The 144,179-nt window shown below is 50.1% G+C and overlaps 1 protein-coding gene, 1 long non-coding RNA gene and 1 pseudogene across 3 annotated transcripts; 2 read left to right on the top strand and 1 right to left on the bottom strand.

The window, feature by feature from the left end:
* Window positions 1–11,216, bottom strand: part of LOC140722436 (uncharacterized) — a 15,311-nt pseudogene extending 4,095 nt beyond the window's left edge.
* A 12,555-nt stretch (window positions 11,217–23,771) lies between these two features.
* Window positions 23,772–70,074, top strand: LOC140722435 (NACHT, LRR and PYD domains-containing protein 3-like). Of its 2 annotated transcripts, none has more exons than XM_073037177.1 (10): window positions 23,772–23,892; window positions 40,941–41,028; window positions 42,627–42,793; window positions 45,496–45,667; window positions 45,766–45,831; window positions 49,192–50,941; window positions 64,207–64,293; window positions 68,933–69,103; window positions 69,257–69,424; window positions 69,589–70,074. In XM_073037177.1, exons 2-10 carry the CDS (start codon window positions 41,019–41,021, stop codon window positions 69,743–69,745), a joined length of 2,748 nt encoding a protein of 915 aa, XP_072893278.1. In that variant the 5' UTR covers window positions 23,772–23,892; window positions 40,941–41,018; the 3' UTR covers window positions 69,746–70,074. The 2 variants fall into 2 exon arrangements, with proteins under 2 accessions (XP_072893278.1, XP_072893279.1); XM_073037178.1 differs by lacking the exon at window positions 23,772–23,892 and adding an exon at window positions 35,763–35,855.
* Window positions 70,075–70,134: 60 nt separating this feature from the next.
* On the top strand, window positions 70,135–72,911 carry LOC140722451 (uncharacterized). Its single transcript, XR_012097624.1, has 2 exons — window positions 70,135–70,670; window positions 72,198–72,911. It is a non-coding gene; the product is annotated as an uncharacterized lncRNA (long non-coding RNA).
* Window positions 72,912–144,179: the final 71,268 nt, after the last annotated feature.

Below are 144,179 nucleotides of genomic sequence, written 5' to 3'. Positions count from 1 at the left end.
TGAAGCACAAAATGAATGGAGTTGCATAACAGGGATAGGCAGGCAGTTTCTTATGGAGCATAAGAAATGCAAGAGAACACATAAGAAGTAAATCAGGATGTCTAAAAGAGGATGTCTAAAATGTGTGGGAGTCCCACACATTGATTGGGACTTCCATACTGTTAAAGGTCTAGATGGGTTAGAGTTTGAGAAATGTGTTCAGCAAAGTTTTCTAAAACAATATATAGATATACCAACTAGGGAGGATGTAATATTAGATCTCCTATTAGGAAGTGAGTTAGGGCAGGTGACGGAAGTGTGTGTAGGGGTACACTTTGTTTCCATTGTTCATAACGTCATTAGTTTCAACTTGATCATGGATAAAGATAGATCTGGTCCTCGGGATGAAGTTATAAACTGGAAAAAGAGCCAAATTTGAAGAAATGAGAAAGGATGTAAAACGCGTAGATTGGAACAAGTTATTCTCTGGCACGGATGTGATTGGTAATTGGGAGGCCTTCAAAGGAGAAATTTTGAGAGTGCAGATTTTTTTTTTTGTTCCTGTTAGGGTTAAAGGCATAACGAACAACTATAAGGAACCTTGGTTCTCGAGGGATATTGGAACTCTGATAAAGGAGAAGAGATATATGTATAACATTTACATGCAACAGGGAGGAAATAAGATGCTTGAGGAGTATAAAAAGAGTAAGAAAATACTTAAGAAAGAAATCAGGAGGGTTAAAAGAAGACATGAGGTTGCTTTGGCAGTCAGGGTGAAGAATAATCCTAAGAGCTTCTACAGGTATGTTAAGAACAAAGGGATAATAAGGGATAAAATTGGTCTCCTGAAGATCAGAGTCGTCGGCTATGTATGGAACCAAAAGAAATGGGAGAGATATTAAATGGGTTTTTTTTTTTTGCATCTGTATTTATTAAGGAAACTTGAATGGAGTCTATGGAAACAAGGCAAACAAGTCGGGAGGTCATGGAACATACAGATTGAAGAGGAGGAGGTGCTTGCTTTCTTGAGGTAAATCAGAGTAGATAAATCCCCTGGACCTGACAGGGTATTCACTCGGACTTTGAAGGAGACTGGTGTTGAATTTGTAGGGGCCCTGGCAGAAATATTTATAATGTCGATATCCACGGGTCAGGTGCCGGAGGTGCTCTGGTAGTTCCATTGTTTAAAAGTGGGTCAAAAATTAAGCCGGGAAATTATAGGCCGGTAAGTTTGACATCAGTAGTAGGTACATTATTGGAAGGAGTACTAAGAGATAGGGTCTACAAGTATTTGGATAGACAGGGACTTATTAGGAAAAGTCAGCATGGATTTGTGCATGATAGGTCATGTTTAACCAATCTATTAGCGTTTTCTGAGGGAGTTACCAGGAAAGTGGATGAAGGGAAGGCAGTGGATGTTGTATACATGGACTTCAGTAAGTCTTTTGACAAGGTCCCACATGGGAGGTTAGTTAGGAAGATTCATTTGCTAGGTATACATGGAGAGATAGTATATCGGATTAGACATTGGCTCAATGGAAGAAGCCAGAGAGTGGTAGTGGAGGATTGATACGCTGAATGGAGGCCTGTGACTAGTGGTGTGCCACAGGGATCAGTGCTGGGTCCATTGTTCTTTTCCATCCATATCAATGATCTGGATGATAATGTGGCAAATTGGATCAACAAATATGCTGATGATACAAAGATTGGAGGTGTAGTTGACAGTGAGGAAGGATTTCAAAGATTGCAGACGGTTGCAGGAATGGGCTGCAAAAATGGCAGATGCAGTTTAATGCGGACAAGTGTGAGGTATTGCACTTCGGAAGGTCAAACCAAGGTAGAACATACAAGGTAAATGATAGGACACTGAGGAGTGCAGTAGAACAGAGGGATCTGGAAGTATAGATTCATAATTCCCTAAAAGTTGCGTCACAAGTAGATAGGGTTGTAAAGAGAGCTTCTGGTACATTGGCCTTTATGAATCAAAGTATTGAGTATAAGAGTTGGAATGTAATGGTGAGGTTGTATACGACATTGGAGAGACCGAATTTGGAGTATTGTGTGCAGGTTTGGTCACCTAATTACAGGAAGGATATTGATAAGGTTGGAAGAGTGCAGAGAACTTTTAGATGGATGTTGCCGGGACTTGAGAAACTGAGTTACAGAGAAAGGTTGAATAGGTTAGGACTTTATTCCCTGGAGCGTAGGAGAATGAGGGGTGATTTGATAGAGTAGTATAAAATTATGGTGGGTATAGATAGAGTGAATGCAAGCAGGCTTTTCACACTGAGGCTAGGGGTGAAAAAAACAGAGAATTTTAAAGGGAACATGGCGGGGGGGGGGGGTGGGGTGCTTCTTCACACAGAGACTGCTGGGAGTGTGGAATGAGCTGCCAGATGAAGTGGTGAATGCAGGTTCACTTTTAACATTTAAGAAAAACTTGGGACAGGTATATGGATGAGAGGGTTATGGAGGGATAAGGTCCAGTTGCAGGTCAGTGGGACTAGGCAGAAAAATGATTTGGCACAGCCAAGAAAGGCCAAAAGGCCTGTTTCTGTGTTATAGTGTTCTTTGGGTCTACGGACCTAGCCATCCAGCAGTATCTTAAAAAGACCCTATCGTTTCCACCTCCATCAGCGCCATCGACAGTCCATTCCACGCACACCATTTTCGTAAAAAAAAAACTACCCCGACATCTCCTCTGTACCCACTTACAAGCTCCTTAAAACTATGCCCTCTCGTGCTAGCCATTTCAGCCCTGCGAAAAAGCCTCTAACTATCCACACGATCAATGCCTCTCATTATTTTATATCCCTCTATCAGGTCACCTCTCCTCCTTGGTCGCTCCAAGGAGAAAAGGCGGAGTTCACTCAACCTATTCTCATAAGGCCTGCTCTCCAATCCAGGCAACATCCTTGTAAATCTCCTCTGCACCATTTCTATGGTTTCCACATCCTTCTTGTAGTGAGGCGACCAGAATTAAAAACAGTACTCCAAGTGGGGTCTGACCAGGGTCCTACATAGCTGCAACATTACCTCTCGGCTCTTAAACTGAATCCCATGACTGAGGAAAGCTAATGCGTTGTATGTCTTCTTAACTACAGAGTCAACCTGCGTAACTGCTCTGAGTGCCTTATGGACTCGAACCCCAGGATCCTGCTGATCCTCATATAAAGAAGACCATTAATGAGGATCTGAAACCCAGAAATATCCCAGTTACAAACGGCACTTGGCATTTCAGTACTGTTGATGTATGTACAGTATGGGATGAGGTGGAGAGCGCGGGGTGTGACGAGAGGGAAGGAGAGAGAGAGAGGGAGGGAGGAAGGGAGAGGGGAACAGGGGTGTGTTGAGAGAGAGTGAGAGAGAGCGAAGAGGGGGAACGCTTAGGACGAGCGGTGCATTTAGAGGGTGAGATAGAGGAGAAGACCGTGTGGGATACGGATGCCAACAGGGAGATTGCTTGGGAGAGCGAGGGGGAGAGGGTAGGACATTGGGAAAGAGATAGCGAGGGAGAGGGTTAAAAATGGAGGAGGTTACAGACAGGCAGAGGTGAGTGAGTGAGAAAGACGAGTCTGAGTGAGGTGAGAGGGTGCATGAGAGAGGAGGAGATGGAGAGGGGAAGACAGAGGGTGACTGAGATTGGGAGTGGGATGACAAGTGATGGGGTAGAGACAGGGAATGTGGGATAGGAGAGAGAATGGAAGAGTAAGAGAAACAGATGGACAGAGGGGAGAGAGTGTGAGAGAAATTAAAACAGGCATGAGAGAGTGAAGAGATGAAGAGAGACGAGAGAGGAGTACGATTTGTTAAAAGAGGAGTAGAGACAGTGGTGGGAGTAGAAAGCGAGGAAAGGGTGATAGAGAGTGGGAGACTGGTCGAATAGGGGTGTAACAGAGGGGTAGAGAAGGGGGAGAGGGAGAACGGCGATGAGGAACCAAGGATGATTGAGAGGGGCGATGATGAGGGAGAGGCGAGACGGTGAGGGCGAGAGGGAGAAAGAAGTAAGCACTGGGGTAGAGGGCTGGATGATGAAGAGGGACTGGGAGGAGGGAGTGGTGAGGGAGAGGCGGTAAGTAGCCAGGGGTGAGAGAGAAAGGCGAGGAGATAGTGTGTCTGATTAGAATTGTTAGACTAAATATTTATTCAGTCCGCAGTTGCTGGGTCGTTAATCACATATGTTCACCAGTCACCGAACAAGTCCACCATGCGATTACGTTTCCAAGCCGGGAGTTTTACCGCGTACGGTTCCGGTCTCCATTTCCGACAGCGGGGAGTTTGACCGGGTACGGATCAGGTCTCCATTTCGGACAGCGGGGAGTTTGACCGCGTACGGTTCCGGTCTTCATTTCGAACAGCGGGGAGTTTGACCACGTACGGTTCAGGTCTCCATTTCCGACAGCGGGGAGTTTGACCACGTCGTGTTCGGGTCTCCACTTCGGACAGCGGGGAGTTCGACCATGTACGGTTCCGGTCCCCATTTCGGACACGGGGAGTTTGACCGCATAAGGAGACCTACTGCAATTCGCAGGACGATGTCAACCGCAGCTAATGCCGGGGTGTTTCCTGTTCAGATGACGTGAGGAAGGTGTTGATCTCAGGTTTGTGTAAATCCAGGGCTGGTTGCAGTGGGAAAGGGCCGGGCCCGAGCCGGACAGCTGGAGGCTCCGGGCTCTCCAGTCTTGCATACCTGATTTTAGTTTTGCACTGAGTCGAGATTGCGGGATCAGTTTGCTCTGATTCCCCAAGCTGGGAGGGTGGACGTGGGTGAAGGGGTCCTGTCTATGTGTCGGTGTGGGGTGAATGGTCAGAAGGGTGTGGGGCCACTGGCGGGACGGAGGGTGGTTTGGGTACTGTGGGTGATCGGAAGTAACATGACATGGGTGGGTGGGAAAGGGGTAAATTACGTTGTCAACGAGGGTGGATCTGGTCCAATGAATCAGTCAGCTCAGCTCGCGTGTCCTTTCAGGAGGCCACAATTCTCTCTTCATTTTAATTACTGACTAATCTTCCTGATAACATTGAGTTTGTTACAGAGCCCCAGGGTCTGCAAACAGATGATTGGTAGGAAGCAGAGGGTGAGAGGCTGTTTCATGAACTCGAGTCCCGAACTTAGTGACGTTCCCTGGGGTTACGCCCGTTGCTACTTGTCATCTAGGTCAATAATTTAATTGAGAAAGTATAGGGTATGGGTAGAGAGTTTGCAGCAAGTTCAAACAATTACTCTTTTTAAAAGACAGTCAGTATAAACACTCTCCTCTCTTTCCCTCTCCCCACTCAGAACTGACCAAAAGTTACTTCAGGAGATGCAAGATCTAGAACTGAGTAAACACTGTGAGTGAGAGGGACTGGTTTTAAACGGCTGTGCTGCTCGAAGCATATTACCAGACCTGAAGTGATTGGAACTGGGTCTGACAGAGGCATATCTGTTACTTCTGGGCACATTCAGTCTCACTCCAACTATTTCCTACCTTCCTTTGTACAGGTATGTAATGTCTAAAGGACCAGTGTTTGAGTAAATGAGACTCACCAAACTTTGTCCTAACTAAATCCTGGCATCTCCGAGTCAGATGGGTCCTCTCCAGTTCATTCTCACAATCCCCGGGCTGGTACACTTGTTGCTGTTCCCTCGTCTTCAGCTGTGGTTTGCTTCCAGTTGGGTTTTTCTTCCAATAAATCTCTCACCGCAGGTCTAACTTTAACATGAAAGATAATGAAGTACATTATCAATAAAAAGGAGTACCAAACTTTTCTACTAAATGTTACTAAAAACAAAACTGACTGATATTTAAACTTTGAAGGCAGATGTAATGATCTCAGTGGACAACTTTTTATTGACCCTCACACATCACAGAACGATATGGGATAAGAAGGAGCCATCATACAGTCCTGGTAAGACAGAAGTCACAGGAACAGAATTAGGTGATTCGATCCATCTGGTCTGCCCCACCACTCAAACATGTCTGAGATTGATTCCAACACCATATTCCTGCCTTCCTCCTGCAACCCTGAAGTGACTTAGCAGTCATGAATATGTAATCTATGTCATAAATACACTCAATGGCACCATCAACCTACCTCTGCGGCAACAGATTCTACAGATCAGACAGCTTTTGGCCATTTTTGTTCTCATCTCAATTTTAAACGGAAGCATTTTTATTCTGAGATTGTGCTGTAAGATTACAGACACTCCGTCTGATGGAACCATCCTCTCCATGACCACTGGATCCAGGCTTTTCAGCATCCGGTAGGTTTCCTTAACCACACTCCACCCCCCCCCCCCCCCACCACCCCCATCGACCCTCTGAACTCCATTAAGCACAGGTCCAGAACCATCAAATGCTCCTCATACATAAAGCCAATTATTCCTGTGATTATTCTTGTAAACCTTCTTAGCAATAACTGCACTGAACACATTTCCTGGAATAACAGACAAATTGGTAGCAGGATAATTTTCAGGGAAAAGTTGTGCTTTCTTTAATGTTCTACTATCACAGATGAGTCATTTCCATTCCCAGGTTAAAACAGGTGCATTTCAGGAAATATAAACCAGTCCAGGGTGAATGTAATAAAAAGAAACTGGAATTACCAGAAACTCTAAGCAGGTAAGGAACACCTGGGGGGAGAGGAACAAACTTTACAATTCAGTTTAATAATGTTTTGTCAGAATGACTTCAAACGTTTACAGTTTTTAGTGCAGATCTCCAGCAACCTGAGATTCTGCCTGATTTCCACCGAGTGACAGACAGGTGACAGCGGGGGGGGGGGGGGGGGGGGGAGGGGGGGAATTTCCAAACACAGTTTGAACACCAAAACTCACGAGTCTATTTCTATTGTTGTAAACACAGATCAACACATTTAGTCATAGCCTCTCCCTGTGAGGATGGACTGGTAACCCATCTTCTCCTCAGTAGAAGTGTTTGCTTCCAAAGGAACTCCAGAAAAAAAAACACATCTGATCCCAGACCAGGAATACTCTCTCAACACCTCTTAAGTCCAAGCAGCTCGATTCCTGCGTCCTTTTTACCTGGATCAAAAACTGTGATATCCACTTCCCAACCTCACAGTGTCAAACAGCTGAACCTGTCATTTAACAACCCTGAGAGTCTCACACATCGTCCCCCACCCATCTCACAATCCCGGATTTCCCCACAACCAATGTCCAGCTGCTCGAAATTTCTGCTTCATTGCAGAAGGACGACTATCCAGCCCCATCTGTAGAAGCACAATCCAATGTTAAAGCTAAATCATCCACAGTTCCATATGGCTGGAACGCTGATCACAGGATTATAGCCCAAGTACCAACTCTCCCAGTACTCTTTGATGCCAGTAAAATGCTGCAGTGTGTCAGCCCGTCACTGTTCATAAACTAGCACCTCCACACCAATGCACAACAGAACTGGGACCTGATGACCCTCCGGCATTCCAGCTAACAATAACCGATTCTGAAAATGACTCAGCCAGGCCAAAGGTACAAAAGAACACTTCACAATGAAGACAAAGGTTGGAGGAAAGATTGCTGATGTATAACATTGAGGTGTGGGATAAAGGTTGGACAGAAGTTCACCCAAATGGTAGTTCTATATCACTGAAGCGGGCGGGAGTGGGGGTTAGGAGACTGGGCAGAGGTTGAACAAGATGGGCAGGGATGAGCAGATGGAACCAGGTGGGAGAAGGGATTAAGGACTATCACTGATGGTCCTCAAGCAACACACAGATACTGAATTAATAGTACATACTACTGCATAAAAGATTCTAAAATGACGAAGTTAGAGCAAACAATAAGAACGCTGCCATATATACTTTGACGCTCACCAATTTTTATATCAACACACCATAGAAAATTTCCCATCCAGATACATCACGACTTTGCATGGTAACTCCTCTGCCCGTGACTGTGAGGAACTGCAGAAACTTTTGGATACAGATCAGCATATCACAGAAACCATTCTCCCCCCTGGACTTCCCAGTCCCTCGGTAAAGCAGGCAGTGAAATCAAAGATCCCCACAACCTGGGACGTTCTCCTTTCTCACCCACCCCAGTCCGGAAGAAGACACAACAGCCATAGAGGTCCAGGACAAATGCAAGGAGCGCTTCAGGGCCAACATCAGATCTCCCCAGCACAACCTAGCGGAGGCATCACCACCCATCCGGGAACTATCAACACACCACGTGATCTTGCGTCACAAGGCGGAGGGCGGGATAGATCTGCAGCACACAGCCTCACGTGACCTATTGGCGGGAATACCATTTCAATTCTGCGGAAATAGACAGCCTGGGCTCCTGGTTTGTATCATTCAATGCAGATTAAGTGAAGTCGACACATTTTTGACGAGGCCATATAACTGGGTACTAAAGGAGTAATTGGCCCTCAGTTCGGGGCTCACGACCAACATCGGATCTCCCCGCTGGGGATCGGTCTCAATACTCACCGATGGGAAAGTGATATTTGCGGCCCGCAGAGAGTGATCCCGACCCCGGCTCCTCCCAGTGGCCACACATTTTAATTCCATGTCCCATTCCCATTCTGATATGCCTGTCAATGGCCTCCTCTACTGTAAAGATGAATCCACACTCAGGTTGGAGGAACAACACCTTTTTTACCGGCTGGGTAGCCTCCAACCTGATGGCATGAACATTGACTTCTTTAACTTCCGTTAATGCCCCACCTCCCCGTCTTACCCCATCCCTGACATACTTAGATGTTTGTTCTTTTTTTCTCTCTCTGCCCATCACCCTGCCTGTTCCCCATCTCCTTCTGGTGCTTCCCTCCCCCTTTCTTTCTCCTGAGCCCTCCCGTCCCATGATCCTTTCCCTTCTCCAGCTCTGTATGACTTTCGCCAATCACCTTTCCAGCTCTTGGCTTCATCCCATCCCCTCCGGCCTTCTATCATTTCGCATTCCCCCCTCCCATCACTACTTTCAAATCTCTTAGTATCTCTCCTTTCAATTAGTCCTGAAGAAGGGTCTCGGCCCGAATCGTCGACAGCGCTTCTCCCTATAGATGCTGCCTGTCCTGCTGTGTTCCACCAGCATTTTGTGTGTATTGTTTGAATTTCCAACATCTGCAGATTACCTCGTGTTGGTCTTGGAAATGTTGAATTTTGTTCCTCAGTCAAATAGTTGACTCACTTTGGGGACAAGTGGGCTCCAAGCACCGGTCCCTACAACACCCACTGGGACATCCCTCAGTGAACAAATCTGTATTTGTCCATCACACGTAATAAAACCTGATATGGTAAGAGTCATCGTCCAGTCATGGAAAGACGCAAGACAGAGGAACAGAATTAGGAAATTCGGTCCATCGAGTCTGCTCCACCACTCAACCATGGCTGATATTTATTTCAACACCATATTCCCTCCTTTTCCATTTCGTATCGTTTCAGCTAAGATTGTAATGGCTGCCTTTACCCTTCCTTGTGCTGCATTCAACAAATTCTCTGTTATTTCTTGGTAACAAAAACAAAATTCAGAAATAACTCAGTAAGGCAAAATACTTCACAATGAAGACAACGGTAGGAGAAAGATTGTTGATGAATAATCATTGGTGGGATACAGTCCGGACAGAGGTTGAACAAGATGGTTAATATTTCTCATTGAGATGGTGAGATACAGGCTGGACAGAGGTTGAACAAGGTGGTTGATATTTCTCAATGAGGTGGTGGGATACAGGCTGGACAAAGATTGAACAAGGTGGTTGATATTTCTCATTGAGGAGGTGGGATACAGGCCGGGCAGAGGTTGAACCAGATCGGCAGGGGATGAGCAGATGGAGCCAGATGGGAGAATGGGATGAAGGGCGATCTCTGATGTTCCTGCCGCAATACACAGACCCTGAAATAATAGTACGCACTAGTAGATAACAGATTCCAATATAACAAATCCAGAACAAACAATAAGAACTTTGGTATATGTCCTTTTCTACCCTACACACTTTTTCAATGCACCGCAGAAAGTATTCCATCCCGATTCTTCATATATTCGTACGGCTACTGCTCTTCCTTTAACTGAATAAAATAGTGGAGAACTGTGGACACAGCTGAGCACATCATAGATACCAACCTCCCCTCCGTGGACTCTGTCAACACTTCTCACTACCACAGTAAAGCAAACAACATAATGAAAGATCCCTATAACCCTGAACATTCTCATTTCTAATGCCCCATAGGGGAGAAGAGAAAATAAAACAGAAACATTCCACCAGGCTCAAGGACGGTGTCCATTCTGCTGTTAGAAGCGAACAGCGTGATGAGTGGACTCCTGACCTCACAGTCTAAATCGATGTGACCTTGCACCACATATCTACCTGCACTGCACTTTCTCTGTAACCAGAATGATTTGTTTTACCTCAATGTACTACTGCAATGTATTGATCTGTGTGGAGAATACCGGAGACACGATTTTCACTCTACCTCTGTACATGGAAAACAAAATAAAGATTCCCCATTTCAATCGTGTGGAAATATTAGACAGCCTGGGTTGCTCCTTTGGAAATTCCGCAGGGAGTGTACAATTCAGAGAAACTCAGGTAAATGAAAAAAATAGTTAATTCTCGAATTAATAGGGCCAGATGACCGGAAAAGCTTTCAGCATTTTGACAAGTCGTAGTCATGGAAAGAAGATGGAAATAAACTTCCCAGCACCCCGGGAGGACGTGAGAGATCTGGATCTCACTGTCCTGTCTGAACGGGGAAAGATTAAACTACTCACACAGTGTCCCGAGGGTGCGATTATTCTGTTTAACCCTCTGACTGCAAGAACACAACAGGCCGAACGGCCGCTTCCAGTGTGCTGGAAATATGTAAAACAATTATCGACCCCAGGCGTCGATCCAGGTGAAGTTTGGATCCGATACCGGGCCGGGTGATGGAGGTAAAGTTCCCCAGGTACATCTTAATGGATGGGTTCAGTCTCGGCATCACCACCTCATCCCGCTCCTGGGACCAGAACACCAGGGGCTGAGCGGCGGCTCACCTCAGACGGTTCGGTGTAAAGGTCCCATAACCCGGACCGACCACGACAGGTTGTGTCCAGGAAGCGGGACGAGGCCGCCAGTTCAAGGAAGTTGACGGGACTCTCTGCCCAGCATCAGGTTCCCTTCCCCCGGGATCGGATTCAGCACTCACCGATGTGAAATTGTCGGTCGCGTTCACCCCTAGTGACCGGCCTCAATACTCACCGATGAGAACGTGATCAATTTGCCCCGGAGACAGCGATCGGACCATCCGCTCCCAGCAATCGATCCGCTTCAACAGAGAACTGAAAGAAAACCCCGCCCATCCGGAGTCTGTGAGAGCGGGGGCGGGGCCTCGGAAGCGAAAACCTGAGATACTGCAGATCTGCGTTTGAAATGGGAATGAGAATCTGGATCACGTGACAGGTGGAGGGACTCCCACCTGAACCGGTGATTCAGCTCCTCGCCCCTCACACGCTGTCAGACCTACCTGCCGCATTTTACACCAGCTACATTTTTGATTTTTCCTGCTGTATCTTCCCGTCCCCATCTCTCCACCTCCCGGTTCTCAGAGTTACGGGTTCGATTCATATCCCGTATGAAGAAGGCAGGGGCCCTATAAAGAAGGTGGGGGTAGGGTGGGAAGGAGATGGCTGGTAGGTGCCAGTTGAAAAAATAGTAAAGGGAAAGATCAAGGGGTGGGGATGGGGTAACAGAGAGGTGATTGGCAGGAAAGGTAAAGAAGGTAAAACACTATGTGTAGTAGAAGAAGGCAGAACGATGAGAGAGGTGATAGGCAGCTGGAGGAGGAGGCAGAGTGAAACTGGGATGGATCCACATGCAAAAATGTTTTTCCCTGTTCCCAGTTCCTCGGTCTCCGCTGCATCTGCTCCCATGATGAGGCTTTCCATTCCAGGGCATCTCTAATTTCCTCTTTATTTAAGAATCGTGGTTTCCCTTCTGCCGTCATCAATGATGCTCTCACCCGCACCTCCTCCATTTCCCGCACTTCGGCCCTCACCCAATCCTCCCTTCACCACAACAGGATCCGAGTTCCCCTTGTCCTGACATACCACCCCACCAGCCTCCGGATCCATTATATTATACTCAGCAACTTCCACCACTTTCAACAGGACCCCACAACTAAGCACATCTTTCCCTCTCTACCCCTCTCTGCTTTTCGCAGGGATCGTTCCCTCCGCGACTGCCTGGTCCCCACGTCCCTCCCCACAGATCTTCCACCCGGTACTTATCCCTGCAAGCGTAAGTGCTACACCTGTCCCTACACCTCCTCTCTTACCACCATTCAGGGCCCCAAACAGTCCTTACAGTTGAGGCAACACTTCACTAGTGAGTCAGTTGGGGTCATCTATTGCACCCGGTGCTCCCGGTGCGGCTCCTCCACATCGGCGAGACCCGACGCAGATTGGGGGACCGCTTCTTCGAGACAGGATCTCCCCGTTCCCACTCACTTCAACTCTGCTTCACATTCCCATTCGGACATGCTCATGCATAGCTTCCTCTACCGCCACGATGAGTCCAAACTCAGGCTGGAGGAGCAACACCTCATATACCGACTGGGTAGTCTCCAGCCCCTTGGCATGAACGTTCAATCCAAAGCAACACGCACAAAATGCTGGAGGATCTCAGCACAACAGGCAGTGTGTATGGAAAAGAGTAAACAGTCGACATTTTGGAACACCAGCCTTTTTCATTCCTGAGGAGGAGGGGAAATGATCTGAATGAAAAGGTCGGGATGGAGAAAGAGGGGAGGTGGAAGGTGATTGGTGAAGTCAAGTGATGGGCAGGTTAAGGGCTGGAGAATAAAGAATCTGAGAGTTGTCAATAGGAGAAAGGGAGGAGGGGACCCGGGGGGAATTAATAGGGTGGTCAGCAGAAATGAAAGTTCAGAGTGGGGAATAGAGAAGTGGGTGCACTGATCTGTTTACTGGAAGGAGAATTCAGTATTCATACAACCAGGTTGGAGGGTACCCAGATGGAATATAAAGTGTTGTTCCTCCACCCTGAAGCCGGTCTCATCTTGGCACAAGTGAAGGCCATAGCTCAAGCGTCGGAATGGGAATCAGAATTAACATGTTTGGCCACTGCAAAGTCTCCCTTGTGGCAGATGATAGAGAGATGCTCGACAAAACGACCTCCCAGTTTATTGCGGGTCTCACCAGTGTGAAGGAGGCCGCATCGGGAGCACCGGACACAATAGATGACCCCAGCCGATTCCCAGGTGAAGTGTTGCCTCACCTGGAAGGGCTGTTTTGTGTCTGAATGGAGGTGAGGGAGGGGGTGTACGGGTAGGTGTAGCACTTAGGCCGTATGCAGGAATAAGTATCTGGTGGAAGATTAGTGAGGAGGAATGTATGAACAAGGGGATTGTGGTTTGTGACGTCCTAAACAGATTTGCATAAATGCATTCCCTACAATCATTAGTTATCTCTTTATTGCAACATAAACATCACATATTCCATGCAGTGATTGCTCAAGGCATCCGGGCCTCCACACCGGCTCCTGAGGCCACTGAGGGGCGGTGACCAGAGAGCGATAAAAATGTTCAACACTCTGTAGCTCTGGTGGGCTGTTACCCTGGTGATGGAGGAAGTGGCTCAGCAGAACTAACTGAAAATAGGAAATAAGGAACAACCTCACATACGTTGAGTTTAATTGTGACAAAGATGAATACTGAGCTCTCAGCCATTTTGTAATGTGGAGCTGAAATTCTAATGGCTGTTTTAACCCTGTCATGAGATGCCTCCAGTAAATCTGTTGGTAGTTTCATCTCGACAGAACTTCCAGCAGTGCAGAAGCTGTTCCAAAATCAAAACACATTGTTGGATGCGGCCTGTCTGTTTCAAATGTCAGCTATAGGATATTTACAAAGGACATCACACAATACATTGTGGTGATTATCGTTAAGTGTCCTTCTTTGTTCAATTAAATGGTTAAACATTCCATTAAATTCTTGTGTCTCCGAATAACCAAAGCAACAACCCCCCCCCCACCAAACAAAAAACATCTGGAACCCCCACCGAACACTTTGGCGTGAAGCAATGCATCAATAAAATTACAGATTTGCAGTACCATGTGAATACAGCCCTGTTCAAATGGGTGTTGGACTACTGAAACAACCGGCTTCAGAAAGTCAGGATGTACAACCGCTCCTCACTCCCAATCATCCTCAACACAGGCGGTGTGCTGAGCCCATTGCTGTACACTCTGTTCACACATGACCGCACGGCCAAACACCCGGGGAATCACATTGTCAAGATCGCCAAAGACACGACAGTTGTGGGGTCCATCACATATTAATGAGATGACATAGAGAGAGAAGGGCTCAAGGCCGGGTACACCCCAACCCACAAACTCACCCCACCACACCCTCATTACCCCGAGTTTAACATTTCCTGGCACTCACCATATGTACAGATACTCCTGTGCCTAACGTCACTTTATGGACATACTACCAATGTTTTAAGCTATGACATGTTTTTATATAATCCTCATACTTATCTCTGCGATTTTTGTTCCTGCATGTGATCCTCAGCAACAATGATTTATGTTCCCCTTTATTTGTCGATTTGTGGAGTTTGTTGCAACAGAAGGTGATTGAGGCTGTCACTGGGTGTATTCACGGCAGTGGTTAATATATTATTGATCGCTAAGTATTGATCATTTTTGTTAGCCAGAGCTACTAGACGATTAATTGAAAGTTGCACGTCAAAAGCAGACTTCACAATTTTAGATTTTTCATTACAAAATGGCTGCAGTGTTAAACTTTATCATAATTAAACTCTCAGCATACGATGTTGCGTTTGTTATTTCCCTTTTCGGTTATTTTTGGTGAGCCACTTCCTCTGTTTCCAGGGTAACAGCCCACTAGAGCTGCAAGAAGAGTTGCACATTTTTTATCGCTCTGTGTTCACTGCCTCTCAGGGTAGGGAGAGTGGCCTCGGGAGTAAATACAGCAGCATGATAGTGTGAGGAAAGGATGCTGTGAGCATTGGCCTTATGGAATGAACTGAGAACACAGAAGCATAGAAACATAGAGAACCTACAGCACAATGCACAGACCCTTCGGCCAACAGTGCTGTCCCAAACATGAACATACTTTAGAGATTTCCTAGGGTTACCAGCCCTCTATTCTTCTAAGCTTCACATACCTATCCAAAAGTCTCTTAAAAGACCGTACTGTATCCGCCTCCACCACCGCCGCCGGCAGCCCATTCCTCGCACTCACCACTGTCTGCGTAAAAGAAACTTAGCCCTGACATCGCCTCTGTACCTACTTACAAGCATTTTAAAACTGTGCCCTGGGAAAAAGCCTCTGACAATCCACAGGATCAATGCCTCTCATCATCTAATACACCTCTATCAGGTCACCTCTCATCCTCCATTTCAAGAAGAAAAGAACAAGTTCACACAACCTATTCCCATAAGGGTTGCTCCCAATCCAGAAAAATCCTTGTAAATCTCTTTTGCACCCTTTCTATGTTTTCCACATCCTTTCTGTAGTGAGGTGACCAGAACTCAGCAAAGTACTCCAAGTGGGGTCTGACCTGGATGCTGTATAGCTGTAACATTACCTCTTGGGTCTTGAACTCAATCCCACGATTGATGAAGTTCAACACACCACATGCCTTCTGAACCACAGAGTCAACCTGCGCTGCAGTTTTGAGTGTCCTATGGACTCGGATCCCAAGATCCCTCTGATCCTCCACACTGCCATGAGTCGCAATTAATTCTATATTCTGCCGTCATATTTGATCTACCAAATGAACCACTTCACACTTAACTGGGTTGAACTCCGTCTGCCACTTCTCAGCCCAGTTTTGAATCCTATCAATGTCCCGCTGTAACCATGGACAGCCCTCCACACTATCCACAACACCCCCGACCTTTGTGTCATCATCAAATTTACTAACCCATCCCTTCACTTCGTCATCCAGGTCATCTATAAACATTACGAAGAGAAATGGTGCCAGAACAGATCCTTGAGGCACAGCACTGGTCACCGACCTCCATGCAGAATATGACCCGTCTACAACAACACTTTGCCTTCTATTGGCAAGCCAGTTCTGGATCCAGAAAGCAATGACCCCTCGGACCTCGTGCCTCCTTACTTTATTAATAAGCCTTGCATGGTGTACCTTATCAAATGCCTTGCTGAAATGCATATACATTACATCTGCTACTCTTCCTTCATCAATGTGCTTAGTCACATCCTCAAAAAATTCAATCAGGCTCGTAAGGCACGACCTGCCTTTGACTAACCCATGCGGACTATTCCTTATCATATTATGCCTCTCCAAATGTCCATAAATCCTGCCTCTCAGGATCTTCCCGATCAATTTACCAAACTCTGAAGCAAGGCTCGTTGGTGTATAATTTCCTGGGCGATCTCTACTGCCTTTATTGAATAAAGGAACAACATCCGCAACCTTACAATCAGTTAATATCTTTGCATTAAAAATAAGAGAAACTGCTGTTGCAGGAGATTTAAAGTAAAATGGTTGAATGCTGCAAACATTCAGCAGATCGGCAGCATCTCGGAGAGTCCCAGTTCTGAAACTGGGTCTCCCACCATTTCTCCTTCACGGATGTACCCTGATGTACTGAGTTCCCAGCATTTTCTGTTTTATAATTTTACATTGTGTTTCTGGTAACCTGAGGGAAACATCGCAGCCAACTGTGCTGGGCAAGATCCCACAGTGCAAGAAGACAGTGATCAAAGATAGTTTAGCAGCTGCAGACAAGCCGAGGTGTATCCGTATCCTCTCACAATCTGCAGCTCGGTAAACCAGCCTGAACAACAACGCAGGCAGAAGATCCTGAGGGTCTCCTCTCACCTTAGTTTGTGAACCGAAAATGGCAGGAACACAACGTCAAATGGCCAGCAACAAAGCATCTGTGACTGGGTTATAATGTAGGGATGGAGTCTCTAAGAACATGCAACTCACAGTATATGGACTTCAATCCGGGCTGGTAATTCTACAGCACGGATTGGAATTTCCTCAATCTGCAGTGAAGCTGGTTAGACATTGGTTATGGGGAAATCACCGACCGCAATTCCCAGTGGGACATTATACCTCTCAAATATTTTGGGACATCATACCTCTCAGATATTTTGGGACATCATACCTCACAAATATTCTGGAGATGACCGAAAAGGTAACGATGGAGATAGATGACGTAGGGCAGAGATTTTGTCTAAGCGGACTTTGGTAAAGCCTCGAACAAGATCCTGCGTGGCAGCTCATCTGGAAGGTTCGGTCACGTGGGATTCACGGGGAGCTTGCGAGGTGGTTTCACACCGGGTTCAATGACAGGAAGCAGAGGGAGATGACTGAAATTGGATTTAGCGAATGGATGCCTGTGACGAGTGGGATGTGCGTGTCAGTATTGGGACCTCTGTATTTCATTATTCATGCCATTGATTTGACATGAATACCTGGCACCGTTAGCAAGTCTGTTTTTCATATTGCAACAGGTTACAAATAATTTCAAGGGGCCCTTGGGTCAGTTATAGAGATAGGCTGAGAAATGGCAAATGGTTTCAACTTAGACAAGTGAGAGATGGTGACTTTTGAAGGTCAAACCAGGGTGGGACTGGTATAGTGAATGGGAGGCCATGGAGTGTTGTGGATCAGAGAGATCTGGGAGTACAGGAGTACAGTTCACTGAAAGTGGACGGGCAAGTATCGAGGGTGGAAAAGAAGGCTTTAATCATGCTGGCCTTCATCAGTTAGGCATTGAATTCTCGATTATGGACATTATATTGTAGTTATATAAATTGTTGGTAAGACTACACCGAAAATTAAATACGTGTTTTCTTTTCATACTATCGTAGGAAAGCCATTATCAGGGCGCAGAAGAGTTTGTTTAAGATGATGCGTGGATTAGAGGGCCGAGTTATAGGGAGAGGTTGGCCGAGCTGGATCTTTATTCCACAGGAGAATGGGGGGTAACATTATCGGAGTTTATAAAATCAGGAGGGTGTACAGATAATGTGGGTGGTCGTGGTATTCTCCCCAAGGTTCAATACACAGGATTGTTTAATGTCAATCCAGTGAACTGTTGTAAAGGGGAACATAAATCATTGTTGCTGTGGATCTCATGCAGGAACAAAAATCGCAGAGATAAATATCAGAATTATATAAAAACATGTCATAGCTTAAAACATTGGTGATGTGTCCATAAAGTGACGTTAGGCACAGGAGTATCTGTACATATGGTGGGTGCCAGGAAATGTTCAACTCGGGGTAATGAGGGTGTGGTGGGGTGAGTTTGTGGGTTGGGGTGTACCCGGCCTTGAGCCCTTCTCTCTCTATGTCATCTCATTGATAAGTGATCGACCCCACACTGTCGTGTCGTTGGCGAACTTGACAATGTGATTCCCCGGGTGTTTGGCCGTGCGGTCATGTGTGAACAGAGTGTACAGCAATGGGCTCAGCACACAGTCCGTGTTGAGGATGATTGGGAGTGAGGAGCGGTTGTACATCCTGACTTTCTGAAGCCGGTTGTTTCAGTAGTCCAACACCCAGTTGCACAGGGCTGTATTTAGATGGTAGAGTTGGAATTTGTTACAGAGCGGTTCTGTCAGTAAGAATATTGGTGAGTAACCAGTGCGGTAGGATTGGAGTTATTGATTTGTGTCATTACCGGCCGTTTCACGCTCTTTGTGATGATTGGTGGCAGTTCCACCCGGCGATAGTCGTTTCATCCTGAAGGTGTATAGTTCTTTGGTGCAGGGACGATGCTGGCCGATGTGAAGCCTGCTTAAGTGAAGTGTTGACAATGGCCGTGAAGTCATCAGTGAGCTGGTGCCCACACTGCCGGAGCACTCGGCCTGGGATGTTTCTGCCCTGGCAGCCTCTCAGCGGTTGGATCTCGGCAGAGTCTGTTCATTGTTGTTACAGAGAGTGGCTGCTCACCTGTGAAATTATGACACCTTTTTTTCCCTTATTTGGAGGGGGGAGAGGTGGGAGAGAGAGGGGGAGAAAGAGAGGGGGAGGGAGAGCGAGAGAGAGAGAGGGAGAGAGAGAGAGTGTCAGAATGAGACAGAGGTGAGAGAGAGGGAGAGAGACAGGGTGCGAGAGAGAGAGAGGGAGAGAGAGAAAGAGAGAGAGGCGGAGAGAGGGGAAGAGAGTGTGAGAGCGAGGGTGAGAGAGAGAGGGTGAGAGAGAGAGAGGGAGAGAGAGAAAGAGAGAGAGGCAGAGAGAGAGAAAGAGAGAGAGGCGGAGAGAGGGGAAGAGAGTGTGAGAGCGAGGGTGAGAGAGAGACACACACACACTGTGGTATTTCGAATTATCAGGTGAACGAGTAGTCTTTGGGGTTCTGCAAGTCTGTGTCTTTATTGATGCTTTGCTGCGGGCTTGATTGTTCCATGGGGGTTGCCGATGCTTTTTTTTTTTGCTCGGGGGGGGAGTGGTTGTTGCTTTGCTGCTGCTTATGCATGGGAGGGGGAGCTTGGGGGTGGGATTTGGGGTTCTAACATTTAACTGTCATTCATTCTTCAGGGCACTCCTCTGTTTTCATGGATGTTTGCGAAGAAAGATAATTTCAGGATGTATATTTTATACACTTCTTTGATATTAAGTGTACCTATTGCAATCTATTCAAACGTAGGAGTGGGTAGCTTTCGTGGCTGGTTTGTGTTGGGTGCCTCGAAGCACGGGGGGCCGGGGAGGTGGTATCACTGGTACAGTCAAAGCTTTTTTTTCTAACGTAGTCTGTATTGCCTTTGATGTCCAGTCAATATATATCAAGGATTGTTTCTCGGGGTTGGGGAGTCCAAACCCAAAGGGCACAGATACAATGGAGCGGAGAGGCCAGAGAGGCCTGAGGGGTAATCTCAAGACACAGAACGAGTGAGTGTCTGGAACGAACTGTTCAGTGTTTGCATTGTTGTTTATCTACCCTGGGTTCAGTATTCTCTCCGTGTTTGGAAATCCCCACTCACTGTCGTCTGTCTGTGAGCAGCTGGAAATTAAAGAAACATTCAAGTTGATTTGATTTGAAATCAAATCAGAAAATGTTTGAAACCATTCCGACATAGGGGGTTGGAGCATTAACTTTGTTCCTCTCCACTGATATTCTTTATCTGTAGAGTGTTCCTTGAGCTTGCAGGATTCTCGAACATTAAGTTGGAATGATTTAGTCTCCTGGTAAATAGACTTGTGTAGGACATTCAATTTAAATTCGCCATTTCACAGCACCGAAACAGGGCTTTCGGCCCATCTCGACTGTGCGTTCCTCTGCCTGAACCCATCCACATGCACCCAGACCATATCCCTGAACAACTCCCTCATCCATGCGCCCATACAGACTTCTCCTATTTGCATTTGAAACCTGCATCCGCATTCATGTCACCCTCTGAGTGAGATTGTTCCTACTCCGATTCCCGTTTAATATTTCACTTTTTGCCAAAAACCCATGACCACACTGAACATGAGGGGCAAAACCCTACCTGCATTCACCCTATTTCTACCATCATAGTTGTCTTTACCTCTAGCCGGGGTTCCCAACCTGTGGCCCACAAACCTTCCAGTTAATGGTAGGGATCCATGACAAACAAAAAATTTGGGAACCCCTGCTAGTATCTCCCCTCATTCTCTTGTGTTTCAGGGAATCAATTTCTAACCTGTTCAATCGACCCCTGTAACTCTACTCCTTAAATACCAGCAACATCCGTGTCCGGCAGGGATCCTGCAGCCTCTACCCTATTCATGGGGATTTATCCATCCTAATTTACCTCAAGACAGCAAGCACCTGTTGTGTAATCCGTGCACAATCCATGACTGGACTGGCTTTCGTCATTTTCACAGTCTCTTCCTGTCTCCCAAGGAAACACAGGCACACAGAATTTGTTGAAAATCTCTCCCATCTCTTTCGGCTCCATGCACAGATTGGCACACTGAACATTGGGAGATATCTTGTGACCGTTAACAGGGCAGTAAGGAAAGCACAGTTTCTCTCAATAAATTATCCTGCCACCAATTCGTGGAAATGTGCTCATTACAGTTGTTGTTTACAAATTTCACAAGGGTGATTATGGAATGAAAAGTTTTATGTATGACGGGCATTTTGTGTCTCTTTGCCTGTTCTCAATGGAGGGGTGGTGACTCTGGGAGCAGAAATGTCAATGAAATCCTGAGTGCTGGATAGAGTGATAGGACAAGATGTTTTAAACAGGAGAGGAGTCTAGGATCTGAGATCACACTCTCAATGTATTCAGTTGTATATAGGGACTTTATCTTCCATACTTCTGGCCAGTAACAGGATCTGAATATCACCTGTATGAATACCTAGTGTTGAACGTAGTTATAGGTTAATTGCAGGCACAAGAATATAATGGCATTTTAACTACTTAATTGAATAAATAAGGACCCTTAATGGTTATCACCACAATGCATTGTGTGATGTCCTTTGTAAATATCCTATATTTCACATTTGAAACAGACATTTCGAATCCAACAATGTGTTTTGAGTTTGTAACAGCTTCGGCACTGCTGTAAGTTCTGTAGAGATTAAACTACTAACAAATTTAATGGAGGCACCTCGAGACAGGGTTAAAACAGCCATTAGAATTGTAGTTTCCCAATTACAAAATGGCTGAGAGTTCAGCTTTCATCTTTGTCACAATGAAACTCAAAGTATGTGAGGTTGTTCCTTATTTCCTATTTTCAGTTAATTCTGCTGAGCCACTTCCCCCATCACCAGGGTAACAGCCCAGCAGAGCTACAGAGTGTTGAACATTTTTATCGCTCTCTGGTCACCGCCCCTCAGTGGCCTCAGGAGCCGGTGTGGAGGCCCGGATGCCTTGAGCATTTACTGTATGGAATAGATGATATTTAAGTTGCAATGGAGAGATAACTAATGAATGTAGGGATTGCATTGATACAAATCTGTTTAGGATGTCACAAACAGGGTTCAACAGGGATCACTCCCTCCACAATCCCCTTGTTCATTCATCCCTCCTCACTAATTTTCCTCCAGATACTTATCCCTGCATACGGCCTAAGTGCTACACCTACCTGTACACCCCCTCCCTCACCTCCATTCAGACACAAAACAGTCCTTCCAGGTGAGGCAACACTTCACTGCGAATCTACTGAGGTCATCTGTTGTGTCTGGTGCTCCCGATGCGGCCTGCTTTACATTGGTGAGACCCGCCATCAATTGGGAGACCGTTATGTTGAGCATCTACTTATCATCTGCCACAAGGGGGACTTCGCAGTGGCCAAACATTTCAATTCTGATTCCCATTCCGACGTCTCGATCAATGGCCTCCTCGTGTGCCAAGATGAGACCACCCAGAGGGTGGAGGAGCAACACCTTATATTCCATCCGGGTACCCTCCAATTTGATTGAATGGATATTGAATTCTCCTTCCACTAAACAAATCCCCCCCCCACCCACTTCTCTATTCCCCACTCTGAACTTTCATTTCTGCTCACCAGTCTATCACTTCACCCTGAGTCCCCTCTTTCCCTTTGTCCTATTGACGACGCTCCAATTCTTTCATCTCCTGCCCTTGACCCGCTCATGACTTGACTTCACCTATCAGCTTCCAGTTCGCCATTTTCCCTTCCCCGACCTTTATATTCAGATCACTTCTCCACCCCCCATCCCTCAGTAATGAAAAAGGCTCGTGGTCCAAAATGTGGACTATTTGCTCTTCTCCATAGATTCTGCCTGTTGTGCTGAGTTCTTCCAGCATTCTCTGTGTGTTGCCTTGGATTTCCAGCCTTTGCAAGCTTTCTACTGTTTAAGTATGATAAATACCGTAACAATTATTTGGGTTTTGTTGAGATTGTACCTGGAATATGGTGTAAAATCCCGCTCGCCATACTAACACGGGTTACACAGACCAAAGAACAAACTGCCCGAGGAACTCAGTGGGTCGGGCAGCATCTGTGGAGGGAAATGGACCCTCAACACTTCAGGCCGAGACCCTCCCTCTGGACTGAGAGTGGACGGGAAATAGTCAGAGAAAAGAGGTGAGGGGTGGGGATGGGGCAAGAGCTGGGGAGTGAGAGGTGGATCCAGGTGAGGGGGAGGTGGGAAAATGAAAATAGTGACAGAGGGTGGGAGATGAGTGGTGGGCAACACGGGGCTGCAGAAATGGAATTTAGTTCCATGGAGTATTAACAAAAAGGTTATAGAGTATATGGTTTAGAGATTTACCACACTGATTCCTGGAGGACGACGAAGTTTCACTGATCGTCTTCACTTAAAACAGAGGGCGGCAGATGTGTGGGGACCGAGGGGATTGAGGAAATGAGGATCGGGCAGAAACATGTGGCTGAGATGGGAGAGCAGGTTCCATCTTGTTGATGGTTAGAGGGGCTGAATGGCTTTCTCCTGCTGTTTCTCACTTGATGTTTCAGTGATCCTGTCCAGTGAGGCTGGAGGAATGTGAATAATATTATTACTTATAAAGATAGAAGTGATTTGAATGAAACCTTTTCGGGTCTGACTTTTGTATCGGATCGGGATGGGAATCGAACCCGTAACTCCGAGATCCGAGAGGTGGAGCGATGGGGACGCCAAAGGTACCGAGGGCAAAATAAAAAATGTAGCTGGTGTAAATATGAAATAACGTGTAAAATGCGTTATAGGTATGGTTAAAATGCGGTGAGTCGGGCAGTGTGTGAGGGGCGAGGAGCAGAGTCATCGGTTCAGACTGGAGACCCTCCACCCGACAAGTTTCTCGCTCCCATTTCAAACGCAGATCAGCAGCATCCGCTGTTTACGCTTCCGAGGCCCCGCCCCCGCTCTCACAGTCTCCGGATGGGCGGGGTTTTATTTCCGTTCTCTGTTGAAGTGGATCGTTGGCGTGGAGCCGGTGGACTGATCGCTGTCTGCGGGGCAAATTGATCAAGTTCCCATCGGTCAATATTGTGGCGGGTCACTCGGGGTGAACGCGACCGACGATTTCCCATCGGTGAGTACTGAAGCCGATCCCAGGGGAGGGAAACCTGATGTTGTGCAGAGAGTCCCGTTAACTTCCTCGAAATGGCGGCCTCGTCCCGCTTCCTGGACACAACCTGCCGGGGTCGGTCCGGGTTATGGGACATTCGCACCGAAACGACTGAGATGAGCCGCCGCTCAGCCCCTGGTGTTCTGGTCCCAGGAGCGGGATGAGATGGTGATGCCGAGACTGAACCCATCCATTACGATGTACCTGGTGAACTTTACCTCCATCACCCGGCCCGGTATCGAATTCAAACTTCACCTGGATCGACGCCTGGAGTCGATAATTGTTTTACATATTTCCAGCACACTGGAAGCGGCCGTTCAGCCCGTTGTGTTCTTGCAGACTCGAGGGTTAAGCAGAGTAATCGCACCCTCGGGAGACTCCTCCACGTGTATGAGTAGTTTCATCTTTCCCCGTTCAGACAGGACAGTGAGATCCAGATCTCTCACGTCCTCGTGGGGGACTAGGAAGTTAAATTCCATCTTCTTTCCATTGCTACGACTTGCCGAAATGCTGACAGTGTTTCCCGATGTCTGGCCCTATTAATGCGAGAGTTAAGTCTTGTTCATGTTTGCTCAGCCTGTATCCCAATGCCGCAATGATATATTTCAGCAATCTCTCTTCTAAACTTTGTCTTCATTGTGAAGTTTTGTATTGCACCTTTCTATTTATTTATTTGTTTGTTTGTTTATTTATTTATTTATTTAGTTAGCTAGTTAGTTGATTAGTTAGTTATCGTTCGCTAGGAATACCAAAGGTTTAGTTGGACACAACACGTGGCAGGGTAAAAGCAACCATTTCAATTTTTGATTCACCGTTACAAAATGGCTGCAGTGTTAATCTTTGTCATAACATCTGATGTTGAGTTTGTTATTTCCTTTCTCGGTTATTTTCAGTGAGCCACTTCCTCTGTTTCCAGGGTAACGGCCCGTCAGAGCTGCAGCAAGTGTTGCATTTTTTATCGCTCTGTGGTCACCGCCTCTCAGCGTAGAGACAGTGGCCTCGGGAGCAAATGTAACAGAATGATAGCGGGAGGAAAGGATGCTGTGAGCATTGACTGTGTGGGATGTATTACACCAGGGTCAGAATGAACTCAGAACTAACAAATTGTTTGGGGTGGGGTGGCATTTACAGTCTAGGGTGGCAATCAGTTACTATCTGTGCGTTAAAATGAAGATGGCGAAAATACTACAGTTGCAGGAAATTTAAAGTAAGGAGGTGAAAATACTGGAGACGCTCAGCAGATCGGCAGCATCTTGGACATTCTCAGTTCTGGAACTGGGTCTTCCACCATTTGTCCTTTCAGAGATGTAGTCTGATGTACTGAGCTCCCAGCATTTTCTACTTTATAATTTTACATTTTGTTCCTGCTACACTGCAGGAAACATGGCAGCCAGCTGTGCTGGGCAAGATCCCACACAGCAGGAAGATTGTGATCAAATGTGCTCGGTTTAGCTGCTGGGATCAGGCTGAAGTGTATCCGCATCCTCTTTTCAGACCGGGGAAACGGCCTGAGCACCAGCTTCGGCAGAGGGTCATTAGCTTCCAATTCCACATTAGTTTGTGAATCGGAACTGGCAGGAACTCCACAGCAAATTGCCGGCACCAAGGCGTCTTTGTATGGGTGATAATATTGGGCTGGTGACTCTGATGATATGGAACTGGCAATATACGGGCTTCAGTCCAGGTTGGTAATTCAACAGATGTGATCGGAATTTTCTCAGTCTGCAGTGAAGCTGAAATCCCGGGCGGTCGGGCATTGGTTATGGGGAAATCACCGTCTACACTGTCCAATAGGATATCATATCTGTCAAGTATTTTGGAGATTAGTTAAGAATGAACTAGGGCGTATTGCATCTTTTTTTGAGAAAGATAGACCGGCATGGATTAGAATAGAACTAGATAAAATAGGAGAAAATACACCAGAAGATTTTATATATAAATGGGAATCTAAATGGATACGGGAAAAGAAAGAATCTCCTATATTAAAACATTTGATTGACTTATGGAATAAGATAAATGTTGATGATGAGACAAAGAAATCTTTATTAGTAAAGAGATCTTTAATTCAAAATAGACTTATTCCTTTTACAATGGATAATCAACTTTTATATAATTGGTTTCAAAAAGGGATTAGATATATAGGAGATTGTTTTGAAGGAGGTATATTAATGTCATTTGATCAATTAAAGAATAAATATAAAGTATCAAACAACACTCTTTTTTGTTACTTCCAATTAAGGGTTTATTTAAGAGAAAAATTAGGTCAAACAATGTTATTGCCGATATCTAATGAAATAGAAACTTTAATTCAAAAAGGAAAAACTAAAAAAATTATTTCTTGTATGTATAGCTTGATTCAAAAACAGGCATTTAAACAAGGAGTCCATAAGTCAAGACAAAAATGGGAAAGTGACTTGAATATTAAAATTGAAGAAACAACTTGGTCAAGACTATGTCTTGATAGTATGACAAATACAATAAATGTCCGGTTAAGATTAGTGCAATATAATTTTTTACATCAATTATATATTACATCACAAAAAATAAATAAATTAAACCCAAATTTATCTGATCAGTGTTTCCGATGTAACCAAGAAATCGGTACTTTTTTACATTCTACTTAGTTTTGTTTTAAAATTCAACCTTTTTGGACAAATTTAAGAGTTTTATTGGAACGAATTATTGGAACACAGCTTCCACATAATCCATTATTTTTATTAGGCGATATTGAAGGGATAAAATCGAAACCCAAATTGAATAAATATCAGAAAGAATTCATAAAAATTGCACTGGCTGTAGCCAAAAAGGCTATTGCAGTTACTTGGAAATCGGATTCATACTTAAGTATAGAAATTTCCAGCTGTAGTCCACTTGAAAAAAATACTTATAATTTAAGAGATAAATATGAAATATTTCTGAAAATTTGGCGCCCTTATTTACAAAAGACAGGATTAAATATATAGGTGCTCCAAAGATAAAATAATTGGTTATTTGGGGAAATAAATAAATATATATACTAAAGTTATTACGAACTCCATGGAGCATGTGGGGATCTTCCGATATCCAGGCACTCTTTTTTTGTTTTTTTTTCCTTTTTTTTCTATAGGGATGTTAGGGGGAGGGGCTAAGGGGAGGGGGGAAGGGTATATATATTTTTTTTCTTTCTGTAATCATTTGAAAACTCAATAAAAAAAAATTTAAAAAGAAGTTACTAGGGCGTTAGGTGAAGTTGGGCAGTGATGTTGTTCATCTGAACTTTGGTAAAGTCTGTAACAAGTTCCCGCATGGCAGCTGATCGGGGAGGTTCGGTCACGTGGGATTCACAGGGAGCTGGCGAGATGGATTCACACCGGGATCGAGAACAAGAAGGAGAGGGGGATGAATGTAGATGGTTCTAGCGAATGGAGGCCTGAGACGAGTGGGATGTGAGTGTCAGTGTTGAGACCTCTGTAATTTATTATTCATGCCATTGATTTGTATATGAATGTACATGGCTACACAGAGTATTATGTCCCGTTGTGTTCACCCTACTGTAGTAAATATATTATCAAGCTGGAGAGGGTGCAGAACAGATTGCTCAAGATGTTGCCTGAACTAGAGGGCCGAGTCATAGGAAGCTTTTGGCCGAGCTGGGTCTTCATTGCAGAGGAGAATGAGGGTGACATTATAGGAGTTCATGAAATCAAGAGGGAACATAGATAATGTGGTTGGTCGTGGTATTTTACCCAGGTTTCAAGATTCAAAATTGTTTAATGTCATTCCAGTAACAAGTGTAAAGGAGAACAAAATAATTGTTACTCAGGACAGAAGAAAAAACCAAAATGATGGAGACCACAATAATAAACAAAACACTATACCTGAAGCATGATAGTTTAAAAAGATTGATTGTATGTCCATAAAGTGACAGTAATCACAGGGGTGTCTGGACATGAGAGACTGACATTGATTCTTCTTCTGCATGTGACTTGCGCGTTACACGCTTGGGCGATCATGGCTCTCCACATCCAATGATCCCTCACAGCGTCAATGATATCTCGCACACTTAGATCTGTTAGTTCTTTCACTCTGTCCATATATTTCCTTCTTTGCCTTCCTCTTCTGCGTTTCCCAGGCATACGGCCTTGCAATGTAAGACATCCTATTTCTCCCTTTCTGATGACATGCCCCGGGAATTGAAGTTCCCTCTCATTTAATGTTCTCATTAATGATCTTTTGGTGTGGGTACGTTGGAGTACTGTCTCGTTAGCTACCCTGTCTCTATGTGATATTTTCAGCATTCTTCTAAAAAACACATTTCTGTTGCTTCTATGTTTCTTTGGAGTTCTGATGTTATAGTCCACGTTTCGGAAGCACACAGCAAGATTGACCAGATGTAACATTTTAGTAGCCTGAGCCTTGTTGTCATAGAAATGTGTCTGTTGGTAAAAATGGGTTTCATTTTTTAGAAGTTGGTTTTGGCAATGGCAACTCTTTTTATTTCTACTTTACTTCTAGCATCTTGTGATATAAAGCTACCAAGGTAATTAACGCTGGTCTTTTGTTCAATCTCTTTTGTTACTGACGGGCAACTTGCAGTTGGGAGTATCCTGCTCTTTTGATATTAGCACATACTTATTTTTTTTTACAGTTAATGGTTAGACCAAAATCTGTACTTGTTTGTACTACTTTGTCCAGGAGAATTTGTAGGTCTTCTGCAGCACTTTCTATTAGAGTGGTATCGTCTGCATATCTTATATTGTTGATGGAAACATCTCCAATTTTTATCCCATCTAGGTCTTCTGTTTCTCTGAGAATCATTTCAGTATAGATATTAAATAATTTCTGTGAGGCAACGCATCTCTGTCTAACTTCCCTTTGAATTTTAGTCCAACCGCTTATATTATCATCATCTTTTACCGCCACCGTTTGATTACAATATGAATTTTGAAGCGGTTATTTGTCCCTTCCGTCAATGTTTAGTTAAATGAGAATTTGAAATAATTTTTCATGTTGCACTTTGTCGAATGCTTTAGTGAAATCAATAAAACATAAAAAGACATCATTTTGATATTCAATTGCCCTTTCTGAAAGAATTCGTAGTATGAAAATTGCTTTCCTAGTTCCTCTATTAAATTGTTTTTAATTTGACTCAGAACAATTCTCAACAAAATCTTTGTTATGTGACTCATCAGACTGATTGTTCTATAATTTTCGCAGTCAATAGTTCGAGGAATTTTAGGCAGAATTATAAATACTGATTTCAAGAGATCGTCAGGCAATACACCAGACCAATAAATGCCATTAAACTCTTCAAAAAGAATATCTACTCCCAGATCTTCTAGGGCTTGTATCATTTCCACTGAAATTCCATCAGGTCCAGTGGCGTTACCTTGTTTCATGCTTTTCATTGCTTTAGTTATTTCTTCTTCGGTAATAAGAGGGCCAGAATTAGGGTGTTTTATATATGGGGGTTCCCTCTATTATCTCAAAAAGCTGCTCTACATACTGAATCCACCTCTCACATACTTTATCCGTTAGGATGGGTCCATCTGCTGATTCTAGACATCCTGTAGAGGAGGTTTTCTTAATGCCAGTAATTTCTTTAAATTTTCTGGTGCATTTTTTTGCTGTTGTTAATATGGCCTTCTACTTCATTGCATTTTTTGATTCAGCCATTCTCCCTTTGCAATATTGCATAATTCTCTGGTCTGTGAGATTGATCGTATGTCCATAAAGTGACGTCAGGCACAGGAGTGTCTGGACATGTGAGACTGACAACGATTCTATGTCCGTAAAGTGACAATAGGCACAGGAAAGGCTGGACCTACGGAGAATCATATTGATTGTCTGTCCATAAAGTCACTTCAGGCACAGGAGTGCCTAGAACTGTCAGGAAATGTTAAACCAGTAGTGGGTGTGGTGCGGAGTGTGGGTTAGTGAGTAGAGCTGTTAATCAGGCTGACCGTTGGTGAAAATAACTGTTTTGAGCCCGATTGTCCTGCCGTGGGTGTTACAGATCCACAATTCCTTTAAAGTAACACCAGAGTTGTAAAGAGAGTTTAGGACATATTGACCATTATTAAGAGGGGCCTGGATATTAATGCTAAAGTTGTAAAAGACGCTGGGAATCCAAAACAAAAAAACAGAATTGAGTGCAGTTCTGGCCAGCTACTTGGGGGAAAGATGTCGATAAGCGTGAAAGAGTGCAGGGAAAATTACACGGACATTGCTAGTATTTCAGGAAATAATTACAGCGATAGGTTGAACAGGTTAGAACTCGATTACCTGGAATACAGGGGAATGATGGGGTATCCTAGCAGGATTCCAACTTTTCTATGCCATTTGCCCCTACAATTAGAGGAAGGGTCCAGGACCCTAGGTGGGGAAGCCCTGCTAGAGATATAGAAATCTATGATGGTATAAATAGGGTGAATGCAGTTAGTTATTTCCCCCTCAGGTTGGGTAAAATCATGGATTTAGGGCAAAAAAGTGACACATTTAAGGGTAATCTGAGGGAGAACTACTTCACTCAGTGGGTGGTGCGAATGCGGAACAAGTTCCCAGCAGATGTAAGAGATGAAGATTCGATTGTGGTATTTGAGAGATGTTTGGGTAGGCACATAGATGAGGGAGGTATAGAGGGCTATGGGCTGGGTGCAGGGGGATGGAACCACACCGAACATGGCACGGACTGGATGGGCTAACAGTCCTGTGTCTATGCTGTAAGGGCTCTGTGAATCTCAATTGAAACTTCTACACATAATCGACATTTATTGCAGACTGGTCATAGAAAACATAGAAAATAGGTGCAGGAGTATGTCATTCGGCCCTTCGAGCCTGCACCACCATTCAGTATGATCATGGCTGATCATCCAACTCAGAACCCTGTATTTGCTTTCTCTCCATCCCTTTAGCCACTAGGGCCATATCTAATTTATATTATACCTAACTTATAGGTCGTATCCAACACTGCGATTTATTTTGGACCAGCGGCTGCACTGCTGAGAGCTCTGTAGAGCTGGAACCACATTGAGATTTACTGAATGCACCTCCAAGGGGTAAAAACAACCACTGGAATTTCAGTATCACCATTACAAAATGGCTGAATGTTCAGTTCATCTTTGTCACAATGAAACCGAGAACGTGTCACACTGAGTTTGTTATTTCCCCGCTTGGTTGTCTTTGCGACCTACTTCCTCTGTCACCAGGGCAACAGCTCACCAGAGCTGCAGAGATTGTTGAACATGTTTATCGCTCTCTGGTTGCTGACACTCAGCGGAGAGAAAGTGGCCTCCGATACGAGGATGCTCTGAGCATTTACTGTCCGGGATGGAATGAAGAAGATTGTAGGGATTGTATTTATGCGATTCTGTTCTGGGGGTCAAACATCTTGCAGTTAGTCATCATTTCTGCATCAAAAGAAACAAAATGAAATCTCCTGCACTGAGTTTCCAGTGCTATATTTTCAATTTTATATTTAAAACATTTTGTTCCTGTTACACGACGGGGAAATTGGCTGCTAATTGACCTGGGCTACACCGCACTCAACAATAAAATAATGAACAAATATGCTCATTGTAACTGTGGAGACAAGTTGAAGTGTATCAGCACCCTCTTTGCGACCCAATGCCCATGCTTTTCGTCTGATCCCCGTCCAGACAAAGGATCATCGGGCTCCAGTTCTGTCATGAGCTGGTGTGGGAGTGTAAGTTTTTGAACTGGGCTTAGCTGAAACACTGCCGCATATTACCGGCAGCAAAGAGCCCTGGGAGAGCTGGTGCTTGCGATACAATCTCGGGATGGGAGCTCCAGGAATATGGGACTGTCAGTGTCTGGGCTTCGGTCTACGTTGGTGCTTTTACAGAAGCGGCTGGATGTTCCTCCTTCCGCAATGAAACAGACGTCTCCGGCGGCTGGATATTGGTAGCGTGAATCTCTCAGTGTGAGATGTGGAAAAGATGTGCGAGGCTCTCGGTGTGGGCTGTGACCCTCTGAGGTTGGATCCTGGGTTACCACACATGTCTTGACCCAGATAAAATGAACCCGGGGATCAAGCTGTCCGGGTTTATGAGATGCTGAGCGAGTATTTCTGTTCTGTGCTCAGATGTTTGGTTCTGAAGTCTCTTTGGAAGCAAAGCAGAGAATGAGTTCCCATTCCATCCCTCACAGGGAGAGGCTGTGATTAAATACGCTGTTTTGTGTTTGCACCAGTAGACATAGACCGGGGTTTCAGAATTCAATTCACATTTGGAAATTCCCCCTCACTGTCACCTGTCTATCTGCCAGTGGGCAGATACTCAAACAGAAACTCAAGATGCTGAAGATAGAACAGTACATGGAACAGTACATCACAGGAACAGGCCCTTCAGCCACAATGGTGTGCCAAACCAGCAGAAAAGTAAATCAACCCCCTGCCTCAAAATCTAGGGTTGGTTGCGGGGGGGTGGAAGTTAGGGCGGGGGTGATTATTTACCAACTGAATAACAACAAGTCTGGATGCAGTGGGAGTGGAGAAGGTGTCTGGTTTAGACGGAGAGTCTGGGATCTGAGAGTGCCGCCTCAGAATAAAGAAGCATCACTTTAAAAGTGATATGAGAGACATTACTTCAGCCAAAGGTTGTTTGATCTGTGGAATTTGTCACCACAAACAGTGGTGGAGGCTATCGTTGGGTATATTCATGTTCTGGATTGCTAAATAGGTTGAGAATTATAGCAGGAAGCAAGAATATAAAAACAGAGAACCACAACTCCTCTTGACAATTCATACAAAAAAAGATTGGAAATGTTCTATTTATAGAAGAGAAAAAAAAACACTAAACTAACCTAAAACGAAAAAAAAAGGACTGGGCAGTCCATTTGAGGACAAGATTACAAAAAAAGAAGAAACGTCCTTCTGGTCAAATCTGAAACTTCACGGGGGGAGAAAGAAAAGAAAAGAAATTAGATCGTATGAAAATATTGAATAAAAGGTGGCCAGGTTTATTCAAATTTGAAAGATGTATCGAACATCCGACTTCTAATTTTCTCCAAGTTTAAACAAAACATAATGGAGGAGAGCCAGAAAAAAAGCAGTAGGTGGATTAGGATCCTTCCAATGCAACAAAATAGCTCTCCTACCCAATAAATTTGAAAAGGCTATCACATTTACTATCTATAGAAATCTTTGAACCAGGGAAGAAAAAATCCGTCTCTGCTTCCATTTCCTTTCCATTTATTACCACAGAGTTAATAGGACTGGCTGGTTTTCTTAATATTGAGCAAAAAGCCAGCTTTCCACTTTCTTCTTTCACTTTCATTAGAAGCTTCTTCAGATCCTCCGCACTTTCAGCCATTAGAATAGTATCACATGCATATCTGAATTTATTAATATTCTGTCTGGTAATTTTCACTGCAACATTTTGAGTCCTCTACACCAGCATTCCTCATATGTTCAGCATATAGATTAAATAAGCAGGGTGAGGGGGCGTCACGTGATGGCGTAGGGTCGAGACGTTGGGAATCCAGCTCCCTCGTAAAAAGTACTGAAATAGGGATTAAAAGAAGAAGAGTTAATAAATACCTATATAAGCAACTCAAGATTATTTTTGGATATGGCTCCTAAACCGAAACAGAAGAAAGTTACTACTTCGAAGACTGCGCAAATCGGCGGGGGAAAAGGCCTAACCGTCTCGGCGAAGCCTCGGACTCAAGTTGGATCTCCTCCGGGCGAAGTGCATGGCACTTCTGATGATGCGGGACAGGAAGTTGCAGCAATGTCGGCGGTCTCTCAGTAGAAACGGCAAGAACAACGCATGCGCGAAGAAACAAATATGCATGAACAGATATTAACAAAACTACAAATCCCAACTACGGCTGGAAGTGAATCGGAAGTGGAATCAGACTCTTTGGGAAATACAGAGGATGAAGAAGAGGAAAAGAAGGAGGAGATTAAAGGAGACATAAGAGATATCCTGATATATATAATGAATGAATTAAAAGCTATAAGAACAGATATAAGAAGGATGCAGAATACACTCGATAATGTGGTGGCAAAACAAGAGAAGATGGATAATAAAATTAAAGAGATGGAAGTAAAAATGGAAGAAAACACTGAAAGAATAGATAAGATAGAAGACAATAATCTTGCCTGGACAATAGAAAGAAAACGGATGTTGGAAAAAATAGATGCGCTTGAAAACTCTAGTAGACGAAATAATATTAAAATTGTTGGTCTTATGGAAGGTACAGAGGGAGAAAATCCAATAAAATTCTCTCAAGAATGGATTCCGAAAACTTTGGAAATGAAAGAAGAAAGCCAAGTAATTGAAATTGAAAGAGCACACAGAGCTTTAAGACCAAGACCTCAGCAAGATCAAAATCCAAGATCAATTTTGATAAAATGCTTGAGGTACCAAGATAAAGAAATGATCTTGAAGGCAGCTACTCAAGGTGCTAAAAAGAGAAATGGGCCATTGATAATAGAAGGGAAAAGAGTTTTTTTTTAAATCCAGACATAAGTTACGATCTTCTGAAGAGGCAGAAGGAATCTAATCAAGTGAAAAAATCTTTATGGGAAAAGGGCTATAAATTTTTATTGAGCTACCCAGCAAAATTGATCATTTTCCTGGATAACGAAGAAAGAAGATTTTTCGTTGACTACCGGAAAGCGGAGAAATTTGTGCAAGAATTACCTGATGTCCACGAAGAGGACTAAAGAATTATAGAAATGAAGTGGACTAATGATGAAGACTGAAATAAGGTTGGACTTGACGGACATTTATAAGTATGTTACGTACCCGTGACACGTGACAGTGGTACCCTTGTCACGTGACTGGGGTTGAAGTTAAACTGGACTTGAGGTAATGGTCTTGTGATGGTTTAGTGACGTCATTTTCCCGCCAGTAGAGGTCATGTGACAATTTTTTTTTACAGGGTTTAAAAGGAAGACCCACCCTGTCAGGTGGGGCAGTTCGTGGCGGGATTTGCCAAGCTGACTTCATGTCCATGCGTGATTTAATGTGATGACGCAGTTTAGTTGAAAAATGAAGTTTTATATAATGCCTAAAATTTAAAAGGTCATTGCCAGCGGTTTCTTTGCTGTGGAGAGTGAAGATAAAAGTTTGGAAGATAAAACTCGAGGAGAAACGATTTTCGACGGTGGAAAGTTCGACCTTATTTGATCCTCATTCGGAAGGATTTCGTTGACTGTTCTCGTGTTAATCTCCGCTGGGAATAGCGGGAGATTGAGGACAGAGTGTGGAAGAAGAGGTCAGTGCCTTTAAGCCGTTATATTTAATAAAATTCGACGTGGAAAGAGTTCGACGCTGGGGGTCGAAGGACAACGACGTGGAAGAGAATTTAAATCGCTTTAAAAAGTCTCTCCTTTTAAAAAGACTGTGAGCTTTCGAACTTTCGGCATACCGCTTTAAAGAACTGTTTTTTTCTATACCGCCTTAAAGACTGTTTGGACTGCAACGCTATTAAGAACTGTTTACGCTGTCGCACAGCAGCTGTTTTCCGGTTACGTTAGTGTTTGTTTACTTCTGGGGGGTTTGTTTTCAGTGTTTAATAAACGTGTTATTTGTTGTAAAAACCCTTTGCCTAACTCATATATATTTATTGTTGCCTGAATACGTAACAGGAAAACAAAAATAGTTGAGGAGTATTAATTGGGAGTAGAGACATTAATTATTTTCTTTTTTTTCTTCACTAATATATTTTCTTTTTTTTTGCGGGTAAGCTGGAGGAGCTCCTGATCGATGGCTGCGAGTTTCACGTGTACAATCATGGCAATTGCCATGACCCGTTAAATGGGGGGGGGGGGGGGTAATGTTGTGTTATTTTTATTCGCAACATTAATGGGTTTTTTTTTCCTTATATATTAGTTACCTTTTTTCTATTTTTCTTTTTTGCCTGGATGGTTGGGGAGAGACTCATAGCAACATGGAGAATTTCAAAGAGTTCCCAAGGTATTATGAATGATTAATTTACTTAATTTTTTAAGTTTTAATGTTAATGGACTTAATGGACCTGTGAAAAGAAAATGAGTTTTAACATATATTAAGAAAATGAAAGGAGAAACAGCTTTTTTACAAGAAACACATTTAACAGAAACAGAACATAAGAAATTAAAGAGAGATTGGGTTGGAAATGTCATTGCAGCTTCATTTAATTCAAAATCGAGAGGAGTTGCAATTTTGGTTAATAAAACTTTACCAATTAAAATACAAAATGTAGTAATTGATTCTGTGGGGAGATATGTGATTATACATTGTCAAATTTTTTTCAGAATTATGGACTTTTATGAACATTTATGCACCAAATGAAAATGATGCAAAATTCATACAAGAAGGTTTTTTGAACTTGGCTGATGCACATGATAAAATATTAATAGGTGGAGACTTTAATTTTTGTTTAGATCCAGTTTTGGATAGGTCAACTAAAGTTGCTACAAAATCAAAAGTAATAAAACTAACTTTATCATTAATGAAAGATTTAATCCTGATTGATATATGGAGAAAAATTAATCCAAGAGAAAGAGATTATTCATTTTATTCAAATAGACATAAAACTTACTCAAGGATTGATTTTTTTTTATTATCAAAAAATATTCAGGATAGAGTAAAAAGTGTGGAATATAAAGCAAGAATACTGTCAGATCATTCCCCCTTAATAATGACAATGATAATGATGGACAAGGAGGAATCGATCTATAGATGGAGATTTAATTCAATTTTATTAAAATGTAAAGATTTTTGTGATTTTATGAAAAAACAGATTCAATTTTTTTTTGGATACAAATTTACATTCAATTGAGGATAAAATTATTATGGGAAGCGATGAAAGGATATTTAAGGGGTCAGATTATAAGTTATGCATCTAAAATTAAGAAGGAGTACATGGCAGAAATAGATCAATTCGGAAAAGATATCATAAAGTTAGAAAAAGAATCTCAAGAAAGATATATGACAGAAGAAAAACGAAGACAACTTGTTAATAAAAAAACTACAATATAATACACTCCAGACATATCGTACAGAAAAAGTAATTATGAGAACTAAACAGTAATATTATGAATTAGGTGAAAGATCACATAAGATTCTTGCTTGGCAGTTGAAAACAGAACAGGCTTCTAAAACAATAAATGCAATTAAACAAGTGTAAATATGGTTACTTATAAACCTTTACAAATTAATGAAACTTTTAAAAAAAAATTATACTGAACTACATCAATCAGAATCACAAAATAAGATTGCTGAGATAGATAAATTTTTATCACAAATAACCCTTCCAAAATTAAATTTGGAAGAACAGAAAGGATTAGATATGCCCTTTACATTAAAAGAGGTTGAAGAAGCTTTAGGATCACTTCAGAGTAATAAATCCCCAGGAGAAGATGGTTTTCCTCCTGAATTTAAAAAAAAAATTAAAGATTTATTAATTCCTCCTTTTATGGAATTAATATATCAAGTGGAAAGAATTCATAAGCTCCCACAATATTTTTAAAAAGCGATCATAAGTGTATTGCTAAAAAAAGAGAGATCCTTTAGAACCAACATCATATAGGCCTATTTCTTTGTTGAATACAGATTATAAAATAATAGCAAACATTTTATCTATAGAATATCTAAATATTTACCAAAATTAATACATATGGATCAAACAGGTTTTGTTAAAAACAGACAATCAATGGATAATATTCATATAATTCATTTGGCACAAAAAAGAGAGGAAATGAGTGTGGCAGTTGCTTTGGATGCAGAAAAAGCACTTGATAGATTGGAATGGGATTTTTTATTTAAGGTCTTGGAAAAATATGAGTTAGGAAAATCTTTTGTACAATGGATTAAAACCTTAAATACTAATCCTCAAGCTAAAGTAGTTACAAATGGTCAGATTTCAACACCATTTTGCTTAACGAGGTCAACTAGACAAGGCTGCCCATTATCACCTGCTTTATTTGTATTGGCAACAGAACCATTAGCTGAATTAATCAGAACAGATTCAGACACTGGGGGCTTTAGAGTTAATCAAGAAGAATATAAGATTAATTTATTTGCTGATGATGTTTTGATTTATTTAACAAACCCATTGCAATCTTTGCAAAGATTATCTTTCAGATTGGAAGAATATGGGAAGGTATCAGGGTATAAAGTAAATTGGGATAAAAGTGAAATTTTACCCCTTACCGAAGGAAATTATAATCAATGTCGATTAGTAACTCAATTTCGATGGTCAATAAATGGGATAAAATATTTAGGTATTAGAGTTGATAATGATGTAAAAAATTTATATAAACAAAATTATTTGCCATTATTAAAAAAAATAAAAGAGGATCTTGATAAATGGATGATGTTACTAATAACATTAATAGGATGAGTTAATGCTATAAAAATGAATATATTTCCTAGATTGCAATATTTATTCCAAACTTTACCAATACAATTACTTCAGAAGTTTTTTCAAGAACTGAATATGTAAGGAAATTTCTTTGGAAAGGAAAGATGTCAAGAATATCATTGGAAAAATGGACATGTAAATTTGATTTAGGAGGGTTACAACTTCCAAATTTTAAGAATTATTATAAAGCAAATCAACTTAATTTATTGCGTCCTTTTTTGATGAAGAAAAACCGGCATGGATTAGAATAGAATTAGATAAGATAGGAGAAAACATACCAAAAGATTTTATATATAAATGGGAATCCAAATGGAAACAGGAAAAAAAAGAATCTCCTATATTAAGACACTTGATTGATTTATGGAATAAGGTAAATATGGACGATGAGATAAAGAAATCTTTATCTTTATAAAGCAAAAAGAACTTTAATTCAAAATAGGCTTATTCCTTTTCCAATGGATAATAAACATTTATATAATTGGTTCCAAAAGGGGATTAAATATATAGGTGATTGTTTTGAAGGAGGTATATTAATGTCATTTGATCAATTAAAAATAAATATAAAATATCAAACAACACTCTTTTCTGTTATTTTCAATTAAAGGCTTATTTACGAGAATAGCTGGGTCAAACAATGTTGATGCCAAAACCTAGTGAAATAGAAATATTAATTCAAAAAGGAAAAATTAAAAAAATTACATCTTGTATGTACAATTTGTTTCAAAAACAGACAATTAAATCAGGAATTCATAAATCAAGACAAAAATGGGAATCTGATTTGAATGTTAAAATTGATGGAAAAAGTTGGTCAAGATTATGTTCTGATAGTATGATAAATACAATAAATGTTCGACTTAGATTAATACAATATAATTTTTTACATCAATTATATATAACACCACAGAGAATAAATAGATTAAATTCAAATATGTCTGACCAATGTTTTCGATGTAATCAGGAAATTGGTACTTTTTTTACATTTTACTTGGTCTTGTTTTAAAATTCAACCATTTTGGATAAATCTGAGACTTTTATTGGAACAAATTACTGGAGTACAACTCCCACATAGTCCAATATTATTTTTATTAGGAGATATTGAAGGGACAATACCGAAACTTAAATTGAATAAGTATCAGAAAAAATTTATAAAAATTGCATTGGCAGTAGCCAAAAAAGTTATCGCAGTTACTTGGAAATCTGATTTATATTTAACTATGGATCATTGGCATAATGAAATATATAGTTGTATTCCACTTGAAAAAATTACATATAATCTAAGAAATGAATATGATATATTTTTGAAAATTTGGCTCCCATACCTACGAAAGATAGGTTTAAATACATAGGTCCTTTGAAGATAAAATTATAAAGTAATTGGGGAAAGTTAACAAATATTAAAATTATTTTGAACTCCATGGAGCATGTGGGGATCCTCCGATATCCAAGCAATCTTTCTCTTCTTTTTTTTTCTTTCTTTAGATAAGGGTTAAGGGGGGGGGAGGGTTAATATTATTTTTCTTTTTCTTACTATTTTATCATCACATTTATTCTTTGTAATTTTCTTAAAAAATTAATAAATAAATGAATTGAAAAAAATAAACAAACAGGGTGACAGTATGCAGCCTGGTCATACTCCTTTCCAAATCTTGAACCAGTTTGTTGTTCTGTGTTGTTCTAACTGTTGCTTCTTGATCTTTGTACAAGTTTCTCATAAGGCAGAACAGATGTCCAGGTATTCCCATTTCTTTAAGGATTTGCCATAGTTTATTATGGACCACACTGCTGAAGGCTTTAGAGTAGTCAATAAAACATAGATAAATACTTTTCTGAAATACTTGCGATTTCTCCATTATCCAGCGTAGGTTAGCAATTTGGTCTCTGGTGCTTCTGCCTCTTTTAAAAGCAGCTTCTATCTGGCAGGTCGTGTTCCATATATTGCTCAGGTCTTGCTTGCACGATCTTTAGCATTACCTTTTTAGCACGTGAAAACTTTCGGTAATTTGAACAATACTTTACATTTCCGTTCTTGGGTATTGGGACAAAAACGGATCTTAATCCAGCCTGAAAGTCATTGTTGTTTATCTTTTCCCAGATCTGCTGGAAAATTGCATGCAACACTTTTACAGCATCACCTTTTAGAATTTTCAACAATTTTACTGAAATCCTGTCACATCCTGCAGCCTTATTATTGGCAATGTTTTCTATCGCCCATTCGACTTCACTTTCCAGAATGTCTGGTTCTAGATCGATGAGGGAGTCATTGCAGGTGTCTTCGCTGTTGGATCTTTCTGCAATTCTTCTGTGTGTTCCTGCCATTTCCCTTTGATGTCCTTTGCTTCTGTAAGGTCCTTCCCTTCTTTGTCTTTTCCTATGCTCATTTTACATGAAATGTTCCTTTAATTTCTCTAATCTTCTGCAACAGATCTCTTTTTTTCCAATTCTTTTGGCTTCTTCAGCTTCACTGCATCGCTCCTTTAATTAAGTTTCCTTATATTTCCTTGCTATCTTCTTGAAATTTGTGTTCAGTTGGAGGTCTTTGTACCAATCTCCATTTACTCCCTGGAATGTCGGAGAGTGAGCAGTGACCTTACAAAAGTGTTTTAAATTTGAAGGACAGAGTAACTGAATCATACTTTTTTATTTGTGTAATTCAGGTCATTGCCAGCAGGTGGGGCATTCTTCCACCCGGACGTCAGACAAGCAGACGGTAATCAACCAACGACAGAGTCAGAATGGACACAGGTATGCTCACTGGCCTCTTTCTCATTAAAACTCTGTCATCATGGTACACGTGAAGTCAAATCATCAATAATTCAGAGGGATAAACTTGGGCGATAAAGGGGCAGAGAGAAAGTACCATCAAACGGGGTCATTGTTCCAACTGGTAAAGCATCCATGAGCACTGGAACAATTCACCAGCTCCAGCGCAGGGACCTAACAAGGGGAATGGTCGAATCACTCCCCTCACCACACAAATCTTCACCTGAGTGAAAGGAGAAGGAGCCCCTGAATAAGGTAGGAGTGGGTAACACTCAGACAGGAATACAACAGCGGGCAATGTAACAGTCGAGGGAACAGACAGAATTTCCGTCAGCATTTGGTACGACCTGATGTGGGAAATGCCTTCGACAGCCGTTGAGAGAAACAGAAGTTGTTTTCTGTTTGGAAGGGCAATGGTGAATTCTCCCCAAATTAACGGGTTGTTGCACAATGGAGGTGAGGGGAGATCCCGGTGTCTGTTTTCTGTGGCCGAGTTATAGAACGTTATATTGAGGGAGGACGGGCTGGGTGCAGGAGACAGTGAACAAGAGAAATTGTACTCAGGGAATCTGGGGGGGGGGGGGGGGCGCTACTGAAGCAATGAAATGTCCTTGGCGAATAGGATTAAAGTAAAACAAAATGATAAGTGGAGAGGGCACCGTACAAAATGCTGGAGAAACTCAGCATGTCAGGAAGCACCTATAGAGAAAAAATAACCTTCAACGTTTCGGGCTGAGAATCTGTAAATTGATTTCAAAGTCGTCTTGGGTACATAAAATGGAGTCAGCACTAGAGGAGCGTTGTTCTGGCTGAAGGTCTGTGACCAGTAGTGTTCGCAAGGATCACTGTTTTGCCATGCGTCGTGTGTGTGAATCAAATAGGTTAATCATATGATATACTGGGTGGACTTATTCATTGATTTACAGAGTTGGCGGAGTTGAGTAAATTTGGGACTGTTGTCAAAGTGTTCAGCATCCAGTTAGAAATAGGAACAGAGAGTCACCAAGTACAGATAATTCAGGCAAATGTGAGAAGTTGCATTTTGGGAGGTCAAATTCGCGAGCAATGTGCACAGTGAATGTTGGGACTGATAATAAGATTGATGTACTGTCGGGTCTTGTGATGGATGTGCACAGCTCCCTGAAGGTGGCAACACAATTGGTAGTGTGCTAACGATGAGTTGAGGTATTTGTTAATGTTAGACTGTAACTGGATACACGTTGGTTAAGAGACAATTTCAGTATTGTGCACAAATCGAGAATGATGTGGAGGGTCTGTAGAGGGTGCAGACGAGTTTCACCACAAAAACCTGAGGTAACAGGTTTAAGTTTAGATGGTAAAGTTTAAAGGGGATTTAGGATGCATGTTTTCCACAGAGAGTGATCGGTGTCTGGAATGAGCTGCCGAGGGAGGGACTGGAAACAGATACTCAGCATCATCTGAGAGGCGTTTGAACTCATGAGTAGGCTGGGAATGGAGGGATGTTGATCATGTTCCTGAAGATGGGATTGGTTTAAATTGGCATCTTGTCTGCATACGCATGGTACATCTACTATTTTATGTTCTATGACCGACTACAGATCTGAACTCCGCCATCTCTGCCTTCCTGACAAATTGTGAGGATCACCAACTGTTCCGGTTGACGAGATTCTACATGGAGCGACTGGAGCAGGCGATTGAGGAGGGTGTGGAGGGAGTCAGCTTCATGTTAATGGCCGAGGATCACTTCACTGGGCCAGAGCATCACGTAAGTGGAAGGGACATAGACTGAGTGTAGATTCTACTGAATCAATCACAGACCGACAGAACCGGTGTAACGGCACCTCTGGGCAGTGAAAATCCTGTAATGCTTGTGGTGAACATCATGAAAAGAGTTTTCATCTGCGGAAACCCTGAACTTTCATTAACCAATACAAGCCTCTCTCCAGTTTTCTGATCACATTCATTTATAGACAGATTAGGATACAGGCAATGATTTACTGGTGAATTTAGTGATGTGACACTTGACGGACATTGCAAGTGGACAAAGAACCACTCTACACCACTCAGTCTGACATCACATCATGTTCCCAATGTTCAACCTTAGTGGCCATTCACCAATCTGTGTTCTTCTCATGACCCACGAGTTTCCCACAAATCAAATATATAGTGACATATTTCCCAGCTCATTCTCAGTCTACCTTCAACCCTATTTTCAACTCGGGCAACACTGACCCATCTCTCATTTGAACTGCTGACCCTTTCTTTATCAATATCCCAACATGCCTCATGTTTCTTTTACCTTCTGTTCCTTGTGACTTCCAATTTGAGTTTGTAATTACCACAGCATATACTGTTAACATGGGAAGTGCAACATTAGTGCCACTGAAAATATTCCAAACATCTACAGCTAACATAGAATTACAAAGAAACGAAATGGTCCTCGTGCTACTGGAGTGCATCCACCTATTGCCACCCAGAATGAATATTAGTGAAGAGCCAGACACCATACTGAGCACGACATTCCACGTGAGGCAGCTGACAATTTCAGTCCAAACTTCTTACTCAACATTACCACCAGTTGGCTTTGGTCTGTCACACACGCACAATAGTCCTGAGTTTGCTGGCTGCTCCTCACTGCCAGTTTCCAGCTGTTGGCTTTGGTCTGTCACACACGCAGAATAGTCCTGAGTTTGCTGGCTGCTCCTCACTGCCAGTTTCCAGCTGTTGGCTGGCACTGGACCCCTCATGGAGCCTGGCAGTGAAGTGTGAAGCTGCTGCGGTTCACCAGGGATTACCCTGGCGAAAATCAACAGTGACCCGGCCATAGTTTCACCTAGTCATAGTCATCAAACACTATAGTACAGCAACAGGCTCTTCCGCCCATCTCGTCCACACCGACCTATTATCTGCATAGTCCCATTGATCTGAACCCGGACTGGAGACGTCCATAACTCCCCCATTGAATAAACTTATCCAAACTGATCTTAAATAATCAACTCGAATGTACATCGACTAATTAAGATGGCAGCACGTTCCGCGCTCTTCAGCAACCTCTGAGTGAACAAGTTCCCCCTCATATTTCCTTTCACCTGTCATCGTTACCCTATGATCTCTAATTCCAGTCCCACCCAACCTCAGTAATAAATGCATTTTCGCACTAACTCTCTCTATAACTTTTATTAACGTGTATACCTCTTTCACATCTCTCATGGTCCTCCTACACTCTATGGAATAATGTCCTAGCCTATTCACACTTCCTCTATATCTCAAATCCTCAACTCCTGGTAACAATCTGTATTTTATTCTGCATTCGTTCAATCTTATTGATATCCTTCTGGGAGGCAGGTGTACACATTAGTTCAAATTAGCCTCTGCAACGTCAACTTTGACATAATATCCCAACTTCTGTATTCAATATTTTGATTCATGAAGCCCCATGTCCGAAAAGCTTTACAACGCCATCTACCTTCGATAACACTTTCAAGAAATTTTGGATCTGTATCACTTTGCACGATCTCATCACACTTCCTACTCTTGTCATTGGTACCAACGTGGACCAAGACCTGCTCATCCTGCCCTTAAGAAACTTTCAGAGTCGATACGAGATATTACTGACCTTGGCAAGACACCATCCAAAAATCCTGTTCTCGTAAATAGAATCTCCAGTCTGTTCTCCTGACCATTGAATTCCCCCTGTCAGTGCAGATCAGCAATTCTCATCCCTTCTGAGTCACAAAGCCAAACTCAGAGCCAGAGGCATAATCACCGTGGCTTTCCTCTGCGAGACAATACCCCGAAACAAAAAGCCGTATACTTGTTACAAGGAGTTTCCTGTAGAGGCTGCCTATTCCCTTCCCCCTCCTGACAGTCACCCAGTTTCCTGTGTTCTGCGCCTTGGGTATAGCTCCCTCCCTGTAAAGTCTGTCAGTCAACCTCTCAGTCTCCCGAGTGATCCCGGGTTTATCCAGCTCCAGCTCCAATTCCTCAGCACAGTCTGTAAGAAGCTGCAGCTGGATGAAATTCCCGAAAGTGCAGTTGTCAGGGACACTGGAGGTCTCCCTGACTTGCCGCACCCTGTAGGAAGAGCATCCCACTATGCTGTCTGGCATTCCCACTGTTCTAACAGTGAAACAGAGAAGGGAAATATTACCCAAGATCGACCTAAATCCTCCGCCTCTCCTCACTGAGCCCTCTCTGACACAAAGCCTCAATAACCTACTCTATCTGTGGCTCACTCACACTATGTCTGCTCCTTTTAAACCTTGCCAAGTGGATAAGTACCCCGCAATCTGTGGCGTTCAGAAAGTCATCACTGGCCACGCTAACTTCTTTTAAATTCTTTTTCCTGCTACGAACAATTGCTGTCAGTGATCTGTGACGAGCAGAATGTGCTGGGTCAGTCCATGTTCAGGGTAGATTTGAACCCATCCCTCCGCTCCTCAATATATTCCCCATTGTTCATTACAGAGCGTGACTGACCTCGCGGAGAAGGGAAACCGAGCGGGCGCTTCCAAACTCCTCCTGGATCTGGTGATGGAGAAGGGCTCCGGGGCCCGGAGGGTGATGTGGGAATCCTTTGTGAAACTACATCACCATTTACCAAAGCTGAGCAGAATATTGAAGGAAATACGGGAACGAGGTACGGTGAACAGTACACTGTGTGTTACAGATGTAAATGCTGATGAATTTACAGTATTACACAGAACAGAGTTCATGCAGGTTAATCTGTTTGAACAGGTGACGGCCAGTTCGCCTACATGGACACTGAGCGGGGTTTATCTGAAGTGCCCGCGCATCTGAAAGGTAAGTGATGGACTGGAAAGCTCAAAGCCTTTATTTAACTATGAGAGTCTGAATACGTCTCTTTAGAGGCCTGTTTAGAGACAGTCAGAGTCTGGGAGACAGGTTTTTGTTGTTATTTCACTCTGAGAGTCTGAATACGTCTCTTTAGAGGCCTGTTTAGAGACTGTCAGAGTCTGGGAGACAGGTTTTTGCTGTTATTTCACTCTGAGAGTCTGAATACGTCTCTTTAGAGGCCTGTGTAGAGACTGTCAGAGTCTGGGAGACAGGTTTTTGTTGCTGTGGCTGGAGGACAGGAAGCAATTTGCATTTGTCACAACACCCGGCACCTTCCCGGTCTCGGGATCTGTACCCGGAGGCCTCTGTGAGTTTGATAAACAGACATTCCCGTCGGCCTCTGTTCTGTTGCAATCGCTGTACCTACCTCTCCACCTATCTTTGTATCATCCGCAAACTTTGCCACAAATACATTTATTGCATCATCTAAATCATTGACAAACAATCTGAAAAGCCGCGGTCCCAATACTGATCCCTGAGGAACACCACCAGTCACTGGCAGCCAATCAGAAAAAGGCCCCTTTTATTCCCACTCGCTGCCTGTCAGCAATTCCGCTCCACGGGCCAGTATCTTTCCTGTGACGTCATAGATTTTTATCTGCTTAAGCAGGTTCGTGTGCGGCACCTCATCAAATGCTTTCTGAAAATCCAAGTAAATGGCATCCACTGACTCCTCTTCAGCAACCTCTCTCAGGACTCTGGATGTAGTCCATCTGGCCCAGGTGACGTTGCACCTTAAGAGCTTTCAGTATGCCGAGAACTATTTTCTTTTGTAATAGCAATGGCACTCACTCGTACTGCCTGTCACTCGCAGACCATTGCATGCTGCTAGCGGCTTTCACAGAGATATATGCTAAGTACACATTAAGTTCTGACATTTGTTTGTCCACCATTACTATCTCACGAACATCACTTTTCAGTGTTCCAGTATCAACTCTCACCTCCCTTTTACTCTTCATATAACTGAAAAAAGTGCTTAATATCCTGCTGTATATTATTGGCTTTTCTGCCCTCATATTTCATCCTTTCCCTTCTTATCGCTATTTTAGTTGCCTTTTGTTGGATTTTAAAAGTTTTCTATTCATCCAACTTTCCCTCACTTTTGTTATCTTGCATGCCCTTTCTTTGGCTTTTGTGCAATCCTTAACTTCCTTTGTCAACCATGGTTGCCTGCACGTGACACTTGAGAACTTCTTCCTCCGTGGGCCGTATCTATCCTGCAACTTGAGACCTTTTCCCGGAAGCTTCAGCCATCTCTGCTGTGCCGTCATCTCCACTGGTATCCTTCTCCAATCTACCTGGGAAAGCTTCCCTCTCGTGCCTCTGTAATTCACTTTATTCCATTGCGATACTGATAACATAAGTTATGCTTCTCCCTCTCAAACTGTAGTATGAATTCACTCATATTATGATCACTACCAGTTGAGGGTTCTTTTACATTAAGCTTCCTTATAAGATCCGAGCTATTACATAACACCCAATCAAAGACAGAATTTTCCTGAGTAGTCTCAAGCACAAGCTGCTCTAAAACGCTCTCTCGTAGGTATTCAATAAATTCCCTCTCTTGTGATCCGACTCCTGAAGTTTGTTTGATTTTCGAATTCCCCGTGCATATTGAATTATGTCATCACCTTGATGACACGCCTTTCCCAGCTCCCTTTGCAATCTCAACCCCACACCTTCGCTGCTATTTGCAGGCCAATATAAGATTCCCATAAAGCTTTTTTTAACCCCTGTAGTTTCTTATCTCCACCCACAAAGATTCAACATTCAATAACCCTATGTAACCTCTTTATCAAGATGTGATTCCACCTCGAACCAACACAGCCACACCACCAACGCCTATGCCTTCCTGCCTGTCCTTTCGATAAGACGTAAATCTTTTAACGTTAAGCTCCCAGCTATGGTCTTCTTTCAGCCACGACTCAGTGATGCCCACAACGTCATACCAACCAATCTCTAATTGCGCCAAAAGTTCATCCACCTTATTCTCAATGTTGCGTGCATTTAAGTGCAATGCGTTTAGTCCTGCATCTCCGCCTTTTTGAATGTTGTCTATGCAGTACAATTTAACACTGTGCTCTGTCTGTATTTGAACCCAGTCATTGGCTTGTCCTTCCTTACATTCATGTTAAACCCATCATCTACTTGTAAGACTGCTGGTTCATCCACAGCTTTATCATCCTAGTTCCAGTCCCCCGGCCATTTTAGGTTAAAACACTCCCAACAGCTCCAGTAAATCTGCCCGTAAGAATATTGGTCCTCATCGGATTCACGTGTAACCCGTGCCTTTTGTACAGGTCCTACCAACCCCGGAAGTGGTCCCAATTATCCAGAAATCTGAATCCCTGCCCCCTGCTCCAAATGCTCTGCCACACATTTCTCTGCCACCTCATTCTATTCCTATTGCCACTGTCGGGTGGCACAGGCAGCAATCCTGAGATCACTACTTTTGAGGTCCTGCTCCTCAGCTTTTTTCCTAATCCCTGTGTTCGGTTTTCCAGACATTCTCTCTTTGCTTTTCCTATGTCGTTGTTACCAATGTTTGTCACGACTTCTGGCTGCTCAACCTCCCTTCTCAGGATATTGTGGACGCGTCCAGAAACATTTCGGACAATGGCACCTGAGAGGCAAAGTACCATCGGTGTCCACAGAATCGCCTACCTGTCCTCCTGACTTTAGAGTTCCCTATTACCGCTGCCATCCTCTTCAGCTTCCTGCTCTTCCGCACATCATCAGCGAATTGCCGGAGTTCATGTACCGGCTCCTCGGAGAGTAAGAGACTGTAGACCAGTGTGGGGTGTGTCACATTGTGACTGGCTCAGCCTGGGAAATTCCTTTTCTGTGGCTCAGTACTGACAGCTTAATCCTAAAGGAGTGTCAAGAACATGGGGTCCATTGTGAGAGAAGTAAAAGTCAGTAGAGTAAGTAAATGCCCCCCTCACCCCCCACTGTTACCCTCTGCAGGGTTGCACAGTTCAGCAGAAGCTGAGCAGTGAAAGCAGTGAAACCACCCGCTCCACACAACACTCTCCTCTCCAGAATCACGTGAGCACTCGGTGCTCGCTGGAACACCGGGGAATCTGCAAACTACCAACAGAGGGGAGAGTGGAGCCTTTAACAGCGGATCTGAATCAGATCAGAAATGTTTCTGGGCCGTCTTTCACTTTCAGACACTCTAATCTCTGATCACCCGATTTCACACAAACAGTGTCTTTCACAGGTATTTTTTTATTAAAGAAAATATGTTGTGAGCTCCATGTTCATCAGATCAGGCATTGACAACCTATTTCTGTCCGTCATAAGATGTTCAAAGGAAACACATGGAGACTCTGCGGACACAGACTGAAACACTGAGAGTGAACACGATCCTGATGAGGGAGAAGGTGAAGGTTTTCCAGCTGGTTGATCGATACACTGAGCTCACGGTCATTTCTACTGTTCGAGATCGGAGACAGGTGGAACATGAGCTGCTGGCAAGAGGCAGAGACCACGAGGAGTGGAGAGAAAAAGATCTCCGTGGTAAGCTGGAAAAAATCCGGACTGATCAGTTATTCAAGAAGAGCTTTGTTCAAAAATTTAAAAGATCTGTCTTTAGAAACAAATCCGGGATGTCTGCAGCAGTGGCCGGAGTCCCGGGGATTGGGAAAACAACAATGGTACAAAAGATTGTTTATGACTGGGCCACGGGGAAGATATACCAACAATTCCAGTTTGTCTTCAGTTTCAAATTCCGGGATTTAAACTCCATTAACTGCAGAATAAACCTGAAAGAACTGATTCTGCATCAGTATCCTTACTTTGGGAATATTCTGGGAAAGGTCTGGAAACACACAGAGGGACTGCTGTTCATATTTGACGGATTGGATGAATTTAAGGACAAAATTAACTTTGTTGATGGTCGGAGAGACACAGAATCACAGTACACAGATCCTGAATTCAAGTGCAACGTGTCTGACATTGTGTATAGTTTAATCCAGGGCAAGCTGCTCCCAGGGTGTTCAGTGCTGGTGACAACCCGTCCCACTGCGTTACATTTATTGGAAAAGGCAGACATCAGTGTCTGGGCTGAAATCCTGGGATTTGTTGATGAAGAACGGAAGGAATATTTCATCAGGTATTTTGAAGATCGGACGGTGGCAGAAGCTGTTTTCAAACACGTGAAGGAGAACGAGATCCTGTACACCATGAGCTACAACCCCTCCTACTGCTGGATCCTCACTCTGGCACTGGGCCCCTTCTTCACACAAAGAGTCAGGGACCCACAGCGAGTTCCCAAAACCATCACCCAACTGTACTCCTACTATATTTACAACATCCTGAAAAACCACGGCCGTGAGATTGAGAGCCCCCGTGATGTGTTACTCAGGGTTGGTCAGATGGCCTACAGAGGAGTGTCTGAGAAGAAGATTGTGTTTACACATGGAGATTTGATCAACTACAATCTGCAGCCTTCCCAGTTCCTGTCCGGATTCCTGATGGAGCTTTTGGAGAGAGAGGATTCTGCCCAGAGTGTGGTGTACACATTCCCACACCTCACCATCCAAGAGTTTGTAGCTGCAGTCGAACAATTCCTGAATCCACATCCCGGGGATATCCTGAAGTTCCTCACTGAAGCCCACAAGACGACAGATGGGCGATTTGAGGTATTTCTCCGTTTTGTTGCTGGTCTCTCCTCCCCAATGACAGCTCGGGGCCTGGAGGAGTTTCTGGGTCCATTTCCTCATCAAACAACCTGCCGGGTGATTGACTGGGTGAAGGAGGAGGTTAAACGCCAAAGTGGAAACACGAGGAATGAAGCTGGTAAAAGGAGCCTCCTGAACACATTGCACTACCTGTTTGAGTCTCAGAATCGTGGCCTGGCTCAGGCCATACTGGGATCTGTGGAAACACTTTCATTCAGTGGAATGACACTGACCCCGATTGACTGCGCGGTCCTGTCTCATGTCATCGGACTCTGTGATACAATAAAACACCTCGACCTGCAGGGCTGTCACATTCAGTGTGAAGGAATCCAACGGCTGGGACCCGGGCTGCACAAGTGCCAGGAGTTGAGGTAACTTGATTTATCTCTCACTCTGAACTGTGAAACTGTTCCATTGTGTTGTTTCAATGGAAAGGAATTTCGGTAAATTTGTAGTAAATCAGATTGTGAAGAAATATGACAAATGCCCAGGGGATCGGTCAGTAATTCCCCAAGGACAGGAGGGTTCTTTGGTTCCTTGTGAAGGGATGTTGGAGACTTCATCAGATCAGTGAACAACGACCATTGGTTTAATGGTAGTAAATCACAGGAATGGCCGTGTTTCTCGCTGCCTGTGACCCGTCCATTGACAATGTTCCTTCTCACTGTTACTGACACCCAGACCGACACTGACTGCAGCAGGTGGGTCAGAGATTCACACCCCCTTCCTGGTGAGGGACAAGAGACTGTCAGCAGACTGTCCCAGTGAGAAGGAAAGAAATACCATTGTGAGATTGTCCTCCCACTGCCCTTCCCCGTGTGTGACTTTGCTCACTTCCAGATACGCAAAGAGCGAGGGCGCATCTCCTCTGGGCCTCTGTTCAGACCCAACACACACATACAAAAAATTTCTGCATCCTCTCGTCTTGTAGGATTATCATTTACCCTTGGAATCCTCCCGTGGGACCTCTCATCCCAATCCCCCTTCCATTCATTGGAATCTTGCACACACCCCCATTCCTCCTGTAGGCTCTCTATTACTCTTTCCTCATCCTCCTGTGGGATGTCTTTTCCACACAACCCACACACCCCCCCGCCTTCCTGTAAGATCTCTTCTCCCCATCCCCCTTTCATCCTGTGGAATCTCTCTTCCCCATCCCCCTTCCTCCTGTGGGATCTCACTTCCCCATCCCCTTCCTCCTTTGTGATCTCTCTTTCCCATCCCCATTTCGCCTGTGGGAACTCTCCTCCCCATAGAATCATAAAATCATAGACCACTACAACACAGAAAACAAGCCATTCAGTCCTTCTAGTCTGTACCAAAACCTTATTCCGCTAGTCCCATTGACCTGCACCCAGTCCATAACCCTCCAGTCCTCTCCCATCCATGTATCTATCCAATTTATTCTTAAAGCTTAAGAGTGAGTCCATATTTTCCAAATCAGATGGCAGCTCGTTCCACACTCTCACCACCCTCTGAGTGAAGAAGTTCCTCCTAATGCTCCCCCTAAACCTTTCCCCTTTCACACTGAAGCCATGTCTTCTCATTTGTATCTCTCCTAATCTATGCCTATTCGCATTTACCCTGTCTATACCCTCATAATTTTGTAAACCTCTATCAAATCTCCCCTCATTCTTCTACGCTCCAAGGAATAAAGTCCTAACCTGTTCAATCTTTCCTTGTAACTCAACTCCTGCACACCCAGCAACATCCTAGTAAGTCTTCTCTGCACTTTTTCAAACTTACTGATATCCTTCCTACAGTTCGGTGATCAGAGCTGCACACAATACTCCAAATTTGGCCTCACCAATGCCTTATACAACCTCACCATAATATTCCAACCCCTATACTCAGTACTTTGATTTATGAATGCCAGGATGCCAAAAGCCTTTTTTACAACCCTGTCCACCTGTGATGCCACTTTCAGGGGCTTATGTATCTGAACCCCCAGATCCCTCTGTTCCTCCGCACTCTTCAGTGCCCTACCGTTATTGTGTATGTCGTACATTGATTTGTCCTTCCAAAATGGAACACCTCACACTTGTCTGCATTAAATTCCATCTGCCATTTTCTGGCCCATTTTTCCAGTTGGTCCAGATCCCTCTGCAAGCTTTGAAAGCCTTCCTCGCTGTCCACAACGCATCCATCTTAGTGTCATCCACAAACCTGCTGATCCAATTTATCAAATTATCATCGACATCATTGATATAGACAACAAACAACAATGGTCCCAGCACAGATCCCTGAGGCATACCATTAGTCACAGGTCTCCAGTCTGAGAAGCAATCATCCACTACCACTCTCTGTCTTCTCCCACACAGCCAATTCGAATCCAGTTTACAACCTCTCCATGGATACCTAGTGTCTGAACTTTCTGAACTAACCTCTTACGTGGGACCTTGTCAAAGGCCTTACTAAAGTTCATGCAGACAACATCCACAGCCTTTACTTCATATGCATTCTTGGTAACCTCCTCGAAAAACACTACAAGATTCATTAAACATGATCTACCACACACAAAGCCATGTTGACTATCTTTAATCAGCCCTTGGTTGTCCAAATCCTTGTATATCCGATCTCTCAGAACACCTTCTGATAATTTACCTACTACTGATGTCAGGCTCACTGGCCTGTAATTACCTGGTGTACTTTTGGAGCCTTTTTCAAACAACGGAACTACATGAACTACCCTCCAATCCTCCGGCACCGCACCCGTGGCTGAGGACATTTTAAATATTTCTGCCAGGGCCCCTGCAATTTCTACACTAGTCTCTCTCAAGGTCTGAGGAGATACCATGTCAGGCCCGGGGGATTTAACTACCTGTATTCACTGTAAGGCAGCAAGCAGCTCCTCCTCTTTAATCTCTATATGATCCATGACACTACTGTTTGTTTGCCTTAATTCCATATCCGCTATGCCAGTTTCCTGAGTAAACACTGATGCAAAAAACCTGTTTAAGATCTCCCCCATCTCGTGAGGCTCCACACATAGACGACCACTCTGATCTTCTAGGGGAACAATTTTGTCCTTTACTATCCTTTTACTCTCAATATACTTGTAGAAACCCTTTGGGTTTACCTTCACATTATCTGCCAAAGCAACCTCATGTCTCCTTTTTGCCTTCCTGATTTCCTTCTTTAGTATTCGCTTACATTTTCTATACTCTTCAAGTACCTCATTTCTTCCTTGCTGCCTATACCTGCTAAACACCTACTTAACCAGATCACCAATATCACTTGTAAACCAAGGTTCCCTATGCCTGTTAACTTTGCCTTTAATCCTGGCAGGAACATGCAAACTCTGCACTCTCAAAATTTCACCCTTGAAGGCGTTCCACTTACTAAACACATCCTTGCCAGAAAACAACTTAACCCTATCCACACTTCCCATATCCTCCCTCTTTTCCACAAAATTGGTCCTTCTCCAATTCAGAACCTTAACTGGTGGATGAGTCCTATCCTTATCCATAATTATCTTGAAACTAATGACATTATGGTCACTGGACCCAAAATGTTTGCTTACATATACTTCTGTCACCTGACCTGTCTGGTTCCCTAATAGGGGATCAGGTACTGCACCCTCTCTCGTTGGTACCTCAATATATTGATTTAGAAAACTTTCCTGAACACATTTGACAAACTCCACGCCATCTAACCCTTTCTCAGAGTGGGCATCCCCGTCAATATGTGGAAAGTTAAAATCCCCTACGATTACAACTTTCTGTTTCTTACATTGGTCTGCCATCTCTCTACAGATTTGCTCCTCCGATTCTCTGTGACTATTGGGCGGTCTATAATACAACCCTATTCGTGTGGTCGCACCTTTCCCGTTCCTCAGCTCCACCCATACGGCCTCTGTAGACGAGTCCTCTGGGCAGTCCCGTCCACGCACAGCTGTGATATTCTCCCTGACTGGTAATGCCACTTCTCCCCCTTTCATCCCTCCGCCCTATCACCTCTGAAACAACGGAAACCCGGAACATGAAGCTGCCAGTCCTGCCCCTCCTGCAACCAAGTCTTACTAATAGCAATAATGTCGATATCATTATCGTGCCAATCCACGCACTAAACTCATCTGCCTTACCTACAATACTCCTTGCATCAAAATAGATGTACCTGAGAACATTTCTATCACGTACAAACCATTGATATCTGTCTATACAAGCAGTCCTCGCATGACCCTTATCCTCCTCCACCTCACTATGTGCTCTAACACTCTGGTTCCCCTCCCCCTGCAAACTAGTTTAAAACTCCCGGAGCAGAACTTGCTAACCTACCGGCTAGGATGCTAGTCCCCTCCAGTTGAGGTGCAAACTGCCCAATTCAAACTGGTCCCACCTCCCCTGGAAGAAAGCCCAATTGTCCAGAAACATGAACCCCACCCTCATGCACCATCCCCTCAGCCACATATTTACTGCATTATCTTCCTATTTCTAGCCTCACTAGCACGTGGCACGGGAAGCAATCCACCTGTGGGATCTCACTTTTCCATCCCCCTTTCATCCTCTGGGCTCTCTGTTCCCACTCCACCTTCCTGCTGTTGGATCTCTCCTCAGCATCCCCCTTCCTCGTCTGGGATCTCTCTTCCCCATCCCCCTTCCTTCTGTTGGATCTCTATTCCCCATCCCCCTTCCTCCTGTTGGATCTCTCTTCCCCATCCCGCTTCCTTCTGTGGGATCTCTCATCCCCATCCCCCTTCCTGCCGTGGGATCCCTCTTCCCCATCCCCCTTCCTTCTGTGGGATCTCCCTTCCCCAGTCCGTCCTGCTGTGGGATCTCTCATCCCCATCCCCCTTCCTGCTGTGGGATGCCTCTTCTCCATACACCTTCCCCCTGTGGGATCTCTCTCCCCCATCGACTTCTTCCTGTCAGATCTCTCTTTGGCATGCCCCATTGTCCTGTGGAATTTCACTTCCCCAACCCCCTTCCTCCTGTGAGATTTCTCTTCCCAATCCCACATCCTCCTGTGGGAACTCTCTTCCACATCCCTCCTCCTCCTAGCCAATCTCTCAACCCCTTCCCGCGTCATCCTGTTTAATCTCTCTCTATATCCCCTTCCTCCTGTGGGATCTCTCTTCCCCATCCCCCTTCCTCCTGTGGGATCTCTCTTCCCCATCCCCTTTCCTCCTGTGGGATCTCTCTTCCCCATCCCCCTTCCTCCTGTGGGATCTCTCTTCCCCATCCCCCTTCCTCCTGTGGGATCTATCTTCCCCATCCCCCTTCCTCCTGTGGGATCTCTCTTACCCATGCCTCATCCTGCTTGTGGGATCTCTCTTCCCCATCCCCCTTCCTCCTGTGGGATCTCTCTTCCCCATCCCCCTTCCTCCTGTGGGATCTCTCTTCCCCATCCCCCTTCCTCCTGTGGGATCTCTCTTCCCCATGCCTCATCCTGCTTGTGGGATCTCTCTTCCACACTCCCATGCCGCCTGTGGGATCTCCCTTCCCCATCCCTCTTCCTGCTGTGAGATCTCTCTACCCATCTCCCTTCCTCCTGTGGGCTCTCTGTTCCCTATACAACTTCCTCCTGTGGGATCGCTCATCACCAGCTCCCTTCCTCCGGATGAATCTCTCTTCCCCATCCCCATTCCTACAGTGGAATCTCTCTTCTCCACCCCTCATGCTCCTGTGGGATCTCTCTTCCGCATCCCCTTTCACCCTCTGGGGCCTCTGTTCCCATCCCACTTCCATCTGTTGGATCTGTCTTCCCCAACTCCCTTCCTCCTGTGGGATTTAAACTCCCCACCCCTTTCTTCCTGTGGGATCTCTCTTCAATATCCCATTTCATACAGTGGGATCTCTCTTCCCCATCTCCCTTCCTCCTATACATCTCTCTTCCCCATTCCCCATCCTCTTGTGGGATCTCTCTTCCCCATCCCCCTTCCTCCTGTGGGATCTCTTTTCCCCATCCCCTTACTCCTGTAGGGCCTTGATTCGAATACCTGCCACTTCCTGTCGGATCGCTCTTTGGCATGCCCCATTGTCCTGTGTAATTTCTCTTCCCCATCCCCCTTCCTCCTGTGAGATTTCTCTTCCCAATCCCACATCCTCCTGTGGGAAATGTCTTCCACATCCCTCCTCCTCCTGGCCGATCTCTCAACCCCATCCCCCTTCATCCTGGTTAATCCCTCTCTCTCCTTCCCCCTTCCTCCCATGGGATCTCTCTTCCCCGTCCCCCTTCCTCCTGTGGGATCTCTCTTCCACATCCCCCTTCCTCCTGTGGGATCTCTCTTCCCCATCCCCCTTCCTCCTGTGGGATCTCTCTTCCCCATCCCCCTTCCTCCTGTGGTTTCCCTAATCCCCATCCCCCTTCATCCTGTGGGATCTCTCTTTCACACCCCCCTCGTCCTGCGGGACATCTCTTCCACATCCCTCCTCCTGGCCGATCTCTCAACCCCTTCCCCCTTCATCCTGTTTAATCCCTCTCTCTTCTCTCCCCTTCCTCCCATGGGACCTCCCTTCACCATCCCCTTCTTCCTGTGGGATCTCTCTTCGCCATCCCCCTTCCTCCTGTCGGATCTCTCTTCCCCTTCCCACATCCTCCTGTGGGACATCCCTTCCCCATCTCCCTCCTGTGAGATCTCTCTTCCCCATCCCCCTTACTCCTGTGGGGTCTCTCTTCCCCATCCCCTTCCTCCTGTGTGATCCCTTCCTCCTTTGGGTTCTCTCTTCCCCATCCCTCTTCCTCCTGTGGGATCTCACTTCCCCATCCCCTTCCTCCTTTGTGATCTCTCTTTCCCATCCCCATTTCGCCTGTGGGAACTCTCCTCCCCATAGAATCATAAAATCATAGACCACTACAGCACAGAAAACAAGCCATTCAGTCCTTCTAGTCTGTACCAAAACCTTATTCCGCTAGTCCCATTGACCTGCACCCAGTCCATAACCCTCCAGTCCTCTCCCATCCATGTATCTATCCAATTTATTCTTAAAGCTTAAGAGTGAGTCCATATTTTCCAAATCAGATGGCAGCTCGTTCCACACTCTCACCACCCTCTGAGTGAAGAAGTTCCTCCTAATGCTCCCCCTAAACCTTTCCCCTTTCACACTGAAGCCATGTCTTCTCATTTGTATCTCTCCTAATCTATGCCTATTCGCATTTACCCTGTCTATACCCTCATAATTTTGTAAACCTCTATCAAATCTCCCCTCATTCTTCTACGCTCCAAGGAATAAAGTCCTAACCTGTTCAATCTTTCCTTGTAACTCAACTCCTGCACACCCAGCAACATCCTAGTAAGTCTTCTCTGCACTTTTTCAAACTTACTGATATCCTTCCTACAGTTCGGTGATCAGAGCTGCACACAATACTCCAAATTTGGCCTCACCAATGCCTTATACAACCTCACCATAATATTCCAACTCCTATACTCAGTACTTTGATTTATGAATGCCAGGCTGCCAAAAGCCTTTTTTACAACCCTGTCCACCTGTGACGCCACTTTCAGGGGCTTATGTATCTGAACCCCCAGATCCCTCTGTTCCTCCGCACTCTTCAGTGCCCTACCGTTATTGTGTATGTCGTACCTTGATCTGTCGTTCCAAAATGGAACACCTCACACTTGTCTGCATTAAATTCCATCTGCCATTTTCTGGCCCATTTTTCCAGTTGGTCCAGATCCCTCTGCAAGCTTTGAAAGCCTTCCTCGCTGTCCACAACGCATCCATCTTAGTGTCATCCACAAACCTGCTGATCCAATTTATCAAATTATCATTTACATCATTGATATAAACAACAAACAACAATGGTCCCAGCACAGATCCCTGAGGCATACCACTAGTCACAGGTCTCCAGTCTGAGAAGCCATCATCCACTACCACTCTCTGTCTTCTCCCACACAGCCAATTCGAATCCAGTTTACAACCTCTCCATGGATACCTAGTGTCTGAACTTTCTGAACTAACCTCTTACGTGGGACCTTGTCAAAGGCCTTACTAAAGTTCATGCAGAAAACATCCACAGCCTTTCCTTCATATGCATTCTTGGTAACCTCCTCGAAAAACACTACAAGATTCATTAAACATGATCTACCACACACAAAGCCATGTTGACTATCTTTAATCAGCCCTTGGTTGTCCAAATCCTTGTATATCTGATCTCTCAGAACACCTTCTGATAACTTACCTACTACTGATGTCAGTCTCACTGGCCTGTAATTACCTGGTGTACTTTTAGAGCCTTTTTCAAACAACGGAACTACATGAACTACCCTCCAATCCTCCGGCACTGTACCCGTGGCTGAGGACATTTTAAATATTTCTGCCAGGGCCCCTGCAATTTCTACACTAGTCTCTCTCGAGGTCAGAGAAAATATCATGTCAGGCCCAGGGATTTATCTACCTTTATTCACTGTAAGGCAGCAAGCAACTCGTCCTCTTTAATCTCTATATGTTCCATGACACTACTGTTTGTTTGCCTTAATTCCATATCCGCTATGCCAGTTTCCTGAGTAAACACTGATGCAAAAAACTTTTTAAGATCTCCCCCATCTCGTGAGGCTCCACACATAGACGACCACTCTGATCTTCTAGGGGAACAATTTTGTCCTTTACTATCCTTTTACTCTCAATATACTTGTAAAAACCCTTTGGGTTTACCTTCACATTATCTGCCAAAGAAACCTCATGTCTTCTTTTTGCCTTCCTGATTTCCTTCTTTAGTATTCGCTTACATTTTCTATACTCTTCAAGTATCTCATTTGTTCCTTGTGGCCTATACCTGCTAAGCACCTACTTAACCAGATCACCAATATCACTTGTAAACCAAGGTTCCCTATGCCTGTTAGCTTTGCCTTTAATCCTGTCAGGAACATGCAAACTCTGCACTCTCAAAATTTCACCCTTGAAGGCGTTCCACTTACTAAACACATCCTTGCCAGAAAACAACTTAACCCAATCCACTCTTCCCATATCCTCTCTCATTTCCACAAAATTGGCCCTTCTCCAATTCAGAACCTTAACTGGTGGATCAGTCCTATCCTTATCCATAATTATCTTGAAACTAATGACATTATGGTCACTGGACCCAAAATGTTTGTTAACGTATACTTCTGTCACCTGACCTATCTGGTTCCCTAATAGGGGATCAGGTACTGCACCCTCTCTCGTTGGTACCTCAATATATTGATTTAGAAAACTTTCCTGAACACATTTGACAAACTCCACGCCATCTAACCCTTTCTCAGAGTGGGCGTCCCCGTCAATATGTGGAAAGTTAAAATCCCCTACGATTACAACTTTCTGTTTCTTACATTGGTCTGCTAACTCTCTACAGATTTGCTCCTCCAATTCTCTCTGCCTATTGGGCGGTCTATAATACAACCCTATTCGTGTGGTCGCACCATTCCCGTTCCTCAGCTCCACCCATATGGCCTCTGTAGACGAGCCCTCTGGGCTGTCCCGTCCACGCACAGCTGTGATATTCTCCCTGACTGGTAATGCCACTTCTTCCCCTTTCATCCCTCCGCCCTATCACCTCTGAAACAACGGAAACCCGGAACATGAAGCTGCCAGTCCTGCCCCTCCTCCAACCAAGTCTCACTAATAGCAATAATGTCGATATCATTATCGTGCCAATCCACGCCCTAAACTCATCTGCCTTACCTACAATACTCCTTGCATGGAAATAGATGCACCTGAGAACATTTCTATCACGTACAAACCATTGATATCTGTCTATACCATCAGTCCTCGCATGACCCTTATACTCCTCCAGCTCACTATGTGCTCTAACACTCTGGTTCCCCTCCCCCTGCAAACTAGTTTAAAACCCCCGGAGCAGAACTTGCTAACCTACCGGCAAGGATGTTAGTCCCCCTCCAGTTCAGGTGCAAACTGTCCAATTCGAACCTGTCACACTTCCCCTGGAAGAAAGCCCAATTGTCCAGAAACATGAACCCCTCCCTCATGCACCATGCCCTCAGCCAAGTATTTAGCTGCATCATTTCAAGCCTCACTAGCCCGTGGCAGGGGCAGCAATCCTCCTGTGGGATCTCACTTTCCCATCCCCCTTTCATCCTCTGGGCTCTCTGTTCCCACTCCCCCGTCCTTCCAACTGTTGGATCTCTCCTCAGCATCCACCTTCCTCCTGTGGGATCTCTCATCCCCATCCCCCTTCCTTCTGTGGGATCTCTCTCCCCCATCCCCATTCCTCCTGTCGGTTCTCTCTCCCCCATCCCCCTTCCTCCTGTGGGATCTCCCTTCCCCATTCCGTCCTGCTGTGGGATCTCTCATCTCCATCTCCCTTCCTGCCGTGGGATCTCTCTTCTCCATACACCTTCCTCCTGTGGGATCTCTCTCCCCCATCGACTTCTTCCTGTCGGATCTCTCTTCCCCATCCCCCTTCCTTCTGTGGGATCTCCCTTCCCCATTCCGTCCTGCTGTGGGATCTCTCATCCCCATCCCCCTTCCTCCTGTGGGATCTCTCTCCCCCATCGACTTCTTCCTGTCGGATCTCTCTTTGGCATGCCCCATTGTCCTGTGGAATTTTACTTCCGCAACCCCCTTCCTCCTGTGAGATTTCTCTTCCCAATCCCACATCCTCCTGTGGGAACTCTCTTCCACATCCCTCCTCCTCCTAGCCAATCTCTCAACCACTTCACGCTTCATCCTGTTTAATCTCTCTCTATATCCCCTTCCTCCTGTGGGATCTCTCTTCCCCATCCCCCTTCCTCCTGTGGGATCTCTCTTCCCCATCCCCCTTCCTCCTGTGGGATCTCTCTTCCCCATCCCCCTTCCTGCTGTGAGATCTCTCGACCCCATCCCCCTTCCTCCTGTGGGATCTCTGTTCCCTATACACCTTCCTCCTGTGGGATCTCTCATCACCAGCTCCCTTCCTCCTGATGAATCTCTCTTCCCCATCCCCATTCCTACAGTGGAATCTCTCTTCTCCACCCCCCATGCTCCTGTGTGATCTCTCTTCCACATCCCCTTTCACCCTCTGGGGCCTCAGTTCCCACCCCACTTCCATCTGTTGGATCTGTCTTCCCCAACTCCCTTCCTTCTGTGGGATTTAAACTCCCCACCCCTTTCTTCCTGTGGGATCTCTCTTCAATATCCCATTTCCTACAGTGGGATCTCTCTTCCCCATCCACCTGACCCCCGTGGGGGCTCTGTTTCCATCCCTCCACTTCTTACGGGATCTTGCTTCGCCATTTCCCTTCCTCCTGTACATCTCTCTTCCCCATTCCCCATCCTCTTGTGGGATCTCTCTTCCCCATCCCCCTTCGTTCTGTGGGATCTCTCTTCCCAATCCCCTACATCGGATGGGATCTCTCTTCCCCATCCCCCTTCCTCCCGTGGCATTTATTTTCCCCATCACTCTTCCTCCTATGGGATCTCTCCTATTCATCCCCCAACCTCCTGTATGATCTCGCTTCCCCACCCACTTCCTCCTGTCCCATCTCTCGTCCCCATGCCTGATCATCCTATGGGATCTGTATTCCCCATTCCCATTCCTTCTGTGGGATCTATTGTCACCACCCCACTTCCTTCCGAGGGATTGCTCTTCCCCATCCCACTTCCTCCTGTGGGTCATCATAATGCCCCCTCTTCCTGTGGGATCTGACTTGTCCCTCCACATGTATCTCTCTTCCCCATCCCACATCCTCCTGTCAGATCTCTCTTCCCCATTCTCCTTCCAACTGTGGGATATCTCCTCCCCACCATCTTTCTTCCTAGGGATATACCTTCCCCAATCCCCTTACTTCTGTGGGATCTCTATTCCCCATCCCCTTCCACCTGTGCACTCTCTGCTCCCCATCAACATCCTGCTGTGGGATCGCTCTTCCCCACCCCCCATCCACCTGTGGGATCTTCCTTCCTCATCCCCCTTCATCCTCTGGGATCTCTTTTCCCCATCCCCCTTCCTCCTGTGGAATCTCTTTTCCCCATCCCCTTACTCCTGCAGGGCCTTGTTTCGAATACCTGCCACTTCCTGTCGGATCTCTCTTTGGCATGCCCCATTGTCATGTGAGATTTCTCTTCCCAATCCCACATCCTCCTGTGGGAACTGTCTTCCACATCCCTCCTCCTCCTGGCCGATCTCTCAACCCCATCCCCCTTCATCCTGGTTAATCCCTCTCTCTCCTTCCCCCTTCCTCCCATGGGATCTCTCTTCCCCATCCCCCTTCCTCCTGTGGTTTCCCTAATCCCCATCCCCCTTCATCCTGTGGGATCTCTCTTTCACACCCCCCTCCTCCTGCGGGACATCTCTTCCACATCCCTCCTCCTGGCCGTTCTCTCAACCCCTTCCCCCTTCATCCTGTTTAATCCCTCTCTCTTCTCTCCCCTTCCTCCCATGTGACCTCCCTTCCCCATCCCCTTCTTCCTGTGGTATCCCTTCCCATCCCCCTTCCTCCTGTGGGATCTCTCTTCCCTTCCCACATCCTCCTGTGGGATCTCTCTACCCCATCCCCCTTCACCCTGCAAGTTCTCTCTTCCCCTTCCACATCCTCCTGTGGGATCTCTCTACCCCATCCCCCTTCCCTCTGCGAGTTCTCTCTACCCCATCCCCCTTCACCCTGCGAGTTCTCTCTTCCCCTTCTCACATCCTCCTGTGGGACATCCCTTCCCCAACTCCCCCCTGTGGGATCTCTCTCCCCCATCCCCCTTCCTCCTGTGGGATCTCTCTTCTCCATCCCCCTTCCTCCTGTGGGGTCTCTCTTCCCCATCCTCCTTCCTCTTGTGGGATCTCTCTTCCCCTTCCCCCTTCCTCCTGTGGGATCTCTCTTCCCCATCCCCCTTCCTCCGGTGGGATCTCTCTTCCCCATCCCCCTTCCTCCGGTGGGATCTCTTTTCCCCATCCCCCTTCCTCCGGTGGGATCTCTCTTCCCCATCCCCCTTCCTCCTGTGGGCTCTCTCTTCCCCATCCCCCTTCCTCCGGTGGGATCTCTCTTCCCCATCCCCCTTCCTCCGGTGGGATCGCTTTTCCCCATCCCCCTTCCTCCTGTGGGGTCTCTCTTCCCCATCCCGCTTCCTCCTGTGGGATCTCTCTTCCCCATCCCCCTTCCTCCGGTGGGATCTCTCATCTCCATCCCCCTTCCTCCAGTGGGATCTCTCTTCCCCATCCCCCTTCCTCTGGTGGGATCTCTCTTCCCCATCCCCCTTCTCCTAGTGGGATCTCTCTTCCCCACTCCTATTCCTCCTGTGGTTCCTCTGTTCCATGTCCCCACTTCCTGAGGTATCTCTCCTACTCATCCGCCATCCTCCTGTATGATCTCCCTTACACGTCCCCCCTCTTCCTATCAGATCTCTCTTGCCCATGCTCCTTCCTCCTGTGGGATTTATCTTCCCCACTCCCTTTCTTCCTGTGGGATCTCTATTCACCATCCCTTTAGCTCGGTTGGGTCTATTTCACTGTGTCCCATTGACATTTCTGCATTTCTGTCAGGAACATTTTGTTTAGCCATCTGGAAATGAGAGAGAATATGTGGAGTTTACAGGGTCACACCGACAGACTAAATTACCGACATTTGGTGAATACGCTGGAGCTGGTCAGTGAGGGACATTGATAGTGATGGGAACTCCGATCAGTGATTTACTGAAGAGTTTAATGTTTCCTGAAATATCCAAGTGAGAGAAATTCCCCCAAACCCACAGTTTGAATCACTTTGTTCATCAATCTGTCTGTTTGTGTTTAGACTTGGGCAGAATGACCTGGGAGATTCAGGAGTGAAACTGGTGTCTACGGCTCTGAGGAACCCTGAGTGTAAAATACAGAAACTGGAGTAAGTACCAGACTGTGGGAGATTGTGTTTACAGTCACTGGGTGTCTGACACTGAACATTAATGTGATCAGTAGAAACAAAGAAACATAGAAAACATACAGCACAATACAGGCCCTTCGGCCCACAACGCTGTGCCGAACATGTTTTTACTTTAGAATTACCTCGGTTTTACCCATATCACTCCATGTTTCTAAGCTCCATGTAGCCTTCCTGGAGTTTAAAGATCCGATCATTTCCGCCTCCACCACCGCCGCCAGCAGCCCATTCCACGCACTCACCACTCTCTGTGTAAAAAAACTTACCCCGACCTCTCCTCTGTACCTACTTCCAAGCACCTTAAAACTATGCCCTCTCATGTTAGCCAGTTCAGCCCTGGGGAAAAGCCTCTGACTATCTACATGATCAATGCCTCTCATTATCATGTACATCTCTACCAAATCACCTCTCATCCTCCGTCACTCCAAGAGAAAAGGCCAAGTTCACTCAACCTATTCTCATAAGGCATGCACCACAATCCAGGCAACATCCTTGTAAATCTCCTCTGCACCCTTTCTATGGTTTCCACGTCCTCCCTATAGTGAGGCGACCAGAACTGAGCACAGTATTCCAAGTAGGGTCTGACCAGGGTCCTGTATAGCTGCAACATATAACCATATAACAATTACAGCACGGAAACAGGCCATCTCGGTCCTTCTAGTCTGTGCTGAACGCTTACTCTCTCCTAGTCCCACTGGCCCGCACTCAGCCCATAATCCTCCTTTCCTTTCCTGTCCATATACCTATCCAATTTTACTTTAAATGACAAAATCGAACCTGCCTCTACCACTTCTACTGGAAGCTCGCTCCACACAGCTACCACTCTCTGAGTAAAGAAATTCCCCCTCGTGTTACCCTTAAACTTTTGCCCCCTAACTCTCAAATCATGTCCTTTTGTTTGAATCTCCCCTACTCTCAATGGAAAAAGTTTATCCACGTCAACTCGATCTATCCCCCCTCATGATCTCTCAACTGTTAAACAGTACCTCTCGATTCTTAAACTCAATCCCACGACTGATGAAGGCCAATACACTGTATGCCCTTTTAACTACAGAGTAAACAGCATAGCATCTTTGAGTGTCCTATGTACTCGGACCCCAAGATCCCTCTGATCCTCCACACTGCTAAGAGTCTTACCATTAATACTATATTCTGCCATCATATTTGACCTACCAAAGTAAACCACTTCACACTTATTTGGGTTGAACTCCATCTGCCACTTCTCAGCCCAGTTTTGCATCCTATCAATGTCCCATTGTAAACTCTGACAGCCCTCCACACTATCCACAACACCCCCAAGCTTTGTGTCATCATCATATTTACTAACCCTACCCTCCACTTCCTCATCCAGGTCATTTATAAAAATCACAAAGACTTGGGGTCCCAGAACATATCTCTGAGGCACTCAACTGGTCACCGGCCTCCATGCAGAATATGACCCGTCTACAACCACTCTTTGCCTTCTGTGGGCAAGCCAGTTCTGGATCCACAAAGCAATGTCCCCTTGGATCCCATGCCTCCTTACATTCTCAATAAGTCTTGCATGGTGTACCTTATCAAATGCCTTGCTGAAATCAATATACACTGCATCTTCTTCCTTCCTTCATCAATGTGTTTAGTCACATCCTCAACAAAATCATTCAGACTCGTAAGGCACAACCTGCCTTTGACAAAGCCATGCTGACTATTCCTAATCATATTTTGCCTCTCCAGATGTTCATAAATCCTACCTCTCAGGATCTTCTCCATCAACTTACCAACCACTGAAGTAAGACCCACTGGTCTATAATTTCCTGGGCTATCCCTACTCCCTTTCTTGAATAAGTGAACAAGATTCGCAACCCTCCAATCCTCCGGAACCTCTCATGTCCTCATTGATGATGCAAAGATCATCGCCAGAGGCTCAGCAATCTCTTCCCTCGCTTCCAACAGTCGCCTGGTGTACACCTTTTCCGGTTGCGGTGACTTATCCAACGTGATGCTTTCCAAAAGCTCCACCACATATTTCTTAATATCTACATTCTCAAGCTTTTCAGTCCACTGCAAGTCATCCCTACAATTGCCAAGATCCTTTTCCGTCATGAATACTGAAGCAAATGGTTCATTAAATATCTCCGCTATTTCCTCCGGTTCAATACGCTCTTTTCCATTGTCACACTTGATTCGTCCTATTCTGTCACGTCTTATCCTCTTGCTCTTCACATACTTGCAGAATGCTTTAGGGTTTTCCTTAATCCTGTCCGCCAAGGCCTTCTCATGGCCCCTTCTAGCTCTCCTGATTTCATTCTTAAGCTCCTTCCTGCTAGCCTTATAATCTTCCAGATTCATATCACTACCTCGTTTTTGAAACTTTTGTAAGCTCTTCTTTTCTTCTTGACTAGATTTACAACAGCCTTTGTACATCACAGATCTTGTCCCCTACCATCCTTTCCCTGTCTCATTGGAACGCACCTTCTCAGAACCCCATGTAAATATCCCTTGAACATTTTCTACATTGCTTCGGTACTATTCTCTGACAACATCTGTTTCCAATTCATGCTTACAAGTTCCAACCTGATAGCCCCATAGTTCCCCTTTCTCCAATTAAAGGTTTCCCTAACTTAACTGACCCATACCTCTCTAAAGGTGTGGTAAAAGAGACAAAATTGTGATCACTATCTCCAAAATGCTCTCCCACTGAGAGACCTGACACCTGACCAGGTTCATTTCCCAATAGCAGATCAAGTACAACCTCTCCTGTTGTAGGCTTATCTACATATTGTGTCAGAAAACCTTCCTGAACACACCTAACAAACTCCGCTCCATCTAAACCCCTCACTCTAGGGAGATACCAATCAATATTTGGGAAATTAAAATCTCACACCTCAACAACCCTGTTATTAAAACTCCTTTCCAGAATCTGTCTCCCTATCTGCTCCTCGATATCCCTGTTACTGTTGGGTGGTCTATACAAAACACCCAGTAGAGTTATTGACCCCTTCCTGTTCCTAACTTCCACCCAGAGATGCCGTAGTGTCCTCCTTTTCTGTAGCCATGACACTATCTCTGATCAACAGTGCCACGTCCCCACCTCTTTTGCCTCCCTCCCTGTCCTTTCTGAAACAATTAAATCCTGGCACTTGAAGTAGCCATTCCTGCCCCTGCACCATCCTAGTCTCTGTAATGGCCACCACATCATATCTCCGAGAGCTGATCCACGCTCTAAGCTCATCCGTTTTATTCATCATACTCCTTGCATTAAAATAGACACATCTCAAACCATCGGACTGAGTGCCTCCTTCTCTATCACCCGCGTATCCTCCCTTTCACACTGTCTCCAAATTCTCTCTATTTGTGAGCCAACCTCCCTCTCCTCCATCACATCAATTTGGTTCCCTCCCCCCAGCAATTCTTGTTTAAACTCTCCCCATTAGCCTTAGCAAACATTCCTGCCAGGATATTGGTCCTCCAGGGATTCAAGTGCAACCCATCCTTTTTGTGCAGGTCACTCCTGCCCCAAAAGAGGTCCCAATGATCCAGAAATCTGAATCCCTGCATCCTGCTCCAATCCCTCAGTCAATGCGTTTATCCTCCACCTCATCCTAATCTTATTCTCACTGTCACGTGGCACAGGCAGTAATTCCAAGATCACTACCTCTGAGGTCCTGCTTCTCAACTTCCTTCCTAACTCCTTGTAGTCTACTTTCAGGACCTCTTCCCTTTTCCTATGTCACTGGTACCAATATGTACCACGACCTCTGGCTGTTCTCTCTCTCACCGCAGGATATCTTGGACGTGATCAGAAACATCCCAGACCCTGGCACCTATGAGGCAAACTACCATCCGAGTTTCCTTCCTGCCACCACAGAATCATCTGTCTGATCCCCTGACTATAGTCCCCTATCTCTGCTGCCTTCCTCTTCCTTTTCCTGCCCTCCTGAGCCACAGGGCCAGACTCTGTGCCAGAGGCACTGACACTGATGCTCCCCAACCCATAGGCCACCCCCCTCCGGCAGTACTCGAACAGGAGTATTTATTGTCAAGGGGTACAGCCACAGGGGTACTCTCTAGTATCTGCTTATTGCCCGTCCCTCTCCTGACTGTGACCCACTTCTTCAGTCTCCCGTGTCCCCGGTGTGACCACCTGCCTGTAACTCCTCTCTATCACCTCCTCACTCTCCCTGACCAGACGAAGGTCATCGAGCTGCATCTCCAGTTCCCTAACTCGGTCCCTAAGGAGCTGCAGCTCGACACACCGGGTGCAGATGTTGCCGTCCAGGAGGCTGGGAGTCTCCAGGATCTCCCACATCTGACACCGAGCACAGAAAACCAGCCTCACACACATACTCTCTGTCTGTATTGTAAACAGATAACCTACCTCGCCTCGACCCTTTATCGCTGAAGCACCGTTGAGCCAAAGCCTTCCTACTCTGTCTCCCGCTCCTCTGACGCTCGCTCTGTAAATCTGTCCTCCTTTTAAACACTTCTCGTTGTTCTCACTGGCCGACTTGCGCAGTCGTGCTGAAGAAAAAAAAATCAGTAATTGTGTTACTGATAAACACTGGGGATTTGTACCGTCTCCTGTCTCTCCGTGACCTTCACCCTCACTCTCTCTCATCTCCAGGCTGAGGGGTGTCGGTCTCACAGATTCTGGTGCCGAGGATCTCGTCTCCGCTCTCAGTACAATCCCATCACTGACGGACCTGAACCTGAGTTATAATGAACTGGGAGATTCAGGAGTGAAACTGGTGTCTGCGGCTCTGAGGAACCCGGAGTGTAAAATACAGACACTGGTGTAAGTACCAGACTGTGGGAGACTGTGATTAGTCACTGGGTGTCTGACACTGAACATTAATGTGATCAGTAATTGTGTTACTGATAAACACTGGGGATTTGTACCGTCTCCTGTCTCTCTGTGTCCTTCACCCTCACTCTCTCTCATCTCCAGGCTGTTCCGTGTCGGTCTCAGAGATTCTGGTGCCGAGGATCTCGTCTCCGCTCTCAGTACAAAACCATCACTGACGGATCTGCACCTGAGATTTAACTCGCTGACAGACCGATCTGTCCCCGCTCTCCGCCGCCTCATACTGACCCACCCGAGTCTGGGGTGGATCCGGTGAGTGTTTGTGTTAATGTTCAATGTGATAAAATATCAGCGGATCCGCGGGTTTTCTGGTGATATTTGTCTGTGAGTGTTGTTGAAACATTAACCCCGGTCCCCTGTTACTGACACTGTTGTGTAATCTGTTTATTTCATCTTTATTCTCCCATCTGTTTCAGGCTGGGGTACAATCGGTTCAGCGAGACCGGGGAGAAGGAACTGAGATCTCTGCACGGAGTCAGACCCGGACTGACAGTGGATCTGAACATCGGAATGTGTGAACATCCCCGCCCGCGGGATGGGGACATTTGGCCGACTCCCCGCCCTCCCCTTTAACTCCCGCCCTTACCTTTAACGGCCGCGCGCCGGGGCTGATTCCCAACGGTTTTAACGGAACCGGCTCGGGCCCCGCGCTCTGTGCGTCGCTCGCAGCGGTCCCGCAGTGACGTGTCTCCGCCTGTTGTCCGGCAGGGCAGCTTCCGCCGGATGTGCGTGCGCGATACTTCCCACGTGACACCCTGGGGAATTACCCAGACAGGAAGAGCCCGGGGGTCCGGGGCTCAGTCTGGGACACCGGTGTCCCGGGGTGGGGGCGATGATCCCGGGAGAGAATCCTTTTGCTCCCTTTGCTGAGGACGGTGCATTCGGTAGTCTGGCCGATATAATGATGTGAGGGAGAGGGAGAGGGAGAGGGAGAGGGAGAGGGAGAGGGAGAGGGAGAGAGAGAGAGACTGGGGACTGGGAGATACGGAGGCAGGGAACTGCAAACTCACCGTGGATTCGTTTGGAGACTTGTGAACAGCCTTGATTAACATCCCGGCCACAGTGGACTGAAGTGTGATTTTATAATCATAGGTTCCCCGATGCAGAGTGACGGTGAGAAACCGGACTGATTATTCAACCGGTCACTGGTTCTCGCCGGTCAGTTAATTGTGTGTGACTGTGAGTGAGTCGGGAGCAGCTTATTTATTCCCGCACGTCAGCAGCTCACACATTGTTTAATTTAAATTTGTAAATTTACTCACACCCAGGACCTGACACAGAGTGAATTTCCCTCCACACCGTCCCATCACACACTCCCGGGGTCAGACACAGAGTGAATCTCCCTCCACACCGTCCCATCACACACTTGCAATGCCAAACACACAGTGAAGCTCCGTCTGCACCATTCCATCACTCAATTAATCCCACCCTGCAAAATCTCATTTCAGGGAAGCAGGCACCATCAATATGCGGGAGACTCCCGGAACTCCCGGGAGAGGTGGGATATCCGACGCTTCACTTGAAATGGCCGCTGGGGAGGGAGTGACGGCTTTGGTAGAAGTGAGCACAAGAGAGGGAGGGACGCGCTGATTTGAAACGGGCGAATCCTTGGTTAATGTGTCCGCCAGGGATGGAGTGAGACACTGACTTACAATGGCCACTGTCGCACTCAGAATCGATGGCGAAGGAACATGCGGTGCCCATGGATACAATTCCGGGATCGTGTATGTTATTGATTGTAATAACAGTATTTTAATTTGTGTTTTATATAGTCTTGGGTATTGTATATATGTTTTAATTCTAATAATGTTGTCATTTATTAAACTAATGTATATATCTCAGATATATCTCAATTCTACCGCCAGGACTTAAGAACTTTTTAAAGCTATTATTAATGCTTTTTGAGATGGTGATTTAGATGCATATCACATTTTTTTTACTGAGTTAAGTATTGTATGTAATTAGTTTTGCTACAACAAGTGTATGGGACATTGGAAAAAAGTTGAATTTCCCCATGGGGATGAATAAATTATCTATCTATCTATCTATCTATTCGCACATACACATATACATGTGGGTTTTGGGGAGGAGGGGTGAGGGGTTTGGGAGGAAGAGGAGTGATGGGACGAGGAGTGGACTGATGAGACGGTGAGCGTGGCGAAGTCACTGACTCAACGGGAAGACACAGAGTGAATCTCCCTCCGCACCGTCCCATCACACACTCCCGGAGTCAGACACAGAGTGAATCTCCCTCCACACCGTCCCATCACACACTCCCGGGGTCAGACACAGAGTGAATCTCCCTCCACACCGTCCCATCACACACTCCCGGGGTCAGACGCAGAGTGAATCTCCCTCCACACCGTCCCATCACACACTCCCGGGGTCAGACGCAGAGTGAATCTCCCTCCGCACCGTCCCATCACACACTCCCGGGGTCAGACGCAGAGTGAATCTCCCTCCGCACCGTCCCATCACACACTCCCGGGGTCAGACGCAGAGTGAATCTCCCTCCGCACCGTCCCATCACACACTCCCGGGGTCAGACGCAGAGTGAATCTCCCTCCGCACCGTCCCATCACACACTCCCGGGGTCAGACGCAGAGTGAATCTCCCTCCGCACCGTCCCATCACACACTCCCGGGGTCAGACGCAGAGTGAATCTCCCTCCGCACCGTCCCATCACACACTCCCGGGGTCAGACGCAGAGTGAATCTCCCTCCGCACCGTCCCATCACACACTCCCGGGGTCAGACGCAGAGTGAATCTCCCTCCACACCGTCCCATCACACACTCCCGGGGTCAGACGCAGAATGAATCTCCCTCCACACCGTCCCATCACACACTCCCGGGGTCAGACACAGAGTGAATCTCCCTCCGCACTGTCCCATCACACACTCCCTGGGTCAGACACAGTGAATCTTCCTCCACACCGTCCCATCACACACTCCCTGGGTCAGACACAAAAATTTCAGGGAAGCAGGCACCATCAATTTGTGGGAGACTCCCGGAACTCCCGGGAGAGGTGGGATGTCTGCAATAGAGTAGCTCCTTAGCGGCTAGCCAGCTAGTTTAAATAGCGTTTGCTCTGCTAATGAACGAATGACACCCGTTAAACTCACCTCAACAGTGATTTAACACCCCACCCCCCATGGGCAATAGAAAACACAATGTTGCAGACAGGGCAGCGAGCAACACTGTCATTATTCCTGACCCCTATTAGGCAGGGGAACACTTTAGTGTAGTCTGGGGTGAAGTACGTTTTATATTTTTTTACTCTGCCATGGCAGAGTATTCAATTCTCTCTCTCTCTCGTTCTCAAAATAAAAAAACGATTTGCGGGATATTGTATATAATTCGCGGGCGTCAGGGAGCCGCTGTCAATATGCGGGAGAGGTGGGATGTCCGACGCTTCACTGGAAATGGCCGCTGGGGAGGGAGTGACTGCTTTGGTAGAAGTGAGCACAAGAGAGGGAGGGACGCGCTGATTTAAAACGGGCGAATCCTTGGTTAATGTGGCCGCCAGGGATGGAGTGAGACACTGACTTACAATGGCCACTGTCACACTCAGAATCTATGGCCAAGGAACATGCGGTGCCCATGGATACAATCCCGGGATCGAGTGTGTTATTGATTGTAATAACAGTATTTTAATTTGTGTTTTATATCGTCCTCCATATTGTATATATGTTCTAATTCTAATAATGTTGTCATTGAATAAACTAATGTATATATCTCAGATATTCGCACATACACATATACATGTGAGTTTTGGGGAGGAGGGGTGAGGGGTTTGGGAGGAAGAGGAGTGACAGGACGAGGAGTGGACTGATGAGACGGTGAGCGCGGCGAAGTCACTGACTCAATAGGGGACGGAGAGGGGAGGGGCGAAAGTCCCTGTCACAAACTGGAGGCCGACATGGAGAAGACAACGACGGGGTGAGGAGGAGTGAAACGACTGGAAGGGAGCGGGAGTGATGGGACGGGGAGAGAGGGGAAATGATGGGACGGGAGGGAGTGGTCTGATTGGACAGGATGTGGGGTGTGGGGGAGTGACGTTTTCAATAGTGGGGGATGAATGGGTGGTGACATTTCCTTCACAAATAAGACGAGCAGCAAAAAAGTGGGGCGTGGGAAGGAGAAAGGGGGAGCGGGGGTCGGGGACGCGGTCAGGGCTGATGGATCGGGGAGATCATTGTCTCAACGAGGGAGAGGGGAGCGACTCACTCAACGGACTGGGGAGAAGGGATTGGGTGGGGGAGCGAAATTTCCCATCAGAAAATGTTCACCAAAATGTGGTGGATGGCGGGAGAAAGGGCAAGGGGCCAGAGAGGGGAAAGGGTGTCAGGAGTGACGGGGTGAGTACGGGAGTGACTCACTGGGTACCAGAGAGAGAGAAAGAGGGCGATGAGGAGAGGTGAAGATTGGCATCGCAACATGGCAGCCCCAACCAGCATACGATGCAGAGCGTCGAGATGGCGGGGAGAGGAGAGCGAGGGGAGGGAGGGAAGGGGTTTGCGAGTGATGGGATGGGAAGGAGGGTGACAAGATGGTGAGTGTGAGGGAGTGGGAAGGAGGGTCTGACTGTCACACAATGGCAGTCGGCAGAATGTTAAATGGAGAGATGTGAGAGCGGGCACCGAGGGGAAGGAGAGGAGGGATGAGGAGTTGAGATTGAATAAACAGGGAGGGAAGTGAGTGGAAGGTGAGGAAAAGGGTTTGCCCCATTCTATGATGCGGGGAGAGCGGTTGTCAATGGTAACCATCACAAAATGGCCGCCAGCCAGGGTGAAATGGGCGGTGATAGAGGGGAGAGCGAGGGGACAGAGAGCGGAGTGTTTCAGGAGTAACGGGAGCCGAGGGTGGGAGAGGGCGGCTCGTAACAAGGGAGATGGAACTGCGGGGTTCCCACGGGGGAGGAATGTGACTACGGGAAGAGGCTAGCACCGTTACCCTCCCCTCCCCTCCTCAGTCTCGAAAGTCCTGCTTTGACTTTTCTTTCGGGCTGAGCCTCAGATCGTTCGGCCCGAATCCTTCAGGCTGTCCCGTAGAGTAGGGGGACGTGTCGTCACTGGGGCCCGTCAAAGGCAGGAGTGGGCGCCGGCTTGCCGGAGAAGACGGAGGCGAGGTCTGGCGGTGTGGGCTGGTTGGCGCGGATCACCACCATTTTCTGCAGGGTGGGGGAGAGGGAGGGGTCAGATCGATGAGGGAAGAAAGATAAAGTGAGGAGAGGAGATGAGACCCTCTCAGTCCCCTCTGTCCCCTCTTCTCTCTTCATCTCTTCCCCCACCTCTCTCTCCTCACCCTATCCTCCTCTCCCCACCCTATCCTCTCTCCACCCCTCTCCACCCTATCCTCCTCCCCTCTTCCCACCCTATCCTCCTCTCTCCACCCCGTCCACCCTATCCTCCTCTCTCCACCCCTCTTCCCACCCTATCCTCCTCTCCCCACCCCATCATCCTCTCTCCACCCCTCTCCACCCTATCCTCCTCTCCCCACCCCATCATCCTCTCTCCACCCCTCTCCACCCTATCCTCCTCTCTCCACCCCTCTCCACCCTATCCTCCTTTCTCCACCCCTCTTCCCACCCTATCCTCCTCTCTCCACCCCTCTCCACCCTATCCTCCTCTCTCCACCCTTCCCACCCTATCCTCTCTCCACCCCTCCACCCTATCCTCCTCTCCCCACCCCATCATCCTCTCTCCACCCTAAACTCCTCTCTCCTCCCCTCTCCCCACCCTATCCTCCTGTCTCCACCCCCTCCACCCATCCTCCTCTTTCCACCCCTCTCCCCACCCTTTTATTCCTTTTCTGCCCCCATCTCTCTCTACCCCTCCACTCTCTTGTTCCCTCCCCACGCTGTTCACCTCCCCCATCTCTTGTCCCCATGCCCCATCCCTCGCCGCTCACACACACACACACACACACACACACACACACACACACACACACACACACACACACACACAAACACACACACACACACACACACACACACACACACACACACACACACACACCCCGTGCACAGGAAGATCCCACTCACCACCGGAGGCTGTGCGGCGCAGCACTCGAGGTCCCTGCAGTTGGCGATGGCCGTGAGGACGGACATCACCAGCGAGACCAGGCAGTTGACCAGCAAGATCACCGTGATCCCGCTGACAAACCTCTTCGAGATTCGGTTTTTGGCGGAGGGACAGAGCGGAGGGAGCATGGGAGGGGGGAGAGAGCCAGACGGAAAGAGAGGAGAGGAGGGTGGGGGGGAGAGACAAAGAGAAATGGGGTGAGAGACAGAGAGGAGAGAGAGAGAGGGAGGGAGGGGCATAGGTGGAGATGGCCGGGGAAGAGAGAGGGGTGAGAAAGAGTGGGTATTGGGGTAGGCGGAGGTGGGGAGACCCAGACAGGGAGGAAGAGAAGGGGGGCAATGGGTGAGGAAGAGAGGGGTTGGGTGGGAGAGAGATGGGGGTAGGGAAGGGGGAGAATGAAGAGAGGTGGCAGAGGACAGTTGATCGAGGGAGAGACATGAGAGTCAGATGGGGAGAGAGAGGTGAGAGGCAGGAGATGAGAGAGGTCGGGCAGGGAAGGCAGAGAAGGGTGGAAAACAGAGAGGGGCAGAGACAGAGAGAGTGAGACATGGACAGGGTGAGAGGCGGAGAGGGGTGAAAGAGGGAAGGGTGAGAGACGGAGAACTTTAGCCTTCGATTAACGGAACACACCAAGTTTTGGTTTATAACCATATAACAATTAATGCATGGAAACAGGCCATCTCGGCCCTTCTAGTCCGTGCCGAACGCTTACTCTCACCTAGTCCCACCGACCTACACTCAATCCATATCCCTCTATTCCTTTCCTGTCCATTTTTTTAATGACAGAATCGAACCTGCCTCTACCACTTTTACTGGAAGCTGCTACCACTCTCTGGGTAAAGAAATTCCATCTCGTGTTGCCCCTAAACTTTTGCCCCTTAACTCTCAACTCATGCCCTCTTGTCTGAATCTCCCCTACTCTCAATGGAAAAAGCCAATCCACGTCAACTCTACACCCCTATAATTTTAAATATCTCTATCAAGTCCCCCCTCAACCTTCTACGCTCCAAAGAATAAAGACCTAACTTGTTCAGCCTTTCCCTGTAACTTAGGTGATGAAACCCAGGTGACATTCTAGTAAATCTCCTCTGTACTCTCTCTATTTTGTTGACATCTTTCCTATAATTCGGTGACCAGAACTGTACACAATACTCCAAATTCGGCCTCACCAATGCCTTGTACAATTTTAACATTACATCCCAACTCCTATACTCAATGCTCTGATTTATAAAGGCCAGACTACCAAAAGCATTCTTCACCACCCTATCCACATGAGATTCCACCTTCAGGGAACTATGTACCATTATTCCTAGATTCCTAGATTTTCCTAGATTTATGGTTTCCTGGAAGTCGGGTCACAGGCAGACGGGGCGGTGAAGGCGGCGTTTAACATGACCGCCATCGTCGGACAGGGCACCGTGTACCAGAGGCGGGAGCTCACGGGGATTTACGAGGGTGTCGCCGGGACTCGAGTGGATGAGTTACGGAGAGAGGTCGGGCAGGCAGGGACTTCATTCCCTGGAGCGTAGGGGGGAATCTTGAATCATAGGGCACAGGTTTTAGAGATTTAATAGGGGACCCGATGGGAAAATTTTTCACACAGAGGGTGGTCCGTCTGTGGAAGGAACTGCCAGAGGAAGTGATCGATGCAGGTACATTAACGACACTCGGACAGGGACACGGACAGGAAAGGTTTAGAGGGATACGGGTGGGTCCGTCTGTGGAAGGAGCTGCCGGAGGAAGTGGTCGAGGCAGGTACATTAACGACACTCGGACAGGGACACGGATAGGAAAGGTTCAGAGGGATACGGGTGGTCCGTCAGTGGAAGGAGCTGCCGGAGAAAGTGGTCGAGGCAGGTACATTAACGACACTCGGACAGGGACACGGATAGGAAAGGTTTGGAGGGAACGTGTATTCCGTCTGTGGAAGGAGCTGCCGGAGGAAGTGGTCGAGGCAGGTACATTAACGACACTCGGACAGGGACACGGATAGGAAAGGTTTAGAGGGATACGGGTGGTCCGTATGTGGAAGGAGCTGCCGGAGGGAGTGGTCGAGGCAGGTACATTAACGACACTCGGACAGGGACACGGATAGGAAAGGTATGGAGGGAACGGGTATTCCGTCTGTGGAAGGAGCTGCCGGAGGATGTGGTCGAGGCAGGTACATTAACGACACTCGGACAGGGACACGGATAGGAAAGGTTTAGAGGGATACGGGTGGTCCGTCTGTGGAAGGAGCTGCCGGAGGGAGTGGTCGAGGCAGGTACATTAACGACACTCGGACAGGGACACGGATAGGAAAGGTTTAGAGGGATACGAGTGGTCCGTCTGTGGAAGGAGCTGCCGGAGGGAATGGTCGAAACAGTTACATTAACGACACTCGGACAGGGACACCGATAGGAAAGGTTGAGAGGGATACGGGTGGTCCGTCTGTGGAAGGAGCTGCCAGAGGAAGTGGTCGAGGTAGGTACGTTAACGACACTCGGACAGGGACACGGATAGGAAAGGTTTAGAGGGATACGGGTGGTACGTCTGTGGAAGGAGCTGCCAGAGGAAGTGGTCGGGGCAGGTACATTAACGACACTCGGACAGGGACACGGATAGGAAAGGTTTGGAGGGAACGGGTATTCCGTCTGTGGAAGCAGCTGCCGGAGGAAGTGGTCGAGGCACGTACATTAACGACAATCGGACAGGGACACGGATAGGAAAGGTTTAGAGGGATACGGATGGTCCGTCTGTGGAAGGAGCTGCGGGAGAGAGTGGTCGAGGCAGGTACATTAACGACACTCGGACAGGGACACGGATAGGAAAGGTTTGGAGGGAACGGTATTCCGTCTGTGGAAGGAGCCGCCGGAGGAAGTGGTCGAGGCAGGTACATTAACGACACTCGGACAGGGACACGGATAGGAAAGGTTTAGAGGGATACGGGTGGTCCGTCTGTGGAAGGAGCAGCCGGAGGGAGTGGTCGAGGCAGGTACATTAACGACACTCGGACAGGGACACGGACAGGAAAGGTTTAGAGGGATACGGGTGGGTCCGTCTGTGGAAGGAGCTGCCGGAGGAAGTGGTCGAGGCAGGTACATTAACGACACTCGGACAGGGACACGGATAGGAAAGGTTCAGAGGGATACGGGTGGTCCGTCAGTGGAAGGAGCTGCCGGAGAAAGTGGTCGAGGCAGGTACATTAACGACACTCGGACAGGGACACGGATAGGAAAGGTTTGGAGGGAACGTGTATTCCGTCTGTGGAAGGAGCTGCCGGAGGAAGTGGTCGAGGCAGGTACATTAACGACACTCGGACAGGGACACGGATAGGAAAGGTTTAGAGGGATACGGGTGGTCCGTATGTGGAAGGAGCTGCCGGAGGGAGTGGTCGAGGCAGGTACATTAACGACACTCGGACAAGGACACGGATAGGAAAGGTATGGAGGGAACGGGTATTCCGTCTGTGGAAGGAGCTGCCGGAGGATGTGGTCGAGGCAGGTACATTAACGACACTCGGACAGGGACACGGATAGGAAAGGTTTAGAGGGATACGGGTGGTCCGTCTGTGGAAGGAGCTGCCGGAGGGAGTGGTCGAGGCAGGTACATTAACGACACTCGGACAGGGACACGGATAGGAAAGGTTTAGAGGGATACGAGTGGTCCGTCTGTGGAAGGAGCTGCCGGAGGGAATGGTCGAAACAGTTACATTAACGACACTCGGACAGGGACACCGATAGGAAAGGTTGAGAGGGATACGGGTGGTCCGTCTGTGGAAGGAGCTGCCAGAGGAAGTGGTCGAGGTAGGTACGTTAACGACACTCGGACAGGGACACGGATAGGAAAGGTTTAGAGGGATACGGGTGGTACGTCTGTGGAAGGAGCTGCCAGAGGAAGTGGTCGGGGCAGGTACATTAACGACACTCGGACAGGGACACGGATAGGAAAGGTTTGGAGGGAACGGGTATTCCGTCTGTGGAAGCAGCTGCCGGAGGAAGTGGTCGAGGCACGTACATTAACGACAATCGGACAGGGACACGGATAGGAAAGGTTTAGAGGGATACGGATGGTCCGTCTGTGGAAGGAGCTGCGGGAGAGAGTGGTCGAGGCAGGTACATTAACGACACTCGGACAGGGACACGGATAGGAAAGGTTTGGAGGGAACGGTATTCCGTCTGTGGAAGGAGCCGCCGGAGGAAGTGGTCGAGGCAGGTACATTAACGACACTCGGACAGGGACACGGATAGGAAAGGTTTAGAGGGATACGGGTGGTCCGTCTGTGGAAGGAGCAGCCGGAGGGAGTGGTCGAGGCAGGTACATTAACGACACTCCGACAGGGACACGGATAGGAAAGGTTTAGAGGGATACGAGTGGTCCGTCTGTGGAAGGAGCTGCCGGAGGGAGTGGTCGAGGCAGTTACATTAACGACACTCGGACAGGGACACGGATAGGAAAGGTTTAGAGGGATACGGGTGGTCCGTCTGTGGAAGGAGCTGCCAGAGGAAGTGTTCGAGGCAGGTACATTAACGACACTTGGACAGGGACACGGATAGGAAAGGTTGAGAGGGATACGGGTGGTCCGTCTGTGGAAGGAGATGCCGGAGGGAGTGGTCGAGGCAGGTACATTAACGACACTCTGAAAGGGACACGGATAGGAAAGGTTTAGAGGAATATGGGTGGTCCGACTGTGGGAGGAGCTGCCGGAGGATGTGGTCGAGGCGGGTACATTAACGACACTCGGACAGGGACACGGATAGGAAAGGTTTAGAGGGATACGGGTGGTCCGTCTATGGAAGGAGCTGCCGGAGGAAGTGGTCGAGGCAGGTACATTAACGACACCTGGACAGGGACACAGATAGGAAAGGTTTGGAGGGAACGGGTATTCCGTCTGTGGAAGGAGCTGCCGGAGGAAGTGGTCGAGGCAGGTACATTAACGACACTCGGACAGGGACACGGATAGGAAAGGTTTAGAGGGATACGAGTGGTCCGTCAGTGGAAGGATCTGCCGGAGGAAGTTGTCGAGGCAGGTACATTAACGACACTCGGACAGGGACACGGATAGGAAAGGTTTAGAGGGATACGGGTGGTACGTCTGTGGAAGGAGCTGCCAGAGGGAGTGGTCGAGGCAGGTACATTAACGACACCCTGACAGGAACACGGATAGGAAAGGTTTAGATGGATATGGGTTGTCCGACTGTGGGAGGAGCTGCCGGAGGATGTGGTCGAGGCAGTTACATTAACGACACTCGGACAGGGACACGGATAGGAAAGGTTTAGAGGGATACGGGTGGTCCGTCTGTGGAAGGAGCTGCCAGAGGAAGTGTTCGAGGCAGGTACATTAACGACACTTGGACAGGGACACGGATAGGAAAGGTTGAGAGGGATACGGGTGGTCCGTCTGTGGAAGGAGATGCCGGAGGGAGTGGTCGAGGCAGGTACATTAACGACACTCTGAAAGGGACACGGATAGGAAAGGTTTAGAGGGATATGGGTGGTCCGACTGTGGGAGGAGCTGCCGGAGGATGTGGTCGAGGCGGGTACATTAACGACACTCGGACAGGGACACGGATAGGAAAGGGTTAGAGGGATACGGGTGGTCCGTCTATGGAAGGAGCTGCCGGAGGAAGTGGTCGAGGCAGGTACATTAACGACACCTGGACAGGGACACAGATAGGAAAGGTTTGGAGGGAACGGGTATTCCGTCTGTGGAAGGAGCTGCCGGAGGAAGTGGTCGAGGCAGGTACATTAACGACACTCGGACAGGGACACGGATAGGAAAGGTTTAGAGGGATACGAGTGGTCCGTCAGTGGAAGGATCTGCCGGAGGAAGTTGTCGAGGCAGGTACATTAACGACACTCGGACAGGGACACGGATAGGAAAGGTTTAGAGGGATACGGGTGGTACGTCTGTGGAAGGAGCTGCCAGAGGGAGTGGTCGAGGCAGGTACATTAACGACACCCTGACAGGAACACGGATAGGAAAGGTTTAGATGGATATGGGTTGTCCGACTGTGGGAGGAGCTGCCGGAGGATGTGGTCGAGGCAGGTACATTAACGACACTCGGAGAGGGACACGGATAGGAAAGGTTTAGACGGATACGGGTGGTCCGTCTATGGAAGGAGCTGCCGGAGGAAGTGGTCGAGGCAGATACATTAACGATACTCGGACAGGGACACGGATAGGAAAGGTTTGGAGGGAACGGGTATTCCGTCTGTGGAAGGAGCTGCCGGAGGAAGTAGTCGAGGCAGGTACATTAACGACACTCGGACAGGGACACGGATAGGAAAGGTTTAGAGGGATATGGGTGGTCCGTCTGTGGAAGGAGCTGCCGGAGGGAGTGGTCGAGGCAGGTACATTAACGACACTCGGACAGGGACACGGTTAGGAAAGGTATGGAGGGAACAGGTATTCCGTCTGTGGAAGGAGCTGCCGGAGGATGTGGTCGAGGCAGGTACATTAACGACACTCGGACAGGGACACGGATAGGAAAGGTTTAGAGGGATACGGGTGGTCCGTCTGTGGAAGGAGCTGCCGGAGGGAGTGGTCGAGGCAGGTACATTAACGACACTCGGACAGGGACACGGATAGGAAAGGTTTAGAGGGATACGAGTGGTCCGTCTGTGGAAGGAGCTGCCGGAGGGAATGGTCGAGGCAGTTACATTAACGACACTCGGACAGGGACACGGATAGGAAAGGTTGAGAGGGATACGGGTGGTCCGTCTGTGGAAGGAGCTGCCAGAGGAAGTGGTCGAGGTAGGTACATCAACGACACTCGGACAGGGACACGGATAGGAAAGATTTAGAGGGATACGGGTGGTACGTCTGTGGAAGGAGCTGCCAGAGGAAGTGGTCGGGGCAGGTACATTAACGACACTCGGACAGGGACACGGATAGGAAAGGTTTGGAGGGAAAGGGTATTCCGTCTGTGGAAGCAGCTGCCGGAGGAAGTGGTCGAGGCACGTACATTAACGACAATCGGACAGGGACACGGATAGGAAAGGTTTAGAGGGATACGGATGGTCCGTCTGTGGAAGGAGCTGCCGGAGGGAGTGGTCGAGGCAGGTACATTAACGACACTCGGACAGGGACACGGATAGGAAAGGTTTGGAGGGAACGGGTATTCCGTCTGTGGAAGGAGCTGCCGGAGGATGTGGTCGAGGCAGGTACATTAACGACACTCGGACAGGGACACGGATAGGAAAGGTTTAGAGGGATACGGGTGGTCCGTCTGTGTGAAGGAGCTGCCGGAGGGAGTGGTCGAGGCAGGTACATTAACGACACTCGGACAGGGACACGGATAGGAAAGGTTTAGAGGGATACGAGTGGTCCGTCTGTGGAAGGAGCTGCCGGAGGGAATGGTCGAGGCAGTTACATTAACGACACTCGGACAGGGACACGGATAGGAAAGGTTGAGAGGGATACGGGTGGTCCGTCTGTGGAAGGAGCTGCCAGAGGAAGTGTTCGAGGCAGGTACATTAACGACACTTGGACAGGGACACGGATAGGAAAGCTTTAGAGGGATACGGATGGTCCGTCTGTGGAAGGAGATGCCGGAGGGAGTGGTCGAGGCAGGTACATTAACGACACTCTGAAAGGGACACGGATAGGAAAGGTTGAGAGGGATACGGGTGGTCCGTCTGTGGAAGGAGCTGCCAGAGGAAGTGGTCGAGGCAGGTACATTAACGACACTCGGACAGGGACACGGATAGGAAAGGTTTAGAGGGATACGGGTGGTACGTCTGTGGAAGGAGCTGCCAGAGGGAGTGGCCGAGGCAGGTACATTAACGACACCCGGACAGGAACACGGATAGGAAAGGTTTAGAGGGATATGGTTGGTCCGACTGTGGGTAGAGCTGCCGGAGGATGTGGTCGAGGCGGGTACATTAACGACACTCGGACAGGGACACGGATAGGAAAGGTGTAGAGGGATACGGGTGGTCCGTCTATGGAAGGAGCTGCCGGAGGACGTGGTCGAGGCAGGTACATTAACGACACTCGGACAGGGACACAGATAGGAAAGGTTTGGAGGGAACGGGTATTCCGTCTGTGGAAGGAGCTGCCGGAGGAAGTGGTCGAGGCAGGTACATTAACGACACTCGGACAGGGACACGGATAGGAAAGGTTTAGAGGGATACGGGTGGTACGTCTGTGGAAGGAGCTGCCAGAGGGAGTGGCCGAGGCAGGTACATTAACGACACCCGGACAGGAACACGGATAGGAAAGGTTTAGAGGGATATGGGTGGTCCGACTGTGGGTAGAGCTGCCGGAGGATGTGGTCGAGGCGGGTACATTAACGACACTCGGACAGGGACACGGATAGGAAAGGTGTAGAGGGATACGGGTGGTCCGTCTATGGAAGGAGCTGCCGGAGGACGTGGTCGAGGCAGGTACATTAACGACACTCGGACAGGGACACGGATAGGAAAGGTTTAGAGGGATACGGGTGGTCCGTCTGTGGAAGGAGCTGCCAGAGGAAGTGTTCGAGGCAGGTACATTAACGACACTCGGACAGGGACACGGATAGGAAAGGTTTAGAGGGATACGGGTGGTCGGTCTGTGTAAGGAGCTGCCGGAGGAAGAGGTCGAGGCAGGTACATTAACGATACTCGGACAGGGACACGGATAGGAAAGGTTTAGAGGGATACGGGTGGTCCGACTGTGGGAGGAGCTGCCGGAGGATGTGGTCGAGGCGGGTACATTAACTACACTCGGACAGGGACACGGATAGGAAAGGTTTGGAGGGAACGGGTATTACGTTTGTGGAAGGAGCTGCCGGAGGAAGTGCTCGAGGCACGTACATTAACGACACTCGGACAGGGACACGGATAGGAATGGTTTAGAGGGATACGGATGGTCCGTCTGTGGAAGGAGCTGCCGGAGGGAGTGGTCGAGGCAGGTACATTAACGACACTCGGACAGGGACACGGATAGGAAAGGTTTGGAGGGAACGGGTATTCCGTCTGTGGAAGGAGCCGCCGGAGGAAGTGGTCGAGGCAGGTACATTAACGACACTCGGACAGGGACACGGATAGGAAAGGTTTAGAGGGATACGGGTGGTCCGTCTGTGGAAGGAGCTGCCGGAGGGACTGGTCGAGGCAGGTACATTAACGACACCTGGACAGGGACACAGATAGGAAAGGTTTGGAGGGAACGGGTATTCCGTCTGTGGAAGGAGCTGCCGGAGGAAGTGGTCGAGGCAGGTACATTAACGACACTCGGACAGGGACACGGATAGGAAAGGTTTAGAGGGATACGAGTGGTCCGTCAGTGGAAGGATCTGCCGGAGGAAGTTGTCGAGGCAGGTACATTAACGACACTCGGACAGGGACACGGATAGGAAAGGTTTAGAGGGATACGGGTGGTACGTCTGTGGAAGGAGCTGCCAGAGGGAGTGGTCGAGGCAGGTACATTAACGACACCCTGACAGGAACACGGATAGGAAAGGTTTAGATGGATATGGGTTGTCCGACTGTGGGAGGAGCTGCCGGAGGATGTGGTCGAGGCAGGTACATTAACGACACTCGGAGAGGGACACGGACAGGAAAGGTTTAGAGGGATACGGGTGGTCCGTCTATGGAAGGAGCTGCCGGAGGAAGTGGTCGAGGCAGATACATTAACGATACTCGGACAGGGACACGGATAGGAAAGGTTTGGAGGGAACGGGTATTCCGTCTGTGGAAGGAGCTGCCGGAGGAAGTAGTCGAGGCAGGTACATTAACGACACTCGGACAGGGACACGGATAGGAAAGGTTTAGAGGGATATGGGTGGTCCGTCTGTGGAAGGAGCTGCCGGAGGGAGTGGTCGAGGCAGGTACATTAACGACACTCGGACAGGGACACGGTTAGGAAAGGTATGGAGGGAACGGGTATTCCGTCTGTGGAAGGAGCTGCCGGAGGATGTGGTCGAGGCAGGTACATTAACGACACTCGGACAGGGACACGGATAGGAAAGGTTTAGAGGGATACGGGTGGTCCGTCTGTGGAAGGAGCTGCTGGAGGGAGTGGTCGAGGCAGGTACATTAACGACACTCGGACAGGGACACGGATAGGAAAGGTTTAGAGGGATACGAGTGGTCCGTCTGTGGAAGGAGCTGCCGGAGGGAATGGTCGAGGCAGTTACATTAACGACACTCGGACAGGGACACGGATAGGAAAGGTTGAGAGGGATACGGGTGGTCCGTCTGTGGAAGGAGCTGCCAGAGGAAGTGGTCGAGGTAGGTACATCAACGACACTCGGACAGGGACACGGATAGGAAAGATTTAGAGGGATACGGGTGGTACGTCTGTGGAAGGAGCTGCCAGAGGAAGTGGTCGGGGCAGGTACATTAACGACACTCGGACAGGGACACGGATAGGAAAGGTTTGGAGGGAAAGGGTATTCCGTCTGTGGAAGCAGCTGCCGGAGGAAGTGGTCGAGGCACGTACATTAACGACAATCGGACAGGGACACGGATAGGAAAGGTTTAGAGGGATACGGATGGTCCGTCTGTGGAAGGAGCTGCCGGAGGGAGTGGTCGAGGCAGGTACATTAACGACACTCGGACAGGGACACGGATAGGAAAGGTTTGGAGGGAACGGGTATTCCGTCTGTGGAAGGAGCTGCCGGAGGATGTGGTCGAGGCAGGTACATTAACGACACTCGGACAGGGACACGGATAGGAAAGGTTTAGAGGGATACGGGTGGTCCGTCTGTGGAAGGAGCTGCCGGAGGGAGTGGTCGAGGCAGGTACATTAACGACACTCGGACAGGGACACGGATAGGAAAGGTTTAGAGGGATACGAGTGGTCCGTCTGTGGAAGGAGCTGCCGGAGGGAATGGTCGAGGCAGTTACATTAACGACACTCGGACAGGGACACGGATAGGAAAGGTTGAGAGGGATACGGGTGGTCCGTCTGTGGTAGGAGCTGCCAGAGGAAGTGTTCGAGGCAGGTACATTAACGACACTTGGACAGGGACACGGATAGGAAAGCTTTAGAGGGATACGGGTGGTCCGTCTGTGGAAGGAGATGCCGGAGGGAGTGGTCGAGGCAGGTACATTAACGACACTCTGAAAGGGACACGGATAGGAAAGGTTGAGAGGGATACGGGTGGTCCGTCTGTGGAAGGAGCTGCCAGAGGAAGTGGTCGAGGCAGGTACATTAACGACACTCGGACAGGGACACGGATAGGAAAGGTTTAGAGGGATACGGGTGGTACGTCTGTGGAAGGAGCTGCCAGAGGGAGTGGCCGAGGCAGGTACATTAACGACACCCGGACAGGAACACGGATAGGAAAGGTTTAGAGGGATATGGGTGGTCCGACTGTGGGTAGAGCTGCCGGAGGATGTGGTCGAGGCGGGTACATTAACGACACTCGGACAGGGACACGGATAGGAAAGGTTTAGAGGGATACGAGTGGTCCGTCTGTGGAAGGAGCTGCCGGAGGGAATGGTCGAGGCAGTTACATTAACGACACTCGGACAGGGACACGGATAGGAAAGGTTGAGAGGGATACGGGTGGTCCGTCTGTGGTAGGAGCTGCCAGAGGAAGTGTTCGAGGCAGGTACATTAACGACACTTGGACAGGGACACGGATAGGAAAGCTTTAGAGGGATACGGGTGGTCCGTCTGTGGAAGGAGATGCCGGAGGGAGTGGTCGAGGCAGGTACATTAACGACACTCTGAAAGGGACACGGATAGGAAAGGTTGAGAGGGATACGGGTGGTCCGTCTGTGGAAGGAGCTGCCAGAGGAAGTGGTCGAGGCAGGTACATTAACGACACTCGGACAGGGACACGGATAGGAAAGGTTTAGAGGGATACGGGTGGTACGTCTGTGGAAGGAGCTGCCAGAGGGAGTGGCCGAGGCAGGTACATTAACGACACCCGGACAGGAACACGGATAGGAAAGGTTGAGAGGGATATGGGTGGTCCGTCTGTGGGTAGAGCTGCCGGAGGATGTGGTCGAGGCGGGTACATTAACGACACTCGGACAGGGACACGGATAGGAAAGGTGTAGAGGGATACGGGTGGTCCGTCTATGGAAGGAGCTGCCGGAGGACGTGGTCGAGGCAGGTACATTAACGACACTCGGACAGGGACACAGATAGGAAAGGTTTGGAGGGAACGGGTATTCCGTCTGTGGAAGGAGCTGCCGGAGGAAGTGGTCGAGGCAGGTACATTAACGACACTCGGACAGGGACACGGATAGGAAATGTTTAGAGGGATACGAGTGGTCCGTCAGTGGAAGGAGCTGCCGGAGAGAGTGGTCGAGGCAGGTACATTAACGACACTCGGACAGGGACACGGATAGGAAAGGTTTAGAGGGATACGGGTGGTCCGTCTGTGGAAGGATCTGCCGGAGGAAGTTGTCGAGGCAGGTACATTAACGACACTCGGACAGGGACACGGATAGGAAAGGTTTAGAGGGATACGGGTGGTACGTCTGTGAAAGGAGCTGCCAGAGGGAGTGGTCGAGGCAGGTACATGACGACACCCTGACAGGAACACGGATAGGAAAGGTTTAGATGGATATGGGTTGTCCGACTGTGGGAGGAGCTGCCGGAGGATGTGGTCGAGGCGGGTACATTAACGACACTCGGAGAGGGACACGGATAGGAAAGGTTTAGAGGGATACGGGTGGTCCGTCTGTGGAAGGAGCTGCCAGAGGAAGTGTTCGAGGCAGGTACATTAACGACACTTGGACAGGGACACGGATAGGAAAGGTTGAGAGGGATACGGGTGGTCCGTCTGTGGAAGGAGATGCCGGAGGGAGTGGTCGAGGCAGGTACATTAACGACACTCTGAAAGGGACACGGATAGGAAAGGTTTAGAGGGATATGGGTGGTCCGACTGTGGGAGGAGCTGCCGGAGGATGTGGTCGAGGCGGGTACATTAACGACACTCGGACAGGGACACGGATAGGAAAGGTTTAGAGGGATACGGGTGGTCCGTCTATGGAAGGAGCTGCCGGAGGAAGTGGTCGAGGCAGGTACATTAACGACACCCTGACAAGAACACGGATAGGAAAGGTTTAGATGGATATGGGTTGTCCGACTGTGGGAGCAGCTGCCGGAGGATGTGGTCGAGGCAGGTACATTAACGACACTCGGAGAGGGACACGGATAGGAAAGGTTTAGAGGGATACGGGTGGTCCGTCTATGGAAGGAGCTGCCGGAGGAAGTGGTCGAGGCAGATACATTAACGATACTCGGACAGGGACACGGATAGGAAAGGTTTGGAGGGAACGGGTATTCCGTCTGTGGAAGGAGCTGCCGGAGGAAGTAGTCGAGGCAGGTACATTAACGACACTCGGACAGGGACACGGATAGGAAAGGTTTAGAGGGATATGGGTGGTCCGTCTGTGGAAGGAGCTGCCGGAGGGAGTGGTCGAGGCAGGTACATTAACGACACTCGGACAGGGACACGGTTAGGAAAGGTATGGAGGGAACAGGTATTCCGTCTGTGGAAGGAGCTGCCGGAGGATGTGGTCGAGGCAGGTACATTAACGACACTCGGACAGGGACACGGATAGGAAAGGTTTAGAGGGATACGGGTGGTCCGTCTGTGGAAGGAGCTGCCGGAGGGAGTGGTCGAGGCAGGTACATTAACGACACTCGGACAGGGACACGGATAGGAAAGGTTTAGAGGGATACGAGTGGTCCGTCTGTGGAAGGAGCTGCCGGAGGGAATGGTCGAGGCAGTTACATTAACGACACTCGGACAGGGACACGGATAGGAAAGGTTGAGAGGGATACGGGTGGTCCGTCTGTGGAAGGAGCTGCCAGAGGAAGTGGTCGAGGTAGGTACATCAACGACACTCGGACAGGGACACGGATAGGAAAGATTTAGAGGGATACGGGTGGTACGTCTGTGGAAGGAGCTGCCAGAGGAAGTGGTCGGGGCAGGTACATTAACGACACTCGGACAGGGACACGGATAGGAAAGGTTTGGAGGGAAAGGGTATTCCGTCTGTGGAAGCAGCTGCCGGAGGAAGTGGTCGAGGCACGTACATTAACGACAATCGGACAGGGACACGGATAGGAAAGGTTTAGAGCAATACGGATGGTCCGTCTGTGGAAGGAGCTGCCGGAGGGAGTGGTCGAGGCAGGTACATTAACGACACTCGGACAGGGACACGGATAGGAAAGGTTTGGAGGGAACGGGTATTCCGTCTGTGGAAGGAGCTGCCGGAGGATGTGGTCGAGGCAGGTACATTAACGACACTCGGACAGGGACACGGATAGGAAAGGTTTAGAGGGATACGGGTGGTCCGTCTGTGGAAGGAGCTGCCGGAGGGAGTGGTCGAGGCAGGTACATTAACGACACTCGGACAGGGACACGGATAGGAAAGGTTTAGAGGGATACGAGTGGTCCGTCTGTGGAAGGAGCTGCCGGAGGGAATGGTCGAGGCAGTTACATTAACGACACTAGGACAGGGACACGGATAGGAAAGGTTGAGAGGGATACGGGTGGTCCGTCTGTGGAAGGAGCTGCCAGAGGAAGTGTTCGAGGCAGGTACATCAACGACACTCGGACAGGGACACGGATAGGAAAGATTTAGAGGGATACGGGTGGTACGTCTGTGGAAGGAGCTGCCAGAGGAAGTGTTCGAGGCAGGTACATTAACGACACTTGGACAGGGACACGGATAGGAAAGGTTGAGAGGGATACGGGTGGTCCGTCTGTGGAAGGAGATGCCGGAGGGAGTGGTCGAGGCAGGTACATTAACGACACTCTGAAAGGGACACGGATAGGAAAGGTTTAGAGGGATATGGGTGGTCCGACTGTGGGAGGAGCTGCCGGAGGATGTGGTCGAGGCGGGTACATTAACGACACTCGGACAGGGACACGGATAGGAAAGGTTTAGAGGGATACGGGTGGTCCGTCTATGGAAGGAGCTGCCGGAGGAAGTGGTCGAGGCAGGTACATTAACGACACCCTGACAAGAACACGGATAGGAAAGGTTTAGATGGATATGGGTTGTCCGACTGTGGGAGGAGCTGCCGGAGGATGTGGTCGAGGCAGGTACATTAACGACACTCGGAGAGGGACACGGATAGGAAAGGTTTAGAGGGATACGGGTGGTCCGTCTATGGAAGGAGCTGCCGGAGGAAGTGGTCGAGGCAGATACATTAACGATACTCGGACAGGGACACGGATAGGAAAGGTTGAGAGGGATACGGGTGGTCCGTCTGTGGAAGGAGCTGCCAGAGGAAGTGGTCGAGGTAGGTACATCAACGACACTCGGACAGGGACACGGATAGGAAAGATTTAGAGGGATACGGGTGGTACGTCTGTGGAAGGAGCTGCCAGAGGAAGTGGTCGGGGCAGGTACATTAACGACACTCGGACAGGGACACGGATAGGAAAGGTTTGGAGGGAAAGGGTATTCCGTCTGTGGAAGCAGCTGCCGGAGGAAGTGGTCGAGGCACGTACATTAACGACAATCGGACAGGGACACGGATAGGAAAGGTTTAGAGCAATACGGATGGTCCGTCTGTGGAAGGAGCTGCCGGAGGGAGTGGTCGAGGCAGGTACATTAACGACACTCGGACAGGGACACGGATAGGAAAGGTTTGGAGGGAACGGGTATTCCGTCTGTGGAAGGAGCTGCCGGAGGATGTGGTCGAGGCAGGTACATTAACGACACTCGGACAGGGACACGGATAGGAAAGGTTTAGAGGGATACGGGTGGTCCGTCTGTGGAAGGAGCTGCCGGAGGGAGTGGTCGAGGCAGGTACATTAACGACACTCGGACAGGGACACGGATAGGAAAGGTTTAGAGGGATACGAGTGGTCCGTCTGTGGAAGGAGCTGCCGGAGGGAATGGTCGAGGCAGTTACATTAACGACACTAGGACAGGGACACGGATAGGAAAGGTTGAGAGGGATACGGGTGGTCCGTCTGTGGAAGGAGCTGCCAGAGGAAGTGTTCGAGGCAGGTACATCAACGACACTCGGACAGGGACACGGATAGGAAAGATTTAGAGGGATACGGGTGGTACGTCTGTGGAAGGAGCTGCCAGAGGAAGTGTTCGAGGCAGGTACATTAACGACACTTGGACAGGGACACGGATAGGAAAGGTTGAGAGGGATACGGGTGGTCCGTCTGTGGAAGGAGATGCCGGAGGGAGTGGTCGAGGCAGGTACATTAACGACACTCTGAAAGGGACACGGATAGGAAAGGTTTAGAGGGATATGGGTGGTCCGACTGTGGGAGGAGCTGCCGGAGGATGTGGTCGAGGCGGGTACATTAACGACACTCGGACAGGGACACGGATAGGAAAGGTTTAGAGGGATACGGGTGGTCCGTCTATGGAAGGAGCTGCCGGAGGAAGTGGTCGAGGCAGGTACATTAACGACACCCTGACAAGAACACGGATAGGAAAGGTTTAGATGGATATGGGTTGTCCGACTGTGGGAGGAGCTGCCGGAGGATGTGGTCGAGGCAGGTACATTAACGACACTCGGAGAGGGACACGGATAGGAAAGGTTTAGAGGGATACGGGTGGTCCGTCTATGGAAGGAGCTGCCGGAGGAAGTGGTCGAGGCAGATACATTAACGATACTCGGACAGGGACACGGATAGGAAAGGTTTGGAGGGAACGGGTATTCCGTCTGTGGAAGGAGCTGCCGGAGGAAGTAGTCGAGGCAGGTACATTAACGACACTCGGACAGGGACACGGATAGGAAAGGTTTAGAGGGATATGGGTGGTCCGTCTGTGGAAGGAGCTGCCGGAGGGAGTGGTCGAGGCAGGTACATTAACGACACTCGGACAGGGACACGGTTAGGAAAGGTATGGAGGGAACAGGTATTCCGTCTGTGGAAGGAGCTGCCGGAGGATGTGGTCGAGGCAGGTACATTAACGACACTCGGACAGGGACACGGATAGGAAAGGTTTAGAGGGATACGGGTGGTCCGTCTGTGGAAGGAGCTGCCGGAGGGAGTGGTCGAGGCAGGTACATTAACGACACTCGGACAGGGACACGGATAGGAAAGGTTTAGAGGGATACGAGTGGTCCGTCTGTGGAAGGAGCTGCCGGAGGGAATGGTCGAGGCAGTTACATTAACGACACTCGGACAGGGACACGGATAGGAAAGGTTGAGAGGGATACGGGTGGTCCGTCTGTGGAAGGAGCTGCCAGAGGAAGTGGTCGAGGTAGGTACATCAACGACACTCGGACAGGGACACGGATAGGAAAGATTTAGAGGGATACGGGTGGTACGTCTGTGGAAGGAGCTGCCAGAGGAAGTGGTCGGGGCAGGTACATTAACGACACTCGGACAGGGACACGGATAGGAAAGGTTTGGAGGGAAAGGGTATTCCGTCTGTGGAAGCAGCTGCCGGAGGAAGTGGTCGAGGCACGTACATTAACGACAATCGGACAGGGACACGGATAGGAAAGGTTTAGAGCAATACGGATGGTCCGTCTGTGGAAGGAGCTGCCGGAGGGAGTGGTCGAGGCAGGTACATTAACGACACTCGGACAGGGACACGGATAGGAAAGGTTAGGAGGGAACGGGTATTCCGTCTGTGGAAGGAGCTGCCGGAGGATGTGGTCGAGGCAGGTACATTAACGACACTCGGACAGGGACACGGATAGGAAAGGTTTAGAGGGATACGGGTGGTCCGTCTGTGGAAGGAGCTGCCGGAGGGAGTGGTCGAGGCAGGTACATTAACGACACTCGGACAGGGACACGGATAGGAAAGGTTTAGAGGGATACGAGTGGTCCGTCTGTGGAAGGAGCTGCCGGAGGGAATGGTCGAGGCAGTTACATTAACGACACTAGGACAGGGACACGGATAGGAAAGGTTGAGAGGGATACGGGTGGTCCGTCTGTGGAAGGAGCTGCCAGAGGAAGTGTTCGAGGCAGGTACATCAACGACACTCGGACAGGGACACGGATAGGAAAGATTTAGAGGGATACGGGTGGTACGTCTGTGGAAGGAGCTGCCAGAGGAAGTGGTCGGGGCAGGTACATTAACGACACTCGGACAGGGACACGGATAGGAAAGGTTTGGAGGGAAAGGGTATTCCGTCTGTGGAAGCAGCTGCCGGAGGAAGTGGTCGAGGCACGTACATTAACGACAATCGGACAGGGACACGGATAGGAAAGGTTTAGAGGGATACGGATGGTCCGTCTGTGGAAGGAGCTGCCGGAGGGAGTGGTCGAGGCAGGTACATTAACGACACTCGGACAGGGACACGGATAGGAAAGGTTTGGAGGGAACGGGTATTCCGTCTGTGGAAGGAGCTGCCGGAGGATGTGGTCGAGGCAGGTACATTAACGACACTCGGACAGGGACACGGATAGGAAAGGTTTAGAGGGATACGGGTGGTCCGTCTGTGGAAGGAGCTGCCGGAGGGAGTGGTCGAGGCAGGTACATTAACGACACTCGGACAGGGACACGGATAGGAAAGGTTTAGAGGGATACGAGTGGTCCGTCTGTGGAAGGAGCTGCCGGAGGGAATGGTCGAGGCAGTTACATTAACGACACTCGGACAGGGACACGGATAGGAAAGGTTGAGAGGGATACGGGTGGTCCGTCTGTGGAAGGAGCTGCCAGAGGAAGTGTTCGAGGCAGGTACATTAACGACACTTGGACAGGGACACGGTTAGGAAAGCTTTAGAGGGATACGGGTGGTCCGTCTGTGGAAGGAGATGCCGGAGGGAGTGGTCGAGGCAGGTACATTAACGACACTCTGAAAGGGACACGGATAGGAAAGGTTGAGAGGGATACGGGTGGTCCGTCTGTGGAAGGAGCTGCCAGAGGAAGTGGTCGAGGCAGGTACATTAACGACACTCGGACAGGGACACGGATAGGAAAGGTTTAGAGGGATACGGGTGGTACGTCTGTGGAAGGAGCTGCCAGAGGAAGTGGCCGAGGCAGGTACATTAACGACACCCGGACAGGAACACGGATAGGAAAGGTTTAGAGGGATATGGGTGGTCCGACTGTGGGTAGAGCTGCCGGAGGATGTGGTCGAGGCGGGTACATTAACGACACTTGGACAGGGACACGGATAGGAAAGGTGTAGAGGGATACGGGTGGTCCGTCTATGGAAGGAGCTGCCGGAGGACGTGGTCGAGGCAGGTACATTAACGACACTCGGACAGGGACACAGATAGGAAAGGTTTGGAGGGAACGGGTATTCCGTCTGTGGAAGGAGCTGCCGGAGGAAGTGGCCGAGGCAGGTACATTAACGACACTCGGACAGGGACACGGATAGGAAATGTTTAGAGGGATACGAGTGGTCCGTCAGTGGAAGGAGCTGCCGGAGGGAGTGGTCGAGGCAGGTACATTAACGACACTCGGACAGGGACACGGATAGGAAAGGTTTAGAGGGATACGGGTGCTCCGTCTGTGGAAGGATCTGCCGGAGGAAGTTGTCGAGGCAGGTACATTAACGACACTCGGACAGGGACACGGATAGGAAAGGTTTAGAGGGATACGGGTGGTACGTCTGTGAAAGGAGCTGCCAGAGGGAGTGGTCGAGGCAGGTACATTACGACACCCTGACAGGAACACGGATAGGAAAGGTTTAGATGGATATGGGTTGTCCGACTGTGGGAGGAGCTGCCGGAGGATGTGGTCGAGGCGGGTACATTAACGACACTCGGAGAGGGACACGGATAGGAAAGGTTTAGAGGGATACGGGTGGTCCGTCTGTGGAAGGAGCTGCCAGAGGAAGTGTTCGAGGCAGGTACATTAACGACACTTGGACAGGGACACGGATAGGAAAGGTTGAGAGGGATACGGGTGGTCCGTCTGTGGGTAGAGCTGCCGGAGGATGTGGTCGAGGCGGGTACATTAACGACACTCGGACAGGGACACGGATAGGAAAGGTGTAGAGGGATACGGGTGGTCCGTCTATGGAAGGAGCTGCCGGAGGACGTGGTCGAGGCAGGTACATTAACGACACTCGGACAGGGACACAGATAGGAAAGGTTTGGAGGGAACGGGTATTCCGTCTGTGGAAGGAGCTGCCGGAGGAAGTGGTCGAGGCAGGTACATTAACGACACTCGGACAGGGACACGGATAGGAAATGTTTAGAGGGATACGAGTGGTCCGTCAGTGGAAGGAGCTGCCGGAGAGAGTGGCCGAGGCAGGTACATTAACGACACTCGGACAGGGACACGGATAGGAAAGGTTTAGAGGGATACGGGTGGTCCGTCTGTGGAAGGATCTGCCGGAGGAAGTTGTCGAGGCAGGTACATTAACGACACTCGGACAGGGACACGGATAGGAAAGGTTTAGAGGGATACGGGTGGTACGTCTGTGAAAGGAGCTGCCAGAGGGAGTGGTCGAGGCAGGTACATTACGACACCCTGACAGGAACACGGATAGGAAAGGTTTAGATGGATATGGGTTGTCCGACTGTGGGAGGAGCTGCCGGAGGATGTGGTCGAGGCGGGTACATTAACGACACTCGGAGAGGGACACGGATAGGAAAGGTTTAGAGGGATACGGGTGGTCCGTCTGTGGAAGGAGCTGCCAGAGGAAGTGTTCGAGGCAGGTACATTAACGACACTTGGACAGGGACACGGATAGGAAAGGTTGAGAGGGATACGGGTGGTCCGTCTGTGGAAGGAGATGCCGGAGGGAGTGGTCGAGGCAGGTACATTAACGACACTCTGAAAGGGACACGGATAGGAAAGGTTTAGAGGGATATGGGTGGTCCGACTGTGGGAGGAGCTGCCGGAGGATGTGGTCGAGGCGGGTACATTAACGACACTCGGACAGGGACACGGATAGGAAAGGTTTAGAGGGATACGGGTGGTCCGTCTATGGAAGGAGCTGCCGGAGGAAGTGGTCGAGGCAGGTACATTAACGACACCCTGACAGGAACACGGATAGGAAAGGTTTAGATGGATATGTGTTGTCCGACTGTGGGAGGAGCTGCCGGAGGATGTGGTCGAGGCAGGTACATTAACGACACTCGGAGAGGGACACGGATAGGAAAGGTTTAGAGGGATACGGGTGGTCCGTCTATGGAAGGAGCTGCCGGAGGAAGTGGTCGAGGCAGATACATTAACGATACTCGGACAGGGACACGGATAGGAAAGGTTTGGAGGGAACGGGTATTCCGTCTGTGGAAGGAGCTGCCGGAGGAAGTAGTCGAGGCAGGTACATTAACGACACTCGGACAGGGACACGGATAGGAAAGGTTTAGAGGGATATGGGTGGTCCGTCTGTGGAAGGAGCTGCCGGAGGGAGTGGTCGAGGCAGGTACATTAACGACACTCGGACAGGGACACGGTTAGGAAAGGTATGGAGGGAACAGGTATTCCGTCTGTGGAAGGAGCTGCCGGAGGATGTGGTCGAGGCAGGTACATTAACGACACTCGGACAGGGACACGGATAGGAAAGGTTTAGAGGGATACGGGTGGTCCGTCTGTGGAAGGAGCTGCCGGAGGGAGTGGTCGAGGCAGGTACATTAACGACACTCGGACAGGGACACGGATAGGAAAGGTTTAGAGGGATACGAGTGGTCCGTCTGTGGAAGGAGCTGCCGGAGGGAATGGTCGAGGCAGTTACATTAACGACACTCGGACAGGGACACGGATAGGAAAGGTTGAGAGGGATACGGGTGGTCCGTCTGTGGAAGGAGCTGCCAGAGGAAGTGGTCGAGGTAGGTACATCAACGACACTCGGACAGGGACACGGATAGGAAAGATTTAGAGGGATACGGGTGGTACGTCTGTGGAAGGAGCTGCCAGAGGAAGTGGTCGGGGCAGGTACATTAACGACACTCGGACAGGGACACGGATAGGAAAGGTTTGGAGGGAAAGGGTATTCCGTCTGTGGAAGCAGCTGCCGGAGGAAGTGGTCGAGGCACGTACATTAACGACAATCGGACAGGGACACGGATAGGAAAGGTTTAGAGGGATACGGATGGTCCGTCTGTGGAAGGAGCTGCCGGAGGGAGTGGTCGAGGCAGGTACATTAACGACACTCGGACAGGGACACGGATAGGAAAGGTTTGGAGGGAACGGGTATTCCGTCTGTGGAAGGAGCTGCCGGAGGATGTGGTCGAGGCAGGTACATTAACGACACTCGGACAGGGACACGGATAGGAAAGGTTTAGAGGGATACGGGTGGTCCGTCTGTGGAAGGAGCTGCCGGAGGGAGTGGTCGAGGCAGGTACATTAACGACACTCGGACAGGGACACGGATAGGAAAGGTTTAGAGGGATACGAGTGGTCCGTCTGTGGAAGGAGCTGCCGGAGGGAATGGTCGAGGCAGTTACATTAACGACACTAGGACAGGGACACGGATAGGAAAGGTTGAGAGGGATACGGGTGGTCCGTCTGTGGAAGGAGCTGCCAGAGGAAGTGTTCGAGGCAGGTACATTAACGACACTTGGACAGGGACACGGATAGGAAAGCTTTAGAGGGATACGGGTGGTCCGTCTGTGGAAGGAGATGCCGGAGGGAGTGGTCGAGGCAGGTACATTAACGACACTCTGAAAGGGACACGGATAGGAAAGGTTGAGAGGGATACGGGTGGTCCGTCTGTGGAAGGAGCTGCCAGAGGAAGTGGTCGAGGCAGGTACATTAACGACACTCGGACAGGGACACGGATAGGAAAGGTTTAGAGGGATACGGGTGGTACGTCTGTGGAAGGAGCTGCCAGAGGGAGTGGCCGAGGCAGGTACATTAACGACACCCGGACAGGAACACGGATAGGAAAGGTTTAGAGGGATATGGGTGGTCCGACTGTGGGTAGAGCTGCCGGAGGATGTGGTCGAGGCGGGTACATTAACGACACTCGGACAGGGACACGGATAGGAAAGGTGTAGAGGGATACGGGTGGTCCGTCTATGGAAGGAGCTGCCGGAGGACGTGGTCGAGGCAGGTACATTAACGACACTCGGACAGGGACACAGATAGGAAAGGTTTGGAGGGAACGGGTATTCCGTCTGTGGAAGGAGCTGCCGGAGGAAGTGGTCGAGGCAGGTACATTAACGACACTCGGACAGGGACACGGATAGGAAAGGTTTAGAGGGATACGGGTGGTACGTCTGTGGAAGGAGCTGCCAGAGGGAGTGGCCGAGGCAGGTACATTAACGACACCCGGACAGGAACACGGATAGGAAAGGTTTAGAGGGATATGGGTGGTCCGACTGTGGGTAGAGCTGCCGGAGGATGTGGTCGAGGCGGGTACATTAACGACACTCGGACAGGGACACGGATAGGAAAGGTGTAGAGGGATACGGGTGGTCCGTCTATGGAAGGAGCTGCCGGAGGACGTGGTCGAGGCAGGTACATTAACGACACTCGGACAGGGACACGGATAGGAAAGGTTTAGAGGGATACGGGTGGTCCGTCTGTGGAAGGAGCTGCCAGAGGAAGTGTTCGAGGCAGGTACATTAACGACACTCGGACAGGGACACGGATAGGAAAGGTTTAGAGGGATACGGGTGGTCGGTCTGTGTAAGGAGCTGCCGGAGGAAGAGGTCGAGGCAGGTACATTAACGATACTCGGACAGGGACACGGATAGGAAAGGTTTAGAGGGATACGGGTGGTCCGACTGTGGGAGGAGCTGCCGGAGGATGTGGTCGAGGCGGGTACATTAACTACACTCGGACAGGGACACGGATAGGAAAGGTTTGGAGGGAACGGGTATTACGTTTGTGGAAGGAGCTGCCGGAGGAAGTGCTCGAGGCAAGTACATTAACGACACTCGGACAGGGACACGGATAGGAATGGTTTAGAGGGATACGGATGGTCCGTCTGTGGAAGGAGCTGCCGGAGGGAGTGGTCGAGGCAGGTACATTAACGACACTCGGACAGGGACACGGATAGGAAAGGTTTGGAGGGAACGGGTATTCCGTCTGTGGAAGGAGCCGCCGGAGGAAGTGGTCGAGGCAGGTACATTAACGACACTCGGACAGGGACACGGATAGGAAAGGTTTAGAGGGATACGGGTGGTCCGTCTGTGGAAGGAGCTGCCGGAGGGAGTGGTCGAGGCAGGTACATTAACGACACCTGGACAGGGACACAGATAGGAAAGGTTTGGAGGGAACGGGTATTCCGTCTGTGGAAGGAGCTGCCGGAGGAAGTGGTCGAGGCAGGTACATTAACGACACTCGGACAGGGACACGGATAGGAAAGGTTTAGAGGGATACGAGTGGTCCGTCAGTGGAAGGATCTGCCGGAGGAAGTTGTCGAGGCAGGTACATTAACGACACTCGTACAGGGACACGGATAGGAAAGGTTTAGAGGGATACGGGTGGTACGTCTGTGGAAGGAGCTGCCAGAGGGAGTGGTCGAGGCAGGTACATTAACGACACCCTGACAGGAACACGGATAGGAAAGGTTTAGATGGATATGGGTTGTCCGACTGTGGGAGGAGCTGCCGGAGGATGTGGTCGAGGCAGGTACATTAACGACACTCGGAGAGGGACACGGATAGGAAAGGTTTAGAGGGATACGGGTGGTCCGTCTATGGAAGGAGCTGCCGGAGGAAGTGGTCGAGGCAGATACATTAACGATACTCGGACAGGGACACGGATAGGAAAGGTTTGGAGGGAACGGGTATTCCGTCTGTGGAAGGAGCTGCCGGAGGAAGTAGTCGAGGCAGGTACATTAACGACACTCGGACAGGGACACGGATAGGAAAGGTTTAGAGGGATATGGGTGGTCCGTCTGTGGAAGGAGCTGCCGGAGGGAGTGGTCGAGGCAGGTACATTAACGACACTCGGACAGGGACACGGTTAGGAAAGGTATGGAGGGAACGGGTATTCCGTCTGTGGAAGGAGCTGCCGGAGGATGTGGTCGAGGCAGGTACATTAACGACACTCGGACAGGGACACGGATAGGAAAGGTTTAGAGGGATACGGGTGGTCCGTCTGTGGAAGGAGCTGCTGGAGGGAGTGGTCGAGGCAGGTACATTAACGACACTCGGACAGGGACACGGATAGGAAAGGTTTAGAGGGATACGAGTGGTCCGTCTGTGGAAGGAGCTGCCGGAGGGAATGGTCGAGGCAGTTACATTAACGACACTCGGACAGGGACACGGATAGGAAAGGTTGAGAGGGATACGGGTGGTCCGTCTGTGGAAGGAGCTGCCAGAGGAAGTGGTCGAGGTAGGTACATCAACGACACTCGGACAGGGACACGGATAGGAAAGATTTAGAGGGATACGGGTGGTACGTCTGTGGAAGGAGCTGCCAGAGGAAGTGGTCGGGGCAGGTACATTAACGACACTCGGACAGGGACACGGATAGGAAAGGTTTGGAGGGAAAGGGTATTCCGTCTGTGGAAGCAGCTGCCGGAGGAAGTGGTCGAGGCACGTACATTAACGACAATCGGACAGGGACACGGATAGGAAAGGTTTAGAGGGATACGGATGGTCCGTCTGTGGAAGGAGCTGCCGGAGGGAGTGGTCGAGGCAGGTACATTAACGACACTCGGACAGGGACACGGATAGGAAAGGTTTGGAGGGAACGGGTATTCCGTCTGTGGAAGGAGCTGCCGGAGGATGTGGTCGAGGCAGGTACATTAACGACACTCGGACAGGGACACGGATAGGAAAGGTTTAGAGGGATACGGGTGGTCCGTCTGTGGAAGGAGCTGCCGGAGGGAGTGGTCGAGGCAGGTACATTAACGACACTCGGACAGGGACACGGATAGGAAAGGTTTAGAGGGATACGAGTGGTCCGTCTGTGGAAGGAGCTGCCGGAGGGAATGGTCGAGGCAGTTACATTAACGACACTCGGACAGGGACACGGATAGGAAAGGTTGAGAGGGATACGGGTGGTCCGTCTGTGGAAGGAGCTGCCAGAGGAAGTGTTCGAGGCAGGTACATTAACGACACTTGGACAGGGACACGGATAGGAAAGCTTTAGAGGGATACGGGTGGTCCGTCTGTGGAAGGAGATGCCGGAGGGAGTGGTCGAGGCAGGTACATTAACGACACTCTGAAAGGGACACGGATAGGAAAGGTTGAGAGGGATACGGGTGTTCCGTCTGTGGAAGGAGCTGCCAGAGGAAGTGGTCGAGGCAGGTACATTAACGACACTCGGACAGGGACACGGATAGGAAAGGTTTAGAGGGATACGGGTGGTACGTCTGTGGAAGGAGCTGCCAGAGGGAGTGGCCGAGGCAGGTACATTAACGACACCCGGACAGGAACACGGATAGGAAAGGTTTAGAGGGATATGGGTGGTCCGACTGTGGGTAGAGCTGCCGGAGGATGTGGTCGAGGCGGGTACATTAACGACACTCGGACAGGGACACGGATAGGTAAGGTGTAGAGGGATACGGGTGGTCCGTCTATGGAAGGAGCTGCCGGAGGACGTGGTCGAGGCAGGTACATTAACGACACTCGGACAGGGACACAGATAGGAAAGGTTTGGAGGGAACGGGTATTCCGTCTGTGGAAGGAGCTGCCGGAGGAAGTGGTCGAGGCAGGTCCATTAACGACACTCGGACAGGGACACGGATAGGAAATGTTTAGAGGGATACGAGTGGTCCGTCAGTGGAAGGAGCTGCCGGAGGGAGTGGTCGAGGCAGGTACATTAACGACACTCGGACAGGGACACGGATAGGAAAGGTTTAGAGGGATACGGGTGGTCCGTCTGTGGAAGGATCTGCCGGAGGAAGTTGTCGAGGCAGGTACATTAACGACACTCGGACAGGGACACGGATAGGAAAGGTTTAGAGGGATACGGGTGGTACGTCTGTGAAAGGAGCTGCCAGAGGGAGTGGTCGAGGCAGGTACATTACGACACCCTGACAGGAACACGGATAGGAAAGGTTTAGATGGATATGGGTTGTCCGACTGTGGGAGGAGCTGCCGGAGGATGTGGTCGAGGCGGGTACATTAACGACACTCGGAGAGGGACACGGATAGGAAAGGTTTAGAGGGATACGGGTGGTCCGTCTATGGAAGGAGCTGCCGGAGGAAGTGGTCGAGGCAGATACATTAACGATACTCGGACAGGGACACGGATAGGAAAGGTTTGGAGGGAACGGGTATTCCGTCTGTGGAAGGAGCTGCCGGAGGAAGTGGTCAAGGCAGGTACATTAACGACACTCGGACAGGGACACGGATAGGAAAGGTTTAGAGGGATACGGGTGGTCCGTCTGTGGAAGGAGCTGCCAGAGGAAGTGTTCGAGGCAGGTACATTAACGACACTCGGACAGGGACACGGATAGGAAAGGTTTAGAGGGATACGGGTGGTCGGTCTGTGTAAGGAGCTGCCGGAGGAAGAGGTCGAGGCTGGTACATTAACGATACTCGGACAGGGACACGGATAGGAAAGGTTTAGAGGGATACGGGTGGTCCGACTGTGGGAGGAGCTGCCGGAGGATGTGGTCGAGGCGGGTACATTAACTACACTCGGACAGGGACACGGATAGGAAAGGTTTGGAGGGAACGGGTATTCCGTTTGTGGAAGGAGCTGCCGGAGGAAGTGCTCGAGGCACGTACATTAACGACACTCGGACAGGGACACGGATAGGAATGGTTTAGAGGGATACGGATGGTCCGTCTGTGGAAGGAGCTGCCGGAGGGAGTGGTCGAGGCAGGTACATTAACGACACTCGGACAGGGACACGGATAGGAAAGGTTTGGAGGGAACGGGTATTCCGTCTGTGGAAGGAGCCGCCGGAGGAAGTGGTCGAGGCAGGTACATTAACGACACTCGGACAGGGACACGGATAGGAAAGGTTTAGAGGGATACGGGTGGTCCGTCTGTGGAAGGAGCTGCCGGAGGGAGTGGTCGAGGCAGGTACATTAACGACACTCGGACAGGGACACGGATATGAAAGGTTTAGAGGGATACGAGTGGTCCGTCTGTGGAAGGAGCTGCCGGAGGGAGTGGTCGAGGCAGGTACATTAACGACACTCGGACAGGGACACGAATAGGAAAGGTTTAGAGGGATACGGGTGGTCCGTCTGTGGAAGGAGCTGCCGGAGGGAGTGGTCGAGGCAGGTACATTAACGACACTCGGACAGGGACACGGATAGGAAAGGTTTAGAGGGATACGGGTGGTCCGTCTGTGGAAGGAGCTGCCGGAGGGAGTGGTCGAGGCAGGTACATTAACGACACTCGGACAGGGACACGGATAGGAAAGGTTTAGAGGGATACGAGTGGTCCGTCTGTGGAAGGAGCTGCCGGAGGGAGTGGTCGAGACAGGTACATTAACGACACTCGGACAGGGACACGGATAGGAAAGGTTGAGAGGGATACGGGTGGTCCGTCTGTGGAAGGAGCTGCCAGAGGAAGTGGTCGAGGCAGGTACATTAACGACACTCGGACAGGGACACGGATAGGAAAGGTTTAGAGGGATACGGGTGGTACGTCTGTGGAAGGAGCTGCCAGAGGGAGTGGTCGAGGCAGGTACATTAACGACACTCGGACAGGAACACGGATAGGAAAGGTTTAGATGGATATGGGTGGTCCGACTGTGGGAGGAGCTGCCGGAGGATGTGGTCGAGGCGGGTACATTAACGACACTCGGAGAGGGACACGGATAGGAAAGGTTTAGAGGGATACGGGTGGTCCGTCTATGGAAGGAGCTGCCGGAGGAAGTGGTCGAGGCAGGTACATTAACGATACTCGGCAGGGACACGGATAGGAAAGGTTGAGAGGGATACGGGTGGTCCGTCTGTGGAAGGAGCTGCCAGAGGAAGTGGTCGAGGCAGGTACATTAACGACACTCGGAGAGGGACACGGATAGGAATGGTTTAGCGGGATACGGGTGGTCCGTCTATGGAAGGAGCTGCCGGAGGAAGTGGTCGAGGCAGGTACATTAACGATACTCGGACAGGGACACGGATAGGAAAGATTTGGAGGGAACGGTTATTCCGTCTGTGGAAGGAGCTGCCGGAGGAAGTGGTCGAGGCAGGTACATTAACGACACTCGGACAGGGACACGGATAGGAAAGGTTTAGAGGGATACGGGTGGTCCGTCTGTGGAAGGATCTGCCGGAGGAAGTTGTCGAGGCAGGTACATTAACGACACTCGGACAGGGACACGGATAGGAAAGGTTTAGAGGGATACAGGTGGTACGTCTGTGAAAGGAGCTGCCAGAGGGAGTGGTCGAGGCAGGTACATTAACGACACCCTGACAGGAACACGGATAGGAAAGGTTTAGATGGATATGGGTTGTCCGACTGTGGGAGGAGCGGCCGGAGGATGTGGTCGAGGCGGGTACATTAACGACACTCGGAGAGGGACACGGATAGGAAAGGTTTAGAGGGATACGGGTGGTCCGTCTATGGAAGGAGCTGCCGGAGGAAGTGGTCGAGGCAGATACATTAACGATACTCGGACAGGGACACGGATAGGAAAGGTTTGGAGGGAACGGGTATTCCGTCTGTGGAAGGAGCTGCCGGAGGAAGTGGTCAAGGCAGGTACATTAACGACACTCGGACACGGACACGGATAGGAAAGATTTAGAGGGATACGGGTGGTACGTCTGTGGAAGGAGCTGCCAGAGGAAGTGGTCGGGGCAGGTACATTAACGACACTCGGACAGGGACACGGATAGGAAAGGTTTAGAGGGATACGGGTAGTCCGTCTGTGGAAGGAGCTGTCGGAGGAAGTGGTCGAGGCAGGTACATCAACGACACTCGGACAGGGACACGGATAGGAAAGATTTAGAGGGATACGGGTGGTACGTCTGTGGAAGGAGCTGCCAGAGGAAGTGGTCGGGGCAGGTACATTAACGACACTCGGACAGGGACACGGATAGGAAAGGTTTAGAGGGATACGAGTGGTCCGTCTGTGGAAGGAACTGCCGGAGGGAGTGGTCGAGGCAGTTACATTAACGACACTCGGACAGGGACACGGATAGGAAAGGTTTAGAGGGATACGGGTGGTCCGTCTGTGGAAGGAGCTGCCAGAGGAAGTGTTCGAGGCAGGTACATTAACGACACTTGGACAGGGACACGGATAGGAAAGCTTTAGAGGGATACGGGTGGTCCGTCTGTGGAAGGAGATGCCGGAGGGAGTGGTCGAGGCAGGTACATTAACGACACTCTGAAAGGGACACGGATAGGAAAGGTTGAGAGGGATACGGGTGGTCCGTCTGTGGAAGGAGCTGCCAGAGGAAGTGGTCGAGGCAGGTACATTAACGACACTCGGACAGGGACACGGATAGGAAAGGTTTAGAGGGATACGGGTGGTACGTCTGTGGAAGGAGCTGCCAGAGGGAGTGGCCGAGGCAGGTACATTAACGACACCCGGACAGGAACACGGATAGGAAAGGTTTAGAGGGATATGGGTGGTCCGACTGTGGGAGGAGCTGCCGGAGGAAGTGGTCGAAGCAGGTACATTAACGACACTCGGACAGGGACACGGATAGGAAAGGTTTGGAGGGAACGGGTATTCCGTCTGTGGAAGGAGCTGCCGGAGGAAGTGGTCAAGGCAGGTACATTAACGACACTCGGACAGGGACACGGATAGGAAAGGTTTAGAGGGATACGGGTGGTCCGTCTGTGGAAGGAGCTGCCAGAGGAAGTGTTCGAGGCAGGTACATTAACGACACTCGGACAGGGACACGGATAGGAAAGGTTTAGAGGGATACGGGTGGTCGGTCTGTGTAAGGAGCTGCCGGAGGAAGAGGTCGAGGCAGGTACATTAACGATACTCGGACAGGGACACGGATAGGAAAGGTTTAGAGGGATACGGGTGGTCCGACTGTGGGAGGAGCTGCCGGAGGATGTGGTCGAGGCGGGTACATTAACTACACTCGGACAGGGACACGGATAGGAAAGGTTTGGAGGGAACGGGTATTCCGTTTGTGGAAGGAGCTGCCGGAGGAAGTGCTCGAGGCACGTACATTAACGACACTCGGACAGGGACACGGATAGGAATGGTTTAGAGGGATACGGATGGTCCGTCTGTGGAAGGAGCTGCCGGAGGGAGTGGTCGAGGCAGGTACATTAACGACACTCGGACAGGGACACGGATAGGAAAGGTTTGGAGGGAACGGGTATTCCGTCTGTGGAAGGAGCCGCCGGAGGAAGTGGTCGAGGCAGGTACATTAACGACACTCGGACAGGGACACGGATAGGAAAGGTTTAGAGGGATACGGGTGGTCCGTCTGTGGAAGGAGCTGCCGGAGGGAGTGGTCGAGGCAGGTACATTAACGACACTCGGACAGGGACACGGATATGAAAGGTTTAGAGGGATACGAGTGGTCCGTCTGTGGAAGGAGCTGCCGGAGGGAGTGGTCGAGGCAGGTACATTAACGACACTCGGACAGGGACACGAATAGGAAAGGTTTAGAGGGATACGGGTGGTCCGTCTGTGGAAGGAGCTGCCGGAGGGAGTGGTCGAGGCAGGTACATTAACGACACTCGGACAGGGACACGGATAGGAAAGGTTTAGAGGGATACGGGTGGTCCGTCTGTGGAAGGAGCTGCCGGAGGGAGTGGTCGAGGCAGGTACATTAACGACACTCGGACAGGGACACGGATAGGAAAGGTTTAGAGGGATACGAGTGGTCCGTCTGTGGAAGGAGCTGCCGGAGGGTGTGGTCGAGACAGGTACATTAACGACACTCGGACAGGGACACGGATAGGAAAGGTTGAGAGGGATACGGGTGGTCCGTCTGTGGAAGGAGCTGCCAGAGGAAGTGGTCGAGGCAGGTACATTAACGACACTCGGACAGGGACACGGATAGGAAAGGTTTAGAGGGATACGGGTGGTACGTCTGTGGAAGGAGCTGCCAGAGGGAGTGGTCGAGGCAGGTACATTAACGACACTCGGACAGGAACACGGATAGGAAAGGTTTAGATGGATATGGGTGGTCCGACTGTGGGAGGAGCTGCCGGAGGATGTGGTCGAGGTGGGTACATTAACGACACTCGGAGAGGGACACGGATAGGAAAGGTTTAGAGGGATACGGGTGGTCCGTCTATGGAAGGAGCTGCCGGAGGAAGTGGTCGAGGCAGGTACATTAACGATACTCGGCAGGGACACGGATAGGAAAGGTTGAGAGGGATACGGGTGGTCCGTCTGTGGAAGGAGCTGCCAGAGGAAGTGGTCGAGGCAGGTACATTAACGACACTCGGAGAGGGACACGGATAGGAAAGGTTTAGAGGGATACAGGTGGTACGTCTGTGAAAGGAGCTGCCAGAGGGAGTGGTCGAGGCAGGTACATTAACGACACCCTGACAGGAACACGGATAGGAAAGGTTTAGATGGATATGTGTTGTCCGACTGTGGGAGGAGCTGCCGGAGGATGTGGTCGAGGCGGGTACATTAACGACACTCGGAGAGGGACACGGATAGGAAAGGTTTAGAGGGATACGGGTGGTCCGTCTATGGAAGGAGCTGCCGGAGGAAGTGGTCGAGGCAGATACATTAACGATACTCGGACAGGGACACGGATAGGAAAGGTTTGGAGGGAACGGGTATTCCGTCTGTGGAAGGAGCTGCCGGAGGAAGTGGTCAAGGCAGGTACATTAACGACACTCGGACAGGGACACGGATGGGAAAGGTTTAGAAGGATACGGGTGGTCCGTCTGTGGAAGGAGCTGCCAGAGGAAGTGGTCGAGGTAGGTACATCAACGACACTCGGACAGGGACACGGATAGGAAAGATTTAGAGGGATACGGGTGGTACGTCTGTGGAAGGAGCTGCCAGAGGAAGTGGTCGGGGCAGGTACATTAACGACACTCGGACAGGGACACGGATAGGAAAGGTTTAGAGGGATACGAGTGGTCCGTCTGTGGAAGGAACTGCCGGAGGGAGTGGTCGAGGCAGTTACATTAACGACACTCGGACAGGGACACGGATAGGAAAGGTTTAGAGGGATACGGGTGGTCCGTCTGTGGAAGGAGCTGCCAGAGGAAGTGTTCGAGGCAGGTACATTAACGACACTTGGACAGGGACACGGATAGGAAAGCTTTAGAGGGATACGGGTGGTCCGTCTGTGGAAGGAGATGCCGGAGGGAGTGGTCGAGGCAGGTACATTAACGACACTCTGAAAGGGACACGGATAGGAAAGGTTGAGAGGGATACGGGTGGTCCGTCTGTGGAAGGAGCTGCCAGAGGAAGTGGTCGAGGCAGGTACATTAACGACACTCGGACAGGGACACGGATAGGAAAGGTTTAGAGGGATACGGGTGGTACGTCTGTGGAAGGAGCTGCCAGAGGGAGTGGCCGAGGCAGGTACATTAACGACACCCGGACAGGAACACGGATAGGAAAGGTTTAGAGGGATATGGGTGGTCCGACTGTGGGAGGAGCTGCCGGAGGAAGTGGTCGAGGCAGGTACATTAACGACACTCGGACAGGGACACGGATAGGAAATGTTTAGAGGGATACGAGTGGTCCGTCAGTGGAAGGAGCTACCGGAGGGAGTGGTCGAGGCAGGTACATTAACGACACTCGGACAGGGACACGGATAGGAAAGGTTTAGAGGTATACGGGTGGTACGTCTGTGAAAGGAGCTGCCAGAGGGAGTGGTCGAGGCAGGTACATTACGACACCCTGACAGGAACTCGGATAGGAAAGGTTTAGATGGATATGGGTTGTCCGACTGTGGGAGGAGCTGCCGGAGGATGTGGTCGAGGCGGGTACATTAACGACACTCGGAGAGGGACACGGATAGGAAAGGTTTAGAGGGATACGGGTGGTCCGTCTATGGAAGGAGCTGCCGGAGGAAGTGGTCGAGGCAGATACATTAACGATACTCGGACAGGGACACGGATAGGAAAGGTTTGGAGGGAACGGGTATTCCGTCTGTGGAAGGAGCTGCCGGAGGAAGTGGTCAAGGCAGGTACATTAACGACACTCGGACAGGGACACGGATAGGAAAGGTTTAGAGGGATACGGGTGGTCCGTCTGTGGAAGGAGCTGCCAGAGGAAGTGTTCGAGGCAGGTACATTAACGACACTCGGACAGGGACACGGATAGGAAAGGTTTAGAGGGATACGGGTGGTCGGTCTGTGTAAGGAGCTGCCGGAGGAAGAGGTCGAGGCAGGTACATTAACGATACTCGGACAGGGACACGGATAGGAAAGGTTTAGAGGGATACGGGTGGTCCGTCTGTGGGAGGAGCTGCCGGAGGATGTGGTCGAGGCGGGTACATTAACGACACTCGGACAGGGACACGGATAGGAAAGGTTTAGAGGGATACGGGTGGTCCGACTGTGGGAGGAGCTGCCGGAGGATGTGGTCGAGGCGGGTACATTAACTACACTCGGACAGGGACACGGATAGGAAAGGTTTGGAGGGAACGGGTATTCCGTCTGTGGAAGGAGCTGCCGGAGGAAGTGCTCGAGGCACGTACATTAACGACACTCGGACAGGGACACGGATAGGAATGGTTTAGAGGGATACGGATGGTCCGTCTGTGGAAGGAGCTGCCGGAGGGAGTGGTCGAGGCAGGTACATTAACGACACTCGGACAGGGACACGGATAGGAAAGGTTTGGAGGGAACGGGTATTCCGTCTGTGGAAGGAGCCGCCGGAGGAAGTGGTCGAGGCAGGTACATTAACGACACTCGGACAGGGACACGGATAGGAAAGGTTTAGAGGGATACGGGTGGTCCGTCTGTGGAAGGAGCTGCCGGAGGGAGTGGTCGAGGCAGGTACATTAACGACACTCGGACAGGGACACGGATATGAAAGGTTTAGAGGGATACGAGTGGTCCGTCTGTGGAAGGAGCTGCCGGAGGGAGTGGTCGAGGCAGGTACATTAACGACACTCGGACAGGGACACGAATAGGAAAGGTTTAGAGGGATACGGGTGGTCCGTCTGTGGAAGGAGCTGCCGGAGGAAGTGGTCGAGGCAGGTACATTAACGACACTCGGACTGGGACACGGATAGGAAAGGTTGAGAGGGATACGGGTGGTCCGTCTGTGGAAGGAGCTGCCAGAGGAAGTGGTCGAGGCAGGTACATTAACGACACTCGGACAGGGACACGGATAGGAAAGGTTTAGAGGGATACGGGTGGTCCGTCTGTGGAAGGAGCTGCCGGAGGGAGTGGTCGAGGCAGGTACATTAACGACACTCGGACAGGGACACGGATAGGAAAGGTTTAGAGGGATACGAGTGGTCCGTCTGTGGAAGGAGCTGCCGGAGGGAGTGGTCGAGACAGGTACATTAACGACACTCGGACAGGGACACGGATAGGAAAGGTTGAGAGGGATACGGGTGGTCCGTCTGTGGAAGGAGCTGCCAGAGGAAGTGTTCGAGGCAGGTACATTAACGACACTCGGACAGGGACACGGATAGGAAAGGTTTAGAGGGATACGGGTGGTACGTCTGTGGAAGGAGCTGCCAGAGGGAGTGGTCGAGGCAGGTACATTAACGGCACTCGGACAGGAACACGGATAGGAAAGGTTTAGATGGATATGGGTGGTCCGACTGTGGGAGGAGCTGCCGGAGGATGTGGTCGAGGCGGGTACATTAACGACACTCGGAGAGGGACACGGATAGGAAAGGTTTAGAGGGATACGGGTGGTCCGTCTATGGAAGGAGCTGCCGGAGGAAGTGGTCGAGGCAGGTACATTAACGATACTCGGACAGGGACACGGATAGGAAAGATTTGGAGGGAACGGGTATTCCGTCTGTGGAAGGAGCTGCCGGAGGAAGTGGTCGAGGCAGGTACATTAACGACACTCGGACAGGGTCACGGATAGGAAAGGTTTAGAGGGATACGGGTGGTCCGTCTGTGGAAGGATCTGCCGGAGGAAGTTGTCGAGGCAGGTACATTAACGACACTCGGACAGGGACACGGATAGGAAAGGTTTAGAGGGATACAGGTGGTACGTCTGTGAAAGGCGCTGCCAGAGGGAGTGGTCGAGGCAGGTACATTAACGACACCCTGACAGGAACACGGATAGGAAAGGTTTAGATGGATATGGGTTGTCCGACTGTGGGAGGAGCTGCCGGAGGATGTGGTCGAGGCGGGTACATTAACGACACTCGGAGAGGGACACGGATAGGAAAGGTTTAGAGGGATACGGGTGGTCCGTCTATGGAAGGAGCTGCCGGAGGAAGTGGTCGAGGCAGGTACATTAACGACACTCGGACAGGGACACGGATAGGAAAGGTTTAGAGGGATACGGGTGGTCCGTCTGTGGAAGGAGCTGCCGGAGGGAGTGGTCGAGGCAGGTACATTAACGACACTCGGACAGGGACACGGATAGGAAAGGTTTAGAGGGATACGGGTGGTCCGTCTGTGGAAGGAGCTGCCGGAGGAAGTGGTCGAGGCAGGTACATTAACGAGACTCGGACAGGGACACGGATAGGAAAGGTTGAGAGGGATACGGGTGGTCCGTCTGTGGAAGGAGCTGCCAGAGGAAGTGGTCGAGGCAGGTACATTAACGACACTCGGACAGGGACACGGATAGGAAAGGTTTAGAGGGATACGGGTGGTCCGTCTGTGGAAGGAGCTGCCGGAGGGAGTGGTCGAGGCAGGTACATTAACGACACTCGGACAGGGACACGGATAGGAAAGGTTTAGAGGGATACGAGTGGTCCGTCTGTGGAAGGAGCTGCCGGAGGATGTGGTCGAGGCGGGTACATTAACGTCACTCGGAGAGGGACACGGATAGGAAAGGTTTAGAGGGATACGGGTGGTCCGTCTATGGAAGGAGCTGCCGGAGGAAGTGGTCGAGGCAGGTACATTAACGATACTCGGACAGGGACACGGATAGGAAAGATTTGGAGGGAACGGGTATTCCGTCTGTGGAAGGAGCTGCCGGAGGAAGTGGTCGAGGCAGGTACATTAACGACACTCGGACAGGGACACGGATAGGAAAGGTTTGGAGGGAACGGGTATTCCGTCTGTGGAAGGAGCTGCCGGAGGAAGTAGTCGAGGCAGGTACATTAGCGACACTCGGACAGGGACACGGATAGGAAAGGTTTAGAGGGATACGAGTGGTCCTTCTGTGGAAGGAGCTGCCGGAGGGAGTGGTCGAGGCAGGTACATTAACGACACTCGGACAGGGACACGGATAGGAAAGGTTTAGAGGGATACGGGTGGTCCGTCTGTGGAAGGAGCTGCCGGAGGAAGTTGTCGAGGCAGGTACATTAACGACACTCGGACAGAGACACGGATAGGAAAGGTTGAGAGGGATACGGGTGGTCCGTCTGTGGAAGGAGCTGCCAGAGGAAGTGGTCGAGGCAGGTACATTAACGACACTCGGACAGGGACAAGGATAGGAAAGGTTTAGAGGGATACGGGTGGTCCGTCTGAGGAAGGAGCTGCCGGAGGGAGTGGTCGAGGCAGGTACATTAACGACACTCGGACAGGGACACGGATAGGAAAGGTTTAGAGGGATACGAGTGGTCCGTCTGTGGAAGGAGCTGCCGGAGGGAGTGGTCGAGGCAGGTACATTAACGACACTCGGACAGGGACACGGATAGGAAAGGTTGAGAGGGATACGGGGGGTCCGTCTATGGAAGGAGCTGCCGGAGGAAGTGGTCGAGGCAGGTACATTAACGATACTCGGACAGGGACACGGATAGGAAAGGTTTGGAGGGAACGGGTATTCCGTCTGTGGAAGGAGCTGCCGGAGGAAGTGGTCGAGGCAGGTACATTAACGACACTCGGACAGGGACACGGATAGGAAAGGTTTAGAGGGATACGGGTGGTCCGTCTGTGGAAGGAGCTGCCAGAGGAAGTGGTCGAGGTAGGTACATTAACGACACTCGGACAGGGACACGGATAGGAAAGGTTTAGAGGGATACGGGTGGTCGCTCTGGGTAAGGAGCTGCCGGAGGAAGTGGTCGAGGCAGGTACATTAACGATACTCGGACAGGGACACGGATATGAAAGGTTTAGAGGGATACGGGTGGACAGTCTCTGGAAGGAGCTGCCGGAGGAAGTGGTCGAGGCAGGTACATTACGACACCCTGACAGGAACTCGGATAGGAAAGGTTTAGATGGATATGGGTTGTCCGACTGTGGGAGGAGCTGCCGGAGGATGTGGTCGAGGCGGGTACATTAACGACACTCGGAGAGGGACACGGATAGGAAAGGTTTAGAGGGATACGGGTGGTCCGTCTATGGAAGGAGCTGCCGGAGGAAGTGGTCGAGGCAGATACATTAACGATACTCGGACAGGGACACGGATAGGAAAGGTTTGGAGGGAACGGGTATTCCGTCTGTGGAAGGAGCTGCCGCAGGAAGTGGTCAAGGCAGGTACATTAACGACACTCGGACAGGGACACGGATAGGAAAGGTTTAGAGGGATACGGGTGGTCCGTCTGTGGAAGGAGCTGCCAGAGGAAGTGTTCGAGGCAGGTACATTAACGACACTCGGACAGGGACACGGATAGGAAAGGTTTAGAGGGATACGGGTGGTCGGTCTGTGTAAGGAGCTGCCGGAGGAAGAGGTCGAGGCAGGTACATTAACGATACTCGGACAGGGACACGGATAGGAAAGGTTTAGAGGGATACGAGTGGTCCGTCTGTGGGAGGAGCTGCCGGAGGATGTGGTCGAGGCGGGTACATTAACGACACTCGGACAGGGACACGGATAGGAAAGGTTTAGAGGGATACGGGTGGTCCGACTGTGGGAGGAGCTGCCGGAGGATGTGGTCGAGGCGGGTACATTAACTACACTCGGACAGGGACACGGATAGGAAAGGTTTGGAGGGAACGGGTATTCCGTCTGTGGAAGGAGCTGCCGGAGGAAGTGCTCGAGGCACGTACATTAACGACACTCGGACAGGGACACGGATAGGAATGGTTTAGAGGGATACGGATGGTCCGTCTGTGGAAGGAGCTGCCGGAGGGAGTGGTCGAGGCAGGTACATTAACGACACTCGGACAGGGACACGGATAGGAAAGGTTTGGAGGGAACGGGTATTCCGTCTGTGGAAGGAGCCGCCGGAGGAAGTGGTCGAGGCAGGTACATTAACGACACTCGGACAGGGACACGGATAGGAAAGGTTTAGAGGGATACGGGTGGTCCGTCTGTGGAAGGAGCTGCCGGAGGGAGTGGTCGAGGCAGGTACATTAACGACACTCGGACAGGGACACGGATATGAAAGGTTTAGAGGGATACGAGTGGTCCGTCTGTGGAAGGAGCTGCCGGAGGGAGTGGTCGAGGCAGGTACATTAACGACACTCGGACAGGGACACGAATAGGAAAGGTTTAGAGGGATACGGGTGGTCCGTCTGTGGAAGGAGCTGCCGGAGGAAGTGGTCGAGGCAGGTACATTAACGACACTCGGACTGGGACACGGATAGGAAAGGTTGAGAGGGATACGGGTGGTCCGTCTGTGGAAGGAGCTGCCAGAGGAAGTGGTCGAGGCAGGTACATTAACGACACTCGGACAGGGACACGGATAGGAAAGGTTTAGAGGGATACGGGTGGTCCGTCTGTGGAAGGAGCTGCCGGAGGGAGTGGTCGAGGCAGGTACATTAACGACACTCGGACAGGGACACGGATAGGAAAGGTTTAGAGGGATACGAGTGGTCCGTCTGTGGAAGGAGCTGCCGGAGGGAGTGGTCGAGACAGGTACATTAACGACACTCGGACAGGGACACGGATAGGAAAGGTTGAGAGGGATACGGGTGGTCCGTCTGTGGAAGGAGCTGCCAGAGGAAGTGTTCGAGGCAGGTACATTAACGACACTCGGACAGGGACACGGATAGGAAAGGTTTAGAGGGATACGGGTGGTACGTCTGTGGAAGGAGCTGCCAGAGGGAGTGGTCGAGGCAGGTACATTAACGGCACTCGGACAGGAACACGGATAGGAAAGGTTTAGATGGATATGGGTGGTCCGACTGTGGGAGGAGCTGCCGGAGGATGTGGTCGAGGCGGGTACATTAACGACACTCGGAGAGGGACACGGATAGGAAAGGTTTAGAGGGATACGGGTGGTCCGTCTATGGAAGGAGCTGCCGGAGGAAGTGGTCGAGGCAGGTACATTAACGATACTCGGACAGGGACACGGATAGGAAAGATTTGGAGGGAACGGGTATTTCGTCTGTGGAAGGAGCTGCCGGAGGAAGTGGTCGAGGCAGGTACATTAACTACACTCGGACAGGGACACGGATAGGAAAGGTTTGGAGGGAACGGGTATTCCGTCTGTGGAAGGAGCTGCCGGAGGAAGTGCTCGAGGCACGTACATTAACGACACTCGGACAGGGACACGGATAGGAATGGTTTAGAGGGATACGGATGGTCCGTCTGTGGAAGGAGCTGCCGGAGGGAGTGGTCGAGGCAGGTACATTAACGACACTCGGACAGGGACACGGATAGGAATGGTTTAGAGGGATACGGATGGTCCGTCTGTGGAAGGAGCTGCCGGAGGGAGTGGTCGAGGCAGGTACATTAACGACACTCGGACAGGGACACGGATAGGAAAGGTTTGGAGGGAACGGGTATTCCGTCTGTGGAAGGAGCCGCCGGAGGAAGTGGTCGAGGCAGGTACATTAACGACACTCGGACAGGGACACGGATAGGAAAGGTTTAGAGGGATACGGGTGGTCCGTCTGTGGAAGGAGCTGCCGGAGGGAGTGGTCGAGGCAGGTACATTAACGACACTCGGACAGGGACACGGATATGAAAGGTTTAGAGGGATACGAGTGGTCCGTCTGTGGAAGGAGCTGCCGGAGGGAGTGGTCGAGGCAGGTACATTAACGACACTCGGACAGGGACACGAATAGGAAAGGTTTAGAGGGATACGGGTGGTCCGTCTGTGGAAGGAGCTGCCGGAGGAAGTGGTCGAGGCAGGTACATTAACGACACTCGGACTGGGACACGGATAGGAAAGGTTGAGAGGGATACGGGTGGTCCGTCTGTGGAAGGAGCTGCCAGAGGAAGTGGTCGAGGCAGGTACATTAACGACACTCGGACAGGGACACGGATAGGAAAGGTTTAGAGGGATACGGGTGGTCCGTCTGTGGAAGGAGCTGCCGGAGGGAGTGGTCGAGGCAGGTACATTAACGACACTCGGACAGGGACACGGATAGGAAAGGTTTAGAGGGATACGAGTGGTCCGTCTGTGGAAGGAGCTGCCGGAGGGAGTGGTCGAGACAGGTACATTAACGACACTCGGACAGGGACACGGATAGGAAAGGTTGAGAGGGATACGGGTGGTCCGTCTGTGGAAGGAGCTGCCAGAGGAAGTGTTCGAGGCAGGTACATTAACGACACTCGGACAGGGACACGGATAGGAAAGGTTTAGAGGGATACGGGTGGTACGTCTGTGGAAGGAGCTGCCAGAGGGAGTGGTCGAGGCAGGTACATTAACGGCACTCGGACAGGAACACGGATAGGAAAGGTTTAGATGGATATGGGTGGTCCGACTGTGGGAGGAGCTGCCGGAGGATGTGGTCGAGGCGGGTACATTAACGACACTCGGAGAGGGACACGGATAGGAAAGGTTTAGAGGGATACGGGTGGTCCGTCTATGGAAGGAGCTGCCGGAGGAAGTGGTCGAGGCAGGTACATTAACGATACTCGGACAGGGACACGGATAGGAAAGATTTGGAGGGAACGGGTATTTCGTCTGTGGAAGGAGCTGCCGGAGGATGTGGTCGAGGCAGGTACATTAACGACACTCGGACAGGGACACGGATAGGAAAGGTTTAGAGGGATACGGGTGGTCCGTCTGTGGAAGGAGCTGCCGGAGGGAGTGGTCGAGGCAGGTACATTAACGACACTCGGACAGGGACACGGATAGGAAAGGTTTAGAGGGATACAGGTGGTACGTCTGTGAAAGGAGCTGCCAGAGGGAGTGGTCGAGGCAGGTACATTAACGACACCCTGACAGGAACACGGATAGGAAAGGTTTAGATGGATATGGGTTGTCCGACTGTGGGAGGAGCTGCCGGAGGATGTGGTCGAGGCGGGTACATTAACGACACTCGGAGAGGGACACGGATAGGAAAGGTTTAGAGGGATACGGGTGGTCCGTCTATGGAAGGAGCTGCCGGAGGAAGTGGTCGAGGCAGATACATTAACGATACTCGGACAGGGACACGGATAGGAAAGGTTTAGAGGGATACGGGTGGTCCGTCTGTGGAAGGAGCTGCCGGAGGAAGTTGTCGAGGCAGGTACATTAACGACACTCGGACAGAGACACGGATAGGAAAGGTTGAGAGGGATACGGGTGGTCCGTCTGTGGAAGGAGCTGCCAGAGGAAGTGGTCGAGGCAGGTACATTAACGACACTCGGACAGGGACAAGGATAGGAAAGGTTTAGAGGGATACGGGTGGTCCGTCTGAGGAAGGAGCTGCCGGAGGGAGTGGTCGAGGCAGGTACATTAACGACACTCGGACAGGGACACGGATAGGAAAGGTTTAGAGGGATACGAGTGGTCCGTCTGTGGAAGGAGCTGCCGGAGGGAGTGGTCGAGGCAGGTACATTAACGACACTCGGACAGGGACACGGATAGGAAAGGTTGAGAGGGATACGGGGGGTCCGTCTATGGAAGGAGCTGCCGGAGGAAGTGGTCGAGGCAGGTACATTAACGATACTCGGACAGGGACACGGATAGGAAAGGTTTGGAGGGAACGGGTATTCCGTCTGTGGAAGGAGCTGCCGGAGGAAGTGGTCGAGGCAGGTACATTAACGACACTCGGACAGGGACACGGATACGAAAGGTTTAGAGGGATACGGGTGGTCCGTCTGTGGAAGGAGCTGCCAGAGGAAGTGGTCGAGGTAGGTACATTAACGACACTCGGACAGGGACACGGATAGGAAAGGTTTAGAGGGATACGGGTGGTCGCTCTGGGTAAGGAGCTGCCGGAGGAAGTGGTCGAGGCAGGTACATTAACGATACTCGGACAGGGACACGGATATGAAAGGTTTAGAGGGATACGGGTGGACAGTCTCTGGAAGGAGCTGCCGGAGGAAGTGGTCGAGGCAGGTACATTACGACACCCTGACAGGAACTCGGATAGGAAAGGTTTAGATGGATATGGGTTGTCCGACTGTGGGAGGAGCTGCCGGAGGATGTGGTCGAGGCGGGTACATTAACGACACTCGGAGAGGGACACGGATAGGAAAGGTTTAGAGGGATACGGGTGGTCCGTCTATGGAAGGAGCTGCCGGAGGAAGTGGTCGAGGCAGATACATTAACGATACTCGGACAGGGACACGGATAGGAAAGGTTTGGAGGGAACGGGTATTCCGTCTGTGGAAGGAGCTGCCGGAGGAAGTGGTCAAGGCAGGTACATTAACGACACTCGGACAGGGACACGGATAGGAAAGGTTTAGAGGGATACGGGTGGTCCGTCTGTGGAAGGAGCTGCCAGAGGAAGTGTTCGAGGCAGGTACATTAACGACACTCGGACAGGGACACGGATAGGAAAGGTTTAGAGGGATACGGGTGGTCGGTCTGTGTAAGGAGCTGCCGGAGGAAGAGGTCGAGGCAGGTACATTAACGATACTCGGACAGGGACACGGATAGGAAAGGTTTAGAGGGATACGGGTGGTCCGTCTGTGGGAGGAGCTGCCGGAGGATGTGGTCGAGGCGGGTACATTAACGACACTCGGACAGGGACACGGATAGGAAAGGTTTAGAGGGATACGGGTGGTCCGACTGTGGGAGGAGCTGCCGGAGGATGTGGTCGAGGCGGGTACATTAACTACACTCGGACAGGGACACGGATAGGAAAGGTTTGGAGGGAACGGGTATTCCGTCTGTGGAAGGAGCTGCCGGAGGAAGTGCTCGAGGCACGTACATTAACGACACTCGGACAGGGACACGGATAGGAATGGTTTAGAGGGATACGGATGGTCCGTCTGTGGAAGGAGCTGCCGGAGGGAGTGGTCGAGGCAGGTACATTAACGACACTCGGACAGGGACACGGATAGGAAAGGTTTGGAGGGAACGGGTATTCCGTCTGTGGAAGGAGCCGCCGGAGGAAGTGGTCGAGGCAGGTACATTAACGACACTCGGACAGGGACACGGATAGGAAAGGTTTAGAGGGATACGGGTGGTCCGTCTGTGGAAGGAGCTGCCGGAGGGAGTGGTCGAGGCAGGTACATTAACGACACTCGGACAGGGACACGGATATGAAAGGTTTAGAGGGATACGAGTGGTCCGTCTGTGGAAGGAGCTGCCGGAGGGAGTGGTCGAGGCAGGTACATTAACGACACTCGGACAGGGACACGAATAGGAAAGGTTTAGAGGGATACGGGTGGTCCGTCTGTGGAAGGAGCTGCCGGAGGAAGTGGTCGAGGCAGGTACATTAACGACACTCGGACTGGGACACGGATAGGAAAGGTTGAGAGGGATACGGGTGGTCCGTCTGTGGAAGGAGCTGCCAGAGGAAGTGGTCGAGGCAGGTACATTAACGACACTCGGACAGGGACACGGATAGGAAAGGTTTAGAGGGATACGGGTGGTCCGTCTGTGGAAGGAGCTGCCGGAGGGAGTGGTCGAGGCAGGTACATTAACGACACTCGGACAGGGACACGGATAGGAAAGGTTTAGAGGGATACGAGTGGTCCGTCTGTGGAAGGAGCTGCCGGAGGGAGTGGTCGAGACAGGTACATTAACGACACTCGGACAGGGACACGGATAGGAAAGGTTGAGAGGGATACGGGTGGTCCGTCTGTGGAAGGAGCTGCCAGAGGAAGTGTTCGAGGCAGGTACATTAACGACACTCGGACAGGGACACGGATAGGAAAGGTTTAGAGGGATACGGGTGGTACGTCTGTGGAAGGAGCTGCCAGAGGGAGTGGTCGAGGCAGGTACATTAACGGCACTCGGACAGGAACACGGATAGGAAAGGTTTAGATGGATATGGGTGGTCCGACTGTGGGAGGAGCTGCCGGAGGATGTGGTCGAGGCGGGTACATTAACGACACTCGGAGAGGGACACGGATAGGAAAGGTTTAGAGGGATACGGGTGGTCCGTCTATGGAAGGAGCTGCCGGAGGAAGTGGTCGAGGCAGGTACATTAACGATACTCGGACAGGGACACGGATAGGAAAGATTTGGAGGGAACGGGTATTCCGTCTGTGGAAGGAGCTGCCGGAGGAAGTGGTCGAGGCAGGTACATTAACGACACTCGGACAGGGTCACGGATAGGAAAGGTTTAGAGGGATACGGGTGGTCCGTCTGTGGAAGGATCTGCCGGAGGAAGTTGTCGAGGCAGGTACATTAACGACACTCGGACAGGGACACGGATAGGAAAGGTTTAGAGGGATACAGGTGGTACGTCTGTGAAAGGAGCTGCCAGAGGGAGTGGTCGAGGCAGGTACATTAACGACACCCTGACAGGAACACGGATAGGAAAGGTTTAGATGGATATGGGTTGTCCGACTGTGGGAGGAGCTGCCGGAGGATGTGGTCGAGGCGGGTACATTAACGACACTCGGAGAGGGACACGGATAGGAAAGGTTTAGAGGGATACGGGTGGTCCGTCTATGGAAGGAGCTGCCGGAGGAAGTGGTCGAGGCAGGTACATTAACGACACTCGGACAGGGACACGGATAGGAAAGGTTTAGAGGGATACGGGTGGTCCGTCTGTGGAAGGAGCTGCCGGAGGGAGTGGTCGAGGCAGGTACATTAACGACACTCGGACAGGGACACGGATAGGAAAGGTTTAGAGGGATACGGGTGGTCCGTCTGTGGAAGGAGCTGCCGGAGGAAGTGGTCGAGGCAGGTACATTAACGAGACTCGGACAGGGACACGGATAGGAAAGGTTGAGAGGGATACGGGTGGTCCGTCTGTGGAAGGAGCTGCCAGAGGAAGTGGTCGAGGCAGGTACATTAACGACACTCGGACAGGGACACGGATAGGAAAGGTTTAGAGGGATACGGGTGGTCCGTCTGTGGAAGGAGCTGCCGGAGGGAGTGGTCGAGGCAGGTACATTAACGACACTCGGACAGGGACACGGATAGGAAAGGTTTAGAGGGATACGAGTGGTCCGTCTGTGGAAGGAGCTGCCGGAGGATGTGGTCGAGGCGGGTACATTAACGTCACTCGGAGAGGGACACGGATAGGAAAGGTTTAGAGGGATACGGGTGGTCCGTCTATGGAAGGAGCTGCCGGAGGAAGTGGTCGAGGCAGGTACATTAACGATACTCGGACAGGGACACGGATAGGAAAGATTTGGAGGGAACGGGTATTCCGTCTGTGGAAGGAGCTGCCGGAGGAAGTGGTCGAGGCAGGTACATTAACGACACTCGGACAGGGACACGGATAGGAAAGGTTTGGAGGGAACGGGTATTCCGTCTGTGGAAGGAGCTGCCGGAGGAAGTAGTCGAGGCAGGTACATTAGCGACACTCGGACAGGGACACGGATAGGAAAGGTTTAGAGGGATACGAGTGGTCCGTCTGTGGAAGGAGCTGCCGGAGGGAGTGGTCGAGGCAGGTACATTAACGACACTCGGACAGGGACACGGATAGGAAAGGTTTAGAGGGATACGGGTGGTCCGTCTGTGGAAGGAGCTGCCGGAGGAAGTTGTCGAGGCAGGTACATTAACGACACTCGGACAGAGACACGGATAGGAAAGGTTGAGAGGGATACGGGTGGTCCGTCTGTGGAAGGAGCTGCCAGAGGAAGTGGTCGAGGCAGGTACATTAACGACACTCGGACAGGGACAAGGATAGGAAAGGTTTAGAGGGATACGGGTGGTCCGTCTGAGGAAGGAGCTGCCGGAGGGAGTGGTCGAGGCAGGTACATTAACGACACTCGGACAGGGACACGGATAGGAAAGGTTTAGAGGGATACGAGTGGTCCGTCTGTGGAAGGAGCTGCCGGAGGGAGTGGTCGAGGCAGGTACATTAACGACACTCGGACAGGGACACGGATAGGAAAGGTTGAGAGGGATACGGGGGGTCCGTCTATGGAAGGAGCTGCCGGAGGAAGTGGTCGAGGCAGGTACATTAACGATACTCGGACAGGGACACGGATAGGAAAGGTTTGGAGGGAACGGGTATTCCGTCTGTGGAAGGAGCTGCCGGAGGAAGTGGTCGAGGCAGGTACATTAACGACACTCGGACAGGGACACGGATAGGAAAGGTTTAGAGGGATACGGGTGGTCCGTCTGTGGAAGGAGCTGCCAGAGGAAGTGGTCGAGGTAGGTACATTAACGACACTCGGACAGGGACACGGATAGGAAAGGTTTAGAGGGATACGGGTGGTCGCTCTGGGTAAGGAGCTGCCGGAGGAAGTGGTCGAGGCAGGTACATTAACGATACTCGGACAGGGACACGGATATGAAAGGTTTAGAGGGATACGGGTGGACAGTCTCTGGAAGGAGCTGCCGGAGGAAGTGGTCGAGGCAGGTACATTACGACACCCTGACAGGAACTCGGATAGGAAAGGTTTAGATGGATATGGGTTGTCCGACTGTGGGAGGAGCTGCCGGAGGATGTGGTCGAGGCGGGTACATTAACGACACTCGGAGAGGGACACGGATAGGAAAGGTTTAGAGGGATACGGGTGGTCCGTCTATGGAAGGAGCTGCCGGAGGAAGTGGTCGAGGCAGATACATTAACGATACTCGGACAGGGACACGGATAGGAAAGGTTTGGAGGGAACGGGTATTCCGTCTGTGGAAGGAGCTGCCGCAGGAAGTGGTCAAGGCAGGTACATTAACGACACTCGGACAGGGACACGGATAGGAAAGGTTTAGAGGGATACGGGTGGTCCGTCTGTGGAAGGAGCTGCCAGAGGAAGTGTTCGAGGCAGGTACATTAACGACACTCGGACAGGGACACGGATAGGAAAGGTTTAGAGGGATACGGGTGGTCGGTCTGTGTAAGGAGCTGCCGGAGGAAGAGGTCGAGGCAGGTACATTAACGATACTCGGACAGGGACACGGATAGGAAAGGTTTAGAGGGATACGAGTGGTCCGTCTGTGGGAGGAGCTGCCGGAGGATGTGGTCGAGGCGGGTACATTAACGACACTCGGACAGGGACACGGATAGGAAAGGTTTAGAGGGATACGGGTGGTCCGACTGTGGGAGGAGCTGCCGGAGGATGTGGTCGAGGCGGGTACATTAACTACACTCGGACAGGGACACGGATAGGAAAGGTTTGGAGGGAACGGGTATTCCGTCTGTGGAAGGAGCTGCCGGAGGAAGTGCTCGAGGCACGTACATTAACGACACTCGGACAGGGACACGGATAGGAATGGTTTAGAGGGATACGGATGGTCCGTCTGTGGAAGGAGCTGCCGGAGGGAGTGGTCGAGGCAGGTACATTAACGACACTCGGACAGGGACACGGATAGGAAAGGTTTGGAGGGAACGGGTATTCCGTCTGTGGAAGGAGCCGCCGGAGGAAGTGGTCGAGGCAGGTACATTAACGACACTCGGACAGGGACACGGATAGGAAAGGTTTAGAGGGATACGGGTGGTCCGTCTGTGGAAGGAGCTGCCGGAGGGAGTGGTCGAGGCAGGTACATTAACGACACTCGGACAGGGACACGGATATGAAAGGTTTAGAGGGATACGAGTGGTCCGTCTGTGGAAGGAGCTGCCGGAGGGAGTGGTCGAGGCAGGTACATTAACGACACTCGGACAGGGACACGAATAGGAAAGGTTTAGAGGGATACGGGTGGTCCGTCTGTGGAAGGAGCTGCCGGAGGAAGTGGTCGAGGCAGGTACATTAACGACACTCGGACTGGGACACGGATAGGAAAGGTTGAGAGGGATACGGGTGGTCCGTCTGTGGAAGGAGCTGCCAGAGGAAGTGGTCGAGGCAGGTACATTAACGACACTCGGACAGGGACACGGATAGGAAAGGTTTAGAGGGATACGGGTGGTCCGTCTGTGGAAGGAGCTGCCGGAGGGAGTGGTCGAGGCAGGTACATTAACGACACTCGGACAGGGACACGGATAGGAAAGGTTTAGAGGGATACGAGTGGTCCGTCTGTGGAAGGAGCTGCCGGAGGGAGTGGTCGAGACAGGTACATTAACGACACTCGGACAGGGACACGGATAGGAAAGGTTGAGAGGGATACGGGTGGTCCGTCTGTGGAAGGAGCTGCCAGAGGAAGTGTTCGAGGCAGGTACATTAACGACACTCGGACAGGGACACGGATAGGAAAGGTTTAGAGTGATACGGGTGGTACGTCTGTGGAAGGAGCTGCCAGAGGGAGTGGTCGAGGCAGGTACATTAACGGCACTCGGACAGGAACACGGATAGGAAAGGTTTAGATGGATATGGGTGGTCCGACTGTGGGAGGAGCTGCCGGAGGATGTGGTCGAGGCGGGTACATTAACGACACTCGGAGAGGGACACGGATAGGAAAGGTTTAGAGGGATACGGGTGGTCCGTCTATGGAAGGAGCTGCCGGAGGAAGTGGTCGAGGCAGGTACATTAACGATACTCGGACAGGGACACGGATAGGAAAGATTTGGAGGGAACGGGTATTTCGTCTGTGGAAGGAGCTGCCGGAGGAAGTGGTCGAGGCAGGTACATTAACGACACTCGGACAGGGACACGGATAGGAAAGGTTTAGAGGGATACGGGTGGTCCGTCTGTGGAATGATCTGCCGGAGGAAGTTGTCGAGGCAGGTACATTAACGACACTCGGACAGGGACACGGATAGGAAAGGTTTAGAGGGATACAGGTGGTACGTCTGTGAAAGGAGCTGCCGGAGGAAGTGGTCGAGGCAGGTACATTAACGACACTCGGACAGGGTCACGGATAGGAAAGGTTTAGAGGGATACGGGTGGTCCGTCTGTGGAAGGATCTGCCGGAGGAAGTTGTCGAGGCAGGTACATTAACGACACTCGGACAGGGACACGGATAGGAAAGGTTTAGAGGGATGCAGGTGGTACGTCTGTGAAAGGAGCTGCCAGAGGGAGTGGTCGAGGCAGGTACATTAACGACACCCTGACAGGAACACGGATAGGAAAGGTTTAGATGGATATGGGTTGTCCGACTGTGGGAGGAGCTGCCGGAGGATGTGGTCGAGGCGGGTACATTAACGACACTCGGAGAGGGACACGGATAGGAAAGGTTTAGAGGGATACGGGTGGTCCGTCTATGGAAGGAGCTGCCGGAGGAAGTGGTCGAGGCAGGTACATTAACGACACTCGGACAGGGACACGGATAGGAAAGGTTTAGAGGGATACGGGTGGTCCGTCTGTGGAAGGAGCTGCCGGAGGGAGTGGTCGAGGCAGGTACATTAACGACACTCGGACAGGGACACGGATAGGAAAGGTTTAGAGGGATACGGGTGGTCCGTCTGTGGAAGGAGCTGCCGGAGGAAGTGGTCGAGGCAGGTACATTAACGAGACTCGGACAGGGACACGGATAGGAAAGGTTGATAGGGATACGGGTGGTCCGTCTGTGGAAGGAGCTGCCAGAGGAAGTGGTCGAGGCAGGTACATTAACGACACTCGGACAGGGACACGGATAGGAAAGGTTTAGAGGGATACGGGTGGTCCGTCTGTGGAAGGAGCTGCCGGAGGGAGTGGTCGAGGCAGGTACATTAACGACACTCGGACAGGGACACGGATAGGAAAGGTTTAGAGGGATACGAGTGGTCCGTCTGTGGAAGGAGCTGCCGGAGGATGTGGTCGAGGCGGGTACATTAACGTCACTCGGAGAGGGACACGGATAGGAAAGGTTTAGAGGGATACGGGTGGTCCGTCTATGGAAGGAGCTGCCGGAGGAAGTGGTCGAGGCAGGTACATTAACGATACTCGGACAGGGACACGGATAGGAAAGATTTGGAGGGAACGGGTATTCCGTCTGTGGAAGGAGCTGCCGGAGGAAGTGGTCGAGGCAGGTACATTAACGACACTCGGACAGGGACACGGATAGGAAAGGTTTGGAGGGAACGGGTATTCCGTCTGTGGAAGGAGCTGCCGGAGGAAGTAGTCGAGGCAGGTACATTAGCGACACTCGGACAGGGACACGGATAGGAAAGGTTTAGAGGGATACGAGTGGTCCGTCTGTGGAAGGAGCTGCCGGAGGGAGTGGTCGAGGCAGGTACATTAACGACACTCGGACAGGGACACGGATAGGAAAGGTTTAGAGGGATACGGGTGGTCCGTCTGTGGAAGGAGCTGCCGGAGGAAGTTGTCGAGGCAGGTACATTAACGACACTCGGACAGAGACACGGATAGGAAAGGTTGAGAGGGATACGGGTGGTCCGTCTGTGGAAGGAGCTGCCAGAGGAAGTGGTCGAGGCAGGTACATTAACGACACTCGGACAGGGACAAGGATAGGAAAGGTTTAGAGGGATACGGGTGGTCCGTCTGAGGAAGGAGCTGCCGGAGGGAGTGGTCGAGGCAGGTACATTAACGACACTCGGACAGGGTCACGGATAGGAAAGGTTTAGAGGGATACGAGTGGTCCGTCTGTGGAAGGAGCTGCCGGAGGGAGTGGTCGAGGCAGGTACATTAACGACACTCGGACAGGGACACGGATAGGAAAGGTTGAGAGGGATACGGGGGGTCCGTCTATGGAAGGAGCTGCCGGAGGAAGTGGTCGAGGCAGGTACATTAACGATACTCGGACAGGGACACGGATAGGAAAGGTTTGGAGGGAACGGGTATTCCGTCTGTGGAAGGAGCTGCCGGAGGAAGTGGTCGAGGCAGGTACATTAACGACACTCGGACAGGGACACGGATAGGAAAGGTTTAGAGGGATACGGGTGGTCCGTCTGTGGAAGGAGCTGCCAGAGGAAGTGGTCGAGGTAGGTACATTAACGACACTCGGACAGGGACACGGATAGGAAAGGTTTAGAGGGATACGGGTGGTCGCTCTGGGTAAGGAGCTGCCGGAGGAAGTGGTCGAGGCAGGTACATTAACGATACTCGGACAGGGACACGGATATGAAAGGTTTAGAGGGATACGGGTGGACAGTCTCTGGAAGGAGCTGCCGGAGGAAGTGGTCGAGGCAGGTACATTACGACACCCTGACAGGAACTCGGATAGGAAAGGTTTAGATGGATATGGGTTGTCCGACTGTGGGAGGAGCTGCCGGAGGATGTGGTCGAGGCGGGTACATTAACGACACTCGGAGAGGGACACGGATAGGAAAGGTTTAGAGGGATACGGGTGGTCCGTCTATGGAAGGAGCTGCCGGAGGAAGTGGTCGAGGCAGATACATTAACGATACTCGGACAGGGACACGGATAGGAAAGGTTTGGAGGGAACGGGTATTCCGTCTGTGGAAGGAGCTGCCGCAGGAAGTGGTCAAGGCAGGTACATTAACGACACTCGGACAGGGACACGGATAGGAAAGGTTTAGAGGGATACGGGTGGTCCGTCTGTGGAAGGAGCTGCCAGAGGAAGTGTTCGAGGCAGGTACATTAACGACACTCGGACAGGGACACGGATAGGAAAGGTTTAGAGGGATACGGGTGGTCGGTCTGTGTAAGGAGCTGCCGGAGGAAGAGGTCGAGGCAGGTACATTAAAGATAGTCGGACAGGGACACGGATAGGAAAGGTTTAGAGGGATACGAGTGGTCCGTCTGTGGGAGGAGCTGCCGGAGGATGTGGTCGAGGCGGGTACATTAACGACACTCGGACAGGGACACGGATAGGAAAGGTTTAGAGGGATACGGGTGGTCCGACTGTGGGAGGAGCTGCCGGAGGATGTGGTCGAGGCGGGTACATTAACTACACTCGGACAGGGACACGGATAGGAAAGGTTTGGAGGGAACGGGTATTCCGTCTGTGGAAGGAGCTGCCGGAGGAAGTGCTCGAGGCACGTACATTAACGACACTCGGACAGGGACACGGATAGGAATGGTTTAGAGGGATACGGATGGTCCGTCTGTGGAAGGAGCTGCCGGAGGGAGTGGTCGAGGCAGGTACATTAACGACACTCGGACAGGGACACGGATAGGAAAGGTTTGGAGGGAACGGGTATTCCGTCTGTGGAAGGAGCCGCCGGAGGAAGTGGTCGAGGCAGGTACATTAACGACACTCGGACAGGGACACGGATAGGAAAGGTTTAGAGGGATACGGGTGGTCCGTCTGTGGAAGGAGCTGCCGGAGGGAGTGGTCGAGGCAGGTACATTAACGACACTCGGACAGGGACACGGATATGAAAGGTTTAGAGGGATACGAGTGGTCCGTCTGTGGAAGGAGCTGCCGGAGGGAGTGGTCGAGGCAGGTACATTAACGACACTCGGACAGGGACACGAATAGGAAAGGTTTAGAGGGATACGGGTGGTCCGTCTGTGGAAGGAGCTGCCGGAGGAAGTGGTCGAGGCAGGTACATTAACGACACTCGGACTGGGACACGGATAGGAAAGGTTGAGAGGGATACGGGTGGTCCGTCTGTGGAAGGAGCTGCCAGAGGAAGTGGTCGAGGCAGGTACATTAACGACACTCGGACAGGGACACGGATAGGAAAGGTTTAGAGGGATACGGGTGGTCCGTCTGTGGAAGGAGCTGCCGGAGGGAGTGGTCGAGGCAGGTACATTAACGACACTCGGACAGGGACACGGATAGGAAAGGTTTAGAGGGATACGAGTGGTCCGTCTGTGGAAGGAGCTGCCGGAGGGAGTGGTCGAGACAGGTACATTAACGACACTCGGACAGGGACACGGATAGGAAAGGTTGAGAGGGATACGGGTGGTCCGTCTGTGGAAGGAGCTGCCAGAGGAAGTGTTCGAGGCAGGTACATTAACGACACTCGGACAGGGACACGGATAGGAAAGGTTTAGAGGGATACGGGTGGTACGTCTGTGGAAGGAGCTGCCAGAGGGAGTGGTCGAGGCAGGTACATTAACGGCACTCGGACAGGAACACGGATAGGAAAGGTTTAGATGGATATGGGTGGTCCGACTGTGGGAGGAGCTGCCGGAGGATGTGGTCGAGGCGGGTACATTAACGACACTCGGAGAGGGACACGGATAGGAAAGGTTTAGAGGGATACGGGTGGTCCGTCTATGGAAGGAGCTGCCGGAGGAAGTGGTCGAGGCAGGTACATTAACGATACTCGGACAGGGACACGGATAGGAAAGATTTGGAGGGAACGGGTATTTCGTCTGTGGAAGGAGCTGCCGGAGGAAGTGGTCGAGGCAGGTACATTAACGACACTCGGACAGGCACACGGATAGGAAAGGTTTAGAGGGATACGAGTGGTCCGTCAGTGGAAGGAGCTGCCGGAGGGAGTGGTCGAGGCAGGTACATTAACGACACTCGGACAGGGACACGGATAGGAAAGGTTTAGAGGGATACGGGTGGTCCGTCTATGGAAGGAGCTGCCGGAGGAAGTGGTCGAGGCAGATACATTAACGATACTCGGACAGGGACACGGATAGGAAAGGTTTGGAGGGAACGGGTATTCCGTCTGTGGAAGGAGCTGCCGCAGGAAGTGGTCAAGGCAGGTACATTAACGACACTCGGACAGGGACACGGATAGGAAAGGTTTAGAGGAATACGGGTGGTCGGTCTGTGTAAGGAGCTGCCGGAGGAAGAGGTCGAGGCAGGTACATTAACGATACTCGGACAGGGACACGGATAGGAAAGGTTTAGAGTGATACGAGTGGTCCGTCTGTGGGAGGAGCTGCCGGAGGATGTGGTCGAGGCGGGTACATTAACGACACTCGGACAGGGACACGGATAGGAAAGGTTTAGAGGGATACGGGTGGTCCGACTGTGGGAGGAGCTGCCGGAGGATGTGGTCGAGGCGGGTACATTAACTACACTCGGACAGGGACACGGATAGGAAAGGTTTGGAGGGAACGGGTATTCCGTCTGTGGAAGGAGCTGCCGGAGGAAGTGCTCGAGGCACGTACATTAACGACACTCGGACAGGGACACGGATAGGAATGGTTTAGAGGGATACGGATGGTCCGTCTGTGGAAGGAGCTGCCGGAGGGAGTGGTCGAGGCAGGTACATTAACGACACTCGGACAGGGACACGGATAGGAAAGGTTTGGAGGGAACGGGTATTCCGTCTGTGGAAGGAGCCGCCGGAGGAAGTGGTCGAGGCAGGTACATTAACGACACTCGGACAGGGACACGGATAGGAAAGGTTTAGAGGGATACGGGTGGTCCGTCTGTGGAAGGAGCTGCCGGAGGGAGTGGTCGAGGCAGGTACATTAACGACACTCGGACAGGGACACGGATATGAAAGGTTTAGAGGGATACGAGTGGTCCGTCTGTGGAAGGAGCTGCCGGAGGGAGTGGTCGAGGCAGGTACATTAACGACACTCGGACAGGGACACGAATAGGAAAGGTTTAGAGGGATACGGGTGGTCCGTCTGTGGAAGGAGCTGCCGGAGGAAGTGGTCGAGGCAGGTACATTAACGACACTCGGACTGGGACACGGATAGGAAAGGTTGAGAGGGATACGGGTGGTCCGTCTGTGGAAGGAGCTGCCAGAGGAAGTGGTCGAGGCAGGTACATTAACGACACTCGGACAGGGACACGGATAGGAAAGGTTTAGAGGGATACGGGTGGTCCGTCTGTGGAAGGAGCTGCCGGAGGGAGTGGTCGAGGCAGGTACATTAACGACACTCGGACAGGGACACGGATAGGAAAGGTTTAGAGGGATACGAGTGGTCCGTCTGTGGAAGGAGCTGCCGGAGGGAGTGGTCGAGACAGGTACATTAACGACACTCGGACAGGGACACGGATAGGAAAGGTTGAGAGGGATACGGGTGGTCCGTCTGTGGAAGGAGCTGCCAGAGGAAGTGTTCGAGGCAGGTACATTAACGACACTCGGACAGGGACACGGATAGGAAAGGTTTAGAGGGATACGGGTGGTACGTCTGTGGAAGGAGCTGCCAGAGGGAGTGGTCGAGGCAGGTACATTAACGGCACTCGGACAGGAACACGGATAGGAAAGGTTTAGATGGATATGGGTGGTCCGACTGTGGGAGGAGCTGCCGGAGGATGTGGTCGAGGCGGGTACATTAACGACACTCGGAGAGGGACACGGATAGGAAAGGTTTAGAGGGATACGGGTGGTCCGTCTATGGAAGGAGCTGCCGGAGGAAGTGGTCGAGGCAGGTACATTAACGATACTCGGACAGGGACACGGATAGGAAAGATTTGGAGGGAACGGGTATTTCGTCTGTGGAAGGAGCTGCCGGAGGAAGTGGTCGAGGCAGGTACATTAACGACACTCGGACAGGCACACGGATAGGAAAGGTTTAGAGGGATACGAGTGGTCCGTCAGTGGAAGGAGCTGCCGGAGGGAGTGGTCGAGGCAGGTACATTAACGACACTCGGACAGGGACACGGATAGGAAAGGTTTAGAGGGATACGGGTGGTCCGTCTGTGGAATGATCTGCCGGAGGAAGTTGTCGAGGCAGGTACATTAACGACACTCGGACAGGGACACGGATAGGAAAGGTTTAGAGGGATACAGGTGGTACGTCTGTGAAAGGAGCTGCCAGAGGGAGTGGTCGAGGCAGGTACATTAACGACACCCTGACAGGAACACGGATAGGAAAGGTTTAGATGGATATGGGTTGTCCGACTGTGGGAGGAGCTGCCGGAGGATGTGGTCGAGGCGGGTACATTAACGACACTCGGAGAGGGACACGGATAGGAAAGGTTTAGAGGGATACGGGTGGTCCGTCTATGGAAGGAGCTGCCGGAGGAAGTGGTCGAGGCAGATACATTAACGATACTCGGACAGGGACACGGATAGGAAAGGTTTAGAGGGATACGGGTGGTCCGTCTGTGGAAGGAGCTGCCGGAGGAAGTTGTCGAGGCAGGTACATTAACGACACTCGGACAGAGACACGGATAGGAAAGGTTGAGAGGGATACGCGTGGTCCGTCTGTGGAAGGAGCTGCCAGAGGAAGTGGTCGAGGCAGGTACATTAACGACACTCGGACAGGGACAAGGATAGGAAAGGTTTAGAGGGATACGGGTGGTCCGTCTGAGGAAGGAGCTGCCGGAGGGAGTGGTCGAGGCAGGTACATTAACGACACTCGGACAGGGACACGGATAGGAAAGGTTTAGAGGGATACGAGTGGTCCGTCTGTGGAAGGAGCTGCCGGAGGGAGTGGTCGAGGCAGGTACATTAACGACACTCGGACAGGGACACGGATAGGAAAGGTTGAGAGGGATACGGGGGGTCCGTCTATGGAAGGAGCTGCCGGAGGAAGTGGTCGAGGCAGGTACATTAACGATACTCGGACAGGGACACGGATAGGAAAGGTTTGGAGGGAACGGGTATTCCGTCTGTGGAAGGAGCTGCCGGAGGAAGTGGTCGAGGCAGGTACATTAACGACACTCGGACAGGGACACGGATAGGAAAGGTTTAGAGGGATACGGGTGGTCCGTCTGTGGAAGGAGCTGCCAGAGGAAGTGGTCGAGGTAGGTACATTAACGACACTCGGACAGGGACACGGATAGGAAAGGTTTAGAGGGATACGGGTGGTCGCTCTGGGTAAGGAGCTGCCGGAGGAAGTGGTCGAGGCAGGTACATTAACGATACTCGGACAGGGACACGGATATGAAAGGTTTAGAGGGATACGGGTGGACAGTCTCTGGAAGGAGCTGCCGGAGGAAGTGGTCGAGGCAGGTACATTACGACACCCTGACAGGAACTCGGATAGGAAAGGTTTAGATGGATATGGGTTGTCCGACTGTGGGAGGAGCTGCCGGAGGATGTGGTCGAGGCGGGTACATTAACGACACTCGGAGAGGGACACGGATAGGAAAGGTTTAGAGGGATACGGGTGGTCCGTCTATGGAAGGAGCTGCCGGAGGAAGTGGTCGAGGCAGATACATTAACGATACTCGGACAGGGACACGGATAGGAAAGGTTTGGAGGGAACGGGTATTCCGTCTGTGGAAGGAGCTGCCGCAGGAAGTGGTCAAGGCAGGTACATTAACGACACTCGGACAGGGACACGGATAGGAAAGGTTTAGAGGGATACGGGTGGTCCGTCTGTGGAAGGAGCTGCCAGAGGAAGTGTTCGAGGCAGGTACATTAACGACACTCGGACAGGGACACGGATAGGAAAGGTTTAGAGGGATACGGGTGGTCGGACTGTGTAAGGAGCTGCCGGAGGAAGAGGTCGAGGCAGGTACATTAACGATACTCGGACAGGGACACGGATAGGAAAGGTTTAGAGGGATACGGGTGGTCCGTCTGTGGGAGGAGCTGCCGGAGGATGTGGTCGAGGCGGGTACATTAACGACACTCGGACAGGGACACGGATAGGAAAGGTTTAGAGGGATACGGGTGGTCCGACTGTGGGAGGAGCTGCCGGAGGATGTGGTCGAGGCGGGTACATTAACTACACTCGGACAGGGACACGGATAGGAAAGGTTTGGAGGGAACGGGTATTCCGTCTGTGGAAGGAGCTGCCGGAGGAAGTGCTCGAGGCACGTACATTAACGACACTCGGACAGGGACACGGATAGGAATGGTTTAGAGGGATACGGATGGTCCGTCTGTGGAAGGAGCTGCCGGAGGGAGTGGTCGAGGCAGGTACATTAACGACACTCGGACAGGGACACGGATAGGAAAGGTTTGGAGGGAACGGGTATTCCGTCTGTGGAAGGAGCCGCCGGAGGAAGTGGTCGAGGCAGGTACATTAACGACACTCGGACAGGGACACGGATAGGAAAGGTTTAGAGGGATACGGGTGGTCCGTCTGTGGAAGGAGCTGCCGGAGGGAGTGGTCGAGGCAGGTACATTAACGACACTCGGACAGGGACACGGATATGAAAGGTTTAGAGGGATACGAGTGGTCCGTCTGTGGAAGGAGCTGCCGGAGGGAGTGGTCGAGGCAGGTACATTAACGACACTCGGACAGGGACACGAATAGGAAAGGTTTAGAGGGATACGGGTGGTCCGTCTGTGGAAGGAGCTGCCGGAGGAAGTGGTCGAGGCAGGTACATTAACGACACTCGGACTGGGACACGGATAGGAAAGGTTGAGAGGGATACGGGTGGTCCGTCTGTGGAAGGAGCTGCCAGAGGAAGTGGTCGAGGCAGGTACATTAACGACACTCGGACAGGGACACGGATAGGAAAGGTTTAGAGGGATACGGGTGGTCCGTCTGTGGAAGGAGCTGCCGGAGGGAGTGGTCGAGGCAGGTACATTAACGACACTCGGACAGGGACACGGATAGGAAAGGTTTAGAGGGATACGAGTGGTCCGTCTGTGGAAGGAGCTGCCGGAGGGAGTGGTCGAGACAGGTACATTAACGACACTCGGACAGGGACACGGATAGGAAAGGTTGAGAGGGATACGGGTGGTCCGTCTGTGGAAGGAGCTGCCAGAGGAAGTGTTCGAGGCAGGTACATTAACGACACTCGGACAGGGACACGGATAGGAAAGGTTTAGAGGGATACGGGTGGTACGTCTGTGGAAGGAGCTGCCAGAGGGAGTGGTCGAGGCAGGTACATTAACGGCACTCGGACAGGAACACGGATAGGAAAGGTTTAGATGGATATGGGTGGTCCGACTGTGGGAGGAGCTGCCGGAGGATGTGGTCGAGGCGGGTACATTAACGACACTCGGAGAGGGACACGGATAGGAAAGGTTTAGAGGGATACGGGTGGTCCGTCTATGGAAGGAGCTGCCGGAGGAAGTGGTCGAGGCAGGTACATTAACGATACTCGGACAGGGACACGGATAGGAAAGATTTGGAGGGAACGGGTATTTCGTCTGTGGAAGGAGCTGCCGGAGGAAGTGGTCGAGGCAGGTACATTAACGACACTCGGACAGGCACACGGATAGGAAAGGTTTAGAGGGATACGAGTGGTCCGTCAGTGGAAGGAGCTGCCGGAGGGAGTGGTCGAGGCAGGTACATTAACGACACTCGGACAGGGACACGGATAGGAAAGGTTGAGAGGGATACGGGTGGTCCGTCTGTGGAATGATCTGCCGGAGGAAGTTGTCGAGGCAGGTACATTAACGACACTCGGACAGGGACACGGATAGGAAAGGTTTAGAGGGATACAGGTGGTACGTCTGTGAAAGGAGCTGCCAGAGGGAGTGGTCGAGGCAGGTACATTAACGACACCCTGACAGGAACACGGATAGGAAAGGTTTAGATGGATATGGGTTGTCCGACTGTGGGAGGAGCTGCCGGAGGATGTGGTCGAGGCGGGTACATTAACGACACTCGGAGAGGGACACGGATAGGAAAGGTTTAGAGGGATACGGGTGGTCCGTCTATGGAAGGAGCTGCCGGAGGAAGTGGTCGAGGCAGATACATTAACGATACTCGGACAGGGACACGGATAGGAAAGGTTTGGAGGGAACGGGTATTCCGTCTGTGGAAGGAGCTGCCGGAGGAAGTGGTCAAGGCAGGTTCATTAACGACACTCGGACAGGGACACGGATAGGAAAGGTTTAGAAGGATACGCGTGGTCCGTCTGTGGAAGGAGCTGCCAGAGGAAGTGTTCGAGGCAGGTACATTAACGACACTCGGACAGGGACACGGATAGGAAAGTTTAGAGGGATACGGGTGGTCGGTCTGTGTAAGGAGCTGCCGGAGGAAGTGGTCGAGGCAGGTACATTAACGATACTCGGACAGGGACACGGATAGGAAAGGTTTAGAGGGATACGGGTGGTCCGACTGTGGGAGGAGCTGCCGGAGGATGTGGTCGAGGCGGGTACATTAACGACACTCGGACAGGGACACGGATAGGAAAGGTTTGGAGGGAACGGGTGGTCCGTCTGTGGAAGGAGCTGCCGGAGGAAGTGGTCGAGGCACGTACATTAACGACACTCGGACAGTGACACGGATAGGAATGGTTTAGAGGGATACGGATGGTCCGTCTGTGGAAGGAGCTGCCGGAGGGAGTGGTCGAGGCAGGTACATTAACGACACTCGGACAGGGACACGGATAGGAAAGGTTGAGAGGGATACGGGTGTTCCGTCTGTGGAAGGAGCTGCCAGAGGAAGTGGTCGAGGCAGGTACATTAACGACACTCGGACAGGGACACGGATAGGAAAGGTTTAGGGGGATACGGGTGATAGGTCTGTGGAAGGAGCTGCCAGAGGGAGTGGTCGAGGCAGGTACATTAACGACACTCGGACAGGAACACGGATAGGAAAGGTTTAGATGGATATGGGTGGTCCGACTGTGGGAGGAGCTGCCGGAGGATGTGGTCGAGGCGGGTACATTAACGACACTCGGAGAGGGACACGGATAGGAAAGGTTTAGAGGGATACGGGTGGTCCGTCTATGGAAGGAGCTGCCGGAGGAAGTGGTCGAGGCAGGTACATTAACGACACTCGGACAGGGACACGGATAGGAAAGGTTTAGAGGGATACGGGTGGTCCGTCTGTGGAAGGAGCTGCCGGAGGGAGTGGTCGAGGCAGGTACATTAACGACACTCGGACAGGGACACGGATAGGAAAGGTTTAGAGGGATACGGGTGGTCCGTCTGTGGAAGGAGCTGCCGGAGGAAGTGGTCGAGGCAGGTACATTAACGAGACTCGGACAGGGACACGGATAGGAAAGGTTGAGAGGGATACGGGTGGTCCGTCTGTGGAAGGAGCTGCCAGAGGAAGTGGTCGAGGCAGGTACATTAACGACACTCGGACAGGGACACGGATAGGAAAGGTTTAGAGGGATACGGGTGGTCCGTCTGTGGAAGGAGCTGCCGGAGGGAGTGGTCGAGGCAGGTACATTAACGACACTCGGACAGGGACACGGATAGGAAAGGTTTAGAGGGATACGAGTGGTCCGTCTGTGGAAGGAGCTGCCGGAGGATGTGGTCGAGGCGGGTACATTAACGTCACTCGGAGAGGGACACGGATAGGAAAGGCTTAGAGGGATACGGGTGGTCCGTCTATGGAAGGAGCTGCCGGAGGAAGTGGTCGAGGCAGGTACATTAACGATACTCGGACAGGGACATGGATAGGAAAGATTTGGAGGGAACGGGTATTCCGTCTGTGGAAGGAGCTGCCGGAGGAAGTGGTCGAGGCAGGTACATTAACGACACTCGGACAGGGACACGGATAGGAAAGGTTTGGAGGGAACGGGTATTCCGTCTGTGGAAGGAGCTGCCGGAGGAAGTAGTCGAGGCAGGTACATTAGCGACACTCGGACAGGGACACGGATAGGAAAGGTTTAGAGGGATACGAGTGGTCCGTCTGTGGAAGGAGCTGCCGGAGGGAGTGGTCGAGGCAGGTACATTAACGACACTCGGACAGGGACACGGATAGGAAAGGTTTAGAGGGATACGGGTGGTCCGTCTGTGGAAGGAGCTGCCGGAGGAAGTTGTCGAGGCAGGTACATTAACGACACTCGGACAGAGACACGGATAGGAAAGGTTGAGAGGGATACGGGTGGTCCGTCTGTGGAAGGAGCTGCCAGAGGAAGTGGTCGAGGCAGGTACATTAACGACACTCGGACAGGGACAAGGATAGGAAAGGTTTAGAGGGATACGGGTGGTCCGTCTGAGGAAGGAGCTGCCGGAGGGAGTGGTCGAGGCAGGTACATTAACGACACTCGGACAGGGACACGGATAGGAAAGGTTTAGAGGGATACGAGTGGTCCGTCTGTGGAAGGAGCTGCCGGAGGGAGTGGTCGAGGCAGGTACATTAACGACACTCGGACAGGGACACGGATAGGAAAGGTTGAGAGGGATACGGGGGGTCCGTCTATGGAAGGAGCTGCCGGAGGAAGTGGTCGAGGCAGGTACATTAACGATACTCGGACAGGGACACGGATAGGAAAGGTTTGGAGGGAACGGGTATTCCGTCTGTGGAAGGAGCTGCCGGAGGAAGTGGTCGAGGCAGGTACATTAACGACACTCGGACAGGGACACGGATAGGAAAGGTTTAGAGGGATACGGGTGGTCCGTCTGTGGAAGGAGCTGCCAGAGGAAGTGGTCGAGGTAGGTACATTAACGACACTCGGACAGGGACACGGATAGGAAAGGTTTAGAGGGATACGGGTGGTCGCTCTGGGTAAGGAGCTGCCGGAGGAAGTGGTCGAGGCAGGTACATTAACGATACTCGGACAGGGACACGGATATGAAAGGTTTAGAGGGATACGGGTGGACCGTCTCTGGAAGGAGCTGCCGGAGGAAGTGGTCGAGGCAGGTACATTAACGACACTCGGACAGGGACACGGATAGGAAAGGTTTAGAGGGATACGGGTGGTCCGTCTGTGGAAGGAGCTGGCAGAGGAAGTGGTCGAGGCAGGTACATTAACGACACTCGGACAGGGACACGGATAGGAAAGGTTTGGAGGGAACGGGTATTCCGTCTGTGGAAGGAGCTGCCGGAGGAAGTGGTCGAGGCAGGTACATTAACGACACTCGGACAGGGACACGGATAGGAAAGGTTTAGAGGGATACGGGTGGACCGTCTGTGGAAGGAGCTGCCAGAGGAAGTGTTCGAGGCAGGTACATTAACGACACTCGGACAGGGACACGGATAGGAAAGGTTTAGAGGGATACGGGTCGTCGGTCTGTGTAAGGAGCTGCCGGAGGAAGTGGTCGAGGCAGGTACATTAACGATACTCGGACAGGGACACGGATAGGGAAGGTTTAGAGGGATACGGGTGGACCGTCTCTGGAAGGAGCTGCCGGAGGAATTGGTCGAGGCAGGTACATTAACGACACTCGGACAGGGACACGGATAGGAAAGGTTTAGAGGGATATGGGTGGTCCGTCTGTGGAAGGAGCTGCCGGAGGAAGTGGTCGAGGCAGGTTCATTAACGACACTCGGACAGTGACACGGATAGGAAAGGTTTAGAGGGATACGGGTGGTCCGTCTGTGGAAGGAGCTGGCAGAGGAAGTGGTCGAGGCAGGTACATTAACGACACTCGGACAGGGACACGGATAGGAAAGGTTTAGAGGTATACGGGTGGGTCCGTCTGTTGAAGGAGCTGCAGGGGGAAGTGGTCGAGGCGGGTTCATTAACGACACTCGGACAGGGACACACATAGGAAAGGTTCAGAGGGATACGGGTGTTCCGTCTGTGGAAGGAGCTGCCGGAGGACGTGGTCGGGGCAGGTACATTAACGACACTCGGTGAGGGTCACGGATTGGAAAGGTTCAGAGGGGTACGGGTGGTCCGTCTGTGGAATCCAATTTCTGAATTTCCGCGAACTTCTGCTGATCATAGGATAGCAGTGGACATTTTGCTGCAGTTTTTTCTTACACGCGTGAGCAGGCTTCCTCCTGTTTAACAAGCATCGAGAGCAAGGATGACGGCAGGCAGAACGTACCACACATTGAAAGCTACCGAATGCAGACAGGACCAGACACGGTGTATGTGGAGAGGAGTTTCTTATGGTGGGGATTTCCAGAAGTAGCGGGCAAGCCTCAGAATTGAGGGGGCGATATTCCAGAACAGCAGTAAGGAGGATATATTTCATTAGCCAGAGAGTAGTGATTGTCACACACCTCGTTAGAGGCCAGGTCTGTGGGTATTTTTAAAGCACAAGTTGAGAGATTCCTGATTGGTCAGGGTATTAAATAATATGGCGAAAAGACAGGTGTATGTGGTTGAGAGGGATCCAGAATTAGCCAGAATCGAATGGTAGAGCACATTCGATGGGCTGAATGGCCTAATTCTCCTCCTATGTCCTATAGCAGGCGTGGGCACTTTATTGGTTTAAGACTCTATTACAAGAGCACACAAACAGCATATTCTTCTTGATGTGTTTTATTTCCACTCAAACGGAACAGGCGACGAACAGTATAGCATCGGTCTGTGATGACAAAGTCCACGGAGCCAAGCAATGGACAAGATCAACAATAACAATCATGAAACCGAGAGGCGATCCTGAGGGTGTTTCTCAACAACATTCGCTGACAGCTCGCATCGTCATTTCTTCATCTTGGAGATTTTGTAATTTCCTGTCAAGTTATCCATCCCTCATCACAATTGGGATTGTAATCGAATGACATCATGTTTATTTTTATCCCAGCGGTTGTAAGACAGTCAGCTTTGTGTAGTATTGAATATTCAGTGTGCCGGAGCGAGTATAAATGAATGACCGTGGAGATTCATCAGCTCAGAGTTTCTTCAGTGAGATCGCAGGCAGCTGGAAGACAGGCTGAATCTCACACAGCATGCTTGAAACATTTTACCGAGTGAGAAAGACATATTACTTGATCATCGCCGTTATCGGAGTTCCTGGTAAGAATATCTGCGAACTATCATTTGCAGTCCTATGTGCGCGGTCTGTGGTCTCGTTCAGTTACCGACAGCGTTGTGATGCCGGTGTATCGGTGCAAACATTGTGTCAAAACTCTGTGCTTTTTCCAGAAGCTCCTTTGCAGATTAATCCGCGGTGTCAGCTGAAAATCAACCGACTATTGACACAGATGTGGAGAGGAAGTTCGGTGAGATGGACTCATTTTGTGGATTCAGAGCAGGCAGTTTTGATTTATCAAACGCAAAGTGCACTGCAGATGCTGTGGTCAAATCAAGACGTGCAAAAAAAGCTGGATGAACTCAGCAGGTCGGGCAGCATCCGTTGACTGCTTCTTTCAACGGATGCTGCCCGACCTGTTGAGTTCATCCAGCCTTTCCGTACGTCTAGTTTTGATTTATCAATGCAAAGCCGCTGTCGAAGTAAACTCCCGTCATTCACTGCGCCCGGCACCTTCACCGGTTACTTGGTTTGATCCGTCTCAATGGTGATACATGTTTGAAATTCAAAATTAAAGGTATTGCGCGGTGTTTTCAGAAACTGCTGCGTGCTCGAAGGGAAAGCGGGCAGCGAAAACCCGGTGAGATTCCACGGAGAGCCGTAGACATCACTTCCGAGTGAGAATCCGAAACATCGGAGTTTTCAAAGTTCATATCGGGTGTGTGTGCGTTTTAGTGTACCGGGGATTGTTTCCACGCTCTGTTATCCGTCAAGTGAAGCAAGAAGAAAGAGTCAACCCGGCAGTGTCCCTGACAGGTCAGACCGGGTAAAGGCGATACTCCGCTCTGGAAAAAAAAGCACGGAAGCATTTAGCAAAATGCTGCAGGGATTCGGAGCAACCCCTAAAAGCGGCAAATGTTTTGAAGTATCTACATTGACTTCCCTTTGAAAATTAGATGGTTTAATCACTAACGTTCAAAATATCTCAAAGTTCAGCGGGCCAGGCAAAATCTTTAAAAGCGAACACTGAAACTTTCTGTTAAGATCCATTGACACAGTGTGAAGGAGCCACGAAGAGAAGTCGTTGCAGAATGCAAACGAAGCGAGAATAAGACATGCAACTGTGATGAAATAAAATTGTTTTCAACAACGAACTTTGGAAGTGGACAGACACGGAGGGAGCAGGCCTACGAACTATATGGAGTTTGCCAGAACATATGTGACGGGAACTCAATAAGCAGCATCGCAGAGACAGTTGCCGAGGTATCCAGGCCTCATACGCTAGTCGAGAACCTTCTGGTGTGAAATTTATATTGATTTTTCCATAGCGCCCTTGGCCATCAGTTGACAATACCTCCTCCTGTAACAGCGTTCCTCTTCCAGTCCCGCGTTCTGTACACGTTCACCCAGCATTCACGCGCTTCAGGCATCGTTCACTCCCGCTTTACACTTGTCAACCTCCAGAAATGAGTTCTCTGCAAAGTCTGATTGTTCTCAATTTCCAGTTTATCCCGGCCCTGAGACCCACGGAGCGGCGAGACTGTAATTAATTCTATCTTTCTGCTTTCCCTCCCAGTGAACTTAGTGGCGATTACGATCCTGTCCCGGGGAAAATGTGGCCTCTCCACCTGCACCACTCACTACCTGGTGGCCATGGCAACGGCGGATCTACTAACAATTATCTTTCGGGTCCTTTTGTGGCGGATCAGTTATTATTACTTCCCCGGGACTTTCCTGGATATCACCCACGTATGCAGTGTGATCTCTGTCCTGGGATTTTCAGCCAAAGACTGTTCGGTCTGGTTCACCATCATGTTTACGTTTGATCGGTTTGTCGCCATCTGTTGCCAGAAGCTGAAAACAAAATATTGCACCGGGAAAACTGCGGCTGTTGTTCTGGCAACAACCGGCGTTCTGCTCTGTTTTAATAATGTGCCCAGATTCTTTACATACCATCCTGCGAAAGTCATTGACAATATACCTTGGGACTGTATTCCAAAGCCCGGCACCTATACGGATCCCGGGTGGTTGGGATATGACTGGCTTACTACCGTTCTAACGCCATTACTCCCGTTCGTGTTAATACTCCTGTTCAACGCGCTGACAGTCAGACACATTTTAGTGACGAGTCGCGTCCGTCAGGGGCTGAGGGGTCAGAACAAGGTGGAGAACCGCAGTGACCCGGAGATGGAGAGCAGGAGGAGGTCTGTGATCTTACTTCTCACCATCTCCGGAAGCTTCATCATCCTGTGGTCGGTGAATATTGCCGAATTCCTTTATTACACCGTTGCCGGACTGGATCCAAAGAATTACAACGAATCGGAGTACATATTTTTACACTTCGGATACATGCTCATGATATTAAGTTGCTGCACAAACACGTTTATTTATGGGGTAACTCAGTCCAAGTTCAGAGAGCAGTTCATCAGCGCAGCGAAATATCCGCTCGCATCAATTATTCAACTAATTAATAAACAAAAAAATCTAAATTCTTCTCAGAGGCGGTCTCTCCGATTTCAGTGCTGATACTACAGATCTATGCCGGCTGGTGGCATATTGGCATCAGCGCTGGACTTCGGAGCGAGAAGTTCCGGTTCGAATCGGGCCGGCTACCTTGCACGCTCTCCAGAAATGCCTTGGTTGACTGTCGAGCTAGCAAGTCGACCTCGTTAAAAAACAAACAAAACAAATTAACTGGAGAGGGATAGGCTCTTCCAGGTTCCAGGTTTTCTGGCTGTCACCCGGTGAACGCGACAGCTGTGAAAATAAAAGGGAGAGACACACAACCCGGGAGCAGACCCTTCGGAATCTATACTTTATACTTTGCTTTATTGTCACCAGACAATTAATACTGGAGTGTTCAGTCATCACAGCGATATTTGTTTCTGCGCTTCGCGCTCCCTGAAGTACGGATCTAGAATCCGCGACCTCCACCTCCGACCAAAAATTAAACTCATCCTAACTTTTGTTTTTTATCTTTTCACTGTATTCCCTCTATAGCGTCCACCGGTTCCCTTTGTGTAATAACCGGGCGGGTCAGGATCTGAGCATATTCTGGACCAAATCGGCAGGAATGCAACTCATTTGATAGTTTTGTCTTCTGCTTGGGAATGACACGAAAACGAAAAAAAAAGCCGAGATTTGCAGTAAACTTTACAATTCTCCTTCGTATTAGATAAATTTGTTATGCAAAAAAAAATAAAACAGCTCCAGAATATTCGTGCATTTTGTTCACAATTATACAAATTTCTATGGATAATCCTAATGTTCTCTCTGCATTAAGGAAGGAATGAGTTACACTTCCTGATTTCTAAAAAAAACATCCGAGCAAACTGCATATTAAATCTCCATTGCATTCACTCCAGCACAATCTCATGTTTATACTACTACAAACAACAACAATAACAATGATGATGTTGATGATAATCTCTGTTCCGGGTCTCTACCCATCTCCCTCATCACTCAGACTTCTCTTCTACACTCCAAATCATTTTGCCCAACTCAGATCCCTCGACTTATCCAAGCAATCCTCCTCCTGGTCTGGTTCTACCTCTCCCCCTCGCTCTCTTTCTACCTCATCTTCCTCGCGCCCCATCTCTCACTCCTTATACACCCAGTATCTCTCCTCGGCACTCCATTCTCTCTCTCTCAGAGCCGTTCCGCTCCAGTCTTTCTTCCCAATGCCGCTCCCTCTCTCCCCCTCCCTCTTCTATCTGCCCCACATACCTTCTCCGGCCACACTTTCTCCCCTGTCTCTTTCTCTGCTGCTGTTTCTCTTCCTCCGTCTCATCCTCCAGTCACTATCTCGCTTCCGAAGTGTCTCTCCCATTTTCTCTTACCCCTACCCTCTTTACCCCGCCCTTCCCGCTCCTCAGTCTCCTACCCTGTCATTCCATTGCCACTCGGCTCTGTCTCCATCGTCTCTCTCGTCAAGCTTCTCCCTGCCCTATTCTCTCTTATTCCATTTCTCTCTCTACCTTTTACTCTCTCCCACTCCTGTATTTGACTCACCCTTTCTCTCTCATTCCCTTCACTCTCTCTCTCTCACAAACTCTCTCTCACCGTTTCTCTCCCCTGTC

This window comes from Hemitrygon akajei, unplaced genomic scaffold, assembly GCF_048418815.1.
Source record: "Hemitrygon akajei unplaced genomic scaffold, sHemAka1.3 Scf000077, whole genome shotgun sequence".
NCBI lineage: Eukaryota > Metazoa > Chordata > Chondrichthyes > Myliobatiformes > Dasyatidae > Hemitrygon > Hemitrygon akajei.
The sequence above is the reverse complement of the archived record's forward strand: the minus strand, read 5'-3'. Positions and strand labels throughout refer to the sequence as shown.

Bases quoted from the DNA above. Each gene is read 5' to 3' on its own strand.
- LOC140722435 (XM_073037177.1), top strand. The intron at 45,668-45,765 runs GTACGGTGAACA...CTGTTTGAACAG, and splicing joins GAAGGAAATACGGGAACGAG to GTGACGGCCAGTTCGCCTAC. The intron at 50,942-64,206 runs GTAACTTGATTT...GTTTGTGTTTAG, and splicing joins CACAAGTGCCAGGAGTTGAG to ACTTGGGCAGAATGACCTGG.